Consider the following 139,722-nt stretch of genomic DNA (forward strand, 5'->3'; position numbering starts at 1 on the left):
ACACTGTGGAGCGAGGCACAGCGACTTGACCAGGAGCTGACACTGTGGAGCGAGGCACAGCGACTTGACCAGGAGCTGACACTGTGGAGCGAGGCAGAGCTACCGGGGCTGACACTGTGGAGCGAGGCAGAGCTACCGGGGCTGACACTGTGGAGCGAGGCAGAGCTACCGGGGCTGACACTGTGGAGCGAGGCAGAGCTACCGGGGCTGACACTGTGGGTTCTGACTGAGTTTGCTTGGGAGCTGCTGGAACTGACTCAGACTGCGGGGAAGCTGACAACATTGACTGAAGTGGAGAGAAAGCTAACCCTGGGGGAACTAAGGGAACCAAAATTACAGAGGGAGCTGAGACTGAAGATAGAGAGACTGAAGATGAGGAGACCAAAACTACAGAGGGAGCTGGAGCTGAGGGCACTGGGACTGAAACTGGACTGACCGGAGGAACCAAGGGGGTTAAGGAGCTAACTGAAACACACAGTGTGGACCGAGGGAGAGCGACTGGAGCTGGAGCTGACTGAGAACGCGGCAGAGCGACGGGAGCTGGAGCTGGAGCTGACTGAGACAGGGGAATAGCTGCAGCTGTTGCTACAGGCGGCTTGGAGCGTGGCTGTGGCTTGGGGCCTGTTGCTGCTGCTACAGGCGGCTTGGAGCGTGGCTGTGGCTTGGGGCCTGTTGCAGCAGGCTGTAGCAGCGGGGGCTCTGCTGCTGCAGGCGACGGAGACTGAAGCTGGGGCAGATGCTCAGCTGCTGCAGGCGACGGAGACTGAAGCTGGGGCGGATGCTCTGCTGCTGCAGGTGTGGATGGCTGAAGGCGAAGGGTGGTGATCAGAAAGTCCTTTACTAACCCGTGTAAGGAATCCAGAAGCCAAGGAGAGTTATAAACCAGCCCTTGAAGCTTGGCTGCAATGGCTTTCTGTTCTTCCTCACACGGGTCAGACAACAGTTCAAAACACAGAGTGTCCACTCTCCGAATGGTTGTTTTTTTCTTTTCCTCAAACAGGGCAAGAGCCGCTGAGTCCATAGCTTCACGGTATGATATGGTTTCGGGTTTGTCCATGTGAGCCTTGCTAACAGTTTGTGGTTTAATAGTTCCTTTTGAACCCAAAACAGACTGACTCACTGTGTTGGTGGGCTGAGATACTGGTGGCGCAGACGGCGGGGAAACCTGCGGCGGCGATGGTGGCGATGAAATCCGCGGCTTTATACCGCACGGCGCCGGAGGGGATCCTCTCCACCGCTGCTGGGAGTCTAGCTGCCTGCCCTCCGGAACAGGCTGAGGCGGCAGTGAAGAGAGTGAACTGGGTGGCCAGGGACCTTTATATCCCAGGTACTGGGAAAACGCTTCCTCTGGCGTCATCCCACTTGGCTCCGGAGAAAACTCCCTCCGCTGCCGCCGAGAATTCCTCTTCCTCCGTTGTTGCTCTGACTGCGAGAGGGAAGAGGGGCGAATGAGCGGAGAGGCAAGTGCGGGAGCGGCTGGAGCCAAAAACAGTCCGTCCCCACAATAAACCTGCGGCTTAGGCTGTAGAGGTGAGCGGCGTTGTCGGGGACCCTTCCAATATCCGGGTCCCCCCAGAGCCAGGCGAGAGCCGCTGTACACCTCCATATCCGCGGGGTCCATTCTGGTCGCGTCGTTCTGTCATGTAACGTCTGTGTGGCAGGCAGGAAGGAGGACCCCAATGCAGGACACCTCAGGCACAGGTAAAAGGTAACTCGTCTTTATTTTTAGGTGCACAACCAGAAGGCCAAACTAGCAGAGCTAGTGACAAAACACAGAGCAAAATATGAAGGCAGAACAGGACACACAGCAGGAGACATAGACGACGACGCGACAACAGGCACTGAAAACACTGGACTTAAATACACAAGAGGCCTGATGAGGGAAGAGGAAACAGGTGGGAACACAGGTGACGCTGATAACACTGACGAGACCAGGGGAAGCAAAACTAAATACAAGAGACCAGAACTGGATGACTATCAAAATAAAACAGGAAGTAACACGATGGAACAGAAACGCAGACCTGACACAGAATACAGAGAGAACACCAGGGACTAGAAATAACAATTAAACCTCACAACCAAAAGAAATCCCAAAACAGAACAGACAAAATGAAGCAAAACAAAAACACACGGGGTCCTTTGGATCCCGGACCATGACACAAGGTGAGAATTTACCAATAAAATTTATCTCCATTTTTTTTCAACCATTAGACCCAGATTTCAGACAGAGGTGGGTAAAAGCAGGCATATTTCAGCTGTCACCAGGTAGATAAGCCAGTGTGATTCTGCACACCACCTCCTCCTCACTGAGCTGTAGGCAGGCACAGTTAGCCACTAGCTAGAACAGTGAAGCACTAAGTTGCTAAGGAGTCAGGTCTACTTAACGGGTGATGATAAGTCAGAGGTGTCGGTCAATCACTTCTGGTCAAAAATCTGCTCCTACTCCTTTTTTGAAATTCACACCTGGAGTGTGAATGATTTTAAGGCAGTTTACGTCACATCAGAGATTCAAATTAAATATGCTTGGAAGTTACATCGTGGTTTTTCCGACTGTCAGTTCAACTCTACACTTCTGAGGGGGCCGTCCTATTATATAGTCTTAGCTCATTGCTCCTGGATAAAGATGTAGCATAAGGAAATTTGCATTATTCATTAGATTGTTCCGACTGGATCAGATTCAACCATCATGAATAATGATAATCGAATGTAAATAGCTTCTGAAATAGGCTGCTGGGGGATAGAAGGGAATCTGGACTGTGAAAAGAGATGGATTTAAAGAAACTTTTGGAAAATAAAATGCCAAATGCACAATATGTTTGTAGAAAATTGTCACAAAGTCTAAAATGCCAGATCTAGTTTAGCAGTTTAGAGGTTCATGGTGTCTGTGTGACAAATTATGGAGGGATAAAGAAGATAATATATAAATAAGGCACTGCTGGTAACTGTAATGTGTCTTTGTAATGTCAGTGGTTGTTTACGTTTGCGATGTGATTCATAGTCTTTAACCCCTGGTGAAATGACATTTCTTAAGCGTTATTTGTCAAAGTTAGGAAGGCCGAGCTCGCTTTGATGACAAAAATAGAAGTACTTACATTCAAGAGAAATGGTCTCCCTCTAAGCAGCCATAATATAGCATGACATGAAGTGGATGAAGGAAATGTAGTGATTTAATTCCTTGGGTCTGCCCATCAGCCACACTTTGAGAATGCTGGTTTTAAAACAATAACTCTGAGAAGTGAACTTAGTAACACAGAACTACAGACCAGTTGGAGACCTCCTGGCAACCACCAGTTGCTAAGAAAAATTTGGAGTCCCAAACCAGTTGGTGAGTGGTTGCTGACAATTTCATTGCTGGAAGTTGCTTGCTGTCACAAGGTTTAGTTGGCCATGATAAGGTACACTGTGCAGCACCAAAAACCTCTTTGTAGCTGCTCTGGTCACTTGTCTGCAAACACTCCCCAATTAATCTCTGAGCTGTAGAGAATCTGTAAAAAAGTGTGATACAAACCTCAAAGTAAATGCTGCACGTTTTGAAACATGTGGATGCAGCGACAAGGCACAACTTCAACATACAACATTCTCCGCACTTTTTCAAGTTTTGCTACTGCTCAGCGAGTAGTTGGTAAGTATTTTCAGACAAGTCATTATCTTCTGTGCAAACTAAGGGTGACTGCAGCAATCTGCTAGTGACCGAAGCAATCACAAGGAAGTTTTTGGTGTAGGACCCTCAATGCGACCGATTTCACCTGTTGATATTCTGTAACTTTCAGCAACAAATCGTCAACCGGTACAGTAGGTTGCCATGATGTTGCTAACCAGGCTCTGGGCCTGTGTCACTGAGGCCTTACTTAATTGTACTGAGATTGTTAAGAGCTGAGATGTTACATATAAAACCCCCCAAATTAAACAGCATCCTCTCCAAATGATGAGCCTGAAGAAGACATAGGAAAAAAACACCTTTATTATGTCACTGAAGTTTAAATCAAGTTAGCCCTACTACTGAAGGTATGATAAGAAAAAATGTAAGCGCTACTGGGAAAGAAATTTAACCAATATTTTTCCCTTTTAATTTTTTATTATTACTTCAATAATAAGCAGGACTGACATTAACATTAACTCAAATACAGTTTCCTCATAGATGGAGAAATGCATGGATTTACTTAATGATATGGATTATTGACTGCAATATGGCACCCATTTGAATAAAACTGATCAATATCAGAAATTATAAAGTTTTACTGATGGAAAATCTTAAAAACAAACAAACAAACAAAAGAATAACTGGCCTTTTTTTTTCTTTTGCAATTCCAAGTGTCCTCCCTACTTTATGAACCTTGATTCATTGTGTATGGAGAAAAATGCTTTATGGACAGAGGAGTCCATTGTTCTGTTTTGTAATCCCACCACTGGGACAAATTAGCAGTCTGGCTGGGTTGTCCTGTCCAGAGTGCTTCATCTTCTTTTGGCTGGGGACACCACAGCGGATCACCTGCCTTCATTTCAACCTATCCCTAGCATCTTTTTCTGCCACACCAATCCTCTGCATGTCCTCCTTCACTACATCCATGAACCTCCTTTGTGTCTGTGTAGATTCTCAGTTATCCAGGTCATAGTAGTCTCTGGAGCTTGAAAAAAGGCGACTGGACTTCTTTTTGTTTCTTGAAGACGTTTCACCTCTCATCCGAAAGGCTTCTTCAGTTCTCAACCAAATGGTGGAGAGACCCAGGTATTTAAACCCCTGTGGGCATAGTCCCCTGGAGGTGGTTATGACCCTCTATTGATCATGTGCTTGAACACATGTGCCCAGGTGTGAAGGGGGCGTGGGTCATATTTAATCAGTGGTTTCAGTTGAAACCAACTTAGGACTCCGCTCCATTGTTTCCTGTGGCCTATTGAGGTCACTGGAACAAAGGTGTGAATGGGGGTTGAGACGTCTGGGAAGGGAGCTCAGGACAGCACTGTAAGCGGGGGAAAGTTGGTGACGTAATCCACCTCCTCTGTTCAATGATGGTTGTTCACAGTGGACATAGATGGCTTCTTTCACTCCTCTTTCAAACCATCTGTTTTCCCTGTCCAAAATGTGGACATTGGCATCCTCAAAAGAGTGCCCTTTTTCCTTCAGATGCAGATGTACTGCTGAATCTTGTCCTGTCGAAGTGGCTCTTCTATGTTGTGCCATTCGTTTGTGAAGAGGCTGTTTGGTTTCACCAATGTAGAGGTCCGAGCACTCTTCACTGCACTGAACAGCATACACTACATCGCTGATCTTGTGTTTGGCGGGTTTGTCCTTGGGATGAACCAGTTTTTGTCTTAGGGTGTGACTTGGTTTGAAGTATACTGAGATGTCATGCTTGGAGAAAATTCTTCTGAGTTTCTCTGACAAGCCTGACACATATGGGATGACAATGTTGTTCCTCTTGTCCTTCCTATTCTCTGTAGTTTGTGTTTGGCCTTCATTCCTGTGCATCTTAGCTGATTTGATGAAGGCCCAGTTGGGGTAACCGCATGTTTTGAGGGCTTTCTCAATGTGTGTGTGTTCCTTATGCTTCCCTTCTGCCTTAGAGGGAACACTTTCCGCACGGTGTTGTAGGGTCCTGATCACCCCAAGTTTGTGTTCCAAGAGCTTTACTTTACATGGAGGAAGTGGAAAGTAAAGCTCTTGGTTCTTTCAAAGGGATGGCACCTAGCCACTGGTACAGATATATAGATGACACCTGGGTCAAAATCAAAACCCAAGAAGTAGAAGCCTTCACTCGTCACATTAACTCAGTGGATAAATACATACGTTTTACCAGGGAGGACACCAGAGATAACAAGTTACCATTCCTGGACTGTGCGGTGCTTATCGAGGAAGATGGAAGCCTCAACATTGAAGTTTACCGGAAGCCCACACACACAGACCAGTATCTCCTCTTTGACTCCCACCACCCTCTGGAACACAAACTTGGGGTGATCAGGACCCTACAACACCGTGCGGAAAGTGTTCCCTCTAAGGCAGAAGGGAAGCATAAGGAACACACACACATTAAGAAAGCCCTCAAAACATGCGGTTACCCCAACTGGGCCTTCATCAAATCAGCTAAGATGCACAGGAATGAAGGCCAAACACAAACTACAGAGAATGGGAAGGACAAGAGGAACAACATTGTCATCCCATATGTGTCAGGCTTGTCAGAGAAACTCAGAAGAATTTTCTCCAAGCATGACATCTCAGTATACTTCAAACCAAGTCACACCCTAAGACAAAAACTGGTTCATCCCAAGGACAAACCCGCCAAACACAAGATCAGCGATGTAGTGTATGCTGTTCAGTGCAGTGAAGAGTGCTCGGACCTCTACATTGGTGAAACCAAACAGCCTCTTCACAAACGAATGGCACAACATAGAAGAGCCACTTCGACAGGACAAGATTCAGCAGTACATCTGCATCTGAAGGAAAAAGGGCACTCTTTTGAGGATGCCAATGTCCACATTTTGGACAGGGAAAACAGATGGTTTGAAAGAGGAGTGAAAGAAGCCATCTATGTCCACTGTGAACAACCATCATTGAACAGAGGAGGTGGATTACGTCACCAACTTTCCCCCGCTTACAGTGCTGTCCTGAGCTCCCTTCCCAGACGTCTCAACCCCCATTCACACCTTTGTTCCAGTGACCTCAATAGGCCACAGGAAACAATGGAGCGGAGTCCTAAGTTGGTTTCAACTGAAACCACTGATTAAATATGACCCACGCCCCCTTCACACCTGGGCACATGTGTTCACACACATGATCAATAGAGGGTCATAACCACCTCCAGGGGACTACGCCCACAGGGGTTTAAATACCTGGGTCTCTCCACCATTTGGTTGAGAACTGAAGAAGCCTTTCGGATGAGAGGTGAAACGTCTTCAAGAAACAAAAAGAAGTCCAGTCGCCTTTTTCAGGCTCCAGAGACAACCTCCTTTGTGGTCTTTGCCTTTTCATCCTGTCTGGCAGCTCCATATTCAGCATCCTTTGCCCAATATATCCAACATCCGTCTTCTGCACATGACCGGAATATCTCAGCCTCTCCTCTTGGACGCTTGGCCTGAGCTGTCCCTCTGATGTAGTCATTTCTAATCTCATCCATCCTGGTCACTCCCAATGAAAATCTTAGCATCTTCAGCTCTGCCACGTCAAGCTTGGCCTCCTGTCTTTTTTTCAGTGGCACCATCTCCAAACCATGCATCCTAACAGGTCTCGCTGCCATCTTGTAAACCTTCCCTTTCACTCTTGCTGTTATCCTTCTGTCACAAATCACCCCTGACCCTCATCTCCACCTGTCTGTACTCTCTTCTTCACCTCTCTTGTGCACTGGCCATTACTTTGAATGGTTGACCCTGGTTTTTAAACTTGTCCACCTTCACCACCTCTCCTCCGTGCACCTTCACTGATACACCTGTCTCCCTCTCATTCACACACATTTCTGTTTCTCTCTCATTCATACACAGCGTGCTTAAAGCATGCGTGAAAAATACTGCACAGTGAATGTGTTAACAACTAAGAGTTTTTTTAAGGCTAAACTTTAACTCAAAAGAGCAATTTGCTTGTTAGCAGAGCATGGTAACAAACATGTCGGATATGTCAGAAATCACACTCTTCACATAAAGGGCACTCAGGAGTGAGATGATCTAAATTCTGTGCAGAAGTCAAAAAAGAGAAAATCCTGTCAGTCTTGTCTTACTCTCTCTCTTAGTTTAGCTTTAGTTGACTCTTGCCTCGCAGATGTCAAGCCCTGCTCGTTTCCATCTTCTTTCCTAACTGAGCCTCGAGTACCTCATCTGTCTCTAACTTTCACTGGCTGGTTCGGTTCATGTAACTGTTTTGTCATAATGGCTGTTGAGCCGTCTGTCACGGTGAAAGCTTCGGGCCTGTGGGGCCGACACTCCTGTCACGCTCGCAGGGTTGATGGTGTAGAATCAGACACGAGGCCTATACACTTCATCACACAAATTAACGTGCAGGCTTTCTGGGTATCACTAAATGGCTGAACACAGAAAAAAACTATTGTTCCAGAAAATGAAGTCAGAAGGGAAAATTGGAGGGGTGTTATTGAAAGACGTTTTTGTTGGTAAATTGTTTGCTTCTAACCTAACACTCTGCACCAGCCCACCATAATCCATTACTGTAAACCATACCACAATAAAACTTATCAACAAATTTAGCCTGCACATAATGTCCAATATTTTCATGCAACCTTTGGGAAGCTTTCTTACATCCATCTCTGAGAGTGAAATTATCACACAGTCAGTGCACAGAAACAGTTTGTTGAGCTGTCTGAAACTACCCGCCACAAAAAAAGTAACCTAGTTTTTGCTCCTCCTTCTTCTGTGCTAGCAAGATGGCTAAATGGTAAAGACAAGTAGGCTTCTGCAACCACAGTCTTACTGATATCTGTGTGCATGAACACATGATAGGGAAAATAAAATAAAAGGATGTGTGAGGAGTGAGCTGCCAGGACATTACTTGCTGATTTGTTGAGTGTGTACACGGACATGGTCTGATCTTTAACTCATTATAATAGACAGTCTCACCAAACTAATAACACACAAACATTTGCATTTGACATGTCGTTATTGAATGCAGTGATCATTCATAGTGGTGGCTAGAAAAGTGGAGTTTTGCTTTTAGAAGCTTGCAAAAAATCAAGAAGTTCTATTAAGTCACAAGTCAAATTTCCAGCAAAATGTTGCAATAAAGCGTCAAAGGCAAACGTCTAAGCAAAGAAGCATTTTCTCAGAATCAAAGGCTGAAGGTTTGCGCATCCACTGCTGGTTAACTTGCATCATTAGCAGGATCAGGCGGCCCAACTGTGAGCACACCATCAGATCAATAAATCCAGCTTTGTTTGCTGAGACGTAGAAAAACATCTTCGTCACAGGTGAATCACAGAGAATTTGCTAAATAAAGAAAAAAAGACTTCAGCAAAAGTCTTGTCACAAGAAAGCTGTTTAGTAGTGGTCTTGGAGGATCCTCTAGGTGGGCTAAGCTAAAGCAGCATCTCACAGTGGACAACTGGAAAAAAAGGCTGCGTTGTTCTGATGAATCCAAGTTAGATATTTGTGGGAGTAACAAGAAGGTGAGCAGGATGTCGGAGTAAATCAAATCTACTGTAAAGCATGGTGGTGAAAATATCGAAGCCTTGGGGCGTTTTGTTTCTCTGGAGTTGGACTCTTGCACTGAATCAACTGAAGCAGCACTCCACTCTTCAGAGAGCTTGGTTTGCATCTTTATACTGTAGGAAGGACAGTGAGCACAAACACACCTCAAGGCTTTGAAGAACTACTGGAAGACCAAAGAGAAGCAACAAGTGCTAAATGTCATGGACTTTCCTTTACTGTCACCTTACCTTAACACCACTATTCACGCTACAATGGTCCCACTTTTCATGGGACCACTTGAAGTCCAAGAACATCAGGGGCTCACAGTCTTGTGAAGTCCCTACAGCCTTAGTGTTGCTGTCATTAAAAGATGGGCAAACAAATGCTAGTATAGTCTAAACTTCGGACTCTAAATTCATCTGGGAGGAGGTCAGAGTAGAGCTGCTACTCTTCCACACTGAAAGGAGCCAGCTGAGGTGGTTTGTGCATCTGACTAATATGCATCCTTGGCGCCTCTTGAGTGAGGTGTTCTGGGCATGTCCTACCGGGAGGAGGACCCGGGGCAGACCCAGGACACACTGGAGAGACTGTATGTCTGGCTGGCCTGGGAATGGCTTGATGTCCCCCTGGATGAGCTGAGGAGGTGGCCAAGGAGCGGGAGGTCTGGGTTTCTTTGCTTGCACTGCTGCACCTGCAACACAAAGCTGTATAAGCAGCAGGAGATAGATGGATGGATGGATGGATATTTAATAGTGTATGTGGCTGAAACTTGATGTTATTGTTTTAGGGTGAGGGTTAGGGTTAACCCTAACCCATTTTTTAAATATATATGCACATTTTGATTTTATTGCCAGCACAATTTGATCATCACCCTGTCTTATAATAATAATACTCTGTTAGCCTTTGGAAACTGCTCTGCATGTGCGTCTCCTAGTGCGAAAATAGTGGTGTTGTCCTCACACGTGTCATGTTTAACCAGAAGAGGTCCAGTCAACACCAGGGTGTGAGTTGTTGCCTGTGGGTGCAGAATGTGAGATGTTTTCCCTCTACTAAAACTGTAACCACCCACAGGCAATGAGACAGTAACGAGGAGGAGGAGGTTTACTACATTAAAACTTTACTCACTAATTAGATAGACGTTGCATGCATGGAAGACTAAATTAAATACAAATACCACTGCTTAAGGGATGAACCAAGGGTGTAATAAGCATGCAACACCACATTGTTTCATAGTATGATGCCAGCAGCATGATGAATTCTGCCATCGTGTGTTATGACATTGATGGAAGATGTTTTTCTTGATTTATTTTAAGGTTCAGCCAAAGGGGAAGGGCAGCATGTTATATATTAGTCAGTAAAGTCATCCACTACACAATGTGTAGAATATCTTTTTTTTTTTTTTTTTTTTTTTTTTTTAGCTTGTAAACCCTTTTGTATAAATCCTGTTTGTGAGCTGCCAGAAAATGTGTTAGTCAGTAGACCTAGAACATATGGTGCCTAAGGCCTCCATCCGTTCAGACTGTATCTTTCCCATTTCCTGGAATCTGTGCTGCTTCCTATATTTTGTATTTTCACTTATACTGCCATTAACAACCCCCCGAGGTAACATGACCCACAAGAAGCACAATCAGGGAGATGGGGGAAGGACAAATTGAATAACAACCTCATGACAAAAAACACACAAAGACACAGAAAAAGGTTGCCTTTGTGTGTGTGTGTGTGTGTGTGTGTGTGTGTGTGTGTGTGTGTGTGTGTGTGTGTGTGTGTGTGCATTCATGTAGATTTGAGAGCATGTCAATGTGTGCACCTATGTGTGCTTTTTTGTGGGTAAGCAGGGTCATGTTTTGCAGAAGACAAGGCTTTTGAACACGAGGTGATCATGTTTCATTAAGCTGAAGATAAAATTAGATTTTTTTTCCGTTCTTTGGGCAGAACGGGGAAATAGAGGTGCAATTTGAGGTTGGTTGTGACATTTCATCCTGTGATTATATTAGCACCCTCTGCAAAGCAGCCACTGCCTGGCTTGAAATGATGTTACCTAAGCTGACAAGAATTGATGGGATGACCTTACAGCTTGTCCACCGGTGGAAAATTGCTCCGTGGTTTCGCTGTGAAAGACTGGAGATGTGAAAAAGCCACGTAGAACTGTTGCATTTTTATCGCCCATATTACATCAGTGGAACAACACCAGACTGACGCGCTGGAGAGCAGAGCAGTAACACGTCCTTAGGAAAACCTCCAAAACATAAAGAAAATCTGTCTTACGTGCAAAAAACAGTGAAATATACAGCAGATTGATTTTTTGATGTCCAGCCAGACAACAAAATAGATATAATTATGTTCCACATACACATGCTCTTGGGGCTTTGCTTCATTATTCATCAACACATGCACCCATTAAATCTGCATGATTCATTTATCTGGCAGATGCAGTACAAAATACCCACTTATAGATTATATTGTATGACAAAATTACTTCAAATTAATTATTTTTGAGACTGAGGTGGAAGTTTTACCCAGAAAACAATGTAATAACAAATGTGGGAACATGCAAATATAAGAATGAAACTTTCCAGAAACATAAATAATTCTGACAGATGCTCAAGCGGGTGAGTTCCAACTTCTGGGATGCAAAATTTCAGATAAAAGTATAAATGTTAAAATACAGACTTTTGAAATAAATAAGCTTAATAGCATGCAAAATTAGGGGATGAGTACATTTCAATCTGCCTGTTTTCATGCACATTTTTAAATTTATGAAAAAAAAAAAATGACTGCAAACAATAAAAGAATAATGTTGTGATCCTTAACTTGGGACACAAAAGCATCAGCATCAAGAAAAATAAAATTCAACAAAGTGAGAGGGAAAAAAAAGTTTGACATGTGTGTGCTGCACTTAGGAAACTGTAAGCCTGAATAGACAAATCTACCACAGATCTGCCATGTTTTCTGCATTGTTTTCTGCTGTTTGGGGTTTGACTGGTGCCCTTTTATTGGATATAGTGGGGAGAACTGCGCACTGTGTTCATAGATGGTTTACCATTTATTTCTTCTGTGTCCTTCCTCTCATCCACCTCCAGCTGAATTGGTTTAGGGCATGAAATTTTGCGTCCACACTATTGCGTGTAAATTTGAGAAAGCAGCTGTTGTGTGTTTGTAGTCTGTAGGCCCCATGCAGTGCTGTTCAGATCTACATGACCGTGTTGTGTAGCTGTTTACCGTCACCTGGGGGCAGTGTGAAAAAAAAAATTAACAACCACTCATAAGGCTACTCTTGTTCATGTTTTTGCTCTTGTTGGTCCTGTCACTATGCCACCCATACGTGATAAAATGCAGGTAACTTCCTGTTCCCCCCCTACAATTTAAAAGGAATCATTTTCTTCCTGATGGTAGATTAAATGATTGAACTTTTGTTGCCTGCAGTCTCCATATTGTGTGGTAAAGGAATCTGTGTTGATCTTCATTTTCATAACTGATAAAATCAAAGAAATTATTTTAAATTTAATAGTAGGATCTGTCAACACTTCTGTAAGAAACTTAATATACTGTAGTGTTGTTGGAGACAAGATCTCCAACATCACTGGCTGAAATGCAGCCCCAAACCATGACAGAGCCTCCACCGTGTTTTACAGATGGACCTCTCTCCTCTCCTGACCTCCTCGGTACAAACTAATGATGATTTGAACCAGAAATTTCAAACTTGCTCTCATCACACCATGAAACCTGTGTGTAATCAGATGCAGACTCAGCCTTTTCTCCATGTTTCCCATCCTTAAGAATGGCTTCTTGATAGCCACCCTTCCACTGAGACCATAAACACTAAACACAAACATAAAAAATGTTTGTGTTTTTGTGACAGCATGCTCTTAACATAGTGCCTAAAAATACAATTTAAAATTGGTTATTTGTCAAACCACGTTGTCTTAAGTTTACACACAGCACTGGCTCATTCCTTGATTTAGGTGCCATTTTGCACTTGAATGATTTATGGGTCAGTGTTAAGTGGCTGGAAAAAATTCCTCTGAAGGACTGGACTGAAGGACTGGACTGAAAATGAGTGATAAGACAGCCACTGTCAAAAAAAACTTTGAAAGACCTTCAGAAAGCCTGGAGAACTAGTGATCAATACCACCTTTAAAAAACTTATAAGAAAGTCCAGCTCCTTTGAAGCTAAACAAAGAAATGATGGCAGTTCAAGACTTTTGCACCATTCTAGATATTTGCAGGATTTTTTACTTTGAAAAAATGGAAGCAAAAGAAATGCTTTTCATACATGCATAGAATAATGAGGGTTTCCTGTACAGATCAGGCATTGACAGGTCATTCCTCTTAACCCCTGTCACAAAGAAGACAGAAGTTAAAATATACAAAAGAAGTTCTTTGCAGTGGAGTGAAACTCTTGAACAACGAAGCTATGGGCTGTCCGCTTTTTTCCCCATGCACAGGACAGTGTTTCCTTTCCCTGAAAAGTGAGGTTTTTTTTCTTGAACAGCCTTGGTGGGTGTAAATCTAAAACTTGTCACCTGGTTGACCAAACAGGTGGGGGCAAGGTACCATTTCTATAAGCTGATTAAGGGAGGAAAAAAAAAAAACCCACCAGTGCTGTCTGAGCTTTATACTTGTTGGGAATTCATAAAAGAAGTTGGACTTCTAGTTGTTCTTGAGTCAGAATCTCCTCTCCCAGAAACTGTTACAACAGCTGTCAGTGTCAGCTTTAGCTGACAATTGTTCTTGCTCAGTTGGCCCAGTAGAAGGGACGGGTTTCTTTTTGTGGCTTTTTTAAAAAATGTGATTGGAGGTATTTCCAGAAACAATGTTTTAAAATTGATCTAGCCTAGTGCAGGTTGTTAATTTCATGAAAAAGAAAATAATGAAACAATATTATTCTTGTTTTAAGTGGTGTAATAGAAGATTTTGTAATAGAAGCAAGTCACAGTTTCAGTAGCCTAAAATATGCAGCCACATGTTAAAAATAAATAAATAAAAACTAAAATTATATTTCAGCACATGCTTTGGCTCGCCACATGGACCCGCATGCAATCCAAGCCTGCTTGAATGTGGTTGCTCAGTAGAAGTTGGACTACAAATGGAAAAGCTTCTAGTGCTAAAAAAAAGTTTTGTATCCACAGATTCTGCATATTAATGTACAAATGTCTGTTTATTGAAATTAATATGTGACAGTGTAGTGCTCAACGTCAGCAAAACAAAGGAACTGATCGTGGACTTCAGCAGGAAGCAGCAGAGGGACTACCATCCACTTGTCATCAGTGGTGCTGAGGTGGAAAGAGTGGACACTTTCAAATACCTGGGAGTGACCATCTCACAGGACCTGTCCTGGACTCATCACATAAACATCACTGTGAAGAAGGCCAGACAGCGTCTCTACCTCCTCAGGCGGCTGAGAGACTTCAAGCTCCCACTCAAGGTGCTCAGGAACTTTTACACCTGCACCATCGAGAGCATCATGCGTGGGAGCATCACCACCTGGATGGGAAACTGCACCAAGCAGGACTTCATGGCCCTAAAAAGGGTGGTTCGTTCAGCTGAACGGACCATCAGAACCACCCTCCCCAACCTGCAGGACATTTACACCAAGCAGTGCAGGCTGAGGGCCATGAAGATCCTAAAACAGCCCAGCCACCCCGGACACTCTCTCTTCTCCCTGCTCCCATCAGGCCGGCGTTACCGCTGCCTGAGGACTAAGACTGAAAGGCTGAAGAAGAGTTTTTACCCACAAGCCATCTGTCTGCTCAACTCTGAGCCCTAACTGGACCATTATTGCACAGTGTAAATATTATAATTTAAAAAGTGTGTATAGTGTATAGTATATAGTGTATAGTGTGAATTACTTTTTTTTATTTTTATTCTTCTTATTTATATGTGTGTGTATATAAGGTTGCAGGTACAAAATACATTTCACTGTGCATTGTACTGTGTATAACTGTGCATGTGACAAATAAACACTATCTTAATCTTAATCTTATCTTAGTGCAGTTCCTCAAATGGCCACTAGAGGTTGACTGTAAAAGTGATGCAGTGACCTTACAGTCAGTTAATAAAGACCCCCCATGTTCAAATGAACAGCATGAACTACATGTTCACAGGCTGGTTCAGAAAAGGTTTCCGTCTTCGTTAATAGCTCTTAGCGCCTCATCCTCAAGATGATAACAACCAAACTCAGGGTTTTATGACGGCATCCAGGGTGACATCCATGCCTTATTTACAGTCTAAGGTCAGCAACACTGGCCATTATAGCTAATTGTTGTCTGTTAGGCCTAACCTAACCTAATTTGAGTCACTGAACTGGAACTGTTGACAGTGCTGCTGGTGCTTTCACAGCGCTAATGGCACTAATTAGCAAACACAGCTACATGCCCATGCTAGTGTATTGTTTTGGTTTGTTCATGCTATTGGCTGCTAAATTAAACTACTTTTATACTTTTATAAGGTGTCATAAGTGCATATATGCCAAGAATTGGGTCATTTTTAGCCCATTGCTATGCGATTGCTAGGCAACATGGTGACATTGTATCATTAATTCAACTTTTGTGGACATGAAGACCATGCTACTGTTGTGAAATGATAATGATAGGATGCTTTCATAAGGTGCTGTAGGTGCACAAAGAGAAAAAAAAAAGGGTCATTTTAGCCTGTTGCTAAAATGACTTTTGGTGGTTGCCAAGCAACCTGATAGTATCATATCTCATGTATAATTGAAGCTTTGTGGATATAAATCAGATGTTACTGTTATGAAATAAGAATGATACAATGCTTTGATGAGGTGTCATGTTAAAAACAGGTCAGTTTAGCCCGTTTCTAGATGATTACTAGGCAACATGATGATATAATATCTATTATAGATTGGTACCTGTGTTCCATCTTTGGTTGCTCAGCTCCTGATCACGTAGCAGGAATTGGAGGACAAAGGAACAAACACACAGACAGATTTTTTGTTTTATAGTAAAACATGTCTGCCTGTTCATGTTTCTTCTTTTTCTTTGTGCTGCACTAATAAACTGCTGTAAAGCAAAAAAAGGGGATATATTCATTTCTGCCTTCATCGGCTCTCATCTGTCACAGTGACATAACATCTGCTACGCCCATCTTTTACATAAAGCTCATAATTTTTTCTCAGGACAGGAAACTAATCATAAACATACATCTATAAATAAGGTGATTTACATGAACACTGTTATTTTTATATTAATCATTTCCCCCTTATATAACAATTAGGTATTTCAGTGCTGTAATGTGAAACAGGTGAAAAGTGTTGAGCATTACAGAAATGAGACACCTCATTTTACAAGCTATCAGCGATGACCTGGGGGTCGTTTATGGAAATTTCTCTCTGTAAATATATTTTGAAGATGGTAATTCGTCCCCTGGTAGAGCATAACCCCTTCTCTGACAAGCTAATCCCCAGCCAAGCGTGTAATTAAGAACAGCATTAGGTATGCTGGGAGCGGGCTGCACGTGTGTGACATGACGGCGCAGCGGTGGCCTGTGTCATCGGTGTAGTAACGAATCACCCGTCACTGGCTGTTACTGACCAAACACACTCACTAATGCATTCAACGAGCCAGGTTTGGATGAAGACAGAGTAGAGGAGCATTACTGGTGATGAGCGGAGCATCATTATTAAGCCTTACCTCTTGACAGTAACAGTCTGTCACATGGATGCTTATTCATCTGCATGAGACTGCGACACACCACGGATGTGTCTTTTAAAATTCTACAGCAAGGCCCGAGGGAATAGTCAAGGTTTGGAGCCTCCGGCACAAACTACCCTTTGGAGTGCTGGATCCATATCATCTCACATCATACTCACTTCAGTGTAGCAGAAATAGCAGCTATACCTGAGGGTTTGTAACTCAAAGTCTAGTCTGCAGTCCTTTCACACAATGACCACCTCCCTACTGAGATTTAAAAAAAAAAAACAATGAAACCACAAACAGACTCAGAGAAACCAAGTTCAAGAGACGGGGTTTTGTTTAGTTTTTTTGATGATTAGATGAGTAACACTGCGACTAAATCTTCTTGGATATGAGCACACTGGTGCTTTTTACGCTGTGCCAAAGTGCCCGCAGACCACACAAGAAAGCCTCTAAATCCCCTCATGCTGCCTTCAGCACTCAAGCATCCTACTTACAAAATCACCAAACTGACTACAATTACATTTTTCCTTTCTTCTTTCCATAGATGATAACATAGCATATTTTTGCCAACTGTTTGATAAATATTTGACTGTCTTCTGCTCTGCCTATTACTGGTTTTGTTGATGTTTTGTCACTCGCTTTCTTTTCGTTTAGTATTGATTCAGACTGGCTTGTTCTGTCGCATTGCATTAATAACAGACACATAAAGCTGAAAGCTGATATGGTGAATGTGTTAGCAGACACTTGTGTATATACACACCCAGCAGGCACAGATAAGGGCACTAGAATTATTGGACTTTAGGGGCCACTTGTCAGAGGTCTTTAATTGCCACAGCAGCCTCAGTCATGGCGGCCCATTACTGGCTAAACACACACAGCTCTCAGGCATACAACACCAAAAATAACATCACACATGCATTTAAACAAAGAATTAAACACAAACTGCTAATTCAGCTTGAAATCCCATCATTCTTTATAAATCTGACCACCAGTCCGGTCACTACTATACGTTATCTGAATCTAATTCTTTCCTCACCGTCTCTATGGGACAGGCGATGTGCTGCTGCAGTTTTAAATACTCACATTACACAAATGAGACTCCTCATCTATTTTCTGAACTGCTTATCCAATTCAGTGTCATGGGAAGGGGCTGGAGCCTATCCCAGCTCAGCCTGTCCCAGCTCTCATGGGGCAAGAGTCCGGGTACAACCTTTTCCACCACATTTACAGCTAATTGGTTTTAGAATTTAGAATTAACCTAACTTGCATGTTGTTGGACTTTGGGAGCAAGCTGAAGCACTTGGAGAAAACACACAGGCGCAGGGAGAACACACAGAGTGGAAAGAGAAAGGCCCCAGCTGGCCAACAGGCTGAAACCAGGAGTCCTTTTGCTATGCTATGAGGCACCAGTGCTAACCACTACACCACCATGCCATCAGTAACCGATGTGAAACTGGACCTTTAAATCACAGCAAATTAGTGCTTGCGTCAGTGGATTTTACTGGTTTCCACATAAAAAAAAGGAAATCTTAAATTAACAGAGCGAATAACCAGCACTGGCAGTGGTGATTTGGGTGTCTAAGCATATGCTGTTCAATCATACGGTCATTAGTTTGACTCCTGGTTCAGAGCTGTCTGTTAAAAAGATGTTAAAAAGCTCCACAGAGATGAGGGGAACTCGGAACTGTTCACAGGAACTGAGCATCACTCACTGTGAGGAATCCAGTTAATACAAAGGCAGCATTTAAACTGCTGACCTCCACTGTCAAGTGTTGCAGGTAACACATTAGAAAGTAACTTGATCAAGTGTTTTGATTACTTTGTTGCAACAAAACACAGCACTGCACTTTAAGAAATCAATTATTTATTTTCAAACAAGCAATCTGCTGCCTGTTAAAAAATTATGTCATATTTTGTTGCTCCTTTAGTTGCAATAATAAAACAAATAAAATCGGAGACACATTTGCACAGATTCTGTTTCCCTCTGTCCTGAGTAGATTGTTGTTTACTGGTACCCAATCTTACTGTTAATTCAGTGCGTCGCATGTATAGTGTTGCAGGTGAAATAGCAAAGGACGGTCTTTACCTTGTAGAAGCTTTTCAAGTATTTTGACTTTGGCTCATTAAAACATGCAGTGGTTCACGGTAAAAACCTGTGTAGATGACTGAGTGCTTTTTACTGCACTAAAGTCATCAACAAGTTCCACACAGTCTGCAGTTCAGCTTGCAGCAGGCTTTTCAAAGTGTGGACAATGTTTTTTTTTCTCTAACATTATCATTGAGCTGACAGTGACTGAATCCCCTTTTCAAGGATACTCTTCACGTAAATCCACTCTGGGTCCACTGCTCTCTAAAAATATCCATCACAGTGAGTGGGTCCTGCATACCAACAGGCGCTGCATGGTCATGAGTTTGCATTCATCAAGCAATGCAATGCAAACATACAATGCAAAGATAATACACCAAATAGGAAGGTGTTCTTACAGCCAAAGTCTTGGTGGTATTTGGGCAAGACTGAAAAAAAAGGAAGCGTCAGTGTTGAGGAGCTGCCCTGCATTCCGAGTGGAGCAAGTCAGTAAGAGAAGAAATATAGAGTCCCCACGGACTGCTCAGACAACTAGGAGAAGTCCTGAAATACTGCCTCTACTGACTTGATCAGGAAGAGATATTTCCCTCTGGGGCTCTGCAAAGAGCTTCAGTGCTTAACTTTCATCAGTTTTGGTACTAAGCGCCGATTCCTCCACACCTTTGTGTACACTTTAGCTGGCAGTTTTCTAAGCTCTACAAACCTTTGTCACAATTTCTGTTCCTTAATGTCGCATATTGCACATTTACAGCAATAATAAAAGGCTGACTGATGACACAAACATATTAATAATTTTGACAGCGGCTCAGCTCAAATGTGTTCCTTTCTTCTGCTTTGCAATATTACAAGTGTTTCATAACTGAGTGCTGCCAACATCATTTGTATTTGTTTTAATTTGGGGGTCTGCACTGAAACTCTGTAAGGAATTTAAAGTTAAGCAGGCCAGTTTCTTTTGATCAGTGACAGCTACCTAGCTAATTAAGCTAATGAGCTGGTTGAAAACTGTGACTGAGGCTGACTTTGTAATGATCCAAGATGATTTCATTTTCAGAAAGAACCTTTTAAAGTCTTACCTAATGGGTACATATGGGGAAAAAAGGTTAATGGCCCCTTTTGGGTCAACATGATCACTAGCTGTTGAGCAGTCCCTGGGAGATGTGAAAATATAGAATGAATATTCAGGAGTACTTTCTATTACAGATCAGTAATAAGGTTAATATATTAGGATGCTATTACTGTATTATAATGCTGAAATTAATCCTATCTTATGTCCTCAGCATTATTCTTTACCAGTCAGACTCTATTTTAATTCAAACACAGGACTGTTAGGCTGGGTAACTTACACCTCCTGAGAACAGAGATGGGATTTGTACTTATTATTGCATTTTTATTGTTTGTTTGGTGTTTTTTAAGCACATCTATTTTTACAGCACAGCTGTTTTATGTAAGGGTTCTTAAAAAATTACTTTAATCATAATATGAAATTCCTGCTGACCCTGGCATCTGGTTTATCAGTTCCTTAAACTTTTGTGCTTTTGTATCTTTAGATTTATAAAAGTATAACAACAAAACAAAAAACAGAACACATTTTTTTTTTTTGGTCTGTACTCTAATTGAGGCAGCGATAAATGTCCACTCCTCAGCATACTCTCTTTCTGTTATTCCACTCTGCATTGCACCTCTCGAGTCAACCCTGCTAACATCTCTTGTTTAACCTGACTTACAGCATATTCCATGTTAACACAGGGTTTCAGGTCTTCCCTGCAGATGCACAGAAGAATTTGAGAGGGCTGTATTAAATCTCCTCAGGTGAATACCAGAGGGGATTTTAATTTTATTCTAGAGGCATCAGACCATGGGGAGCACAGTTCTCCAGCCTGAGCCCACTTCCCTTTGAACTCGACTTAGATTTTCTTGCTGGGCTTCTGGCCATAAGCAGATCCAATGTATCGTTGAGGCCTAAGAGGACAGGAGGCTTTTTGATTTGCAGTTCTTTTGAAAGAAGAATTGTGCTGAGCGCATCCCACATGAGAAATGAACCCAGTTTGACATGTCTGAGCATTTTTTTGAAGTTATATATATGTATTCAAGCTCTTGCATTATCCATATTCACCAGAAATACTGGGGCAATGTCAACCCCCCCCCCCCCCCCCCCCCAAAAAAAAAAGAATTAAATGTTTACCCAGATGTGTCACAAAGCAGAACATTTCTGATTCAAAGACAATTTAAGAGGTTTAAGACAAAATAAAGAGTGAAAAGTTCTACACTTATGAGCTTTGTCTAAGGCTGGCTTGGGGATACATTATGTCTAAATTAAGCAAATCCATGTCTGTTTATTTTGTACTTATTACAATTTGAAGAGGGATCTGCTTACCAAGCTGTCAGATTTGCAAACAAGGATTAAAGGCTCTACTTTTCCACAAATTCCACAAATGCATAAACTACTGACAGATTCTTAGCAAATTTGTGTTGAGAACAACAACTCAGCAGGGTAAAAAAAACCCCAAAAGAAAACAAAAATCAGTTAAGTAGGTGAGGTATTGGACCAATAGGATCATTTTTCTGTCCTTCTTTTCAAAAGCAGAGCACACTGTGCCGGGCCACTGTGACATTTTCAGGATGAAGAGAGCAATAAAGAGGTGAATGAGCCACAAGAGCTTTCCCCGAGAGAATATTTAGGCTACATCTTTGTATTGTATGAGAGGCAAGTAAATGTGTTGGGAAAATGAAACGAGGCCAGCTTTGGAGGAGAAACGATTCTTTCTGTTCTCAAAGATTGTGGCTGAGTGCGCAGGAAGCATTTATTTAGTTGACGAATCAAACAGGTTGAAAATTAACAAAGTTAAAGCGCCCCTATATGGAACGTTTGTCAGTACTGATATGCTTTTTTGGGGTAGCAGGTAGTACATGGCAATGAATGCTCATTGTGCTGCATTCTGCTGTGTAACAGAAAATCTACAAAAATCCCAACCAATTTGGCTTGGTTAAGTTTAAACATGATTAGACTTGACATGCAGTTAGGGACTAAGAGACAGTCAAGAGTAAAAGAAGAAATCACATGGCAGCAACTCAGAGCATTTAGGCTTGTTGGAATGGTCGAGAAGACCTGCTGAAGTTCAAACTGAGCATCAGAATGGGGAAGAAATGAAATACGTTGAACGGGACATGGATGCTGGTGCCACACATGCCAGTTTTTCAGAAACTGCTGATCTACCGTGATTTTCCCACACAGCCATCTCTAGAGTTTACTGAGAATGGTCTGGAAAAGAGAAAATATCCAGTAAGCGGCAGTTCTATGGGTGAAAATGCCTTGTTGATGCCAGAGGTAAGAGGAGAATGGTTAGACTGCTTTGAGCTGATAGGAAGACAACAATAACCAAGGTATGCAGAAGTGCATCTCTGAATCCACAACATGGTGAACTTTGAAGCAGATTGGGTCCATCAGCAGAAGACCACACCAGTTGCCAATCCTGTCAGCTGAGAACATGAAACTGCGGCAACAGTTCCCACGGGCTCACCAGATTTTGACAATAGAAGATTGGAAAAATATTTCCTGATCTGAGGAGTCTCAATTCTGCTGTGACATTTGGATTGTGTAAACAGCATGAAAGCATATATCCATCCTACCTTGCGTCAACAGTTCAGGACACTGGAGGTGGTGTGATGGTGTGGGACATATTTTCTTACACACTTTGTACCCCTTACTACCAACTGAGCATTGTTACGGCCCTAGCAGGGCCTGCTGTGCCTTCCTGACCCACAGGGTGTGGCTTGCTCTCTCCAGCCTTGGGTGCCACCCCTTTTGGAACAGCTGACCAAACTCAGCAATCAAGCTGGGGTACTTAAGGCCAGAGAGAGTAGAGCTCCAGGCCAGTGACTGCCAGAGAGTGCTTTGTGTAACAGTTTGTGAACTGTGAGTTGCGGCTGTTTACGCCTGCTCAGTGGAGTGGAGGGTGTTTTGCAAGGGAGGCCTCTTACCATATTTTGTTGACTTGTTAATTTGGTGATTAACCCCTGTGTTTTGTTTTTCTTTTTTTTCCTTTTTTGTTTTGAAGGTGATAGCGGCTTGTCCGTCTCTTTTTGTTAAATCAGTAATAAAGTCTTTTATTTTAACAGTTTTGTCACTCATGTCTCCTTTTGTCAACCTGGTCACTTTTTTGTTACTTCCCCAAAACCCCTAGACTCTTTAGGGGAACGTAACAAATGGGGGCTCATCCGGGATGCGAGAGGTCCCGGGTTCAAATCCCAGACGAGCCCCCACAAACCATATGTTATGTCCTGTGGGCCTAGGGGACAAGGGAGCAACATACAATCAGAAAATCAAACCAAGAAAACAAAAACGAAAAAGAAATGCCAAAAACGAGCCACAACACAAAACAACCTCCAAACAGGAGACGAAAGGCTAAGAATGAGTCAGAACTCAAAACAATCTCCAAACGGGAGACGCCACCTGTCCTGCCAGAGGAAAAGAAACACACCAAACACACTGGCAGCTAAAGCAAAAAACACAATCCTCCAAAACCCTGGAGCACATCTGTGGTCAGCCCACAGACAAGTCACTCTCCACCACTGTAGTAATACAGCATCTGCCCAAGCAAACGAAGTTGTGCAGACTGCTCTTGACATCACTCTCGTCTCTCTCCGGCGCCGCCTCCTATCCCGCCTCCTATCCCGCCTCCTTATATCCTGTGTCCTTAATTAGAAGGAGACGAGAGAGACAGAGAGAGAGACCGCAGAGCAATCCCACCCACACAGCAATAATAATGATAATGCGGCACGCAGCCGTAACAGCTTCATTTAAACACCACAGCCTACCTGAGTATTGTTGCTCTTTATAACCACAATGTACCCATCTTGCATTGGCTGCTTAACGCACCATGTCACAAAGCTCAGATCATCTCAAACTGGTTTCTTAAACATGACGGTGAGTTCACTGTACTCAAATGGTCTCCACAGTCACCAGATCTCAAACCAATAGAGCACCTTTGGGATGTGGTAGAATCAGTGATTTGCATCATGGATGTGCAGCTGACAAATCTGCAGCAACCGTGTGATGCTATCATGTCAATATGGACTAAAATCTCTGAGGAATGTTTCCAGCACCCCGTTGAATCTGCGGAGGCACTTCTGTTTTGAAGTAAAGTGAATGCTAATGTGCCAGTAATGGTCTGAGAATGAAAACTAGAATTTGTAAGTTATGAAGTTACTCTAAGACATTATGAAACTTCAAATAGAAAACAAAACAAAGCCAAACAAAACAATGCACAAAGTACATTTTCTGTTCACAAAAAGAGTTTCAAAGTAACAAGGCACTCTTTCTGGTTAAACTATTTACATTTCTTTGCACTGCTGCATGAATTTAGTGGGCAGCAAAAGTCTAATTGTAAATAAGCATTTTTCAGCATAATTTCAGTAACACAAAGACCCACAAATCATGCCAACACCACTTCTATCAGGGGATGAAGGCCGCATCTCTGGAAACTTTGGTTTTCTGCTGTCTTCTGTGCACATTGCAGTATTTATATGGTTGGTTTTGTTTTCTGTATTTGCACATTTCCCCCAAAATGCTCAATTCAATTATATTTACTTCATTTGCTTGTGAACTCCGTATATGTTATTGGGGTTAAAGTAAGTGAGATTTAGGTTTGGATAAAAATACTGACCCAGAAAGACCATCAAGGGAAATGGTAAAAACACCACCGTTTCCCTTGAGCAGTGATCAAATATGAGGTCAAGAAGCTGTGCTTTCAACATGGTGTCATCTGTAATTAGAGCAAAGAAGCTTTTGGTAATGACATGTTGCGTTTTCTTTCTTGGTCTCTTTGAGGCTGTTTAACACTGATGCACTTTTGTAAGCACGGGTCACAAGATTTTTAAACAGCAAAGACACCGATTTCCCAGAACAATGCTGACCTTTGAGCACCACATCAGGATTCTCTTTTTCTTTAATCTATTATCTGGCAGAAAATCCTTTACTTGAGGAAGAGTATCACTAAATGAACAGACTTTTTGAAAGCACAAACAAAAGTTTTGGTAAGACTTGTGGAACCAATCAAACACAGGTGAAAGTAATGAGGGTGGGGCAGGCAATCGCAAAGGAGGGAAAAACAAAAGTAGGACGTAAAACCACAAACCTTCAAAGTAAAACAAGAACTAATCAAAAGGCAAATAACTGAGACTGAGACATGAAGTCCAACGCTAAACATGATTACACAGAAAGGGGAACACGGGAGGCAACAAAAAGTAGAAACACAAAGAAACAGAAACACCGAGTTCAAACCACAACAAATATGTATATATAACTTTGTATATTACAAGCTCACTATTAGTTTTCATGTTAAATCAGTGGAGCAAAACATTTTGCTCATTTTGCTCTAAAATACAACCCCATTGTGGAAAATATAAATAAAAACAGAATTCAATGATTTACAAATCTCATAAACCTGTTTTATTCACAATAGAACAGAGAACATGTATTCAGTGTTTAAACAGGTATTCTACTATTTCATGAACAACATTGGCTCATTTTGAATTTGATGGCAGTTACACAGCTCATAAAAGTTTGACCGTGGCCATGTTTACTTCTATGTAGCATCCCCTCTTCTTTTAACAGCAGTCCGTAAATGTCCGGGAACTGAGGAGAGCAGGATTTTGGCTTATTCAGGTAACTTCAGGGTTAACCCTGGGTTTTCTGTTGTGTACTCAGAGCAGGATAGGTTCCAGATTGGAGATCAACAGGTGTGAAATCACTGACCACAAACCAATCAGTTCTCCAGAAAAACAGCATCACTTGGACCTGTGCTGACAGAGTAGGAGGGTCTAAGGTTTTTCAGTATCTAAAATGTTCATTATCCCTGATGAGTATCAGTGATAAATATTGATTTGCATTTTATTTATTTATTTATTTTTTTGCTGTTGGCAGCAATTTTATCAAATGTGATCCCAAAACAGGACTCGCTGAGCTCATTTGTACACAGACTAAGCCTGAATTCTGTTTTTATATCTAATCTTTACTTTTAAACCCTTAAACAGCACCGAGTCTGCAGCTGAGAGAATTAAAAACTAAAACTGTCAGGGGCAGGTTATGTTCACAGTTTCAGTTTTAAATCGCCTGGAAGTGATTTCACTCATTGTTTTATTTATAGTACGTCAAAAGCACAATATAGATTCTCTGCTGGGGGAATATGTTTCATATGCGTAGCTTGTTAAGCCATACTTTACTAAAACTATGTGTTGCATTGTCACAGGCATGTGTGTGTCTTGATTTGGTGATTTAGGAAATCTAAATATTGTTATACTTTTCTAATCTGCTGCTAAGTCTCTTTTACATTGTTGGAATTGCAACTATGTTGAACTCGCTTTGCAGTACGGAGCTCAGCTGCTGGAATTTTTGGAGTGGAATGTTATCCGATTCCTGTTTGATATGATATGGTACAGGATTCTAGCTGCTCAACCATCCTGGGTCTTCTTTGTTGTATTTTCCATTTCTTGATGCACTACATGTTTTCACTTGGTGAAAGGTCTAGACTGCAGGCAAGCCAGTTCAGCACCTGGACTCTTCTTCTACAACGCCATGCTGTTGTAACAGATGCAGTATGTGGTTTAGTGTTGTCTTGCTGAAATTTGCAAGGCCTTCCCTGAAAAGGGCATCGTCTGGGTGGGAGCATATGTTACTCTAAAACAGGGATCCTCAAATCCAGGACTCGAGGGCCAGTGTCCTGCAACTTTTAGATGTCTCTGCTTCAACACACCTGAGTCAAATATAGAAGTCATTAGCAGGACTCTGGAGAACTTGACTGCATACTGAGGAGGTCCTCAAGGCCTGGATTTGAGGATCCCTGCTCTAAAACCTGTATGTGTCTTTCAGCACTGATGGTGCCTTTACAGATGTGAAAGCTGCCAATTCCATAGACACTAATGAACCTCCGTACAATCGGAGCAAGCTTTCAAACTCAGCGCTGATAACAAAGTGGCTGGTCCCTCTCCTCTTCAGTCCAGAGGACATTCTATTGAGAATAAAATATGGGTTTACGAGATTTGAAAAAAATTGCATTATGATTTTATTTACAGTTTACACAGCATTGTGACTTTTTTTTGGAATCGTCTTATACAATCTATGAATGACATGGCATAAAATGGAAATCCTCAAATAAATAACATAGAAATTGGCCATTTTCTTCTCTTTGCTTAATTCCAGACTGTTTACAGTGCAGTGTGTCCTGAGCTATGTAGCATTTCTCTGTTTATAAATCAGCCCCGAGTGCCCTCTTATCAGCATTAATCCACTTATATTAGTCACCTTCACATGCTCAGGTTACTTCTCCAGAGGGGATATCTTCATCCATCCATCGCACACTGAGTTCTGTTCATGTTTAAAAGTGAATGCCTTTGTTCTCCTCCACACCTCCATTAGCTTAACATTTCATATCTGAGCATTTCCCCACACTTGTATACCACATAGATGGGAAGGGTGATTTTTTTCAGCTATTTTTTTTTTTTAAGCTTTTTTAGCTTAGTGTCTATCAGCTCCTAGTTATTTAACATGCTTGGCTCCCTTTTATAGCACAAGCATGTAAAATGGCACCAAAGATGATCTATTTCTCAGCAAAAATAGCAGTCAGAAAAATGATATATATCTGTTCAGCATGGTTGTGCTTCTTTTATTTCGCTGACATCCCCTGTGGCTGTCTTAACATCATCATTACTCTCAACCAAGAAGATAATTCATTGCCTGCAGCTCGCTCTTGTAATCAGTTATACGAGGAAGAGGAAAAGAAGTACATGCTTCCTCTTTTGCCTGCATTGACTTACTGCACATGCTTTAGAACTCTCATACAAATTGCTGCTCCATCAGTGCCTCAACATGGTAGACAACTCTGTGAGTGATATATGTCAATAATCTACTGTAGCAGCAAGATGCTGGGCTCTGTGATTTAGCCCATGAGGACTGAGGTCCTAAGATGTGTGTGTGTTGTTTCAGATGTTGCGTCAGGGTCTAGAGTTGTGTCATGACCCTCCTTACTCTGAGCCAGATGGGGAACTGGGAATTCCTTCTCTCATCTCACGTCTGCCTCACAGATTTTCTTGCAGTCCGCTGGGGCCGACTCTGCTGCAGTCCTGTGCACTTATAAAAAGAAAGCTTGGAAGGATTGATACTGACATTGCCCTGCCATCAGTTATCTGAACCAATCAGAGCCACACTAAAGCAGAAAATGAATGCCCACAGTGATGGGTGCCAAGACAAAGCAGGGACATTGTGCCCCACCTAGACAAACGCCCTTGTTATGACAACTCATTACGAGGGCGCAGCGGAGACTCTTTGGATCGGCAGGCACATATTTACATATTAACTCCACTGCACTTCAGATGCTTAGGCTCTTATTCATCATGCAGTACTGTCAGAAACACATTCACTCTACAGCAGCACCACAATCCTGAGGAAATCAGAATCCTAAATGAATCATTTAACAATAAAATGGATCAAAATCAAAAATCAAAGAGTTCACAATTAAAATAAGCAATAAAAACAAGACATATACCCTGAAAAACTGTGTGAATAATATAAAAGGTGAAATTAAAAAAAACTGCGGAGGAGGCATGAAACAGATTTACTATAAAAAAACTTTCTGTAAAGGTAGGTTTTGATAAGGAGCAGCGCTGAGATTGCTATCACCAGTTCCTCTGCTGCAGGGCTCGAACAGAAAATGTGCATTTTCTTTTGTAACGAGGTGGGATGTGGGAACAGTTAGGATGAAGAAGTGCAATAAGTTCTGCAAGATGCTCAGAATAACCTACCTGCCAAGGATCTGGTTTAAGGGCAAATGGTGGTTGCACCAAAATATTCAGTTGTATTAATCCTTTTTTTTTGGAGGGTGTGGGCTACACTGATGTTTAAAGAGTGACTAAATACCAGATTGAGAAGCTGCACTGCATTCTCTGCACTGTTTAGGTATGGTCAGAAATACAGGACATTGTGCCACCATTGTTGGGTCTAACCACACCCAACAGCGGTGGCACAATGTCCTGTATTGCACCTGCACATGATTTCCCACAAACACTACAGCACAACGTATAAGATCCCAATGTTGTAGTACCAGATCCCACAGGACATCTCTGGAGGTCCCATATCCATTAGTTAGGGCTGTTTTGGCAGCAGAAAGGGATCTACACGATACCATTAAGATGGTTTTAATGTTGTGGCTTACTGGAATATAAATCAAATATAACCAGCAAATAACCTGAGACTGGGTCAGTGCTTACGCCTGCACTTAGTATGGTATGGTTTACAGCAGGGGTCACCAACCTTTTTGAAACTGAGAGCTACTTCATGGGTACTGAGTCATACAAAGGGCACCAGTTTGACACGCTCTTCTGAAATAACAAATTTACTCAGTTTGCCTTTAGTTATACATTATCAATAATGATTAATGATACTCATCTATGAGAAGACACTGATCATGTTAATGGTTTCTCCCAATAATTAGCAATGAAAACAAGGTGGGAAACATATCAATATTCAGCACTTTATCTCTTTTAATCTCAGTAATTGTCACATTTTTAGATAATCACTTACATCACTACATTTCATAGGAAAAATGTCCAATTTTCACTAGCCATTCACAAACATTTTTTTAGCAAATCATGAACTATGTTGCACCATGTTTCAAAAAGTTATTATGTAATGTTAAAGAAAAATCAACGTACATATTTTTAAATAAATCTTGTCACATTTTGAACTCATGACCAAATCTGCTGCATTTTTAACAAAATTATAACTTATATGTCATGAACACACTTTTAAATTGAACACAATTCCTCAATATTTTAATTAAACTTTGCCATGACACTGCCATGTTGCCACTAACATCTGGCATTGGTTTCTTTATTAGTGAGAAGACTGGCATTGCATGCTGTTCACCAGTGCACTGTAATCTGGTGTGTAACTTGAAACTGCAACTGTGAGTGCATCTTTCAGATGTGCATCAGTGAGGCATGTTCTGTGTTTGTTCTTGATGAAGTTCATGTCAGAAAACGCTGATTCACAGAGATAGGTTGAACCAAACAGGCTGGCAACCTTCATAGCTGCTGTGCATACACCACTGTACTTCTCTGTGTCAACAAGGGACCAAAAGTTTGGTGCAGTCTGGTAAACTTTGAGGTGTAGGTCATTTTGCAATGTTATGATTTCCATCTCCACCTGTCCAGCATCCAAGTTGAATGTTGCACTTAGTTTCTCAGCAAAGTATGTTGTGTCCACATTCATGAAAGGATTGGAAATGAATGACACACATGGCTCAAGCTGATCAAGATCACAAAACCTATTCTCAAACTCTTGCCCAAGTCTGTTTATGACTTCACAGTACTTTTCTGCAACTTTGTCAAATGTGTCAGATGCAGAAGCATTGTTTTTCAGCACCAACTGCACAGAGGGAAAGTGCAGCACTTTTTTTCTCTGTAAATCCACAGAGAAAATGTTCATCTTGGCTTTAAATGCATTTAAAGCACTTATCATATCAACAACAGTTTTACCTTTGCCTTGCAGCTCGCAGTTCAAGACGTTTAGTTTCCCAGTAATGTCCGTCAAAAATGCAAGGTCAAGGGTCCACTCTGTGTCTTCTAGCAGTGAGACGTCTTCGCCTTTGGACTGCATGAACTCTTTGATTTCACCCAAAAGTGACAAAAAACGAAATAAAACTCGTCCTCTGCTGAGCCATCGGATTTCTGTGTGTAGCAGCAGTTCACCATATTCAGCTGACATCTCCTCCAATAGCACCTTGAAAATCCTGTGCTACGGTCGCCCCACAAATGAGACACACGCAGGTTTCTTTCACAACCGTAAAAAAGAACTCCTTCTCCCATTCCTCGTTAAAGTGATAAGTTTTCTTTCTTTTTTCAGCCATATTTTTGGGGAAAGAAACTGCACTCAGCGCCCATCTTCGCTGTGTCCGCTAGCCTACGTTCCATTAGCACTGGTTTTGTCATGCGCACAATACTGACCATTGAATTAGAACTAGAGTAAGTCAGAGTTCACCCTAACTTTTCTAAACGTCATGTATAATGAGGATATTTTTAAGATACTGTCATTTTTAAAGCTATATAAATGCAAGTGTGATTATAAAAAAGAATAGCAACAGAATAAAAATTTTTTTAGACACAGCTCACTAGTGAGTTGTGCTATTTTTAGAACGGGCCTGCGGGCGACTCATGTGGTCCTTGCGGGCGACCAGGTGCCCGCGGGCACCGTGTTGGTGAGCCCTGGTTTACAGCCTCTAGAGTAAAGAATTAAATTGGGTAAGTAGGTATCATTAAAATATAGAATATTAAATATAGACAATATAAATTATTAAATTATTTTCTTGCTTGCTCCTCAGATGGTTCAAAACATAATTATACAGACACAAAGTGTGGCCCACATTTCATCCAGACTGGCTTCTTTGCATTGGCTCCCAACTTGTTTTAGATGTGACTTTAAGATAAAATTTTTTTTTTCGAGCCATTGCACGGGTTGGTGCCTCCTTAAGTTTTGAATCTTGTAACCTTGCACATTCCCGCAAGATCACTGAGGTCCACAGGGCAGGTGCTCCAAGGTTCAAATTAAAAGAGGAGCAGACCTTTGCAATAGCTGCTCTTAGCAGTGCTTGAACCCCAGTTCAAGGTTTATTTTTGCTCTTTGGCCTTTTAAACAGTCTAAGTTTCATCATTTGTTGTTTTAATAGATCCTATCCTGATTGTGTACTTTTTCTTTTTTTTTTGCTATGCCCCTCATGACAGAGTATATATTTACTCCAAAAAAGTGAACTTAGATCTTTAAATATAAGCTTCAGTCCCAGAACAGAAATGCTGGGACTGAATCGTGGCTATATTTCAGTATTGATCTGCACACCACTGGTGTGTATTTGGCACCATTTAGTGACAAAGAACAAACAAACAAAAATCAATTAAGTCTGATTAAAGTCTGAGCTTTAATATTTGCCCTTTAATTATCACATTGTAATTAGGCAGATTAATGTGATTTGCAAGAATAGGTGGGTATTAACTGGACTTAACCTCACTGGCCTGTCAAAGTTATATTTGGCCTTTAATTATGCTGTTCCCAGAAGGCCATATTCGGTAATTTTATATCCAGGACATGCATTTAAAATGCTTAATTTAATCAAAATTAGGTTGCTTATGTCTGAGATGTCATGTCCCACTTATAAAAATGTTAATTACAGCACCCTCACTCTTTACGTGTGCTCCCTGCACAGGAGGTGTTTGGGACAGCATTTCTTTTTCATCTGACAGTCCCGGCTCATACGCTCAGCTACACACTGGCATTTTTTTGGCTAACACTCATCAGCAGTCTACCTTTAGCTGAGGCATCACTATCCCATCAATGCTCCAGCACAGGCCTGTCCAGCCGCTGTCAGCTGATTGTCATGCTGTATGCTTCTTCTAAGCCAATCTGTTGTGCATTGTTAATGTTTAAAGGATAGTGTACTGAGTGCTGTTTGCAGCAGCTACATTATAAGAAACTGGATGATGTGGCTGAGGATGCATTGGTTTCTTTGATGCTAGACACCCTTTATTGGTTGTTCAGCTTAAACATGTTTGATTTGGTTTTTATTTTCTGAAGAAATTAAAAAACAGGGGAGTAAGTCAAAATCAGAGTAATCCTCTTAGCAGGATGTGCTGAGTCTGTCATGGTCCCTGGGTCTTGAGTTTTTGAGTGTTGTGATTTTGTGATGAAATGATTATTGTTCTAGTTTATTTTCCTTGCCTTTTGACATTATGATTTCTAGGGCTTCTGAGTTTTTCTTTATTTCTCATGTTGTTTGTTCCCTGGTGATCCAGTCCACCCTAGTCTTGTTTTTGTCTCTACATTTTATCCTTATCGCCAGTTGTGTGAAGTCAGTTGTGTCTCAGTGTCTGTTTGCCTTCCTGTCCTGATGTCAGATTCATGTGTCTTAATCTTGGGCTCTGTGTTTGCCACTTCCTGTTTTATTTTGGTGTGCTTTTGGTCCTTGTGTGGTGTGTTTAGTTTTACTTCCTGTGTTTCTCTCCCAGCTGCGTGCCCCTTGTGTATATAGTTTAGTTTTGGATACTGTGCATAGTTCAGCTGCTTGAAGGACTTTTGCATGTTGCCTGAGAGCCTCAGTGACAAAGCCACTAAAAGTTTATATCTGTCTGTCGAGTCCTGCATTTTGGGTCCTAACTCTGCCTGCCACACCACCCTGACAGATTCAATATTTACTAAAGTTGATCCCTAATGCAATTAGAGCAATTTTTCTCACCCATTCTACAGCAGGTGGATTAAAAATGTCTGTGTGTAGAAAGAGAAAAATATGACCTCCAACAAATAGAATATGAATAGAAGACCAATGGAAATCATCCATAATGTGAAAAGGAAAGCATTGTGAAATGTTATGCCCTAAGCTGCCACCAACACTGTTACAAATCACTCTTATATTGACTCAGCAGATACTCAGTAGTATTGACTAGTTTTCAGTTCAGTTTCCTAATGCGTGTCATGAAAAGAAAAATATTGATTTGAAACATGAATCAGTCTTTCACATTAAATGCAGATGTTTTGTTGACCGTGTATTGACTCAGACATCCTGCCAACAGACTTTTTACCTCTATATCACCCGACTTTATTTTAATTGTATGAAATAACCACAGCGTGTTAGGTATGTGCCAGCACCACAGATACGATGCCAATAGAAAACAAGGCCCTAATCACATAGGCCTAAAAACCAGCTGGTAACCCCCCTGGCAACTGCTGGTGACTATGGAAAAGTGTGTATTCCATGACCATATGGCGAATGGTTGCTTGAGGTTTCTGGCAGTTGCTGGCATGATTGCTAGCATGGCTGCAAACAGGTGTACAGTGCTACACTGAAAACCACCTTGCTATTGCTGTGGTCACTAGCAGATTGCCACAGTTGCCACTAGTTTGCATGAAAGACAGCAACTTGTCTGCAAACACTCTCCAACTGCTCACCAAGCAGCAACATAAATCATAAACAGACTGTTTACCTTCAAAGTAAAAGTTGCACCTTTTGAAACATGTTAGTTGCAGAGATAAGTTTTACTTTGAAGGAGAGCAGTCCACCACTCAGCTGGTAGCTGGCAAATATTTACAGACAAGTCAGTGTTTTCCATGCAAACTACAGGCAACTGTGGCAACCTGCTAGTGACCAGTGCAATAAAAATCTGTTTTTTTGGTTGTTGTACCCTCTTTGTAATCAAGTTCACCTAGTGACAGCCAGCAATTTTCAGCAAACACTCTGTACACCTGAGTAACTGAGGCCTAATGGGCTGAACATGGTTCTTTACTGGCAGTGCATTGACAGCCTGTAGTCTACCTGTAGAGAACATCTGTTGCCACATGGAGGCAGTGTTCAAAATATGTGGTAAAACTGGTCTGTGGGCTACTCTTGCTTATGTTGCTGTTGATTCTTCAGCCAGCTGTGGAGAAGAGTCAGTTAAAACATAAAGAGAGCTGAAGTGAATCCATGTGTTGAAAATAATAAAGTGTCCACTGCAGCCACTGTTTGTGCCAAGGGGGTGGAAGTAATTTTAATATTTTACCCTGCGCTTTATCTGGTGAGGCGACTGTGGTTGCGATTTGGTGCTGGTTGGTTTTATTGGTGAATGTTGCATGTTTTTATTTTTACCTTTTTTATTGAATGCTTTTATTTTGAAAATAGTTGTTTTACATCCTTCTTATGTCTCCCCAGTTAACAAAATGAACTGCACCTCATCAGCACACCTGTTTTAAAAGGAGACAGCAGGTCAGCACAACAGCGTACAGCATAGCACAACAATGAGACAGCGGAGGCCTTGTGGTAGCACTGGTAGAGGTTGAGAAACAACTGGCATTAAGAGTGAGACAACCATTTTTACATGTTTGCCATGCACTTTATACTTTCATCAACAGTTTGGTGAAGTTTAAGCAAGTAGTAGTATTTGCTTTGCAGTTGTGGAGCTTTGAGATTAGGGTCACAGTTACACCAGTGCTGCACTTTCTACATTCATATACGTGCACCTGCTTAGATCCAAGTCTGTTTAGTTATCTCTGCGCAGACATCTGCTTACCCTCCAGTTTGTGTAGTGTCAGACACCACACTACACAGGTACAGACTACACAGACATCTTCCAAGCAGGCTAGAAATAGTATAAGAACTATTTCCCTGAGGTGTCCGCAGCTGTCTGTGTGTGCATCAGCAAGGAAGTATAATCCCTTCGTAAGCCGCTTTCATGCACGAACTCTGGACAGTGTCAAGAGAATCAAGTTGGGATATTGTCCACAGCTGCCCTTTCCCACGTGACGCATAACATCCACTGACTTACTCTGAATTCACCAGACAGTCAACTGCCCTATTCTCACATGGGCTCAGTCAGAGACAGAAACTTTGTACTAGGGAGCTGGCAGATTAAAGACTGTTTAATACCCAGTCCAACTGCATCTGACATTTGCATTCTCACATACAGCCCGCTGGGTGATGCTTAGAAAAGTTCAGAGATGCAGCGTGTATGTGAAAATGGCTTTTTTGTGGTGTCATAAATAGGTGAACCTGAAGTTAACATGCCCCTAACAGGTTTAATTTAAACATGAAACTTTAGGCTGCCAGTCTTCATGGGAGTAACATCTTTAAATCTGAAGATTAAATATGAATCAAAGATGAGCCAACATGCTGCACTACCATTCAGGAGTTTTAAAGCACTCTGCAGCAACATTTCTGAGTAATGCATTATGGATTAGCCGCTGTAACAGTTAGCAAAGAAACCCTTTCCCTTGATAGCGCTGCGCTGTTCATGTTATCCAGAACATATTATCTTGAATGCTTGCCAACTGCATCGCACATGTGCGCAGTGCCTCAGTGCAATTAATTTCTATTTATTTTGTTGTGCAGCCAGTCGGTTTAAAGGTGCTCCTGCAGTGGGAGCCTCTGGTGGTGGTGTCATCCCCTGCGGACCACAGGCTTTCGAGGAACTAATGCTAATCTAGATAGAGGGAAGGGAAGATTGGGGGCTGCACTTTTTACCCCATCCCTCCTCCTCCTCCTCTTCTTCTCTCTCTCTCTCTCTGTTGAAGATTGTACTGATTGTGCTGCAATATGTCGCATGACCATGATCACAACTGCAGACTGGGGTGTAATTTCAACCATGCTTATTAAATCAATGGCGTGTGCCTCTTGAAGCAGTGTGTGGATGTACATGTGTTCATCACAGCAGCTTACCGCAGGATCTCTTGACACAGAACAAAGGATGGGGCTTGCATGTGTTGCTCATAAAAAAAAAAAGTCCCTTTTGATCCTTCATAGCACATTTGCCTAATTTCATTCTATGTAGGAATAAAACAACTCTCTGAATTTGTTATCTGGACATCTATTCAAAGAAAAGCTTTGATATTTATGAGGATACCCTCATCAATATTCATGCACCTAAAGTTATGCATGTGTACTTTTTTTGCTGCATTGCCTGTGTTTTTAGAGAGCAAATAACTGCTTCGTTATTATGTTTCTGGTTTGTTTTTCCCCTTCACTGCACGTTTGTCTCCACAATGTTTTCCACCAGAGAAATTCAAGTGGCTTAAGGGTGTTTTAGCACAACAGGATTGAAGTGAGAGGCTATTGAGCTTGTTTGACTGTTCGCTGGGCTGAGTGAAGGACCTGCCCCTAGACATTTGCACTACAGTATCCTGCTGACTTGCTTGCTTGCTCACACTGCCATAGAAACAGGGTTCCTGAGTGCAGTGGAGGCTCATTCTGTTCAGGAGCAAGCAAGGGAGTGGATCGGGAGAGAGTGAGAGGGAGGGGAAAAAAAGGAGGCAAAAGAGAAAGAGAAAAGTGAGAGAGAAAGAGGGGAAGATAGTAAAGGACCAAGGAAAGGGAAAAGTGAGAGACACTGTCACTGGTGAGTACAAAGCTGTCACAGCAGATTGAATCAGTGGTTCAAATCTGATGCGTTGAGCGCCTTTTTTTCCCTTCTTTGTTTGTTTCTGATGAATGCTTGGATTCAGTGCTGCTGAGGTTCTGTGAAACAGGTTGCAGCTTGCCAGCTTGTGTGGGGATGCGAGAGTGTAGCACTCGCAGTGCTTCACACTCAGTTGCAGGCACAGATGCAGAGCAGCAGTGGCTTTTCATTTGTTAATCAGTCTTTAATACTGTTTGTCGGTAAACTGCACTGTATTTACTTTTGAATAATGCATGCTGATATGAAACTACTTCTCTTCATTTGGCAGCCTTTCTAACTATATCATACTCTTCTCTATCATTTATGAAGCACCATGTTAATATTTGATTAGAGTGGATGTCTGCAGCTGCACTTTCCGCCTCTATCTTACGCACCCCTGCCCATTATCTTGCTGGCTGAACTAGGGTGAAATTATTGTGATATCGATTTGTCCTTTCCATGGCTTTTATTAATAATTGAACAGCTGAACTAATGCTTTGTGTTCATCGCCTCACCTGTATAGTAGAGGTGAGGAGAGTTACTCAACTGCATAGCGTAAAATATTAAGTTGGGTCACTGCTTTCTGTGTGTGTGTGTGTGTGTGTGTGTGTGTGTGTGTGTGTGTGTGTGTGTGTGTGTGTGTGTGTGTGTGTGTGTGTGTGTGTGTGTGTGTGTGTGCGTGTGTGTGTGTGTGTGAGAGTGCATGTCTTCTATTTGCGTCTCGGTCTGCTTCTGTGTTCACACGCTTATGTCACTTTTGTTCTCTCCTCCTCGCTCTTGCTGGGTTTGATCAACGTGCATCATGACACTTTGATGAAGCGCCAGAGCTGTGGGGCTAATAGAGGAGAGATACAGCAGGATAGCCTGCGCCTCATGTCAGCCTGAGTAAGAGAAAATTGTGTTATTCTGATCAGTGTCTGCCATGTTGTCACTTGGGATTTAAAGTACTTCATATGTGATAAGCTTACATTCCTGCCTTGACTTTATTGGAAAGTATGTAAGGAAATATCTGCTACAGAAATGTACAACTTGTTATATTGAGCTGCGCTTTAATCCTCTTTATGTTTATCTCTGCGGTCGGCTTGGATCTCCTGCCTCCTTTCACCTGTTCCTACGGTGCAGTTTTATATTTTTCTCTCCCTCCAGCAGCAGCAGCAGCAGCTTTGGGAGGCTAAATCAAACAAATTCAGCCAGACTTATCAGTGTTCTGCTGGTTCCTGCCATGACTGGACCCTGGTGGCCTTCCTAGCAGGCTATGCATGTGTGTGTGTGTGTGTGTTTATGGATGTGCAGGTAATACATGGTTACAAAGATTGTCTGTGTGTGTGTGTGTGTGTGTGTGTGCGCTCTGAGCAGCGGTGACATGATAGTGTGTGATGAGGATAGCCGCAGGGGTCGTTTGTGTTTCTTTGTGAGCAGATTCAGGGATTCTGGCATTTTGTCGTCTTTCCTCCCTCCTGTGACATGTTTTATGACTTCTTGTTAAAATGTCACTCACCAAGGCTGCACTGTAAAATGTCCCTTTGCGGGAGCTTAGTGTGCGAACAATAGTGCAGGGTGGTGTGATAAACCCGCTAAAGCACACAGCTGGGAGTATGCGCCTGCAGGATGGGTGAGATAATGCTGAGCTCTGTGATGTCCCCCTCCAGGCACAATTTGTTTCAATGCAATATAAAACTGGGCAGCATTTTGACAGCCATGCAGTGGGAATCAATACCCCTAACGTCCATGAGAGGAAACAATATTCCTCTTGTAAACAAGAGGACACGCTATGCTGAAAATGATTGTACTTGCTTAGTGGAAGCACAAGAAGGTAATGTTAAATAAACCACCCTGGAGAGAGAAGAAGAATCCGGCACTCATGAGGTGGCCTAATGTTGTACTTCTGAGAAAAGCCTCTTTTGAAATGAAAGCAGCTGTTCGGCATAGAGGGACGGGTTCACATCGCAGGGGCCATTTGGGTGTATTATCTGCAGCCACAGAATCTCTTACCAAATTTCTTACCTTACAACTTCTCCTGGGAGACTCTTTGCCTCCAGCTCACAGGACTGACTGAAAATGTCAGACTGCCTTAGCTGAAATACTCGCAATATTTGTGGAGTAGCACCCACAAGATAAGAAATAACAAATCCATCAAGGTTTTTTTTAGCCCGAGTCCTGATGTGAAACCCTATCTGTTGCTTTAACACAACAGTAACACCAACTAAACCTTGATTTATAGTCCTTGTTGAATCCCTATAGAGCCTGCCCTGTACTGGGTAACACTGTTGCTTGGCTTCATACTTGTGCACTGGTATTTCTGCACGGCAAGAGAGCTGATAATTTCTTGGAGTTGGAGCTAATAAATACTTAACACGTAGTTGAAATGTAGGAATGAGGCAGTACTTCAGAAATGATTGATCGAATGATTGAAAACACTGGAAGATTACAGATACAGTTGCAACATTTTGCTTAATGAGGCATCGTTCCCGTGCTTGTCGATAGAGGCTGCTGCTTCATGATATGTTACTGCCAAGCAGACCACTCACAGCTGTTGCGACCTGTGCCAACATCCCTTTCTGGGAAAGTGCCGTAAAACAAATCCAACTGAAATCTGATACCTTGTCACAAGGTCTTGATTAAAAAATATTGAATTTAAGTGGCGACTGTGACTCCTGAAATTGATGCGCTTTAGAGAAGATGTGGTGAAGATGTGTGCATATTCGCATTCACAGCCTGTAGTTTTCACTCTCATATACAGTAATTTTACTGCTGAGCCCAGGTAGAGACACAATCCAGTACTGTTAGTTTGTGTTGAACAAAACACAGTAAAGACAGGATTGCATATTTTTTTGTTCTGATACAGTTCATTCAAAATAAGCCCAGTGGGCTTGCCATCTGCTATCATCTTGTTTGTGACCTTTTTGATTTGGTGTAAATAAAGTTCTGTGCATCATGCTGGCAAGTAAAATGTATTTAATCTGCACAGCCTCTCCAGTGAGGAGCACACACCATCTTCCCTCACAGCGAAAAGAGGAAAAAGAGTCAGGACAGGGTTAATGAACATCACGGAGCAGAGACTAATACGAGGTGACAGCCCTTCAACCTTTCAGCCCTGCAGACTCTCCCTTAGTTAAAGTATAAATGTGTTAATTATCTTTTTTATTTGATCATTTTTTTTCTTGTTAAATTAGATTTCACTGACAATTTTGTGCCACCTAAACATTAAGGTGATTGCCTTCTTCAGGCAATATTTACTAAATTTATCGGTTAAAATCTAAGCTCCTAACTTGACATTTCGCTGCATTTGAACAAAATGTTTCGAGCACCCACAAAAAGCTATGTTCAACGAAAAACGGTGACTAAAATTGGTATAGCAGAATTTTGTCCCTCTTTGCAACCTTTCCCATGAATCATCACATGAAGCTTCATCTTTCATCGTGCAATCCACAGGAGGGCTCTTGACCCAAAAGCAGCAAAACCTCCCCACTGTAAAATTACTCTGTAGAGCATAGAATGGTAAGTTTATTAGAAAACCTACCACAGATTAACTGAAAGTTTAACTAATTAGTTTTTCCAGCTTTCTAGAAAGAAGCTAAAGATATGAGAAGCACATTTGGTCTAATTCAAAATGCTATGAAACCTCATACGATAGCATTTTCATAAACCTCTCGACATTATATTGATTAAATTTAGCCAGAATTACGCTTTCCAGTGATCAAATAAATATAAATATCATGAAGTCCAAGGAAGTCATGGCTGGCAGTGAGGGTAAAAGCCTTTATTTCATTAGGGCTCAGACACAGCCGAGTTCTTACTGGAACTCAGCTGTATACCAAACCTTTGATCACAACCTGATGCTGCTGTTGGAACGCTGACCTCTTCCCCAAACACCACCAGCAAAGATGAGATCAAAACGCCCTGAAGGCACTGTTTGGCTCTGTTTTTGTTCGGTGTAAAGAATATAAATTTAGGTTTCTCCAAACAGTCAACCCAAAACATCAATATGTTTCTGCGTTGGCGGTAGCATCCCAGAATGTGTTACAGGAGAGAAAAGTGGAGCTCAACATTAAAAAACTTAAACAGTAATAGTCTTTGCATACAGCACAAACAGCTCCTGAGCTGTGTCTGCATTGCAGTCAGTTATTAATAAAGATATGATTAATCAATGCACATATAGAGATGAGAAATGAGTGGTTTTATGTAGCTGCTTTGCTGAGCAGCGCTTGAGTCCCTTTTAGCCCAATAATGCTCTCCTTATGATGAAATGTATTTACTCACCATTTTTCTCATTATCAGCTGAGCTGTAATGCATCATGAGGCTAGCTGCCTTTGAGCACGTGGCTTCCAAATGTCAGGCCACGGTCGATTCAACAGCGTCAGAGTGATGGACGCATCATTTCCTCATGCTGACTCGCTGTTTGCCTCCATCATTTAGGACACCAAGGCTAAGGTCAGGTCAACCTAAGGTCCTGCCCCCCTAAGAAATGTGATGTGGCATCAATTTTTACTAAATGAAGGTGTGAATTTATACGTCCTTAACAAGTGCACTTGGGGTGCATGTGAGAAATTAAATGTGAAAATGTGTTTGTGCTGACACCTACTGGAGTTAAAGTTGGCTTTAAATATTTTTACTACCTGTGGATTTATTTTGTTGAAACATTAGTGTCACAGTTGAGATTAAAAAAAAAATGAAGGTAAAGAGAGAAGACCCATGTAATTGCATAGTAAACACACACTGCAGGTGTGATCCCATTGAAAGTTGGCTTCTAGCTACATTTTGATTTTCATGCAAGATTAATTTAATGAGATATTGCAGACAGGTCACAAATGAAATTCAATATAAAGACTCAGTTTCCCAGATGTGGATTTTTTTTTTTTTTTTTTGATGGAGCTCCTCATTTATGTATTTGCCTAGGTCTGATCCATGTTCAGAAACTGAAAGTGTCTTACTAAGGTGAACCACCCTCTGCCAGCAGTACAGCTTCAGTGAACCTTGGCATTGATTCTCTGCCATTCTCTCCCACAGGTGTTCAGTTAGGTTGCCATCTGATGACTGCAAAGATCATAGCATATGATTTATATTGTTTTAATGTTGAACCATCATGTCTATTGATTGGAGCATTTTCATCCTCAATGAGACCCCACCATCAGAACAGCAAAGTTTCATCATAGGATGAAGGTGATGAGTCAGAATGACTTTGCATTGTTCCCTCTGAGGGGACAAGTGTACCCAAACCATGCCATGTATAATAGTCACTGTTACAGTCACTGTTACCATTACTGTCCACGATCCAGATTTTCCCTTTAAATCCCAGACTTCATTAACAAACTGTTAACGAACAGTGTCAGTGGCATAGAGCTTAACACTCTTGAAAGCCGATAAAATTATTTCCCCCCAAAAATGAAAAAAATGAAGGATGCATCAACCAGCAAATAATTAGAAAACTGCATAACATTTAGAATTAATGTTCTTTATTTGATTTGTACAAAACTTGAACCTGTGATGTGTTCAGGCCAAATGCACAGTGAAGTTTTAGCATGGCACTAGTACATACAAAGTGTCAGCCAAGAGATAAACTTGCACCGGACAATTTAAATAAAGTTGATCATATAGGGGGAAATATTTTTTGATCACCTGCTCACTTACAAAGAAAGGAACAGTATCTAATTTTTATGGTAGTTTCATTTTAATGGAGAGAGACTGAATGTCAACCAAAAATCCAGAAAAAAACATGTTACACAAAAGCTATATAATTATTTGCATGTCACTGAGTGAAACTGATCCCTTTCAAACCTGCCAGAATTCGGGCTCCCACAGATTGGCTGGGTGCCCATGTGGCACACAGATTACAATCAATGAATCAATTAGAGATACTGCTGAGCTCAACTCATTATGTTTAGAAAGCACACCTGTCCCCCATTCCAACCTCTGTACCACCATGGGCAAACCTAAAGTGCTGTCAAAGAACATCAGGGGCAAGACTGTAGACCTGCACAAGGCTGGAATGGGCTACAGAACCATCAGCAGGAAGCCTGGTGAGGAGGTGACTGTCTTTTTTTCCTGGGCCTTTGACCCAGTATTTTGAGTTTATTCTTGGTCCTTAGGACATCATAAGAACAACTCTTAACTATGTTCTTATAATAATATTTTGGATTATATGCTGGAGTTTAGTTTCTTTTTAGGCTATTTTGGTCCTTGAGTTCCAGTTATTCTACCTCCCATATGTCCTGTTGTTAAGTCCTCATTTCTGTTTGGTGTTTACTCTTCCTGTTTTATTTTGGATTCAAGGATTCTTTCTCTTTGCTGGTCTTGTGTGCGTTGTGTTCAGTGTTGCTTCCCCTTGTCTCATTAGTTAGATTCTGTTCACCTGTGTCTTATTTTCTCCAGCTGCGTCTTCTCTCCCTGATTACCTTCTGTGTGTATTTAAGCCCTCAGTGCTGCACTCATGCTATGTGCTCCCTTGTTTTTCCTTTTGTCTCCAAGTTTGTGCATTTCTGGCTCCGGTCCTACCTTATTTTTGTATTTTTTTTTTTTGAAAAGGCTTCAGCAATGAAGCAGGTTTTTTTAAGTTGAAGTCCTGTCTCCCAGGTCCTGCATTTGGGTCCACGCTTTACTGGCCACACATATGACAGATGACCGAGAGAACTGTTGGTGTGATCATTTGGAAATGGAAGAAATGTAAAATGACCATCAATTGTCCTTAGTCAGGAGCTCCATGCAAGATCTTGCCTCACTGTTTGAGGATGCGCAAGAGGAGCTTGTTAATGATCTGAAGGCAGTTGGGACCACAGTCACCAAGAACACCATTGGTACCACATTACACCATAATGGATTGAAATCTTGCAGCACTCAAGAAGGCACATGTGCAGGCCCATCTTAAGTTTACCAGTGAATATCTAAATGAATGAAAGCATACTTTCTCCCAAGCCTTATCTGAATCACTTGAGCTCTTTGGCATCAGCTCGATCTGCCATGTTTGGGGGAAGAGAAATGCTGTGTATGACCCAAAGAACACCATCCCCACAGTCAAGCACCGAGGTGGAAACATTATGTTTTGGGGCTGTTTATGTGCTAAGGGCATAAGATGACTTCACTGCGTCGAGGGGCCAATGGATGAGGCCACGTACTGTAAAATCTGGGACAAGAGCCTCCTTCCCTCAGCCGGAACAGTGAAGATGGGTCTTTCAGCATGATAATGACCCAAAATATATTGCAAAGGCGATAAAGGAGTGGCTAAAGAAGCACATTAAGGTCATGGAGCGGCCAGCCAGCAAACTTACAAATTCAGCATGGGATCAAATAATTACGTCCTCCTCTGTATGCATGAGCACAAGGTGAAATTATTTTCACTTTGGACAAAAATGTGTTATTGCTGTCATTTGTGGGCAGCCAAAGTTTCAACTTCATTTTTATATAGAAATGGAACTGGAAAAGAGCATACAAAATCTTAGGGCTTCTTTATATGTACTGAAAATGTGTTAGTTAGCTGCTTAATTATATGGTGGTCCGAAAAAACAGCAGCAGATGTATTTGAACAAGAAATCCGAGGCTAAACTTTGCTTCGATTTTGGTCTGAACAACACTGCAGATGCTGGTTGGGGGATTCTGTCACCTTAGTACAAAGCCAGCTAAACCAAGATAACAGTGGCTGTAACTCAATGTTAACCAAAACACTCTATAAAGTAAGTAAAGTATCCAAGTTCAGTAAATATGAAGCTGCAGCCATGTAGCTTTTTGCAGCTTAAAGACTAGAAACAAATGGACTGAGCTAGCTTAGGTAAGTGCAAAATGATAACCTTTTTCCAAAATTCCATCAATTCCTTATTAAAATCTACTAGCAGCAATAACCATAACAACAAACAGCACTTAATACCATCTCATCTACACATATACTTCTTCACATTTCTGCGGCCTTTTAAACAAACCCTATTAAAACATCCGCTGCACTCCGCCTCCGGTAAACACGTTTTAATAGGCTCTTGAGAACGTGCCAAAACATTAGTATTTCCATTATGTTTCTCCCACATATTTTCTCTAAACCTAATCAGAAACATTAAGAAGCCATAGAGTCTTCCCACTGCTTCACATCAGTCACACCCTCTCCTCACATGACAGGAAAGCTGCAAGTCTCATTTATTCATCATGATTAACAACGTAATATTTCAGGGCAATGAAGCAGTTCGAGTGGAGCAAAAGCTTTCACCGTGAAATACCAAACACTTATAACTTGTGTCTGTAATGGAGGTAGCACATCCATTTAAAATCCCTGGTGATGAAAATTACTGAGACTGAAAATGAGCTTTAGCCAGTTTTTCCGGGCCAGAATGCAACCTGTTATTGCTATAACTCTGGAAATTTAAACTTCCATAGAGTGGCACATGGGAAGCATCGGCCAGATCGATAAAGCTCCTCCACCCTTGTAATATCATAAATTGCCACCCTTTATTTGATAGCATCGTGCAATCCACCTGCCCCACTGGTGTCGGGAGTTCTTGTATTTGTAGAGCTTAGAACTACAGCTGGTTTATGACATTGCTTTCCTCCACATCTCATATAAAAGAAATCATAACTTCATATTGGAAATAATATTTATAGCCCTCTGGTTGGTAAAAAATTCATTAGCTGCAGAGTGACAAGGCAAGTCCCTGAGACAAGGCTGTGGTGGATGATGGATCAGGCAGGTTGCACATGTATCACAGGTCAGGTGGCATGTTTCTGACTGACAAGGGCAATCATGAGGTGTCACAGTCAGGGTTCACCACACCTAAATGATGGGGAACAAATCCCTGCATGTCATTATACCGAGAACTGCCCACAGGAAGGAATAAAGCTGAACAAGTCAGGTTTATCCTGTGGAATTGCTTTTATATTGGAAGGTTCAGGATGATTTATATCAGTGCCAATGTTCAGTGTCAATATGGAAAATAATGTACCCATGTAGCCATTGCGGTGTTGTAACAGTGTCTCAAGAGCCTGATGCTAGCAGGTTTGTTTATATGAACACATAATTTACATACTCACCTCTGGCCGGACATTTTTCTTTTTCACATGGAAAAAAAAAAAGCTAATTTCCTGAACAAGATTTCTTCAGTCATTGTTGTCAAGCCATGGTGGCTCATTAAATGTGTTTTATAGCAGACACAATGAAAAACCAGCCACCATAGTGAAGGGGAGGAACTAGAGAGACCATTTTACTCAGTTCATTGAGACATTTACACATAGTTTTACTTTTACAAGTACCACAACTAGCTGGGCAACATACCTCCACACAGGTGACATCTCACCCGTCAAGATGATTTACAACCTCAGAATGATGTAGGTGGGTTTAAATGAAGTTAATGGGTGTGTAGGATGGCTAACACATCCAACTTTGATCCACAGAGAGGAGTTTGCAATCAGTGTTTTAGTTATTAGTCATAGTCATTATCTAACCTTACTGCAGTTTTCCTGTGCAGACAGTAATGAAAGGTAGCTTAATTACTGTACAGCAAAAATGTAATTACACCTACATTACAGCTTTGCAGAAAAGTTCACTGAAACATAATCTTTCTGAAAATATTGGACATATATAGGGGTCCATTACATTCTGATACATTTTAGAGTCAATGAGCCATTGCAGAGACAATGTCAGGTAAGCTAGCCACGAGTTGCTAGCGCTTCACTGATAACCTCACACATTACTTGTTGTGCATCCCGATTATTCCACAGCACGTTTTTCCCACCTGTTTTTTTAGTGTTTAATGTCCCTTTTCAAATTAATTTTGAACCTTAGTCTTGCAGTCTGGTTTTAAAAAAACAACAAAATAATCCCAAAATAATGTTTTTAAGAGGAGTTGCGCACACGCGCACACACACACACACACACACACACACACACACACACACACACACTGTACCTCCACAAATTGCCCAAACCAATTAGTGACTGCTAAGTATTGCATTATTGTGTTTTCAACACTGAAAAAGTGTGTGGCAGTCTGGTCACAATCATTTTGTTAATTAAATTAGTTGTCAAATGTCTTTGTATATTAAAAAAAAGACAAATTTAATTTATTTATTGCAATAATCTGATATTTCAGATTTTTTTATTGGATTTCTTGTCTACAGTAGGTGGAAACGCTGTCAGCATCTGTTTACCCTCAGTTCAGTGTTTACTGCAGCCAATTTTGACCCATGAGATTACATCACTGACTCGGATATGCTGGCTGGGTAGTTTAACTATGAAAAATAGCAACAAATCCCAAACCAGAAAGGAGCTGAAAATATAACAGTTTGTTTCTCTGAATTTTTGGTTCCCATATATCTGGTTCCTACTACTTTCAAAACATGTCTTGTTTTTAAAAAAAAAGTTTCTACCGTATTGTTTCAGCAAAAACTGGCAAAAAACCCCCCCGAAAAAACACTGAGAATCTATTGAGACAAATAAAATAAACAGCAATCTGTGAAAACAAGACCGATGATGATGTGCATCACGTTTATCATTAGCAAAAGAAAACTGAATGATGATGTTAAAAATGAAGGAAAGGACAAGCAAACTAATTACAAAATAAGATTTCATTTAATGACCTGAGTTAAGAACTCCTGTTTGCTGTTGTTCAAGCATCAATATGAGGCACACTGTATTCAGTTACTTCGCATAGCTGCGAGGATCCGTGTGGTGCTTTGCAGTTCTCTTATTCACACCAACAAAAATCTGTTCAGCCATTTCTCTCACAGTGCAAGAATCTTAAATATTCATTCACAAAATAAGGCAAACTTTAAAAACAGACAAGTTAATTTAATGAAGTAAATCAATGTTCATTTCTGGTTTGCCTCAGGAAAGTCATAGTGCAGTCTCTGTTGATGAGTAATGACTTGATTTGGCAGTGCGCACCTTATTATTTTTCATCTCCCACTTACTGTTTTTCTGTTTTTAATTTGATTGTTTTATTTTCTCTTAAACAGAAGAGATGCGAAGCCTGTGAAGCTCTGCACTCTAGTTCGGTATTTGCTCCGTGCAAGCGCCCTCCCCATGAGTAAAGGCAGCCTGGCACACTGAAAGCCATGTGACAGAGATAGGGGCTCCTGGTCAACAAGCAGGTTAATTGTGTGAGAGGACCAGATGTTAATACTGGACTGAACTCGACACAGAGGGCCTCGCGGGAAGCTTCCCCCGTGGCTTGTGATTGGCTGCGGAAAAAAGCAAATGATATTTGACCCTGCGGAGTATGTGCACAGGCCAAAATGTGTTGAATTCTGTAATGAGAAATATTTTGAGTTTCCTGGATAGATGATAACATTTTTTTTTTTTAAACTGTTCGGAGGAACTGAAGATGTGGAGGAGACGAGAGACTTCACTTTGATTAACTTCACACTTGTGGAGGAGATAACTGCTTTCTGAGTGGCTCTCCTGGGTGGATTATTGAGTGTGAGCGCTGGCATATTGTATGAACCCTCTGAAGTCCATTAGCAAACTCAAGTCATTACAAACTGAGGCAGCGGAAACTCAAGTGTAGAGAACTGACCTTTCAGATGAAAGAAATTCCTTTATAATGAGTTGATTTAAAAAAGATGACAAACTAGATCATCAAGTGTGACTCCGGTTAGGTAAAAATTGATTGATGGTGAAAGTTATGATGAAAAAAATTAACTTTTGAGACAAAAATTTAAAAAAAGAAAAGACTCCATTAAAATGAAACTACCATCCAGCTTTGTAATTCAATTTAAAATGTAACCAGACAGGATTGATGGCAATATAGCTTTTTTTGGCACAAATGGCAGGTTAGCATGTGAAGTTGTGGTGCCTAGAAAATAAAGAATCTTTCATGTTACTTCAGAATTACCATTATTGAGTCTAATGCAGTGGTGGATAATTGGAGTGAGTATTATTAGTGCTGTGTGCCACTTTTTCCCCCCTGAAATTTAAGTGACTTTGTTGAACTTGCCCACTGTGTCAGTTTTGTGTAGGGTGAGCAGGAACGAGGGCAGTAGGCGGGGCCTATTTTTAGGTGGTTTATGACTGAATGCAAAGCCACTTCACTTTCACTCTTCTAGCAATCGAGTGAATGTGAAGATGAGACACAGAAAAATCAGAGCTGAATTTGTGAACAGTAACATTTTGTACTCAGGTTTAAACAAAATAAGCTTGAAATTGTTTCAAATCACCAATCCTGGCAGGGCAACATAATTTCTAATTTTTCACAGTTGAAAGAAATGAATCAGTCTGATCATCTGATGATGCAGCGATAAGGCTTCAGTAAGGCTTTAGGCACAAACAGATGAGTTTAGAGAAAGACAACAATGAAGTGAAGTGTGTAGATGGAGACTCAAATGCAGGACACAAAGACCATTGACCAACAGGTCATTCACACAGGTGAAGGCAATCAGGACACTCAGAGGAAGACAGATAGGAAGCAAAACTAACACAGGTCACAAAAGAAAACAAACCTTCAAAGTCAAACAGGAAATAGCCAGAGGAGACTGAATCAGACATGAATACTAATATTTAACAAGGAAACACCCAAAGGAAACATAACAGGCACTGACAAAAAAAGATTAGCGAAGATATAGAGACGGGAACACTGGAGGAGAAACACAAACAGATGAGACAGAGGGAGGAACAGACAGGGAAACACTGTTCTATAATATATGCTGCCAATAGAACCAAAATAAAATGAAATTCATTACTAGAAAAACCAAAAGAGCAATCAAAGGCTCAAAGATGTCACAGGAAATAAAGCTCGCAATCGACTAAAGAAATCAAAACAGGAACCCAGAAATCGAACAAACAGAAATCAAAATTTCAGACACTTGGAGTAACAATAAAACCTCAACACATTCAAATATATTTGCAGAGAATTCAAAATGGAAAACCAACAAACATCCAAGGACGATGACAGACAGGTAATGGAACTCTCTTTGAAGCAAGAAATATTAAAATATCTATTTATAGAAGTTATCATGATGTGGTGGTGCTTAGTTTTCTCTCCTTCTACTGCGATCAGCCACAAATCTGTCAGTTACACTTTTCCCAAAATGTTTCTCTAAGGACAAACATCCATCAAACACTACATAATTACAATATTAGGGGTGTAACAGTGCTTCCAAACTGTTTGATACTCTAGGTGATGGCTTTCTTCTCCAGAGCTTTCTGCTGGGTTAGTCCTGTGATCCACGCAAGGCTGGATTTACGCTTCTGCATTAAATCTACACCACAGAAGTATAAATTAAGCTTTAGTGTCAGAAGTCTGCTTGACACACTCTGTCATGAAAAGAAAGAGGAGCAAGTTCAATCAAAAAAAAAAAAATTGGTCTGTTACAGTTAAATTACTCCTTAAACCTGGCAACGTTCTGTCTTTATTGTTTTTTGCAGTCTGGATCAGTGCACATGATTTTAATCAGCCTTCGTGCAGGGCTTCTCTGCTCACTCTTTGAGTCACCTGACAGACACCTTACAGAGATCTCAGACTGATCTCAGACTGAACGTAAACACAGAGCTCAAAGTTTATTTAGATGGCACGGCATGCCGCGAATGATTTAAGAAGAAAGTAAGTTAGTGCTACTTTGTGCAGTTCTAAAGTTAAACCTCCCAGCGTGTGACAGAACTGCCGTCTGTCACCGGTGTGGCAGAGATATGCAGAAGGTGTCCTCTTCACAACGTGACACATCGTTAGCAGAAGCATTGGACACAGATAGAAAACGGTACTCATTTTAAAAAGCGATTGTCAAGCGGTGGATCCCATTTGTGTTTTGCATGTTGTTTCACTTTTTCACTTGCTGATTTGTTTCTTTTTCCTCACTCTTTACTTTGCCATCAGTTGCTATTAAGTTTAGGCAAAAATATGTAGTTGAGAGTGAAAAAATATGTCTGCCCAGTGCATTTAAATGTGGGTCCTTTACAAGCATTCATATGTGTTTTTGATGAGTTAAATGATAGACCATCTAACTACGGCCAAAACCTTGTGTGTATCTGCGAGGTGCCAGCAGCTCCCAGCGACACCCAGGCTGAAACTGCACTGCTGTCTTAAGGGGTTAATTTAATTATAACTAGATTATGGATGGCTGTACAGACACAATAACAATGTGATAATTTTGCAAGACAGACAGAAAACCCTACTCAGTGAATATGGAATCAACAAAGATTTTAAACCTTTATATTTGCTGGAGGTGTAGAGAAATTATGCATGCCCAAGCCGAGTCGTACTTAAACTTTAAATGATATGGATAACTACAGTGGAATATATTTGGTGTTTTGCATTCCAGAGGCAAAATCTGTCCCAGGCAGCCTGCATCCTTGAGCTGTCTGCGTTTCACTTTGACAGATTCCTGGACACAACATCTCTGTGGCATATTTTGACAAAACTGAGACCAGAAAAAACACACCACCTGCTCCTGCAGACAGCTCTAAAGTATTTGGACACATCTCTGGTTGACAGTATATCTCAGCCTCACAGGTTTCAAACTGTCAACCAGGCAGAGTGATTGAGCTGACAAACCGGGGCAAATGGTTTTAAGTGGATGTAGCAGAGACGCAGCATCGCCCCGATGCTTTTGACATGGTACCCAATATTCAGCTTTTTTTTCGCTTGAGGCTGCCGAGTTCACTTCAGGGGGGGAACAAAATATCTGTGTCTCTGAAAGGTTCTGTCCCCTTTTACCTTTACTGCAAACACAGCTGGGTGCCGTAATTTTACTGTTCCCACTTTTGCTGTGAAAAACATTCAATTCAAATTAAAGCAATGACAAACAGGAGTATTAAATTTCATTGAGGCTCGGTTAGACATTTTTTCTCTAAAGTGTGAGCATCTTTTCCCACCTTGGTAAAGTGTGAGGGTATTATTTTTTTTTTCCCACAGTCTCAGATCCTGCTTCAAACCTGTAACTGATCTGCTGGGGCCTAAACTCCTCTTCACATGTGGTGTCGGGGCTTTAGGATTTGGGGATGTGGGGGATTATGGGATTTTCCGATTGCTCTGAAAACGACACCATGGGATAAAGAAATCCAAAAATGGCTGAGGTGCCCACATCAAGATTAGAGCGTATTATTTCACCCCTCGGGGAGCGAAGACAGGGAAGCCACTAGTGACAGCTTTGAAACAAGTGTGTTTGGGAAACATTTACAATTTAAGGGGATTGTAGAATACAAAGCCTTTTCGGGGCCAAAATCAGCTGTGCACAGTCAGCGCACGTTTGCAATTCCATGAAATGTCATTGCCTGTTGTGTAATGTGTTCTTTCCCTGAAACGGTTTAATTTTCTCTGGAAGTTGCAACCATTAATAACAGATCTACTGCATTGCACTTTGTTTGTGCTGAAACTACTTTTAAAAGCTGCTGCAGGTTATTCAGCGCTGCCGAGGTAAACTGTGGCACTTGAAAAAGTATCTCTGTATATTGTGGGGAGATACAGCAACAGCTTTATTTGTCACGTCAGTTAAATACATGAAATCTACAAAGACTGAATTTTCTATCATGCCATCAAGACAAAGTTCTTTCCCGCTACCTCCCCACCCTCCCCACAGAAATATCAGATGTCAAAACATGAGTTATTTTAGCCTGTGGGGCAGAGGCAGCACCTGCACTCACCACCATCCTCACAGACATCGCCCTTTAGGTAAATGAGCCCAGCAGTGAGAGGCGCAGCTGTCGTTATTGATCACCGAAGGCAGTTAGGGAATTTACTGGGTTGTTAAGTATTAGGGGGATGCTGGTGAAAGAGGTGCCCCCCTCCACCCTCACCCCCTTTTTTTTGTATTCCCATTTAAATTCCTTATTTCAATCCTCGTTGTTACATATAACCACAGGACTGTTGGGAAGAGGGGGCACAATAAAGCAGTACTTTGAATTATGCTGTTGAATCTACACCATATGTTACCTGAATTGCTATAGCGATAAAGCTGTAATAAAAAGCCAAAATAACATTTTTCTGAACAAATGTAACCAGAAGAAAGACAACACATCTGCTTCTGCTGTTTGGAGGGTACAACAAGGAACTGTTTCTTTATTTTCTGTGTTGATCAGGTTGGTGGTCCTAACCTCAGTCTATAGCTGTGGAGAATACATAAATTGTTGTGTACAGAATATATTCTTAAACACACGAAAATCTAAAAGTAAATAGATTTAGTAAGTATAAAAATATGCAATACAGCAACTTTACTTTTACATGCTGTACATTATTTTTATTAGGAAAACCGCCGACAACGCTGACATCTGTTCAACAAAAACTTTGACGCTGGCCATAAATCGAACGACCTCACCTGGGGTGTTCGAATTCACACCCTGGATGCATCAACTGAAAATCTCAGATGAGATTCTTTTTTTTTAATTTGACCTCAAACTACAGGTCAGAGGTCATGTTTTCTGAAAATCTTGCAAATGCAGTAACTCAAGAACGAGCTCAGCTAGGATGTTCAAATTCACACCATTGAGTCACACTGGTCAAGCTGGAGACACTGAACTTTGACCCGAAAGAATGAGTCCGAATGCTTTATTGTACACAACCATCTTTTATCCATCCATCCATCTATTCCTGTTTGGGGTGACGGGGGGGGCTGGTGCCTATCCCAGCTGACATGGGGCAAGAGGCAGGGTACACCCTGTACAGGTTGCCAGCCTGCAGGGCTAACACAGAGAGACAGACAACCATTCACACCTTTAGAGTGACCAATTAACCTAACTCCAGTAACTGCATGTCTTTGGACTGTGGGAGGAAACCACAAGCATGCAAGCTCCACACAGCGAGGGGCCCCGGGCCAAGATGGAATCGAACCCAGGCCTGGATGTCAGTCTAGCTGTGAGCCAGTGGTGCTAACCACCACACCACCATGCTGCCCCTCCATCTTTTATTAAAATAGAAAATCATTTATATTATTCGTATAATTCACGTTTTCACATTGTACTTTTTTTTTTTGTTTGCAAGCCTTATAACTCATAGTGCTTGCTTTTACGCTTGTCCTCATCACGCAGCAAATGCCTTGTAATGTGTAAATTTATTTGGCAATAAAACTGATTGTGATTAAACTGAATGTGGCAGAACAAAACCTTCTGTACAAACAGAAAGGAAAAACACTTGTTTAATTACAGTATAGCAAACACTGATGTGGGTCCTGATCAAGCTAAAGCAACTTGTTTGTTTTTTTTTTTTTAATGTTCTCATTCCAGTGTGGAAAACTAGAAAACTAAATGCTAACAGTTACAGAAACCTAATCCAAAGATAACCTGAAATCCAAAACTAACAAGATTCCTGAACTTGAAAACATTGGTAGTTTTAACAAAGAAGCACTAACTGACCTTTTGAGAAGGAGAATGGATCAAATGGACTTTTCCAGCCAAAGACGAATCCACTCTTAAAAGTAAGCAGGGAGGGACCATATTTTCTCCAGTGATTAAGTAACTATGGAAACCAGGTCAGATCTTAAGTAAATTAGTAGATCAAAACAACAATAACAAAAAAAACCCTTGGGCATATGTGCACATCACAAAATATCAGATGAAAAGAAGCTTGATTTGAAAAAGAATCTATACCTGTAGTGAAACACGCTCACTGGCAGCAGAGAGCCCAGCCACCTGTTGCATGCCTCAGCCCTCAATGTGCTTCCGCTTGTGGGAAAGGGTAAGTATGCCACAATGATTTTAAACCACCCGAGCTGCAATCACGCAAGGCCCACAGCTGAATGTCCTATCTTCCATACTTCACTTCCTTGCCCTTTTCACCTGCCCTAAAGCCTAGCTTCACAGTGAGACAGAGTCAGCCTCTGCAGTATTGATTGTGAAAACGGTGCTTGTAGCATGAAAGGACAACAAAAAGACCCCTCTGATTGACTGCGGGATAGCAATAGTCCACTCTTCCATGGCGTGGGTGTGATCATTAATAGTGTGGTAAACCCTGAGGTCAGTCTAGTCTCACGCTGTCGGGTGAGGTTGTGTCCAGAAGGAGTAATATGCTCACGCAGCTCTGCTTCATTACCCATCTGTCTGGAGAAGAAGAACAATGGCTTTCGTATCACTCTCTGTTTCTCGAACATTCATACCGGCTCTCTGTCTCTGTCTCACTATCACTGCTTCATTAGCTTTCTGCCTTCAGTTTGTCACATCTTCTCAACACTGAGAGGCAACAAAAGGACTAAGAAATCAGCAGCAATTTAGCTTTACCATTTCTATTTTGGTACTGTAGGCACTAAAAACGAGACCCTCTCATTAACAGTGGTCTCAGGTGGATGAAAGAAGCACAGATTTTCGTTTCTGTCATAGGAAGTGCAAAGTTCAAGAAGTGACAGCGGAGCTGTGATAGGAACAAAAGATCACTAACACAAACATTTCCTCAAAAAGCACTCGTGTGGATTTCTGTTCTGGCAGACTTCATCAGTCAGAGCTCGAGTCTAGTTCAAAGTCTGCTCGCAGCCAAGTACAGGAAGTGTCAAGTGATTTTGAGCCAGGCTGAAATGTGTTATTATGTTCCTTCTTGAACTGCAAGGCATCGGCCCATTCTGAATCCACTGAGACTGCACATTATCTGAAAGCACAAAATGTCACGATTCAAATTAGGCGAAACGTTTCAAGATCCTGAGAATACAGCAATAATAAAAGTGAGTATTGATCACATCCATTAAGGGTCAAAAAATGGAATGTGTGAGGTCTTGGAACAATTATTGACTTAAAACTAAATTTTGAGGCAAATTGTGATGCAAAGGCGAGCATCTGTGTTTGTGGAAATTATTCCACTTCTACACTGACAGACCCTGATTATTATTTGTTATTAATTTATTGCTCTTTTGTGGGGTCTGTTTTATCTTTTTTGTGGGTCATGGTTCAGTCTATCTTTATTTGTTGGCTATGTACCACAGGCTTTTACGGTGGCAGTAATTGACCCATTGCTTAAAAAGCCATCACTCGACCCAGCTGTCTTAGCTAATTATAGGCCAATCTCAACCATCATTTTCTCTCAAAAATTCTTGAAAGAGTAGTTTTAAAACAGCTAACTGATCATCTGCAGAGGAACAGTTTATTTGAAGAGTTTCCACCCGTTTGTCACCGAGGGGCTCCGTCAAAATATTTTCTATGCTTCAATCCCTGATTAGCAACTAAAAATAGCCCTGCAATAGAAACGTATTTAGCAGGATGCTTGTGAATACAGAACATTACAACATTAATGCAGCCCCCAGTTTTTCAACACAAACACTGACAACACAACAGCAGCAGTTGTTTCACAGACTGGTGTCAACTCCTCAGTAAGGAAAGTAGCTATTGGCTGTCCTAAAAGTCGCTATATTATGCCATCAGCTAATTTGCATAATTGGTCATTTGCATGTAGTTGTAATTGAGGCTGTAGGAGAGAGGAATAACGTGTTTGGAGAGACAAAAAAAAGAAAATAAACACCCTAATTATGTTTAAAACTACAAATGAACTTTATGAAATAACTTCATGACTTTAATGCTTTGCCTAGCCCACATTACATAAATCAATTTTGTCCTGTAGTGATTAATATTAGAATAGCAAATTTAATGAAAACACTTATGTGGGGTGTGATTCTTAACTCTAGCTTTATATTCAACCCTCCTCCTTTATCAATATCTTGGTGTCGACGTGAGGTCCAGGGTGGAGGGTGGGAGGCTCAGTAAATCCGCTGGCTGCATCCACTTCCACCATAAAAGTCACGTCTTCCGGTACAGACCAACTTCCACTATGGACTTGAGGTATGGCGGTACCCTCTTGCCTGCATCCAGGTACTCTTGGGGTCCGGGCGATGCCAAAGTATACAAAGGGATGCAGTACGAAGGAGTATGTACACAAAATGTACACTGCGACAGCAGAGGATTTCAGGTTTCTGGTCTATCTCCAAAACTCCAAAAGTCGCAGACGTCACATCAAAAGTCGTTTTTTAGAAAGAAAGTCGCCAGGGGAGGTCTGAAAAGTTACTAAATCTAGAAAAAAAAGTTGGCAATGCTGGTTTTACGTGCAGTCTGTCTGCAAAGAGGCGGAGCAGTTCTGAAGACGGTGAGCTCAGGTGGAGCGATAGGAGACGTTTTTCTAGCTTCCAAAGCAGCAGCGTTTTTTTTTTCTGTAACCACCATTAAACCTTTACTGGGAAACAGCTGGAAATCCTTCATCAACCACCTGATCAGCAAGTGTCAACATGAAGAAAACAGATCTTTGTAGCTGCTCCATCCACTGCAGTTTGTTTTACATTGTTTCTCAAATATGCAAATAACTGTTAATGAGACAAAAGTATTTCTTATCCGATTACTCAATTAATCAATGGAATAATCAACAGAATACTCGATTACTAAAATAATTGATAGTTGCAGCCCTACTTTAAAGTTACAATGTATAAAATATCACCACTAGATGTCAGTAGATTGGAGATTGCATTCAACTGAATTCTGCTTTCTTACCGCTCAAAATTCAAGTGAATAATCCCAGCTACAGTGGCCACTGGTCATCTCTAGTGAGTGTGACTGTCAGTCCACTGTTTACTGTTTACCTCAGCAGTCAATATGTAGCCATGTCTATTTACTCTGGAGAAGGCTGTAAAGTTTTATGAAAGGAGTCCAGTATGGATTGCTGAGTCAAAGAAGCTCACTTCTGACCAATGACAGAGATACTGAGATGAGTTGTTGAGGATATCCTGAACGTTTCTGTCGGTAATGGCTGCTGTTCACCTGTGTGAAACTTTCTTTTAAGTGGATCTAACATCATTATTGGTATGATCCTTCATACTTTTAGTCTGATGGTACTGATGGTCCGCGTACCACATATATGGCTGGTTTCTAGCTACATAGATAAACCACAATTAGGCAGAACAGTGATGTCCATCTCGGCCACTCTATTCAAGATGGGAGGCAACATGGCGGCCTCCTCAAACTGGAGCCCACTCCCAAGTATTTTTAATGGATGAATTCTAATTTAATCAGAATGCATCCGTTTGTTGGAATGAGTACAATATTCTTTTTTCTATTAAATAAAACTCAAAAAATGACTGACTGTACCTTTAATGTTTTTACTTCATTCAATTTTTTTTTTTTTTTTGCAGTGTTCAACACTTTGAGTACTTTTTGTACTACGTTGTATCACGGCATCTGCAAAATGTGTGTGTGTGAGGACAGACAACAGCAAAAAGATACTTCTTAAATACTGCCACTTTTTGTGGCATCTATTGGCAACATGCTTGTTGAAGTGCTTTGCGCTGGACACTGTTTTCACCTCAAACACCCAATAAATAAAATGCCTCTTAAATAAAAGCTGTGGATTAAAAAAGTCATATTGATTAGCATTTAAGCACCTGCTAAAACCTCCCAAGATGCCCCTGCCAGCATGCACCGTTGTGATAACATGCGTCATTATCTTGGTCAGTCTTATCTCTGCTTTTGGCAGTTTACAGCTGTCCTTTATCAGCAGAGTTTAAATATAATTTCTCGCTGATTGTTTGAGCGTAATGTTAAGTCTGCCTCTGTGGATAAAATTAAGTGTGAGTTAGTGTGTGACCTATGTAAACTTTAATAGATGCCAATCAGAGAAATGGCCATCTTTTATCTGTTTCTCAAAGAAAGTCAGTCTGTGTTTATCAGTCTGGTTGTTACACGTATTCTTTAGAGTTTCTAGATGTACTAATCTCTCCAGAGTTGAGAATATGAACTTTTAAACTACAAAATACTTGAGTCTGAACTCTGTGTGCCAGCATGCTTACACCAGTCATCTTTAGTGGTACTTCAGCAAAGAGGTTTTCATTGTTAGATTCAGCTTTAGATATTGTGCGGTGAAAAAAACAAACAAACCCTTATCAGCATGGGCAGCACTTGGCGCTGCAGCATCAACACACATACTCAATCTCAGCATCAAATCAGTGATGTACACACATATATAGGGCCAGTTCCACATATGCCCCTACACGCTCCCACTCTGTGAGTGTATGGAGTCTGATGAAGGGTCTCTTAAGTAAGGGGGAGGTTTGAAATACAGCAGCAACCTTTGGGATGACCTTGTAATCAGGATATTCAGCTGATGGATGCACTGAGATCATGTCTACTCCTTACTGATGATGTTCCCATTCCAATTCAGCTTAATTCAGATGTTTAATAGTTCTGAAACTCACTTTTCTTTAATCATTACATTGGCAATATTGGCATTAATGACAAAAAAAATCTGCAAAAAAACTAATTTTCTAAATTATCTGTATTGGTACAACCATGGATCTAATGTAAACAGGAATTGTTATTGGCTAATTCTGCATAGTTTTAATATCTATCCATCCATCCTTCTGTCAAGACACCGCTGTGTGACAGGCAGGATTAGGACCCCAGTGAAGGACTCAGAAACAGGAACTGACTCTTACACAGCTTTATTGCCAGAGTCAAAACCAAAACAATAATCAAACTAAATGAACAAACTACACAGAGGCAAAAAAGTCAAATAAAGAAAAAGTAAGATACTGCACTGGATACACACAACAAGAGGGAGAACACAACAAAGCACAAAGGGAAACTGAGACACTAAATACACTTCAGGACAACGAGAGGATGGGAAGCAGGTGGACACACGGCTGGGAGCAACCAACATAATTATTAAAGGGGAAATTAACCCAGATGTAAAACACAGAGCAGAAGTATTACCAGAATAAAACAGCAAGGGAGCAACAACCAAATAGGGAGGCAAACTCAGCACAACACACAAAGGATAACAAAACCCAAAAGCTCTGGATCAAATCCAGAGACCATGACACCATCCATCCATCCATCCATCCATCATCTTCTGCTTATCCAATTCAGGGCTGCGGAGGGGTGGAGCCTATCCCAGCTAGGCTAAAACATTTAGTAAAATTAGGAATCACTGAATTCCTGTTTACATTCCCCAAAGCTCTAAATTGCAGTGCATGATTTTGTATCAAAAGTAATAAATGGAGTGCCAAAATGCATCAATACCAACATGACTGAGTTTCAGAACATCCCAGAAACATGGAGAGGGAGTTTTGTGAAGGCTCATAGTATTTGAAAACCTGCAGTGTTTTAGTGGATGCTTCACTTAAAGATGTGTTGCTGCAGTGGAAAAAGTTAAAAACAAGACAGAGTTAACATGTTAACATTTCTGACCTGTCAACGCATTTTGTAGCAAAGGATTGTCACCACAGGCATGCAGCAACATATTTCAGTGCACGGCGCAGGGTCGGCTTCAATTTACCGTGACAGGGGATGAAGACTCGGCAAGCGACAGTCCAGCCGAGATGAAGCTTTGTGGGGAGCCGTGTGAAATTTCAGATGACATGGAGAGGCCAGGACTGTGGACAGCCAAGAAATCCTCTTCAGGCATAAATCCTCCAGGCTCGAAATCCAGTCCGCCTCTTGACTAAGCTGTAAATTCTCCTTACTGGACACTTCATTTAGTTTTTAATTTGAACATGAAAGCTCTTAATTTGTGCAAAAAAAAAAAGGGGGGGGGGGGGGGGTAGCAGATTCTAGGGGATTTTTTCCCCCCATAACATTTTGAGAACGTAAGGATACTTTTGACAAGAAGTCGTCATTTTTAAGCATTTTAATTTTGTACAGTTTTATGGTTTAATTCCACCATGTTTTAGAGGTAAATATTAAAGTTTAGCTCCACTACATTTGTCTGAAAGGTTACAGAAATAAAATACTAATATAAAATTAGCTCAGATTTGGGTGCTTACATTTATTCTGTATGTCTGTGTAGATTCTCAGTTATCCAGGTCATAGTAGTCTCTGGAGCTTGAAAAAAGGCGACTGGACTTCTTTTTTGTTTCTTGAAGACGTTTCACCTCTCATCCGAAAGGCTTCTTCAGTTCTCAACCAAATGGTGGAGAGACCCAGGTATTTAAACCCCTGTGGGCGTAGTCCCCTGGAGGTGGTTATGACCCTCTATTGATCATGTGCTTGAACACATGTGCCCAGGTGTGAAGGGGGCGTGGGTCATATTTAATCAGTGGTTTCAGTTGAAACCAACATGGAGCGGAGTCCTAAGTTGGTTTCAACTGAAACCACTGATTAAATATGACCCACGCCCCCTTCACACCTGGGCACATGTGTTCAAGCACATGATCAATAGAGGGTCATAACCACCTCCAGGGGACTACGCCCACAGGGGTTTAAATACCTGGGTCTCTCCACCATTTGGTTGAGAACTGAAGAAGCCTTTCGGATGAGAGGTGAAACGTCTTCAAGAAACAAAAAAGAAGTCCAGTCGCCTTTTTTCAAGCTCCAGAGACTACATTTATTCTGCTGCATCAAGTTTATTTCAGCAGTGGAAAAAGTAATCACACACAGACACACACATGTGGCTTGCAGACTATGAAGAAGCTAAGATGGCAATGGTGAAAATGCACAAGGCTTCACAAAATAACGTGATATAATTTTATGGAGAATGATAATCCAATAATCCAAACCAGGACTAAAGAGCAAAGTGTCAGAATAACGTAATGATACAAGGAGATATTCCATGTGAGTCACTGGCTGGCAGAGAGTTAAAAAGAAGAACAGATAAGTGAATAGGGAAGAGTGACAACTGAAAGGGGTAAAGAAAGGACTTTAAATCCACAGAAGGAAGTGATAAGGAAACAAGGAACCAGTGAAGGCACCGCTGACAATCACTGAGGAGGGAAAAAGACAAAGAGGGAAATGATAAATGCACACAGGAAAGACATGCAAAAAATAAATAAATAAATAAAGCAGACCCAAATGATAAAAAATTTTTATCTGCAAGTATAAACAGATAAATTCAAAGCAGCATAAAAATACAAATACTCAAAACTGCCTTACACAGCTGCTCATTCATCGTTATCAGCTTTTTTATTAATAAGATATTACATATAATCTCTCAAAATATAACTCTTGAGTAAACAGAGCCTTAAATGCCTCAGGTATCTTATAGGAAAGGCTAAGTTGAGTAAATATCAGAGGCGAGTGGGTACTGCAGTTGCTATCTGTGGTGTTATGGGGGGGGTGGTGTGTTAAAGGATCCTCCAAGAGGCCATAAGATGCTCCCCAGCACGAGTTATTGCGGATAAATCTGAGCAATCACAGTGTGTGGAAAAGCACACTCCAGCAGAGATTAAAGAGTTGAATTCAATCCCTGCTTAAGCACGTCGAAGACACTCCAAGCATCATATAGTGAAATATAATTACTTTGAGCAAAATGCCCCAAAGGGAAATTTAAGAGATGCAGTCTATATGTTTCCTGTGTTTGCCCCCCCCCATTTTTGGTCCCTGTGAATCCTTGCGGAGTGCTTGTCAGCATTCTTGGTACATCTCCAGCTCTTTGTATGCTGCTTGTTCCCCAGGAAGCATTTTCATACCATAAAATAAATGAGTTTGACTGTGCCTGTGTTATCTGCTTCGTGGTGAGAATCCCAGAAGAAGGCTCCTGACACCATGGACCTTTTCCCATGAGCCTTTTTACAAATTTAAACAGTTTACATTGTTTGCTTTTTTTTTTTTATCATCTGCCAGACTATAATTACTTTTACCACTAGAGCATGTGTAATGCCATAGAAAATTATCCCTGTCTAAGTTCATACTACACACACAGTTAAATTCTGTTTACAGTACCATGCTTCCCTTATCTGTTGACTCAAAGGAAGACAAATGGAGGTTACTTTAATATTTATGAAGTCTTCTAGTCCTCGCTTGCTGTCCTTAGTCTTACATTAGAAACCCCTGATTTAGCATCAGACCTTTTTGAAAAATCATCTCCTAACAGATTCTCTCTCTTTCTCTGTGTCCTCTGTCCCCTCTCACCCTTGTGATCACCATCTGTTTATCCATATTGTGTGATCCTCTGTTTCTGGCCCCCATGGCTCATCACCAGACGCTACTTTTGGCCTCCTGCTTGGTGTGTTTGTGGTCTGTGGCCTGGCATTGCTGGGACTTCTTACATTCGTCTCCTGGAAGCTGTGCTGGGTGCCTTGGCGGACTAAGGCCCACTTTCCCAGTCCATCCCTCAACCTGGCCTGCGGCCCACAGCACTGCCCGCTCCAGCCGCCGCTCCTGTTGCCCAGTCCCCAGCAGTCACCGGTCACCATGGCAACAGAGAAGGTGAAGGACCCCATGGGCTCGATTGGTTTCCTGGAGGCTGCGGTGAAGATAAGCCATACCTCTCCTGACATCCCCACTGATGTGCAGCTCTCCATGAGGGAGCACTTCCTGCGCCGCACGCAACGCATGCAAAGGCAAACCACTGAGCCGGCTTCCTCCACTCGGTCAGTCACATACATGCATGTGCATATAAATCTGATGACACATGAGACTGTCTGTAGTAGTTATTTACAACATGTGGACATCTAACATGAAATAAGTGTGTTAATCAGTGTGTGTAAAGACCTCTTAGAAAATTTCAACTCTAATTACAGATATACCATCTAAAAAATTTGATATTGCCATTTAGAATTATAATTAATTATATAATCATCAAAAAATAAATAAATGTTACTAACAAAGTAAAAGATCAGCTGCAGCTTTACAAGTAAAACTGTACGTTTCTACTATGTAGGTAAGTGAATATCAGTGATTAATTTTGCCCGCATTGATCTGTTCATGCAGCTGGCACAGTGATATACTTAATCATATACAGATACAAATAAAATGTTACTATTGTGAAATGAAAACAATAGGGTATGTTCATAGGTGCATACCTGCGGAAAAACAGGTCAATTTAACCCATTGCCTGGAAACATGTTCATGTCACAATATCTGATGCAGATAAGAACTAGGACTGGGCGATATTGACCAAAAAGAATATCTCTATATTTTTTAGCTGAATGGTGATATATCTCCATATTTTTTTCTTCCCAAAAGGTATAAACAAAAAGGCACTTCTGAGTCAAACCTACACGTCCCAAATGTCACACAGGCACTTTTATTAACATTCAGCTGTCGATGTACATGAGAAATTGCTCAAGAATAAACTATTGGAATATTTAAATAATAATGCTCCTCAAATAAATTAATGCTTTTTTCCTCCATAACAAAAGACTCACAGTTGTGCTATTCAAATGTAAACAGAAAAGATACAGAGCAAAAATAGCAAAAGGCTGACTTATTCTGTAAAAAGCCAGTCTGCAGTGAAGTAGACTTCACCAAAGTGCTTCCTCCTGTGTGTACTCCTGTACATCTAGTACTCTGTGCAAATAACAAAACATGTAAACAGACTGAATGAACAAAATTCCATCCTTCAGTCAGCAGCATTCTAGCCAGCTCAGTAAATCCATAGACATATGCACCGGCATATCACAGCAACGGGCCCACCCGCTCAGTGCGGCTTATGCGTGTCCGCCGGCTGCATCACAAGCACATGAAAAAGACCCACTTCCTCTATTAAGGTCACGTGATTTATGGTACAAACCAACTTCCGCTATGGAGTTGAGGTATGGGAGCACCCTCTTGCCTGCAGCCAGGTACGCAGTACGAAGGCTGTATGTACATAAAACACGGTGGCAGTGGAGGATTTCAGGTTTCCAAAACTCTCCAAAAGTCAGCGACGGGGTCTGAACAGTCGCTAAGTTGGCAACACTGCCATGCTGTCGCTTCCTGCATGTTTTACGGGTGAAGCGGTGAGGGAGAGAGGCGGGGCAGTGAGAGGCTGTGCAGATACAAATTGGGAGAAGAGAAAGGTGAACTGGTGGATCTACAAGTATGACTGCAACGTGACCTAGACTATATCAATGTAAAGGATATTGTCTCATCTTATATCTCGTATGAAAATAGATCGATATTTCTTTAAAACTCAATATATTGCCCATACGTAGTACAAACATTAGAGGGTTACCTATGGATCAGGAGCCTGGTATATCCACAGAATGACCAGCAACAAGTGAATTGCTTCACAGCTTTAGGTATACTTGAGTGCCAAGCTTGGTTACTCAATTCCTGATGGTCTAGGAGGAGTTTGCGGACAAAGAAACACGCAAACACAGAGACAGAGATTTTGTGTAGTGTAGTAAGTTATGCTTTTTTAAGGATAAAAATTCACATTTATGTTCACATCTCTGGGGTTCACTGAACCTCGTGGTGCTTTTTGTTAACACAGCTTTGCTTTGCCTTTTACTTTTACGTTTATACTTTCCATTCAATAGATGATTTTTTTTTTTTCTCAGTCAGAATCAGAATTTTGTCAACACTAGTTCAGCTCAATGTGCCTGAGCTGTTCAATTCAAAACATCCAGATTTCCCCAATTAAATTTAAAGTTGTTTTTACTCTCAGGCCTTTCAGATACGGACAGTCAGGAACCATAGGCATTACATTAAAAGTCATCGAGTCTCCCTTTCCCATAATTTTTTTAACATGCAGATTAGCATGACAGTGTTTAGCTTTGCCTCTTTTCCACTAGTACCTACTCTGCTCGGCTTGACAACTCTACTATTGAGAGGAAGCTCAATTGTAATGGAAAACAGCTGAAAGTTAAACTGAATAGGTGCTCGTGGAAAAGAAGCTCCTGAATGCCTCAAAATCTGAAATAGATAAATGTGGGCCAAAATCTGTTGAAACCAAGGAAATGTCAGAGGCAACTATTGCATATGGGCAGCCTTTTAATGTGTACTTATCCTTCTGAAGGTTGTATTTTAATCAAAACCATTTTTTTCTAAACCTAATTACATACAGGGGTTGGACAATGAAACTGAAACACCTGGTTTTAGACCACAATAATTTATTAGTATGGTGTAGGGCCTCCTTTTGCAGCCAATACAGCGTCAATTCGTCTTGGGAATGACATATACAAGTCCTGCACAGTGGTCAGAGGGATTTTAAGTCATTCTTCTTGCAGGATAGTGGCCAGGTCACGATGTGATGCTGGTGGAGGAAAACGTTTCCTGACTCGCTCCTCCAAAACACCCCAAAGTGGATCAATAATATTTAGATCTGGTGACTGTGCAGGCCATGGGAGATGTTCAACTTCACTTTCATGTTCATCAAACCAATCTTTCACCAGTCTTGCTGTGTGTATTGGTGCATTGTCATCCTGATACACGGCACCGCCTTCAGGATACAATGTTTGAACCATTGGATGCACTTGGTCCTCCAGAATGGTTCGGTAGTCCTTGGCAGTGACGCGCCCATCTAGCACAAGCATTGGGCCAAAGGAATGCCATGATATGGCAGCCCAAACCATCACTGATCCACCCCCATGCTTCACTCTGGGCATGCAACAGTCTGGGTGGTACGCTTCTTTGGGGCTTCTCCACACCGTAACTCTCCCGGATGTGGGAAAAACAGTAAAGGTGGACTCATCAGAGAACAATACATGTTTCACATTGTCCACAGCCCAAGATTTGCGCTCCTTGCACCATTGAAACCAACGTTTGGCATTGGCACGAGTGACCAAAGGTTTGGCTATAGTAGCCCGGCCGTGTATATTGACCCTGTGGAGCTCCCGACGGACAGTTTTGGTGGAAACAGGAGAGTTGAGGTGCACATTTAATTCTGCCATGATTTGGGCAGCCCTGGTTTTATGTTTTTTGGATACAATCCGGGTTAGCACCCGAACATCCCTTTCAGACAGCTTCCTCTTGCGTCCACAGTTAATCCTGTTGGATGTGGTTCGTCCTTCTTGGTGGTATGCTGACATTATCCTGGATACCGTGGCTCTTGATACATCACAAAGACTTGCTGTCTTGGTCACAGATGCACCAGCAAGACGTGCACCAACAATTTGTCCTCTTTTGAACTCTGGTATGTCACCCATAATGTTGTGTGCATTGTAATATTTTGAGCAAAACTGTGCTCTTACCCCGCAAATTGAACCTTCACACTCTGCTCTTACTGGTGCAATGTGCAATTAATGAAGATTGGCCACCAGGCTGGTCCAATTTAGCCATGAAACCTCCCACACTAAAATGACAGGTGTTTCAGTTTCATTGTCCAACCCCTGTAGTTTCAGTGTGTAAACCTAACCAAACAATGACAGAAGGTAAAGTCAAAAAGAAAAGTTAAAGTGCTGATGCTAAAATTATGTTAAAAGGGTTCCTTTTGTATTAAATTATAACAAGTGGTTCCTCACCATCTTAGCATGTGATAAGCTGACAGTGAGAATGTATTATTATTATTATTATTATTATTATTAGTTCAACACAACTCGTTAACACAAACTACAGCTATTCCCTCATAGTCACATTATTCCTGTCCTTTCTGTCCTTGCAGGCATAATTCATTCAAAAGACACCTGCCCAGGCAGATGCAGGTGGGCAGTCTAGATCTGGGAAATGACTATGTGGTGGACAAGGATGAAAAGCCCACTAGCATTGGCCGCATCCAACCAGAGCTCTACCAACAGAAGGCTTCAGAATCAGAGGACTCGTCCAAGAACAGCAGCAAAAACTGTGGCAAGATTAACTTCTCCCTCAAGTACGACTATGAAAATGAGTCTCTCCTTGTCAACATCCTCAAGGCAGTAGACCTACCAGCCAAAGACTTATGCGGCACATCTGACCCTTACGTGAAGATCTACCTGCTGCCCGACCGCAAGAAGTTCCAGACTCGTGTCCATCGGAAGACGCTCAACCCCACATTCAGTGAGAGCTTCCAGTTTCCTGTGCCTTATGATGAGTTGGCTGCCAGGAAGCTCCATATGAGTGTTTTTGATTTTGACCGATTTTCACGGCATGATATGATTGGTGAGGTTGTTTTGGAGAACTTGTTTGAGACATCAGACCTCTCCAGGGAGACAAACATATGGATGGACATCCAGTACGCAACCAGTGTAAGAATCTATTGACTTTTTTGGTTTTTCAACTAGAGTCCAGATCAAATGAGTAAAGAGTGAATGATGTCTGACTGATAGATACACCTACTTTAGTTTATGTAAACACCCACCAGCCATTTCATTAGTTATACTTGTTCAGCTGCTTGTTAATACAGATATCTAATGAGCCAGTCACATGGCAGCAATTGAATGCATTTAGGTATGTAGACATGGTTAAGGTGACCTACTGAAATTCCACCTGAGCATCAGAATTTGGAAGATAGATGAGTTTGTAAGTGCCTTTGAATGTGGATGTTGGTGCCAAAAAGGCCAAACAAGTGGTGTAATGGTGTGAGGGATCATTATCAACTGAGCATTGTTTAAACACACAGCCTACTTCAGTATTGTTGCTCACCATGTCCATCCCTTTATGACTACAGTGTACCCATCTTCGAACGTCTGATTCCAGAAGGGTAATGCGCCATGTCACAAAGCTCAGATCATCTCAAACAGGAGATTCACATTATAGATGTGCAATCAACAAATCGGCAGCACTGACATCGCTGTGTGATGCTATCATGTCAACATGAACTAAAATCTGAGAGATATTTCCAGCACCTTATTGAATGTATGCCCCCCAAAATTAAGTCAGTCAGAAGGTAAAAGGGAAGGTCCACCCAGGTACTAACAAGGTATAACTAATTTTTTTTGCAGACATGTGACCATTATCCAAGGGATGTTAACTTGTTTGCCATTTTGGATTAAATTCATTTCAATTTTATTAATAGAATAGAATAGAATGCCTTTATTGTCATTATACAGGATGTACAATGAGATTGGATTTATATAGCATATTTATTTTATATGCTATATTGTTCTTTCTTTGTGAATTTTCATGCTTAAATATTTTTTTTGCTGATTTTTAGTTTGTTTTTTGGTGGTCTGGGAACAGACACCCCTTCCCTTTAAGCAGCTGTCTTCTCATTGGCTGTCCCTCACAAACAGAAGGTTTGAACAGCACGTGGGTGGGGCTATAGCCAGCGCCTTGTGTCTGAGGTGACCATATCTCTAACTGGCATTATACAAAGTGAGAAAAAAAGGTGTCTGAAACTAAGTGTTTACATAAGTCTGAACTGTTGACTCACAGAGATAACTTTTACATAAACTGCCCTCATTATTTGAATCTTTGTCCATGTTTAATATAAGCATCCACCACTGCAACAGTATTTATAGTACAGATATTGCCTTTAATATAAAGACTACTTACATGTTATCATATTGTCATATTTTGGAACATAACAAATGCAAGAACCCAAATGCAGGACGCTAAGGGGCAGAGTGCAGGAAGAAAAGACAAGTCATTTATTTTTGGCTGTTACAAAGTCCATAAAACTAAATCCAAAAAGGGTCCAACACTGTGGAGCAGATAGGCAGGGAATTATGTGCAATACAACATGACAAAGGGCAAGAAAAAAAAAGAGAGAGAGAAAAAGAGGCACAGCTATATATAAACAGGGGAACTGGGGGAATAAGGAACAGCTGGGTACACAGATGGAACTAATCAGGGATAAAGAGACAAGGAAGTAAAACCAGATATAAGACACAAGGGACAAAAGGCTACCAAAATAAAAGAGGATGTATGACAAGGGAATACCTAATGCAGAGATAGAGACTGGACAAGATACGGGAGCACAGAGGGGAGACAGAATAAACTAAAACTCAAAGAATTAAATGTATATCACAAGCAGAAACTAGACTGCAAAAAGCAGCAAAACTAAAACTAAGAAAACCTGAGAAGAAGCCAACCAGAAAATATCTGCTATCTGCAAAGAATACAAAACTCAAAACACAGGCACAAAACCCAGGGTCCATGACAACAAACTGGCACTGTCCCATTTATAAAATAACATGCAATGATACAATAATGACTAAATCAAATAATTTTTAAATTAAAAATTATCATAGTTTAGTTGTGATGCAAATGGAATACTGTAAATTGATAGCATTTGAAACCAAGCACACCGTCAGCTTCTGGCTGCCAGTTTTGGATGCTGTGTGCTTTCATTTCGCCTCAGTGCTCCATCCACACAGACGATCTGATTTCCTTGAGAAGCTCTCTGCATTTGTGGTCATGCTCCATCATCACTAGCAAACAGGGCCCAGAATCCTTAAAATTTCACTACATTCTAGGCTAATAAATAAATTAGTAGCAAGAAATCATTATTCCCCAACAGATCCTTGAGCTTCAAAGCCTAGAATAAAAATTTATGTAAAGCCATATTTCTGACTCACTGCTCACTCATGCAGGCATTGTTACTTGCTGTCAATGTCCAGGGGCCATTTTTAGGAATATATTGTTTCTTGTCTCTGGCACGGCGTTAGGTCATCATCATTTTATCACCTCCTCGGATCCCTTATATCTCTCCTAAGCCCCTCCACCCCCACTCCTCCTCCAGTTGTTGGACTTCTTCGGGGGTTGTTCAGTAATCTCAACATTATCGCTTAGTGGGCAGAAAAGCAAGCAGTCTTCTCCTTGGCACACAAACTTTATTGAACCACCAAATGATTTTACGACAAAATCCCTTGCTCATGTTAAATTCAAGATTGGCAACTTAAAGAATGCACAGATGGTTGTGGGGGTTGTTGGGGGGGGGGGGGGGGGGGGTAGCTAAAACTAAAAACAAATACTGTATGAAGTTGTGTTCGATGTGAGACTGTGTACAACACTCTGCAGCTTAATGAGCGGAAAAGACAGCAGTATTGAGCAGAGCGAGGCACAGCAAGAAAAACAACGAGCAGCTCTCCTCAGTTCACAGATCAATGAGCGATAGTCATCAATAACACCAACCCACAAGCACGACTTTTATAAAGAATCCAGAGGAGACCAGATACTTAGTCACTTCAGACTATTTCTCATGTGTGTTCAGTGTAAACGGACTATTCTGGGAAGGTCATTACAGGCTGATAAGTAGCATAATTTATTAGATGTGACTGTGACTAAAAGCCAAATTCATTGTAATAAAACATCCATAGGGTAGAATATGAAGCAATGTAAAGACAGTAAATGACTTGTAGAGACAAGGAAATACTTTGAGTCACTCAAATTCAATTCTGTTTTATGTTAATATCACCAGTTCACAACAGCAGTCATCTCACTGTGCTTTATGTAGTAAAGTAAGAGCTATATGATATTATAAAAGGAACCTCAACAATCAGAATGGTGAACGTGGGAAGGAAGAACTACCTTTTACCAGGAAGAGTGCTGAAATAGGCTCGGGGAGGGGCTGCCACCTGCTTCAACCCCCCCAACATCTGACCTTTGGGGGGTTGGAAGTGGAGAGAAAAGGGAGACCGTAAAAAACAAACAGGATAAAACAAGACTACACTCAACAGCCACTTTGTTAGGTACACCTGTTCAAATGCTTCCTAATGCAAATATCCAATCAGCCAATCACATGGCAGCAAATTGGTGCATTTAGGCATGAAGACATTTTAAAGAACAACTGATAAAGTTCAAACCAAGCCTCAGAATGGGGAAGAACGGTGATTTAGGTGACATGATTGATTGCTGATCTACTGGGACTTTCCCACACAGCCATTTCTGGGGTCTATAGAGAGTGGTCTGAAAAAGAGAAAATATCCAGTGAGCAGCAGTTCTCTGAGGCCAGAGGTGAAAGGCTAGATTGGAAGCTGATTGGAAGGCAACAGTAACTCAAATAACCACTTGTTAAAAATATTATATGCCGCAGAACATATCTGTGTCCCATGGCAGTTGTGAAGGCAAAACGGGGTTCAACCTAATAGTAACAAGATATACATAATAAAATGACCAGTGAGAGTATGTTTGTGCGCTAACATGTTCTTGTTTATACGAATGTTTCAACTTTGTTTTAAAGTTTGTTTAACCTTTTGATTGGTGATGATCCAAATCCTAACACTGATTGTAATCCTAGGCAATCAGATGTAATTATTATTAATTATTATGTAATTTTTGTTAAATTGTTCTCCAGAGTCTTGTAATCAAGTAACAACAAAGATAATGACTCTAACTCACACACATCAAAAATTATTCACATAAAAATAAATTCTCCAAAATACAGGGTTCAAATAGGGTCAGGATTACCATCAGACCTCAGAGGGTTAAAAAATGAATCCAAATGGAAACAAATTAATAACACTGAATGTTTATCAAAAACAAAAAATCAGGGATTTTGAACAACTAAAATGAGATAAGTAAATGACTTTCGGAAAGTTTTCAGGGCTGCAGTGAGAAACATTCAGCACATTCAGCAGAGCATTCATTCACTTATGGGTCTGCAGACAGGTCACCAAGTCCAGTTTTAGCATTTTGCCATCAAGTGTCAAGCCTCACAGCAAATCCTCACTTTAACAATTTGAGTCAAAAGCGTTTTTTTGTTGGGTTTTTTTTGCACATAAAGGCTTGAGAATGTCGGCAGAATCAGCTCCAGGTTTTGGAGTTTGTCTGTGTCAGACATGTTGTCACTGCTGGGAAAAAAAGAAAAAAAATTGGTTTAACATGATGGATGTCAGCATGCACACTCACTCACCATGAATTCTCAAGACAGACACATACAGGCTTAATTGGACATCACACACACCTTTGTACTAGGGAGCTGGCATGTTGAGCCTGACTGGAGTGCCTTATGCTCCTCTGGGTGACCTATAAATGTTGCATTACTTGTGTGAAAACAGCTTTAATCAAGTGCTCTGATTTAACATCGTTTCATCTCCAAGTTAGCACCGAGCCCCAGAGTGCAGAGCGGTGATTCCCCTTCTTTTCATCAGGCCATCGTGAGGTCTTTGGCTTTGAGTAAAATAACTAAACAGTGATTGTGTTAACAAAACTTTAAGGAAACCCATCCACTTCTTGTTTAGAGATTTTAATGTGCACTAAAGAAGCACACTGACTTCTAGTGCCAAAGCGTGCCTGAGAAATGATTAATGCAGTGCAGATGTTACTGACTGGCACCAAAACAGCCTGCGTTTCTACAAGAACAATCAAAGTGTCACTTTATGCTTTTACAACGCCTGACATTTCTGCTGTGCTCTCACATTATGGCTAAACCTTCACACCCTTCAAGCACAATCCCTCACATCCGCAGCACAGAAAGCCAAATCTCAGCTGTACGTCTGAGGAGACGTTAAGACTGCAGCACTCAGACAGACGTGTCGGGATTTGCCAATCAGTGCGGTTCTCTCTGGGCTCATTTAAGGTGATTAGGGGTCTGTGCAACCTTAATACTTGGACTAATAACTCACACAGGACAGATAACAGGACACTCATTCTTCTTGAGACTATTAGCTCAGTAGGGACTCAACACAGGACCATCTGCTGTGCTTGGGAAGTTTTTGTCTGTAAGGTAATCTGAAACATAGAAAACATTCTTATATTAGAGATCTTAATGGTACAAACCTGTTTCTAAGACTCACTGACAGTTTGATTACACTGGAGTCCTCCTCTGTAAACTCAACATCCTCTGTTTGGATTTACCGCTGTTGGCAACAATCTGGTAACATATCCAAAGTTTTGACAACAGCAAAAATGAAATTCTCTTTGGCATCATAGTGCTGATCAGGAAGTCAGTCATAATTTTGTAATTAAAACAATGTAATCCAGCTGGATGTCCTCAAGGACGTTATGTGGAAGTGTTGAACTTCCTTTACTCACTTAAATAGCCGAATTCTGTTGGCGTTGATATGGATCTAATAATTCTAATAATTCTAATTGATGGGAATGGCAGTGATCAGTTTGCAACTCTGGTCCAAATCATGGACAAAGACGTATGACTTGACACCACTTCCTCCCACTCTGCAAAAGTGAGACCGTCTGTGAATACTGCTCCTCCAAAGCTCAAATGTTACCACATGTGTCTGTAACTTCACTTAGCTGAGCTGCCATAACTCACCATTGTCCTCGACTGTCATGGGAGCATCCTATACATTAAGAATTTTCAAGATGAAACATTTTCCATAGAACATGCTTATGCACATTTTTGAGACACACAATAGCATTACCTTAGTGATCACATTAGTCTTTCGGAACAAATGTTTGTAATCACTGTGCCTGGTTCTGCCAGAGGTCTCCTCCATTTAAATGGGAGTTCTTCCTTCCTGCTGTCACCAAGTGATGCTCGTAGGTATTCCCTTTTGTATTGTAAGGTCTTTACTTCACAATATTACAGTAAGTGCCTTAGATAACTGTTGGTGTAAATTGGTGCTACATAAAAGATTAAACTGACTAAATTTAACTGAACTAAGTAAAAAAAAAAAAAAAAAACCCTCTAGTAATGGTAGTTGATGGGTTAAAAAAAAACAGTTTTGCCGGCTGCAATATCATGAGTGGCCACTAGCTGAACGAGTCGCAGGGACTGCGACAGGGACAGTCTGTGGACAAACTGAAAAATGTGGGATTAAGTTTAATTAATGGTCCCCAGGGGATAAATTCTGCTGACAACAGTGACCTGACTTTTCCTCTTGAGACTTCATGAAGTCGACATTTGGGTTTTGAATGAAATGCCTCAACAGTTATTGGATGGATTGGCATTAAAACTTAACTGAGACATTCATGGTGTCTTGACATTTATCAGGTCAAAATTAATTCCCCCACCCTCCCAGATTATTTGACTTACAACTAAACTCATGCAAAACTGAAAAACTCGCAATTTCACGACTCTTAGCTGAAATAAATGCTGCACAAAGTGAAGGCTTTCACAAAGAGAACACAAAAGGAGTTAAAACAAGAGTCTGGATTTTAAATATTTCTTTTTGATAAATTACAGATCTATGGAAACAAAAAAAAAGTTTGGAAAGAGTGCAAATATTTCAGTCCATGCTGTGTTTTTCTCAGTGGAAAGTGAGGCATGTACTGTTAGTCACCCCATACATGGTTTAGTCTGCAGGTGCACATTGTTAATAATTTAGGGCTTGATTGGAAACCACTGAGTCCAATTGCCAGCTGGTCACATCATACCAAACACATTAGCGTCATATAATTCTGAAACATTAGCATCTTCCCATGCACATAATAAAACACTGGAAATGGAAGTCACAGATTCACAGTAAACAGGTCAAATCTAATTCATTTAACTAATTTAATAAAAAAAGGTACATTTATATTTATTGTTTCTCAAACTATTTTGTGTCCTTGTGAACCTGTGGCATTGCCCAAATGTCCTTGATGAATGGACGGTGTCCCAGACATTCTTTGCAAATGTAAGATACAGTAAATATAAACTTTTTTTCCCCCCACAATACTACATATGTAATCATTCCCAAATGATCAACAAATGGTGTAAAATACAGAGGACATGTTTTCTTCTTTATGGGTTTCCATTCTTTTAATAATTCATAACTGTTTTTCTCATTGTCTGTGTAGATTCTCAGTCATCCAGGTCATAGTAGTCTCTGGAGCTTGAAAAAGGCGACTGGACTTCTTTTTGTTTCTTGAAGACGTTTCACCTCTCATCCGAAAGGCTTCTTCAGTTCTCAACCAAATGGTGGAGAGACCCAGGTATTTAAACCCCTGTGGGTGTAGTCCCCTGGAGGTGGTTTAAATACCTGGGTCTCTCCACCATTTGGTTGAGAACTGAAGAAGCCTTTCGGATGAGAGGTGAAACGTCTTCAAGAAACAAAAAGAAGTCCAGTCGCCTTTTTCAAGCTCCAGAGACTGTTTTTCTCATTGTTTGCAAATGCAAAGGCTGAGACAGATCAAAGGATTTATGAACTTCCACTCATGTCTTTTTTAGAGCTGTCTAGCCTTAAGGAAATAAACACAGTGTGGACCTTTGTGGGGGCTGCTTGCATAGTGTAAAATGTATGCAAAGAAATGTAGAAGCATGCCAAATGACTAAGCATTGACAGGGATTACAATTAGTCCTCAAGGTGGCTGTAGAGCCTCAGTAAGCAATCTTATAATGTAACAATCAATTAAGAAATGTATGGTATTATGCTTCTGTCTAGAAATTATTAGATTCTTCCAGTAGGAAAATTCATCATTAAGGTTGGTTATTAGTGCTTACAGCTCCCTTTTGGGCAGTACTGTCCTTGTTTCATATCCATCTGCACTTTCATATCCTGTCATCTCTCTAACAACGAAATAAAAATGTCCTCCTATAAACAGAGGAACTATAAAGAAAATGCATGCAATACAACTCTCCTACCTGCAGTATGCTTCATGATAAAATATGATAAAAGCTCACAATAGACCTGCATCTTTGCTGCATCTAACCTGAAACAAATGGTGCAGAGATCCAAGAACAGGCTCACAATGCAGCTGTTTTTTGAGCCAAAAATGCAAAGGCAAGTGTTGCATTATTCTGCATGAAATTTACTCTTCAGTGCATTTTTTATGTGTAATCTGCGCTCTATATAGGTAGCTAGTCTCAGCTGTGCGAATCATCAGGCCATCAGACATCTTCAGATGTAGTGCATTATGCAGTCCTTGCTTCACTGAGCGCTGTAGTGGTTACAAAGAGCTGACTTTAAACAGAATCTAAGCATTGATCCCAGAAACAAACCTTCAGTGAGAGACAATACACTTAGTGTACATCACTTCACGCAGGATCGAAGCATCCGTGCTGAATGTCAGTGTGAAACTAAAAGAGATTTTTTCACATTCATACGTGTGTGTGTGTGTGTGTGTGTGTGTGTGTGTGTGTGTGTGTGTGTGTGTGTTTGTGTGTGTGTGTGTGTGTGTGTGTGTGTGTGTGTGTGTGTGTGTGTGTGTGTGTGTGTGTGTGTGTGTGTTTGTGTGTTTGTGTCTGTGTGTGTTTTCCCACAGGAAAGTGTTGACCTTGGAGAGATCATGTTCTCACTATGCTACCTGCCCACTGCAGGCAGACTTACACTTACTGTCATCAAGTGCAGGAACCTAAAGGCCATGGACATCACTGGATACTCAGGTGTGTTGTGTTGTGTTGTGTTGTGTTGTGTTGTGTTGTGTTGTGTTGTGTTGTGTTGTGTTGTGACAGCTGCAGTGACTCAAAATGAATGGTCCTACTTTGAGTATCCACTTGTAAGCATGTCAGATGAAATGAACAAACAGTGGAAAGCTTGCCTCCCTAATGCTGCGTTCTGTTTATATCAGTAAATATTAATATGAAGCACTTCCATTATTAAGACAATGTCAGCAAATAGTTTCAGGCGGTCTGTTTATTTTAATGCTCCGCCATTCCACTTTTCTATTAAACGATTTCTCTACAACACTGATATCACTTGTAAAATGTGACATTTATCGCACATTAAATGCCAGGCTTCAAGTGTAATTCAGAGTGAATGTGATAATTTTCCTCCCGTGTTTAATGACATTTCAAATTTCTTTTTATGTTATTCACAATTTTAATCCTCTGAGTTTTCAGGGATTTCGCTGACTGCCATTATTTCAATCTATTGAACTGTGCCTTTAAGCATAATGGGCTGTTTGTTGTTGTTTTTTTGTTGTTTGTTTTTTCTTTAAGGCAGCTTACATATGACTAGTATAATAGCGCATAAAAAGTGATTTATCACTGACAGATGAAGACTGAAATCTGCATTCAGGAGACGCTCAGTCATGCTTTTTAGAAGATATCTATGGCCTCCCATTCTCTTTGGTTAGGCATTGACTCATCTACATTACTGATTCCTGGTTCCCCAGAGTTGCTTTCATGTTAATACTGTTAACACGGTATTCATCGAATATGTTTGAAGATGTTTCGGCAGTTAAGGCAACCACTGAAGCTTTGTTGTTTTTAATAATGCCAGAAGCCTGATCTCCATGATAATTGCTGCTCTGGCAGCGCCTGAAAGAGACCGACAACTTGGAGGCTGTCCAAACATAATGATATTCAATTATAAAGCCGCATTTTCTGTCCTTGTTTATCTTCTTCTCCTCTCACCGATCAGATCCCTACGTGAAAGTGTCGCTCATCTGTGATGGGAGACGTTTGAAAAAGAAGAAGACGAGCATTAAAAAGAACACCCTGAATCCCAGCTACAATGAGGCCATCATCTTTGACATCCCACCAGACAGTATGGACCACGTCAGCCTGCACATCTCTGTCATGGACTATGATTTGTACGTATTTACTTGAGCTGAACCTGCGATAAATAACTTATTCCATAATAATGAATATGATAATTTTGTGTTTTCAGCCTTTCATTGAACATCTGAAGATACCACAGCAGTTGTGATGGCTCGACTGATAGAAGCAGAAATAAATGTAATAAGTGTCCAAGTGTAGTGGTTATAATTCTTTAAAGGCCAATTTGGTGAGAATAAGGCTGTTATTCCTGGGACCTCCTTGTCCTTCCACACCCTCTACACAGAGGAACAGCGCAGGCACTAATGGCAGCAGACATTACACTGATTAAGTCAGAAATAGCATGAAATGAAGGAGTGGAGGTGGGTTGCAAAGTGGTTTGCATGAGCTGCAGCAACTGTGTGCAGGTTGTAGCACCTTAATAAGTACCCCCCATATAAGATTCGCCAGTAGGTTGTGCAGAAGCGACTCAGCTATGAAAATCAGCTGATGTAGGCTTGCACTGAGATAAGCTCATTTGCCTGGAACAATAGCTGAGTTTGAATGAAAAGGATGATTTTGGTTCAGATTCAGATAACTTTATTGAAAAAAAAAAGGGCAATTAATTTGCAGCTTACCCACACAACCCACTCACACAATCATACTCACGCAACCTACGAGCCTTAAACACTAATCACAAAAACTGCTCTGTGTCGAGGCACAGCGCTTTAGATAACACTAAACAGTAAAAGACATGAAAGAGAATAAATGAAAAATAAATGGGCAGATTAACAAAAAAAAACAATTGTCTAAAATGAACAATCATAAAAAGAAGTTCATCTACGTTGCCCCTGTCAAAGTGATTTAATAGCTGAAAAATTGAAGGATTTTTAAGTATTTATTTGTTGGTACACTGAAGCTATACTAGTCAAAAAAAAAAAAAAAAAAAGGTTTCATGTCATGAAATATGTTCTCAATCTTTGTTTTGAATCCATTTCTCAGTGCATCATTTTAATGTCTTCAAAAACCCAAACATATTCTGTGAGTAGGTTTTGGTTCTGATTGGCTGATTTTAGTCAGTACAGTTAGCACTTGTACACTTCAAAATTGGTTCAGAACACAATAGAGCAGTGCATGCACAACATTATCATCAGTGACACCTCACCGCAACTGAGTGAATCTGACCGCAGACGGTCTATTAACATGATGGATACCGGCATGCATGTTTTAGTTGTTGCTGCATTCTTGAATGTTCACCATCTGTGAACTGGTTTTCTTGGTGGAAATCTTAACTGGACAGAGGTACTGAGATGAGGTGCTACAACCTGTACTTCTGCCATTCCCATAGCAGCACCCTTCCTTGCAGCTGTTTCAGCAAGGCAATGCCTGTCGCCACACTACAAGAGTAGCGCTTTATAGATCTGGAACATATCCAGACACTTCCTTTGCCAGCATTTAGTCCCAATGTGTCTGATACTGAACAAGCCTGCGACTAAATGCTGGGTCGACATGTTCATCAGAGGTAACCACAGCTAATGACCACTGCACAGCTGCAGGCTGCTCTCAGCTAGGAATGGAGACCTCAACAACAGATCTGAACTTGTGTCCATGCCTAGAAAGGAGACTGCTTGCATCACATCTAGAACAGGACATATTAGATGTCTTGTATCATCTTTATGCGGCTGCTCCCTTTAGGGATCACCAAAGCAGATCATCATGCCTCCATCCTCACCCTAACCATTGTCCATATCTCTTCTGTCACACCAACCGTCTGCATGTCCTCTCTCACTACAGTCACAAATCTTCTCCCTGGCAGCTCCATCTTCAACATCCTCTGTTTCCACTATCCCGCCTCTACACATATCCAAACCACCTCAGCCTTGCCTCTCTAGCTGTGTCTCAACCTGAGCTGTCCCTCTGATATACTCATTTCTGATCCTGTCCCTCCTTTCTTTTTTGACTTTTTTGAATTTCAAAGGTTATTGTGGTCCCATAATAACTAAATACTTGGGATGAAGTGCTGCAGGAGATGTTTTTGATGAGGCACAAGCAATTTGGGGGGGAAGAATTGTAGTTATTCAGAAACTGAAGATAAAGGGGGAAAATTGAATATATTTCAGACAGCTGCTAGAAAAAGCACGTGTTAAGTCATATTCTATCTTTCTTATTAACAGAACAGTACCAGGATTAAAAGTGTTTTCTTTACAGTCTGCTATTCTGTCAGGATTCAATCCGGTGGTGCAAATAATCTATGGGATTATGTGTTGCTTGCATTTACACTTCACATTATTAACGATACAGAGATCAGCTCTGAAGCGAATCAGTTCTACTTTCACGGAGACAATCAGCTGCGGATCCACCACATCAACTGGCGGGACAACCACGCTCAGATTTGTGTCTCCTCTGATTACAAAAATGGACATCTTACAGTTATAAACCATGTGATGTATGAGATGTCACGTCAAGTTAAATCAGACTTACTCATACCAGTGTGTGTGTCCCCACAGGGTAGGTCATAATGAGATCATTGGTGTGATGAGGGTTGGATGCAGTGCTGAGGGACTTGGCAGGGACCACTGGAACGAAATGCTGGCCTATCCGCGGAAGCCCATTGCACATTGGCACCCCCTGCTGGAGCCCAAGAAATCTGAGAAGGAGGTAAGTTTAAAGATGGATTACTCTGTACATGTTTATGATTTTGGATGAGGAATGAGTTGGTAATTCTCAGCCTACTTAAGGAACACTGCTGTAGGGAAGAGGCGTTGAACTGTGACGGGCTCTGAAGGAGAGACTTGAGGTAGGAAAACTACTGCTCGAGGTTACAGCAAAGGTCGTCGCTGTGCTTTGGAAATGAAGTTTAAAGTTAGTCATTTGTGTTATTTATCAGTGCTCTCTGTAGCGGCAACTGGCAAACTGCTTATTGAGGCATACTGTTATCTCTAAAAGCCAAAGCAAAGAAAAGCAGCTAATAAGTAGCACAGTCTTATGTTTCCTGTGTGCTTTACAAGTAGGAGTCAAAAGAAGTCAAGACTTGAAATTACATCATTTTTATACCAAAAGATCATAATGGTGACAAAAATGGCCATGTTTAAAATATTCTTATTATTGTTACTTTTGTTTGAAACTCTCCCATTTATTCAAAAGGTGGCCCACTGCGCTTGGTTTCCAACTCCGTATTTTCATTCTTAGATAAAAAGTAATCCTTGCTTTTCTTATACTGGGCTTTGGTGCAGCCTGTCAGTTGATCCACTGTCTCTAATGAGCCTCCCTAAAGTTGGTTTAAAGTTTAAACCAACTTTCTTGTGATTGGCTGACCAATCAAAGAGAAAATTGAACAGAACTTGGGTGGGGCTTCTATGCTCATAATTAGAGCTACACTATATTAACGAAGTCCCCTCTCGCTGACATTATGCAGAGCCAAGAGTGGAAAAAAACCTTCTGAAATGGAACTTTTAGAACAGTCTGAACCCTGGGCTTATTTGCATATACACTTTGCTACACCTGTTAACACAAACATTTAATCAGCCAATCACATGGCAGCAACTCGATGCTTTTGGGCGTGTAGACACCATCTAGATGACCTGCTGAAGTTAAAACCAAGTACCAGAATGAGGAAGAAAGGTGATTTAAGTGGCTTCGAATGCGGCATGGCTGTTGGTTCCCGACAGGGTGGTCTGAGCATTTCAGAAACTGCTGATCTGCTGGGATTTTCCCTCACAGCCATCTCTAGGGTTTACAGAGAATGATCGAAAAAGAGAAAATATCCTGTGAGCGGCAGCTCTCTGGTTGAAAATGTCTTGTTGATGCCAGAGGTCACAGCTAAATGGCCAAACTGCTTTAAGGTGCTAGGAAGGCAGCAGAAACTCAAATAAGACCTCTACTAAATCTTTCCCACAAGCATTGTGCCAGTGCTTAATCTAGAATAAACTTGATGCATTTTCACCACTCCTGTCAGCTAAGAACAGGAAATTGAGGCTACAGTTCCCGCAGGCTCAACAAAATTCGATAAGAAGAATATTTTCTTGGCACATTTTCGGCCCTGTATTACAAGATGATTGATCATTGATCATTGATTATTAGGGTTTAATCCCGGGATCCGGGATTCCCGGGAAATGCGATCAGAACCATTTCCCGTTTCCCGGGAAACGTTAGACGGGAAACCGGGAAAAAAGTCGCGCGCGTCGATTTGACTTTCAGAAAGAAAAGAAAGCTTCAGAATGTTAAATTTAAGGAAATATTGAGAGAAGGGTTCGTTTAATGCGAAAAGCATTACTCTTCATTTCAGGCACGTTCAGCCTCCGTTTAAGGCTTCAGCCTTCATCGCAAGCGTTTTAATAGAGGTATTACACAGTTGTACTTTTTTCCTCTTTAATTTGTTAAAATCGTAGGCAATGTGTTTACCCTAAGGTATTTTGTATTATATAATTTTATATTATTATATATTGTTATATTGCATTATATAGCCTATAAAATATGCCTGCCCTGAACAATAAAGAAATATCTGTTTAACTTCGAGTGTTTCTTTTCCTCGTTTGCAGCCGCTTACTAACAACCATGAATTAGGATACGGGCCTAATGGGTGAAGAAATTATCATGAAATAGATTGCTTTAACATATTTCGCTTTTAAAATGGAGTTGAGTAAAATGTATATTTTTTAGGCTATAAGGATTGGCCAGTTTTTCAAAAGACGATTCACAGCGAACCTACTTTAACCCTCAGACACGGTGTTATAAATTTGCTGTTGCCAGAATGGCAATGACCAAGTCGTAGTGCATTACTCAAGGCCCTGTGTTATGCCATATTATAGTGTAGTACGGTAGTTAACTTTTCAATGACTATTACAGCGTTCCACTGGTGGAGATACAGTGTAACAGATGTCGCCACGACAGCGTGGCTGAGCCATTATCAATGCTGTGGAGATGAACCGTATTGTTTTGCACCAGCAGTTGTAAAATATCTTGGTATAATTCCATGTACAATGGAGGAATATTCGAATTATATTTGTTAAGGGAGTGTTGAGGAACGATACAACACCGCATAGCTCGAGCACTCAAATGCCGAGATGTAGGTTTTATTGCGTTAATCAAGCCAACGTTGCCCCCTACTGGGCATAACAGGACATAGCTGGAAAGCTACCTCTACAATATCACAATAGGTTAAGGCCGACACAGGCTACAGAAGGCCTAATTAAAATAAATAAATAAATAAACTTTTTCCCGGGATTCCCGGGAAATGGCTCGTCATTTCCCGGGATTTGATTCATGTCATTTTCGGGAAAAATATTAAACCCTATTGATTATACACCACAGCCTACCTGAGTATTATTGCTGACCGTATCCCTGCCTTTATGACCACACTGTACTCATCTTCTGATGGCTGCTTCCAGCAGAATAACAAACCACAAATCTCAGCTCATCTCAAACTGGTTTCTTGAACATGACATTGAGTTTACTGTACTCAAATAGTCTCAGCAGTCGCCAGATGTCAATCCAATAGAGCACCTTTGGGATGATGTCGTAAAACGGGAGATTCACATCATAGATGTGCAGCCCACAAATCTGCAGCAACTGTGTGATGCTGTTGTGTCAATATTGACCAGAAACTCTGGGGAAGGTTTCCAGCACCATGTTGAATCTATGCCATGAAGAACTAAGGCAATTCTGAAGACAAATAGGGGTCCAGCCTCAGTACAAGCAAGGTGCACCTACTGTAATGAAGTGGCTGCTGTGTGTATAAGGACAGAAAACAATGAAAACACCTTCTACAGTAGGTCCACTTTAAATGCAAAGGCGGTTATACGAAGCAAAAATCAAACAGAACACATATGAAGCAAATTAAAAAACAGTAATAACTTTAGGAAGCAGTGTTGCATTTCCATCAAATGCAACATTGCTGAACCCAGGGCAACAAATTCAGTGCTTAATTCTGACAAAGTGTTATAGGCGCCGCCATTCCAAAACTTGATGTCAAGTTTTATTATACACAAGCCAGCACTAAAGATAATAACTACAGCTTTCTCTATTTCTATTATAATTACAACCAAATTATAAAGGCATTTTACAGCTAGATGTGAATCTATTAAGTTTTCAGCTCCAAAAAATATATATATAAAATAACACTTAGGACAATAACAGGAAGGTGATTAGGAGCTTTATTTTGTTTTAATTTCACCATTTTGAGGCACAGAAGAAGAAATGCTGATGAGATATTTTACTTTTTATGACGAGGTTTCATGCATTTTACCAGTTACTGAACGTTCTTGACACACTGGTGCTCTCCTTTGTTTTGACCTGTATTGAAAGCAGCCAAAGCAACATATGTGTTATGAATCACTGCCTTGTGTCTGTGTGTCCTGTAGTGGAAGGCGAGGACAGCCAGTTTTGACAGCCAGGGTTCCTGCCCCTCACCCAGGCCTCCTGCCAGTCCCTGAGCAGAGCCACCTGTGACCCAGCAGCTCAGAAGAGGGTTTCCTTCCTCCTGATAAACCACTTCCTGTCTGTCTGATTGAGGAGAAACGCACCCCCATCCTCTCTCCCTTTCTCTCTCTATTTCTCCCTTCCTCAAGTCTAGTCTCTGAGCACTCCCAAGAACTGATCTAGGACTACTCTCAGTCAAGTTGTGTAAAGCCCACTCTATTTTGGGGTTAAAATTTAGGGTCCTTAATTTGAAATGTGGGTGTTGTGATGGCCCAGAGTCATTTGCTGGACGTGCAGTCTGCAGACATTTGATACTGAACCGTCTGAGCTGAGGCGAGCTGATTCCAGTGTCCTCTCAGGAGACTTTCCAAACACTGAAGATTCAACACTGCACTGCAGAGACGCTGTCTCAGTTGGATATCACTCTCTGAAAGCAGCGGAAGTTTCACAGAGGGAAGCTGAGGATACGGCTTCAGTAGAAAAGGAGAAGATCATAAGGGATCTGAAGCTATTTCAAAACTCTACAGCTGTATAAGAATAAACGATACTGAGTGTAGCATTTTGAAAATATTAGACATAGAACCACTCTACTATTCGTTATTGTTTGTGACGCTCCAGCTGTACTTCCAGTTTCATCATTAACAAAAGCAATTATCAGATCTCCAGCTTATCAAGGAGAGGCCGGCTCAGACTGAAACTAATATATTCTCAGCCTGACAAATTGCAGCTTTAGTGTGTTTTCAAAAGCAGCCGCTTTACATGACAACGAAGAAAAACAGCAGGATTATTGGGATTCACAGAAGAGCAAATTGGCTGCAGTGCAGACTTTTTTGGGTCTTTGTCAGTTTTCAATACAAGAGGTAGGAGCTTAAATTACCTGACAAAGACACAGCCAGATTTTAAAAGACAAAATAGAATTCTGACAGACTTTTCATCGAGGGATCCGCAAAGGTTTCTGTAAACAGGGATATTGAGAGCACACTTTACACACCCTTACCTCTTTCTCTGATTGATGTTCGCTTTTGAGCAATCTCACCCTCTCTTCCAGGTGAAAACTCGCACCAATGCTCATGTTTTCCTTCCGAGAAAGACACTTTTCCAAACCACTTCTGTCACATTTTTTAAAATCTGATTTTGGTGGATGTGTATAGCTTTATGTACAGGCATCTGCTGGTTACTGTACTGTATGTATGTTTTATCTAATATAATGCTAAGGCTAGATTTAAAAAAAAAAAAAAAGACATTTTAAATTTATGTAGCCTTGCTGGTGGTAATGATTAAAAAACTAAATGAAAAGAAGAAAGTCCTTTTTAGAAACATTCAACTTTCTTGATGTTAATTCTGTCTAAATATACTAAGAGATCCCTGTACGGGGATAAATGATGTTGGATCTGTAATATGTGGCTTATGGAGGATATTTGATGTGATAAGAAAAAAGAAATTTTGATCTGTATCAGTATTATTACTTTAATTGGTCCCTGGGTAGTATTAGCTCTCTTTACAGTAATTCGAGTTTTAGTTGGAAATAAGATTTGTAAAAGCCCAGCTGAGCTGATACAGTTTGTGTATCCATGCAGTACACATCTTTGACGTGTTTGAAACAACTGCCTTTACACCAGATGCTGTACCAAGTTACAGTTTTGAATTTGGATGATAGCATTGCTTTATTGTACTGACTTTACACACAAGCATCCAGCTGCAGTTCTGCTGCCAGTGTATACGCAGTCATCTGCTTACAGAAATTAGTGGAAGTGCTGATGATGCAATTTCACTCACTCAATTAAGCCCTCTCACAGTTCTCACACACAGCAAAGACTAAATAACGAGTGTTGGCTTAATTAAGCATTCACTTGTCTTGGACAAGTTATCAACTCTTGTCTTTTTTGGTTTGGGTTTTATTTTTTTCCAATTGTGTTTAGCTTATAGACTGTATATAAAAAATGGACATAATGATGTTACCCATTGGTTAATACAGTCCTGTTGTGAAGCATCAAGCTGAGCATTTTTACCATCACCGTCTTCGTGTTTTGGAATTATATGTAATGATTTTTGCTTCAGCCGCCACTGCTTAGCCGCTCGGTATCCATCAGCTGCTTCCGGAATCCTACAGGCTACCCAAGCCTGATAGGACTCCTTCTTCAGCGTGATGGCTCCTATCACCTCTGGTGTGCACCATCTGGTTCAAGTATTACCACTACAACAGGCACCAACCACCTTGCAGCCACAGCTCTGTACAGCAGCCTTAACAATAGAGGTGCGGAACATGGTCCATTTGAACTCAATGTCCTCAGCCTCCTTCGGAATGCTGTCGAAGTTTTGCCGGAGTGGGAGTTGAAGATCTTGCGAACTGGGGCCTCTGCCAGGTGTTCCCAGTGCACCCTCACAATATGTTTTGATGCGCCAGGTATGTCCAGCATCCTCCCCCTCCACCTGATCCAACTTACCACCAGGTGGTGATCAGTTGACAGCTCATCTCCTCTCTTCACCTGAGTGTCCAGAAGATACAGCTGCAGATCTGATGATATGAGTGCAAAATCGATCATCGACCTGTGACCTAGGGTGTCCTGGTGCCACATGCACTCATGAACGCCCTCATGCTCAAATACGGTGATTGTTATGGACAAACTGTGGTTTGCACATAAGTCCACCACTTGGGTTCAGATCAGGCAGGCCATTCCTCCCAATCACAGCCCTCCAGGTCTCACTGTCATTGCCCACATGAGCGTTGAAGTCTCCCAGTAGAAGACTTCAACGCACCAGATGGTGCACCCTCAAACACTCTGCCCAGCAACTCCAAGAAGACTGGATACTCTGAACTGTCATTTGGATGACAGTCAGGGAAACAACCCTCTCATCCACTGGTGGAAATGCCAGCATACAGGCACCAGGGTGATAGAAGGATACCCACCCCAGCCCACCACCTCTCACTGACAGACTGTCAGTGAGAGTCCAGACAGACTGTCCAGCCCCTCTCCAGGAGACTGGTTCCAGAACCCAGGCTGTGCACTGAGGTGAGCCCAACTATAACTAGCCGGTATCTCTCAACCTCACATACTAGTTCAGGCTCGTTCCCCACCAGAGAGGTGACGTTCCATGTTCCAAAAGTGAGTCTTGATAGCCGGGGATCGGTCCACACTGCACCTGACCCCTACAGTGCCTCCTGTGGGTGGTGGGCCTACAGGAGGGCGGGCCCATGGGCACCACGGGTTAAGGCCTGGTCACCAGGCGCTCTCCCTTGAGTACCCTCCCCCAGGCTTGGCTCCAGGTTCCAGTAACCCTATGTCAGGCAGGGTAAACTGGTCCCTTGTTGTATCTGCCATAAGGGTTGTTGGAATTGTTGGAGAATGTCTGGCCCCTCACCCAGGACCAATTTGCCTGGGAAGACCCTAACAGGGGGCAAAGGTCCCCCAGACAACATAGCCCCTGGAATCACTGGGGCAAACAAATTCCTCCACCATGATAAGGTGGCAATTCACGGCGGAGAAATAAATATTATATTGCATTCAATAAGACTTGAAACTGGTGACTGAGGCCTCTTTGATAAAGTGTTTACTGAGGTCACACATTCAGCTCTTTAGCAGCCACAGGAGCAGTCCTCTGCTAACCATTAGAAAGAGCACATCTTTAAACCATTTTCAGAATTGACTTCACTTTTCAAACCAAGAAGGTATGTACATCTTTTATTTACAGTCTATGGTTTAGCTTCAAATCTTATTATTAACTCTTAAGGAAAAAAAAAAAAGCCTCAACCTTTGTGACTTCACTCTACAGCAGTTTTCACACATGAACTTAAAAATATCAGGAGACTCAGTTCAGGAAATTGTCTAAGTTGTCCTTTCTCACATGTAGCACACAATAGGAAGTAATCAGAAGTGTTGGAAATAATACCTTTTGGTTTAGACAAAGGTGCTGACTGACTCGTGCAGGACACATAACAATCATTCACAAGCTGTAAAATTTCCAGACTGTTAGCTGCACTGTTCTCAAATCAGCACAATCAATTATCGTACAGATTTATTTTTTTTTGGGAGCTGACAGGTTAAAAGACCTGATGTCTGATGCTACAGAAACATTTATTTGAGTTTTTATATATTCTCCGTCACGATGCTAGAAAATCTTAGCACCCAGCACTTCAAGTGCATTTGTGAAAACAGCTTATGTATCATCATAAAAATTACAGATAAACAGCATGCTGTGCAGGCAGTTTTTTGTCAGGGCAAAATGAAGCACAAACAGCAAAAAAACTGTTGTGGTATTACACAAAATTATTAAAAGCCATTTCATGATTCCTAGCTGGCTGCAGGAATGACCTTGAGTCTGCTCTCTTGTGATCAAGTTTGAAACTTAAGTTGAAAAGTTTTTAATTGAAAATACTTTGTAATGGAGGTTCAAAAGAGCTTTGTGATGAGACAAAAGCATAATTTGGCTTCACACACAAGGGGCAGAAAACCTTCCTTCCATCTCATAGAACTGTGTTAGTTTTCTGGTCTGAAAAGAATGAATGAATTTTTATAAAATGGTTCATCGTTTTGTACAGTAAAGCATGGGGAATAAACACATTATTAGGTGGTACATTTACGTCAGGTGGCAACCATAAAGTTAGGAAATCCCACTGATAAAAAGGAACACATATACAATACACAATTTAAATTTGGCCAGTCTCTCCTTTATGCTCATCTCACTGAGGGTGCGCTCCGCTTTTATAACATGGACCTCGACCTCGGTCACACTGTCTTATACTGACCCGACTTTCATGTAAGAGGATCCTCACTGGTAATGAGAACTTTATAATCACCTAGAATTTTACTGGTTTCTAGCAAGTGAATCCTTATTTTTAAATACTAAAAAATGCCCCTAAAGTTATAAAGATATTCCATGGCTTTCTACCTCCCTGTTGTCTGCTCACACACAACTCTTTGTAAACAAGAAACCCAGGGATGCATTTTAATTAAAAATAATAATAATAATAATGGCTAATTGAAGCACTGTATAACTTTGTAACCAGAATTAAAAAGTATTTCATAATTTTCTGGAGTTAAAATCAGCACATTTAGACAGACCAGACATGATAATATGGAGCGTAAATGTCAAGCAGGGAGGCTGACAGGCAACATTCAAATATTATATTTGGTAGGGCTTGTACAGATAATTCTTTTCTGATATGAGGACCATTTATTGAATCATAATTTTGTATTATATCAACGGCAGCCCGCAGCGAATTTAATCTGATATTTAACAATGCTTTTGGCAATGGCACACAACTGTCTAGACATCTCTGGGAAAGGAATATTTAAACTCAGCTGCAGGCTGCTGCACCATGAACATGCTATTTATCAGAGTCTGTGACAATGTCATTGAAAAATCAGGGCCAGGCAGATGGATTCAGCAGATCCAGCAGGATCTGTTTTAGCCATTTCCTTCATGGGAAGTTTACCTACAGTGAGCAGTTTAGTACTGCCGTGTTTCTGCAAGAGGCTGAGATGACAAAGCGGGGGCAGCTGATGGGTGGACAGGTCAGCATCTACAGAGCCGTGGCATTTCTCTAATTGGCACTTGTTATAGTGAGAATGAGTCAGTGGATTATTGTTTGTGCTTGACGTAATCCATCATAGCATCAACACTCCTTTCACAGATATTTGAAATTTGCTCTCATCCCCACCGTCGTTTTCAATGGTGAAATCCCTCTCTAGACTAACGCCATTATTCATAGATTTCTAATATCTTATTTAAATGTAAAATTTGAAACAAGTGGTTGAATTATTATAATGTAGTTTCTGTTTGTTCTTTTATAAAATGTGCTTTATGATGGTCTAACAGTGTGGTGTGTTTTCATAGTAGATAAAATCTGTTTAATCAACTGCCTCAGTTTATGGACTGTTTAAAGACCTTCTGGCTTCACCTAATATTGTAATGTTTCTTGATATGATCTCGTATCCCTTCCAACTGTTATGATAGCACTGAATTTCACGTTTTTTATCGAACATTTTGTATTTGTAATAATAGAAATGTTTGAGAAACTGTTCGTTCAGACAAATGTCTATTATGGGTTCCTTTTAGATCATTGAGACTCAAAAATCTGAGTGACCCAGTGTGTAATAAACTGAAATGGCATACAGTATTTCCACCACATTCTTTTGTTTTAACAAGTCTGAAAATCCACATCAGAAAATTGCTTGTTGTTTTTTTTTTCTCCCACGGGGCGTGATGTGTTATCAGTTCTGTGACATGATTTTCTTTTCTTTGATTAAAAGACTTCTGCAAAATAGGCTCTGTGCTGCGAGTTTTCTGGCAAACACACCATATAATGACAACACAGCCAGCAGCTTAACAAGCAGGAATGAGCGCGGAGGAAATGGGATTCTGACTGAATCAAATGATCAAATTAAATGAGGGGTGGACACACACACGTGCACACACACACCAAACAGCAGTTAGGACTTGACAGGCTCTAATAAGCTGAATGGCATTTTCATGGTTTTGTTTGCTTTATGTTGGTTTATATTTAAGATGCTTGCTGAGCTGTGTACTGTATTTGCTATGTATAAATTCTGTAGGGTGACTGAAAAGCTTCTGAAAGCCTTTGATAGCCATCTAATACTGTGTTACCGTGCAGGAATAATGAACGTGGCCTTCAGTTATTGATTGTGCTGGATCGGTGTCTGTGAGAGTGAATAAAAGTAATAAGTAATAAGGGGTTAATATTATTGGCTTTTCCCCAAGTAGTGGGGAAATGACCTGAAGAAAAGGCCTCCATTGAGTATGTTGAGTTACTTCCACGATTTTTAATTTTTTTGCTTATAAAGAAGAGTTATTCTGCTTATTCACACTTACACAATGGGAAAAGTTCAGCACATTTTGTTCAAGCATCCCAACACAATGCTGTTTGTCTCAGAGCAGAAAGAAAAAGGAGAAATAATCACTTCTTGCTACGCTAACTTAATTTGTTATTGTCAATTTGTTATAGGCCATTTCTTCAGGTCACCCTCAGAGGTGTGATCTCTGGTATTTTTACAAGAACTGATGCTGACAGACCTATTTAGCTGATTCCAAAAGTCTGAAAACGACCATCATTGGTATTTAAGATACACTATGTTAGCAGCTCTATGGTATAATGGTTTACACATTTGGCTCACAAGCAAAAGACCTCTGGTTCAATCCGAGGAAGAGACAAATCCCAACAGGAAGAGCATCTGGTGTAATTATTGCTTTGGTGGTTTGTGGGTAAGGGAGCAGTCAAAGGTAGCTTAACTTAAAATTCCCTATATTCTGGAGGACTGAACAATGAGTCACATATACATGTTGCTTCAGCGCTTGACATCTTTTCTCACATGATCATCATAGTAACAACAACCAAACAATAACAGGGCAACCTAACTGAGCTGCCATTAGCAGTTTGTATAAGCCAAGCTCTCCACCTTTATCATAGAAAGATGCAATAATCAACTTCTCCCTTATTTGAGGCTAAATTACACAAGCAATTAGCCCGCTCTCTGGATAATTACATAATGGGATTTGATTGGCTACTGGCAGCACTGGGCCACTTAAAGAAAAGCAACATTTGATTAGCCGGCACTTGAAAAGCTGAACTCTCAACTTTTCAGCACTAGTCCCACAAGCAAAGTGAAGCAGTTCAGCTCAGCAGTGCATCATTTCAGCATCAGGCTGTATTTTTGAAGATCCGACTGTTTACGTGACCATTCCTTGTCTTGAACTTTAGATTTTCTGATTGTCTGTAATGTAAAACTACCGCCAGATATTAATTCACATGTAAGCTGCTTTCCAGCCACCATTAACCACTCTGGCCTCGGCCTGAGCCATCTAACACTGATGGGGAACATTTTTCTGTAGAATGAATACTTTCTTGATATGTTAGGTAGAATTTGCCAGTAATACAGTTATATGTGTAGTGAGGTGTTTTCAGTATTTTATTTCTACTTTTGCTAAAGGAATGCTTCTAAAAAAAATCCCTACATTTCTAGACAACTATAGTAGTAATAACATTTTTACAATTCTACAGCCAGGAAGGAGTGCAGCAAGAGGCTGTGATAGCCGTATATTTTAAACTGCTCCAGTTTGTTTTGTTAAAGAAAGTTTTATTTATGTTTTATTTATTTACTTTTTGGGGTGCGGGGTAGGAGGCAGGGATCTCATAAGTCACAGATTACTGGATTTTGTAATCTGTGACTATGAGATGAAGGAGAACATGCAGAAGGTTGATGTGGATGCTAGGATGCTAGAGATAGGGTGAGATGGAGTCAGATTATCTGCTGTGGCGAGCCCCAAAGGGAGCAGTCAGAAGAGGAAGAAATAAGATTAAAAGTATCAAAAGTAACCACATCCAAAGCTCATTTTGTCCCTTATTTTCTATGAAAACATACAAATTTATATAAAAACTAACAGTTTAGAAAAGGTAAAGCAAACTTAAAAGTGAACTGTTTCCCCAGTTCCAAAAAATTATGCTAAGCTAAGCTTTTCATTCAGGATGTAAAAAAGGCTATGTTCAAACACAATTTGTTTACCTTAAACGTCTGAGGAAAAAGGGATGTTATATGGCTAACTGTTGCAGAAACAAGTATCAGGGGAGTAGGAAAAAGGTGGACAGGATGTACAAATCCGTTTTTCCCTATTTTTTTTTTCTTTTGCCTTTGAAAATATGATATCATTTCTCTGCTCTCAAGCCAGGAGTTTCCTCTTCATGGTCAGTCTATAAATAATTTGGTAGCCGTCATCCCAGCTGTAAAGCTGCTTCTCCTCGGGGTTGTATTTCAGACTAGCGTGGGCTCCGTACCTCCTGGGGAAGTAGATCAGCGGAGCCTCTTCACTGAGCACCATGTCGTTGACGTCAAAGACACACTGAACCCGCGAGCGGCTAGCCAGACGGGTGTTGTAAACGACATAGACAGTCCCGCAGACTACAAAAGCCGCCTCTGCATATTCCCGTGGGCATTGGGTGTCCCAGATTTGCTCTATATCAAGAGTGGCAGCGTCCATCTTTGCTAGGCTGATGGTTGGTTCACTGTCACTGGGGGCATACAGGAGCCAGAGACCCCCATCATCTGCTGCAAGGTCTGCAACAGTCTCTGGATTGAGGTTGTAAACAGTGGCACGGCCCTCCACAGGGAACATCGCAGTTTCTGTCACAGAGCCGCTCAGAAGGTTGTACTTAACCACCTGCATATCTGCATCAGCCTCCTGCTTTATGTAGTATAAATAGCCATTATAAACAGCGCTGCCAGGACCGCTCCACTCAGAGGGAAGCCTGATGCTTCTGCTGCTAGTGAGTCCCAGGGAGCGAGAAAAGTCACGCACAGAGTTGAACTGGTAGATGGTGTCTCCTGATGTGCCGTTAAAGATGTAAACCTTGGAGGATCTGGGGTCTCTGGTCCACATGCCCTTGGGACTGCCCACTCGCTTCAGGATTTTCACTGATCGGATGCCAGAGATGATTTCCACACAGTCTGCAGCGAGAGACAAAATGCACAGAAGAGGATATTGGTTTTGTACCTACAGCAAAAAATAAATAAATTAAAGGATGAGTTCATGCTGCTACTACACCAAGTCTGATACATAAGAGAAACGGAAGGAGCCACTGGCTATGTGCACTTTTTCCAGAGCCCTGTCTGTATTTAAAATTCATATATAGACCTTAAATTAATTAGATATATTTTTAATTGTCCAGTACATTCATCCATTCGGCCGCTCCAGGTGCAGGTCATATTTAACAATCAATTAATTATATTATTAAAAATCATTTTATTAGCGCTGCAGGTTATTTCTATTTTTGATTCAGATTCCAAATTAAGGTCCAATTAAGGTCCTGTCCAACAAGCCCAAAATATTCCATTCACTAATATGTGAAGGAAGGAAAAAGCAACAACACTCTCTTATTTGAAAATGCTGGAACGTTTATATGATCAGCTATGACTATTACAGATTATCTGACAAATCATTTCAGATAAACGGTTAAAAATACTGACAAATTATAACACATAATAGGCTTTATTATAATCTATATATTTGCAATGCCATCCTGTTTTGTCTTCACTTCATCGGCATGTCTTCCTGTCACTTATTTACACATGAACAAAACACCTTCTAAAAGTATAATCAACAACAAAAAATATTAGTAAAAAAAACTCTAAATTAAACTCACCCTGAGCAAAGGAGCAAAAATGATACCTGTGCTGACAGCATCACCATCACTGCTGCTGTGCCAACAGCATAGACTGCACTGTCTGCCACCAAAACACTAGGGGTTCCTCTCTTCGAGTTGATCCATTCTTTCAGTTGGTTCAAAATTGATGGGAGGAAACGATAGTACTAAACAGGCCAGTTACAAACGTAGCAGACTGCATGAACGCGATGTGTAGTTACAGTTTGAGGGAGGCACATGTCAGGTTGCAGTGTAACTTACAGCACAGAGTTTCAAAAGGGTTTGAAGGTATCATGTATGTAGATTTAGCATCTAAGCATAAACTTATGTATAAATCTCATTTTAAACCTGCATTCCTTTGCCAGGAGGGAGCGGCTCCTTCTAACTCTGGTTGAACAGGAGTCTGTTGTTTGGGGCATTTATGTAGCACCTTTCTAGGTTTATTGACAACTCAAAGTGCTTAAGACTACAAGCTACATTACCCATTCTAAAGTAACAGTAAGAGCCTCATTTCAGTGAGGGGACAGTTTTACCCACCGTGTCTCTTTCCCCCTCACAGTGGTAGGAAACAAACGTCAGCTTCCCACGCCACTAAGAACTCCCTTGTTCTTTTGGTAACTCCATACACTAACTATATTATTTACTATACCCTCATCATTGTGCCATTTGTTGTGCTCAAATGTTTCAATATATTTGATAGATTACCTGTTAAATGGAAAATAAAAACAGAACAAACTGGGAAACAACTGGAAAAGGTTGCATTCATATGTTAAACCTCAGATCACCGTCTATAAATTGTGAAAACGTAACAGAATTATAGAAATACAGAGAAATCTCTCACAAATGTGGCATTATTAAAAACATAATTTCATTTAGATTTTTTTCCCCAATCAGTTCCATTAGCGTGCTTCAGTAAAGTGCAACTCCTCAGCTGAAATTTGTATTTGCAGCCTTTAGAGAGCATCCAGCAGCTCGCGGCCATTTATATCTGGCTCTCCAAATTAAAAGGCAAATTCAAACCGGTCGGGGGGAAATTGGACGCAGACTCGTAATGAGGGGATGTATGAGTGCAGCACATGGACAGCATGAAGAAAAAGAAGACTAATATCTTCCTTTACCAAAATACACACAAAAAGGAAGCCCTGATGGGGCTGCGTGTCGGCATTGTGCTCACAGATCTGAACCGGGTCTCCACAATGCAGTAAAGTTCATTCTGGGTCACTTCACAGACATTCACAGTGGATCACTGTGTGCAGAGCTCATTCCTGCGAACATGAGAGTAATGTCACTGACCTCAGGCCACTTTCCTGTCCTTCCGCTATGAATAGATTGCTCACAAAAGCTCACAAAAGCTAATAGGGAGGCTGTTGTGCCATCATTGACTTTATTTTTATTTTGAGAATGTTGTGCATGACCATCATTATGATCCTAAGCAAAGGGTTTATGATATTACTGCATAATCCTTGAATTAATGTGTTATTGATTGCCTTATAAAGTCAGCCATTAAAATAAAGAAATCAATATTTTTTTCATTTGCCTTGCAAGAAGAGTAAATGGTACCAAAGGAATTTAATGATCCATTTTCGTTTTTGGAACAATTTAAGTGCAAAAATTATAAATCTCCTGCTTAATGTGTCACATTCACTTAAATCTGCCAACATGGAGTAGGAATTAAAATCTGATCTCACAACTTTTTACAATCGAGTTTTAACTAGGCTGGTATTACCTGAGTTAATGACTCAGTGCTGCAGTTGTATCGCAGCACTGTTAGCAGCAGTTTGCCTTGGGATGTGATGATTATAATGACAAATGCTGTGCTCAAACAGCGCAAACAGGGAGTAGCTCTGCAGAAATAAATGAGTTTGCATGAAGCCAGATTTCTGCTGGAAAACATGACTGCACACTGACTCAAAGCACTCTGCTAAATGACTTGTAACAGTGCCGTATTTGTTTCCCATTTTCCAGAGGCATGGCTCTTCCTAGACAGCAGCTCTGCAGAAGGAGTGGTGTGGTGCCTGCTACTGTAGATGTGCAACCATAACTATATACATCCCACAGGTTCTGCTATGAATGAAAATAAAAGATCAAAGACCTTCAAAAGACATTTCACTGAGATGGATATGTACCCCGCAGCTCACCAGAGACTCTAGACTGCAGCTCCTCCCACTCTTCTTCCTCCTCTTCCTCTCCTCTGTGCTCCTCCAGCTCCCACGCCTCCTGCTCCACTACCTTATCCGCCCTGTTCCCACAGGCCCGAGGGGACGCCTGGGTTTCCACGTAGTCCATCTCTCGTTCCACCCGGTCCACTCGCACTGCCGCTCCGTCCAGGTCTTTGAACAATATGCTGTGTTCAGTCTTCAGCCATCCATGGCCTCAGCAGTCAGCTTTTTAAAATCCTTCATCTCTGTGTGATATTGATGGGACTGCTCGTGCCACAGCTGCATGCGGTCCTGTGAGACATGGAAAAAGCAACACAGGTGTTAAACTGTACTGAAGAATGAGGTTTTTTATGTTTTTACTAAACCCAGGTGATGGGGCGGGGGGGGGGGTTAATGTTTATACTGTTTCAAACAGTGATGTCATCAGTTTGATACAAAATAAAATTTCTGCCATGAAGACAGTATAAACAATGACTGCTGTTCATCTTGCGCTGGTGAGTTTATTTGCAACTACAGTCTGTTTGATGACCAATCCAACTCTGCTTGTTCTTTCTGTTTTTCTTTCTGTTTGTGTAGGAGAGGGCAGAGAGATGGCAGGGGCCTAGAGAGAGGCCACACTTGACATCACTTCATTAACTGCTATATAAGAGGGCTGGGGGTGCTGACTCTCCATGTTCTCCCAAACAAGCAAGAACTTTGTTTGGCTTGTGGTCTTGCCCACATTTCCACTTGTCCATGCACTTATGATTTAGAAAGCTAATTCCCATTTATTGCCATTAACTGTAATTAAATAAATCTTATTATTTCAGTTTCCAATTCTCTTTGCTTTCCCTTCTTTTTCTGGACCATGAGCCACCTCATGACAAACTGGGAGCTTGTCCGGGATTCAGACCCAAAATGCCCAATGAATAAAGTCCAATGAATAAAAGGGAACAAACATAAATCCAAAATCTTCAAGGGAAACCAGAAAATCTGAGAACTCATCAGGGGAGATACACAGACACTATGATACAGGCTTAAGGGGTAGGACAGCTCGATATATATACTTCCCTTCAAAAGTATTGGAACATTGAGGGCCAATCCCTTTATTTTTGCTCTAGACTGAAAACATTTGAGCTTGACATAAAAAAATCAATATGAGACAAAAGATTGATATTGCAGATTTTATTTCCAGGTATTTATATCTGGATCTGATTAAGAGATGAAGATTTGATATTTATTTGCAAATCCTTGCAATAATTGCATCAAGCCTGTGACCCACTGACATCACTAAACATTTGCATTTCCAGGCTTTCACCACAGCCTCTTTCAGTTGCAGTTTGTTTTTCGGGGGATACTCCCTTCAGTCTCCTCCTTCCCCCAGGTAAAATGCATGCTCTATAGGGTTTAAGTCTGGAGATTGACTAGGGCAGAATAAAACCTTCCACCTCCTGGCCCCTGATGTGTTTTGGTTCATTATCTTGCTGCATAATGAAGGATCTCCCCATCAGTTTGGTTGCATATTTCTTTAAATTGACAAAATGTGTCTGCAGATTTCTGAGTTCATTGTCCTGCTGCCATCATGCGTAACATCATCAATGAAGATTAATGAGTATATCCCAGAAGAAGCCATGCAAGCCCAAGCCATTACATCACCTCCACTGTGTTTAACAGATGAGCTTGTATGTTTGTATGTATGTTTCCATCACATTGGTAAAGGTTATTCTTTGTCTCATCAGTCCATAAAATTTTCTCTCAGAATTTTGAGGCTTGTCTCTGTGCTTCTTGGCAAATTCCAGCCTGGCCTTCCTGTTCTTTTTGCTAATTAGTGGTTTGCATCTTCTGGTGAAGCCTCTGTACTTTTGTTCATGAAGTCTTCTGCAAACAGTAGATTTTTTTTTTTTTTTTACAGGCAGTTTTTCTGCTGCTGTTTTCCTTGGTCTACCTGTTTGACATCTTTTACTTACTTACACCAGTGATGACTTTATTCTTTCATGACAGTTCAAACATTTGTACTGGCTATGGGCCAATGTTTGTACACTGGCTCTGATTGATTTTCCATCTTCTCTCAGCTTCACAAGTGCTTGTTTTTCACCCACAGACAGCTCTCTGGTTTTCCATGTTGGTTAATTCTGTAACTATAAATGCACAGTCTGCACAGACAAAACCCAAACTAAAACTGAGCATAGATATTTGGAGGGTGGGGGAGGGAACAAGACACAGGTGAAAGTAATCACACGGAGAGGAACTAAAGTCAAAAACAAGACCCCAGAGAAAACCAAACATCAAAGTAAAATTAAAAACTCAGGGAACGATCACCCACCATGCTCAAAAGATACCAGAGCCAATTTCTTTGATGTTAGTTCTATTCCAGGGAGCTTGTCCAGCTTTATACGGTCTTTGCAAACATTTATGTACCCAGATGTTGTTACGCCAACGTTACCCTTCACCCTTTCCACCAAACAGGACTGGTGCCTGGGACTGTATCAGTACAAGTACAGAGCCAGTTCTGCCTTAATGCCCTTTAAAAATGAGTCCACATTTTGACTGGTTTGAAAACTGAACTCTACATAGTGTTATGTAGTGTAACTTTAGGCCATTTTCATTGGAAGAAAAAGGATGGTGTGAAAGCTCCATGGGTTACACCTGCATATCATTTGGGAATTTATGCAGTTTTGTTGCAGTGTTTTGTGGGTCTGTGCAATTAATGAAATTTGAATCAAATAATTCATTTAAATTACAGCTTAAGCCCCCAACATTTACTAAAAAATAACTGAGAAAAACAATTTTTCAGCTCTATTCTTTCTACAATAATTCTCTCTCATTTGCCTTTAATCTTTTTTCTTGCTACATAAAAGTCCAAAATCTCTCCCTGCCAGACTGTGGCATATTTATTAATTTGACATTTATTTCTTCATTTAGTTTAATTTAGGTGAATTATACTTCATGTGCATGAAATTCCACTGAATTTAAAAGATATGTTATTTTATTTTTTAAAAGTCCGATTATTTGACTCTTTTCCAAAGCTTTTAAATAATCATCTAAAATAACTGTAATCTCAGTATATTGATTTGTGTCTTACCACTGTAGTAGTATTTTTTTTTGTGTGTGTTGGACTATGAGTGGAGCCTGCTGCATATATATATATATATATATATTATATATATATATTATATATTAGGGGTTGGACTTTCACGCGTTAATTTCGATTAATTAATTATGGGGAAATTAACGCGTTAAAAATTTTAACGCATTTTAATCGCACTTTGCACCGTGGAACGTTTCTCAGTGCATGAGTTCCCGGCATACAGATTATATCGACGCACAATGTCCAAATTAGGGGCCGCATCCTGCGAAGGACCCGGCCCACGTCTTTCGCAGTCCCACGAACACCACAAGGCCCGGAAGTGAGCGGCTAGCCTTCATATCAGCTGCCGTCACCTCTGCGTAGCTCATGCCGCCTAGCAACCATGAGTGTGAAGCACAGCTGTGTAAAAGCAGCTGTTAAACGGAGAACGAACTTTTTCTCCTTTTGTGGTTTAATTTAAGTCTTTAATTCAAAATAAGCTGTGTTAAAACAAGCATAACACATTTCATCACCATCAAGGAATACAGCTGAGCGAATGATTAATTTCCAACTATATTAAGTGAGACATTAATGTTGAATAAAACTATCCAGTTATGATGCTTAACTTTAATTTCAGGAGTTTGCTTATCACAGGAGCACTTCCACCTTTCGTTGGTCTGTGTAGTAGACTGGTGGGAAAATAAACAAAATGTTGAAGTTTAAGCTTATGTATATTGATTCATTCATCAACTAAACTTAAATTAATATTTCTCATGTCAAATATTGAAATGCGATTAAAATGCGATTAATTTCGATTAATTAATTACAAAGCTTGTAATTACATCAACGGCGAGCGTGTGGAGAGGGTCCACACCTTCAGGTTTCTTGGTGTCCTCATCTCTGCTGATCTCTCTTGGTCAGATAACATCACAGCTGTTATCAAGAAGGCTCAGCAGCGACTTCACTTCCTGAGGGTCCTCAGGAAGAACAACTTGGACTCAAACCTGCTGCTGACCTTCTACCGCTCATCCATTGAGAGCCTGCTGACGTACTGTATCACAGTATGGTACGGCAGCTGCACTGAGGCAGACAGGGTCAGGCTTCAGAGGGTAGTCAAGACAGCACAAAGAATCATTGGCTGCCCTCTCCCCTCCCTGATGGACATCTACACCTCCCGCTGCATCAGCAGAGCCAGGAACATCATCAAGGACAGCTCACACCCTGGCTTTGACCTGTTTGACCTGCTGCCCTCTGGCAGGCGCTACAGGTGCATCAAGCCAGAACAAACAGACTCAGAACAGTTTCTTCGCCCATAGGCAATCACCACCCTGAACTCACACACTCACCCACCGTAACTGTGCAACACCCACATCTCTGTGCAATATTATATCATTCATACTGAACAATATCTAACATTCCTATATTGTGTAATATCCAGTATTCATTCACTAGTGCAATATTCATTCACCAAGTGCAATATTCATCATCTTCATTATTATATGCATACACGCATTTACTTTCTTACAATGTACAGATGCACCAATGTAGGTATGTATGTATATATTTTTATACATTCTATTTTTTGTATATTTTACACATTGTTTATTTTCTGTATATCTCTTGATCATATTGATTATACTAGATTATAATATTTTTATAATATTTTTATTTTCATTTAGAGAGTTTGATTTTCTGTTACATGGCACTGAACAGGAGTGGCCCTCCAATCTCATTGTACATCCTGTATAATGACAATAAAGGCATTCTATTCTATTCTATTCTCTTCTAATTCAATTAATTTTTTTAATCGAGTCCCACCCCTAATATATATATTGTTTACACTGTAATGACATGACTAGCATCAAAAAGTTAGTCAAAGTTAACAGAATTAAATACTGAGCCCAGTAATGGGTTTGATTGACAAGACAATATATCCACCACATATGTATACCTGTATAAATATGAATATAGGCATCCAAGTGATTGAGAACATTGAGAAAATTTAAAAGTAACAACTTCCAAGCTACACACCTTGGAGTCTGTCCCTGTTGTCTTTATTGTTTTTTCCCATTGGACTAGTAGTATGATTTGGAAATGTCACTAAGTTATGTTGGCTGTATATTGAACTCAAAGAGTGACATCAGTGGAAGAATAAAAATGAAAAGTCCATTTAATTCACTCTAAGCACCTGCTGTCTGCAGCCTCATGTCCTCTGTGCCATCTTTATTTTGATTTTTTTGGCTGCTGCAGTTCTGGCTCTATATTTTTCCTCATTCGCCACGTTGCTTTGTAATGTTTAGTTACTTGAAAACAGTGTTCTTCAGGGCAGTGTGTATGTATAATTACATTTTTCAATCACCCCTAATTATTCTACAAAAGCCCAATATGTATCCAGCCAGCAGGACTATTCTCATTGTGGTTCACCAGAAATAGACCTAAACTAAAAACTGGAAACACCCCACTGAGTTCAGGCAGGTCTTGGGTTTACAGCCTGAATTGCCATCTATTGTTGGATGTAATGTCAGTGTGACAGTAAACTGACAGTAATGTCAGTGTTTAGTATTTTAGGCTTAAGTTGTAAATGACTGACACTGCCCTAGAAGAAAGACTGGAATTGTTTCTAAAAAGTTTAAAAACAACCAACCATCACTTTAAGTGATTCTTTTTAAGGATTACTTACTCTGATCTATCAAATTCATCACATTTGAGACTGTAAAATAGAAAGATAACTTTGGATGCTTGGTTCTGCCATTTTTTTTTTCACAACATCCAAAACCAGCAGAAAATCTGAAATTTTGACAGTTATGACTTGACATCCAGAGGTGAGGTGTGTTTCTGGCTGTACAACTACTAAAACTTTCCAACCAGCATTACGCCCCTGTTTCATCTAGAACAAACTCTATGTATTTCCTCCATTTCAGGAAACTGAGCTATAACTTACACACAAAAACTGTTCACCAAAGTTGGACAATAGAAGACTGGAAAATGTTGTTTGGTATGATAAGCTTTGATTTCTGCTGTAAATTTGACATAAACAATGTGAAAGCATGGATCCATCCTGCCTTGTATTGACAGTTCAGGTTTCTGGGTAATGGGGTGAATGATATTTTCTTGTAACACTTTGAATGCCTTAGTACGAACTATGCTTTGTTTAAATGCCACAGCCTACCCGAGTATTGTTGCTGACCATGTCCATCACTTTATGAGCACACTGTACCCATCTTCTAAAGACTGCTTCCAGCAGGGTAATGAAGCCATGTCTGAAAGCTCAAATCATCTTAAACTAGTTTCTTGAGCATGACAGTTAGTTCACGGGCCTCAGATGACCTCCACAGACACCAGCTCACAATCCAACAGAATGCCTCTGGGATGTGGTGGCCCAGGAGTGCAGCCGACAAATCTGCAGCAACTGTGTGATGCAATCATGTCAATATGGAGCAAAATCTTTGAGGGCACTTTGCTGAATCTATGCCATGAAGAAGTAAGGCAGCTCTGAAGGCAAAAGGAGTCCAAACCAGTACTAGCAAGGTGTACCTAATAAAGTGACAGATGAATGGAAGTAAGTAACATTTAAAAACTAGTATAAATTAAGTGAAATACACTAATTTACATTAGTAAGGACATTGCATTTACAGCCTATGTGACTCAGTCTTGTCTTGGAGGGTGACATGTTTCAATCGGTTATCACCACATCTAAACAGGAAACAGTGCCGCGTTTCTCAGCATATGACTGACACAGTGAGAGTGACAGGTGAATTATTCAGACTGAGATGTAATAATTGACGGCTCCTCTGCCACAGTTTCATTTTCCTCCTCTGTACCTGCTGTGGGCCTGTGGTCAAATGGAAATGAAAGTTCAATGAAAGCTTGCTGATGAATTGCCATGTACATATCAATGCACAAGTTGAGCCAGTATATTGGAATTGAGACTAGAGAGAAGCCACAGGGGGGCAAAATGAGTGGGATATGGCTGTAAATAGACAATTCATTTCACGCTTATAACAGTTTTAAGGATGACATCCTTGCATCGAAGCCACACGGTTGATGAAAAAGAAAATTCTGACTCTGTAAATTTAGAATACATTAAAGGAATTATTTCAATTACTCCCTTAGGTGAGCAGACACATAATCCCCAAGTCAACACAAGTGTTTCCCTTACACAAACTTTGCTTGCTGACTTTCATGACACTGATACAGCGTGCAGCCTTGTGAGAGCCCCTTTAAAGAAAAACAATATCGAACACTCAGTAATTTGATTCTTTCCTGGAGGCTCTTTCTTGTACCACGGCTTCGTTCTACCTCTGCAGCACACATTTCTCTGTTAGGTTGTTGGGATGTTTGATGCCGCAGCTGCAAATGTTGGGCTTGTACTCATTACTGGTGTGTCACTGTCTTAAACCCTGAAGAAAGTGTAATGTTGTTGGACAGAGAAGGAGGGAGAGCTCTGCATGCATCACATGATATTCCCCCCTGAGGCCGCTGCAAAGCTGATGAGCTGGGCAGACATTGCATTAATTGCTTTCCATTAGTAAGAGCATTAAATTCAAATCAAAAGAAGAGGAAGAGGCAATCAGTTTGTGTTTATGATGTTTTTATGACTACTCAAAGATCTGGGCTGCCATTTAAAGCATAAGTCATTTAAAGGAGGGTCGATTCTTACCTCAATAGCCAACAATCTATTCTCCAGATAATCCATCAGCCCCTGGTAGTAATACTGGGCTCCAGTGAAACTCCAGGCAGTGGAAACGAGGAGGACAAACAGCGGCTTCATTGTGAGCAGATCAATAGGACAGCTGAGTTTCTTTCCTTGTCCAGGTTTTAGAGGATTCTTCAGGTTGATGTATGCCCCTGCAGAGGTGTCCTCAGTGTCATATGCAGTGTGCGGTAGAGGACAAAGCTTTAGCTCCACTTGCAAAAAGGTGACAAGGTTAGAGAGAGTAAGAGGCCACTCGGAGAGTTTCCGATTATTTGACCGCTCTCCACTTTGCTGGAATGTTTCACAAACTCTTCAGGGAGGAGCGTGTGCCTCTACCCCTATCTATCCAAAAAGTGAATGTGTCTGCACTCACTTTGTACTTGTACACCCACTCTGAAGCAATAAGGGACACAGCACAACAGGACACAACTCAATACAAGTGCTGCTCTACTCAGATTACTTTTCACTGAAAAAAACATGTTAGCTTAGCAATCAGTAAACGGCCCTTTTTATTCTTTTTTCAGTCTTTAACACCCTTCAGTATTTCTGTGTCCCCACAACTCCTTGACCTGCACTCTCAATGGGATCAATCAATCCAATCTTAAGGTTATATCAGTATGCAAGCTAAAATTCTACTGGAAAGATGGCATAGAGGCTATCACATCATGGAAGTATTTGCACTTTTATGTCAGGATAATACTAACTTTCCGTTGCTGCCAAGATGCTCTTCTTGACATTTTAAAGAAGCAGCTGAAAGTTAAGTACAGCACTGGTGGCGAGGCCCACTGAGAAGGACAAAGATGCTGGTGCTACAGCTCGGGAACCACACAACAGCTAGCTTTAAGCTTAAAACTGTCCCTCTGATGAAATTAACCCAAATTACTGGATAATGTGCTGGAGAGAATGTTATCAGTATCAACTCTGTGTAATAACACGAAGTATGTAAACTCAGGAAGGTAAATGTAGAGTAGACTACAGACCTTCTAGACATATGACCAACATTTGTAAGCTAAATGCAGAGGAGTGTTGTGTTTTGTAAACAAATACCAACGAATTACTTTTCTCACTTAGTAACGCTGTAATGCAATGGTTTACTTTTTATGCAGTAAACTTCAGTTGGTTAAAGTGGAATTTTTCAGGAGGGGGAGCCCTAAGCTCTGGTGTAGCAGTGCAGTGTGGAGAAATGACTCTTTTAGAAATAGGTTGTGTATTAATTTGTATTGTGAGCTCCAGTAGACTTTGTTTCTTTGTGGTCAGCTGGCCTGTGCACTAACCACCTACTGTACACTTCAATTGCCCCCTTCCTGATTTCTTAATTTTTTACATGTTGTTACACTTTTAAATGATGATTTCACTGATTGAGGCAAAAAAAAAAAAACACTATGTGAAAAAGTAATTGCCCCCTAAACCTTATAACTGGTTGTGCCACCCTTGCAAGCAAGAACTGTAATAAAGCGTTTGCAATAACTGGCAATGAGTCTCTTTCACATAACTCGATTTATTTCGGCCCACTATTCTTTGCAGAATTGTTTTAACTCAGTCACAGTGGAGGGATTTCAAGCACAGAAAGCCTGTTATAATGCCATGCCAAAGCATCTCAAGTGGATTTAAAGTCCAGACTTTGGCTAGGCCCTTTTTGAGAGCCATTCAGAGGTGTACCTTGCTGGTGTGTTTTCCAATCATTGTCCTGCTGCATAATCCAAGTGTGCTTGAGCTTCAGGACATGAACTGATGGCCGGACATTCTCTTTCAGGATTTTCTGATAGAGAGCAGAATTCATGGTTTCATCAATCACAGCAAGTTATTCAGGTCCTAAAGCAGCAAAAGCAGCCCCAGACCATCACACGACCTGCCACCATGTTTTACCACCATGTTCACTGGTGTCCTTAGCCTTAGAAATGGCTTTGTAACCCATTTCAGAATGACTGTTTCTAAGCTGTTTCTTTAGATTGTGGCATGATGTGTTGTTTTTTGAGATCTTTTAGCCTACTTCACTTTGCCAGACAGCTTCCACTTTTCAGACCTGGGTGTGGCTAGTGAAATTAAACTCAGCTCTCCAAAACCAGGGGCAGGGCAATTACTTTTTTCACATAGGGACAGGTAGGTTGGATTGCTTTTTTCCCTTAATAATTGAAAACATATATTTAAAAGTGCATTTTGTATTTAAATCAGGTTATCTTTATCTAATATTGAATGATGATCTAAGACATTTAAGTGTGAAAATATGCCAAAAAAAAAAAGAAATCAGGTAGGGGCAAATACTATCACTGCACTGTAAGCAGATGTTACAATGAGATATAACGCCCACTTTCCAACCCTTAGCCAATACCAAAGCTAGCATAAAGGTGAAACACAGATTTTTAAGTTAGCTTCTACCATCATTTTGGTGAAAGTGCTTGACAAGGATTCTTCTAGAAACCTAAAAAGTAGTGAAGTTTGTGAGTTTGAGTGGAAAATTCAAACAGAAGACCAAGTTTAGTGGAGTTAGCTGCTAATATAGTAGCTGGTGCTTTCGCCTGTGCATTCCCGAGCAGTGAGTAGGCCTGCAACAGTTTGAACTGAGTGCCAAGTTTGTTTACAGTAAACATCGCCCAAGACAGATTGAAATGGCCCATGGAATTTCATCTGACTTAGGTCTAAGTCAGATAAAATATCAGACAATTTTGGGGTCTAATATTGAATTTGGCGGCAATGACTTTCTGCTTCATCCCTGGATTTGCTTCCGCAAATGTTATAATCTCGTATTTCTGTTCATAAGTGCGAGTTTGTAGCTTACCCTCCTGCACTTGCCATGATTGTCTCCAGTGACATGAAGTGATTGGCCCAGTGCAGCCAATCCAGATGTCATGTGACTGTCTAGACACTCAAGCAATCTCCAAGCATTGTTAATGTGTGTAGTTGTGCATGAACAAGTCGATGTATGGAGTTTGCGTAGATTGTAGATATTGGAAATTGGGCGTGACGGGAGCTGAGGAGGGCGTTAAACTCATCCAACTTATGCAATCACATTTAATTGGAAATGTATTACAGTGGGACCAGATTTTTCATCCAAGGTAGGCAAAATCCAACTTGTGTGATCCAATTTAGGTGATGATTTTACTGGAATTAACGTTAGGAAAAATGGGACCTGCCATCCGACTAGAGCGAAAATCCGATTTGTGCCACAATGGACGTAGGCGACTTTGACTGTATTTTATTGCCGGCTTGTAGAGTAAAACATACAAGTTCCATATAATTTTTCTATAAACCAGTATGTTGATTGACTATTCTTTATATTCTAAGACGACTGGTTGATGTATGTTGTGGTAATTTGGAGGTAAAACAGCCCATGATTTAAAAGGTGAATAACTCTATATCCTAAAAGGGAAATTCTGTTAAGTTTATGTTCTTTGAAGTTTTATAAGACCTCAGATTAGCCTCCTCTCGCTATAGCCACACACGCTAGAGAGGCAATGAACATCATCAACATACATTTAAATTCCTCCTTGCAAAGTCCTTCTAGAAGCAAGTTGTGTTACTCAGCACCCCACAATGAAACACAACTGGGCACTTAGTTTCAAGTACTATCTATCCCTAGCATCTATCATGATCCTGGGCTTTGACCTAGAGTTTGAGGGTTTTTATCTTTTTTTACGTAGGTCTTGTTAGTTATTGTTACTTTTGATTTAATATTCCTCTTTTATATCTTGAGCCTTTAGTTCTTAGTTTCAGTTTATTTCCATTTGCATTTATGTTTTCTTTAGTATAGTTGCCTATGCTATTTTCCCTAGCTTTCCCCCCTATGTTCTTCTTTCAAGTTTTAGTGTACTAGTCTTCATCTCTATTTAGTTGCTTCCAGTATTATTTTGGTAGTTGACAGGTAAACAGGTTGGTTTATGAAAGGAATACACCTGAAACACTTTAAATAAAAAGTAAGACATTAGAATCAGAAAATTTACACACACATGTGGGGACTCAGAGTAAGAGTGAACACTCTCTTTCTCTGAGCCCGTGTTCCTGTCTAACATAACATCTTTATACTGACAGCCTCTTAATTAAACATAAACAATCTCTGGATGCTATGAGTTGACCTTCGTCATTCAGTTTTATTCAAGCTGGTTCTTCATGGCCCAGATTCCTCTCAGTCATGAGCACATCTTCTTCCTGATGTTTTTAATGTAATCAATACAGAGAAATCTTGTCCAGATAATGACAGAACATGGTGACATCGGTGATGTTTTAATTGTACGTTCTGTGGCCGGTCCTCAAGATAAGATGCACTGAAACAGAGAAGTTAGTCTAGTACTTTCTGATCTGTTGCTCTCTTTCTAATGTATTATTTAATTGTTTATTATTTGGTTAATCCACTGTTTATTAATTAATTTACTGGGTTTACCTTTAAACATTTGTCCTTTATTCAATGAGTAAAAATAATCCCTAAAAACTCCTAACATAGTCCTTTGTGTGTTGTACGGTATCCTTAGTTTTACTTCCTTTGTCTCATTATCCTTGATTAGTTTCACGTGTTGTACTCAGCACAGCAGCAGTCATTCCCCACCTGTCCCCTATTACCCCTGATTAGCCCTTAATGTATCAGCTTGTGTTTAAAAGTACAGCTTCAGTTTTCCCTTTGTCCTTTGTCATGGTGGCTTTCCCTGTTTCTTCTGTCCACGTCTCTTTTTCCTCTCCGTGTGCGCTCAGCCCTATCAGAGTTTTGATCTTCTTGTGGATTTACTTTTAGACTTTGCCTCAACCTCGTTTAAAGGTTGGGGCTTCTTTTAGTCTGTATTTAGGGCCTGTTCTACTAATTATGACAGCACCCTCCTCTGTCACATCAAAAGTCCACTGAGGTCTTCCTCTTTTCCTTCTGCCTGGCAGCTCCATCTTCAACATCTTTTGTCCAGTATATCTACTATCTCTCCTCTGCACATGTCCAAACCATCCTCGCTTTGCCTCTATAACTTCGTCTCCAAACCACTCAGCCTGAGCTGTCCCTCTGATACTGATACTTATTTCTAATCCAGTCCCTTGTGGTCAGTCCCACCAAAAATATTAGTGACTACTCAATATCAGGCCAAATCAATACATTTTTTTAGAGGTTTGTGCACAAATAAGGTTTTAAAATCCCTTTTCGATGGAAGTTCTACTTTTCCCACCATCTTTGCTGTTTTAAGATTCTTCCATAAATTTCAGTTCAGAGTTCTTTGAGTGTCGTGTCTCTCTCTTAAAATGTCTTATCTAGCAGTGACCATGGATACCACAGTCTTCAAAATGTTAAGTTATGTTGCGTATCACACATGGAGTGCAAGGAGTTGCAGTGGTGCTGCTTACACTTTTGTTTGTTTTCACTGGAATTTGCCTTTGTCCTCGCTTTCTTGATGCTAAAACATCTAACTGTGTATCCCATATACAGAATAAACCAATTATGAACTAAGAATGATCCAATTATTATTGTAGCATGAGTGAAAACATGAGCATATCATCAAACTTTTTCAGTACACATGCAGACTTTGTGACTGTAATAGCAGGAACAGATTTGTTAGTGATGGCTCATTTCCAACAAGTGTCCCAGTAAAAGCATGACAGTGAACCAGCATGAAGCAATACCAGCAACCTGTAATTACCTCACCTACACAGAGCACACTTGTTTTTCAGTACAATCAATTACACCTGTGCTTTTCCTGCTATGAAACATCTGCTGTGAAAAAGGTCTATAATGCAGCTTATCCAACACCTGTTACACCTGCTTATTCATGTGATTATCCAATCAGATTATCATGTGGAAGCACAACAATGAATACAATCCTGCAGACACAGGTCAGGTGCTTCAGTTAATGCTCACATCAAACATCAGAACAGGAACAAATGTGAACTTGGTAACTGGGACTTTGGCATAATTGGCGGTGCCAGACAAGCTGGTTTAAATACTCCTGATCTGCTGGGATTTTCACAGTAGTCTCTAGAGTTAAATGAGTGTTTGGAGTTGACAGAGGGACTATGGCAACTCAGATAACCATTCTTTGCAGTCATGGTGAGCAGAAAAGCAACTCAGAATGAAACAACACTTTGAGGCAGATGGGCTACAACAGCAGAAGGCTGTGTCAGCCAAGAACAGAAATCTGAGCCTGCAGTGGGCACAGGATCAGTAAAACTGGACATTTGAAGACAGGAAAAAAAAAGCATCTGATGAATCTCAATTTATTCCACAAGGCTGTAGATGATCACAATTTGGCATGAGCAGCATGAATTCACTGACCAGCGTGGCTTGTCTCAACAGTCCAGGCTGAATGTTGTTTTGGCACACTTTGGTCCCCTTATTACCAACAGTCATCGTGTGAATGCCACAGTTTTCTGAGTATTGTTGCTGACTGTGTGCCTCCCTTTATGGCCAGAGTTTACCATCTTCAAGCAGGATAATGTGAGTCATCAAGCAGCCAGTCACCAGATCTGAAGTCAGTAGGACATCTTGGGGATGTGGTTGAAGGGGAGAGTCACAGCATGAGCGTGCAGCTGACAAATCTGCAGAAATTATCTGATGCAATTATGTCAACATGCAGAGCAGGGTCTGAAGTCTGACTCAGAATTGGGATGCTGTTTCTAAAAAAAAAGTGCTATGTAAGAAGTTTATCTAAAAAAACACAAAATGCTGTCCTGGCAAGACATATGGTGAAGAGTGAAGAAACAAATCTGTGAAATATAAAAAAACGACAGAACCACACAAAAATATGGAAAGAGGGAGAAAAGCTCCATGAGATATTTTTAAGTGATGACATAAATAATAAAAATAAACACGTCTGCAGTGGTGCATTCACTTCATTAAACAACATTAAGTCATTTATGGCTTCACTGGTTCCCTAGGGTTGATCTAACTTATTGGTTTGAGTGTACAGCTCCACTCCCACCATGACAGCTGTGATTAGTCAGTAACGCTGCATTGCATCTTTAAAGGAGATTGCATTCCCTGATGTGGGCAAACAGATATTCATTGCAGGAGCATCCATGCATGACTAACATGCAGCCTTTGACCCCAAAGGTGAATGAATAAATTCTTGAATACAAGGGTCTGGGTGGGGTCATAAAAGGGGTTACAAGAGTAGACAAAAAGAAAAGACACCTTATAAGTATTTGTTTTTGAATCTTTTTGCAATCAATTTATCTGTCTTTTTAGTTGTGTTGCATTTCTCTGTGTCAGTTTATAACTGTTTTGTGTCTCCTTGTGGTGTCTGGTGAGGGGCTCAGCAGTCGGGATGTGACCCATTTATTTGAAGCCTGAATTGCGCATTTCACCATTACATCTAGCTTTTTTGAAACCAGGTTCACTGAGCAATGGCAATCCATGATCACACATGTGTTACATGTCTGAATATGTACCGTATTTTTCGGACTATACGTCGCTCCGGAGTATAGGTCGCACCAGCCAAAAAATGCATAATAAAGAAGAAAAAAACATATATAGGTCGCACTGGACTATAAGTCGCACTTTTTTTGAGGGGGGGGGGGGGGGGGGGGGGGGGGGGGGGGGGGGGGGGGGGGGGTTTTTTTTTTTTTTTTTTTTGTTTTTTTTTTTTGTTTTTTTTTTTTTTTTTTATTTTTTTTTGTTTGTTTTTTTTTTTTTTTGTTTTTTGTGGGGGGGGGGGGGGGGGGGGGGGTGGGGGTTGATAGAATCCGAGAACCAGAGCAGAAATTACATCTTGAACGGCAATTTAAAATAATAATGGATTAAAGAACAGGACGAACACGGTTACGCCTACGTTATTCTAACGTAGCACATTCAGCTACATGACGCACAACGAACACGTGTTTCGGTATGTTAACGGAACATTAAGTTATTCAGATACCATAGCATAAGAAAAACACTAACAAGTTAACCAAACCATCAATCCATTGAATTCTTCAGCCTCGGTTTCACTTCTAAACATTCCGTACACTCTCGTAGACGAACGCCGCTTCCTCTTCTGTGTCGCGTTAGTCAGACTCGTCGTCAGCTGCAGTTCCAATTATTCCAGCCTTTCTGATCCCAACAGGATGGTTTGGTTGTCACTGAAGCCCATGTTTTTCTTGATCATCCAATGACTTCCAGGAAAGTTGGGTGCGCATTCTCCCAGTTGCAGTTAAGCTGTGCTCTCCATCCATCATCCCACTGCGCCCACAGTTACGCAAGACTGCCTTAAAGCTGCAGTTCAACGGAGATGTCAAGTGGCTGGAGTATTTTGGTTCATGTGTTAATAAATGTCACATATACGTCGCTCCGGAGTATAGGTCGCACCCCCAGCCAAACTATGAAAAAAAGTGCGACTTATACTCCGGAAAATACGGTATGTGTAGCCCAGGTGTAAAATTAAGTGAAAGCAATAAGAGAGGGAGGGTTGATTTGTTTAATTTTAATTAGTCACATCAGTGAAGTCTGGGATGTCCTACTGCACCCTTAGTTCATATGGCCCAATGTGAGGTGGGGTCGACAGCCGTTGACTCACCCATCATGTAGATATCCAAAATCTCAGTAAAAATGTTCATCAAAGCCTCATCGGGCATGTTGTTATAACAAATTTTTACCAAACTAACAATACTAAATCTATTAAGTTTTCCAAATTTACAAAAATCATTTCAGTTCCTTTTTTTTTTTAAGTCTAATTTTTATTTTTTAATTTTAGTTAACTAATTTTTTCACATCTAGTTTTATTATTAATTATTTAATTATTCTCAGACCAAAAGGAATCACGAACCCACAAAAAACTCAAAACCTTCAGTCCAAGAAGGAGGGACCATGGCAAAAGCATCATGACGAATGCTAAGAAAAAGACCTGTGGGTGTTTCATTGAGAGGTCACTAATGTTTCTGTCATGGTCCTCTGGTCCTCCTGTGTGTTCCTGCCAGTCCCCCCCACCCATCTGTTTGTTGTCTCCTGTTTGGTGGTTGAGGGGGCGGGGCCAAGTTTAGGTCTCCACCCTCTGTTCGCACCTCACCTGGAAGTTATGCGACTCACCTGTTTCCTGATGATCTCGTCAAGGCCACTATTTAAGTTGGCGTGCCGGCCGTTAGTCTTTGCTGGCGTGTTGACTGGACTACAGTTAGTGTTGCCAGCGCCTAAGCTATGTTTGCCATTGTTTTTGCTCACTGCTTTGCTCCACTTACCTATTGCATGTCTTGTACCCAGATTCCTTGGAGATTGAGAGGTTGGCTATAAGGAGAGACATAACTGATTCCCTTGTCTGGACTGGAGAGAGGATTCCTGGGGTTTTTTGTGTGTGTGTGTGTTATTTGTGTTCTGGCAACAAAAGAAAATGTACGCCACAAACAGTTCTAAGGTTGGATTCATGGTTAACTTGTTAGAAGGAAGAGCTTTAACTTGGGTGCAAGCTGTCTTAAAATCTAACTCCAATCCCTCTTTTTTTTTTTTTTCTTTTGTCTAACCCTTGAACAGCGGGCGATTGCCAGTGTTACAACCTGTTACCTGCCCTTACTTGCCATGATCAGCTGGTTAACGGCAAGTGTATCAACTGCCGAGACATCTGATCAAACACACTTTGAATTACCATAATTAAGTTTGCCTATCGGAAAAATTCAAATGGTTTCTGAAAGCTGAGAATTGCACTTCACACCCAACATAGGGTTATTATGGTATTGTTGCTGGAAGTCTGTGAATGGCGGGGCCCGTGGTAATAAAGAGTTAAAGGCCATTTTCCATAAGGGTCAGTCTGGACATGGCAGCTCAAAAACTGTTCAACTTGAAGCAAGATAAGAGGAGTGTTGCTGATTTTTTTTTTTTTTTTCAGTGGATTTCAGAATTTGGTTGGCCCAGGTGACTGGGTGGGAGAACACTCTGAGGAGTGTTTTACTTTTTGTGATGAACTAAAATATGAGCTGGCAACTAAAGACTTACCTGAATCCCTTGTCAGTATCATTTCACTGTGTATTCGATTAGATGATCACATGCAGGAGCGACGGAAACCCAGAGACTACAGCCCCCATAATGCTCAGCTTTGCACACTTCCTACTTTTGGCAGGGTTGCTCCAGAAGAGAATGGAGAACTTGTTGCAGGTCACAGAGGTCGCTTGGTCCTCTCTGAACAGAGAAAACGAACGTTGAGGATGATGTTTTTTTTTTTTGTTGTTTTTTTTTTTTATTGTGGCAGGAAACGACATTTTGTTAATGCCTGTCAGGTCCGGCCAAAAGATGGGGCCCGCCGGTAAAAGTGGGGATACTGGCAGGCAAAATAATGAACAATTCCTCCCTTCCCAGATTGATGGTTCAAGCAAAAATAAACACTTCAAACTTTTCTGTGCTCATTGATTCTGGTGCAGAACAAAGTTTTATTGATCACAACTTAGACATTCTTCTGGGAATGTTCCCTCATTCCCAAGTTTAAAGCCATTTTTATAGTTGTAAAAGCCTTAAAATAGCATTATAGTCCAATCACAGGGTACCTAAACCTTGCTACTTGTTGACCTAAAATTTGTAAAATTTCTTACTAGTTTTAATTATGTTTTTATTCTTTAGATGCTCTCAGACATTCCTATACAAGCAGGGTTGCATGTGAAATAATAAGGCTAAAACTCTTATGTACCATAGGGATACCTTCATCAAGTGCAAGTTGCAAATGAACACAGTTGTAATTAGAGTCTGTGGCCTAATGATAGGGTCATGATGCTAAGATTAACTGATACACTGAGCCTTTTTTTTTTTTTTTTTTTTTAAACCGGTTTTTCTCTCTAGTTTTAATAGATTTTATTTACACCACTGTTCCAGTCTTGTGGACCACTTTGCCTATCTCAAACCATTGCTTTGGCTACAGCAAATGTGCTGCTTTAAGCCTGTTTAACCTGTTTATATATTTTTTAATATAATTTTCTCTTCATTTTAAGAAATGTTCCCTGCTGCCAGCAGACATGTCCCTGTTTGTGACTGGCCACATATGGTTTTTACCATACAATATATAGTGCCTTGAGGTGACTGTTTATTGTGATTTGACACTATATAAGTAAAATTGCATTGAAACTTGTATGTGAATGCTCTCATAGGCAGATTAGAAAACCTTGGGTTGACTTTCGAGGTGATAACCGCTTTCATGTTACTGCTTAGCCTGATTACTGATGTTAGAGTAAATTCCTTACCTAGCTTAAAAGAGAGCCTGGGTTGGAGTACTGGCCCATGGAGAATAATGGGGCCCAAATTAACATGTTGTATTGAAAATCAAAACTGAGACCATAAACTCATCAGGAATGACTAAACAGAGTGCATGGCTCAAAGGAGCACAGAGCCATGTTCCCGTAGTTTTCTAAAAGCACACACCTTTCTGTAAAAGTTTTACACTCTGAAAGGAGTGAAGGAGCAGACATGTAAACACTGAATTAAACTGAAACGAGCCATTTATTTTTGGCTGTTTTAGAGTAATCCAAAAGGCAAAAATACAAAGTCCAAAAGTAAACTGAAAACAGTAAACCAGCGACACTAATACACAGAAGGGTGATTAGGGGAAATGGAGACAACTGGGGAGAACAACACCACTGAACTAAAATACAGAAGATGGGACAAGGGAAGTAAAAGTAAAGCAGGAACTGCAGTAATTAAACTGGGAAAACACAGACGCATAAATGAACTAAATAGAGGAGACTTGACATGAAAGGAAGGAGCATAAATTCTAATTTATGAAATTAAGGGAAAACAGCCCTTGGCTCTCTCACTCTGTGACATCAGTAAACCCTGTTCTGATGACTTTAATCACTAATCGATTGTATAATCAGTAGTTTCAAGTCTCACTGAGTAGAAGGTGAAGTATATTTTGTAAAACAGTCATTATTAGAGTCAGAAAGTAGGATCACCCAGAATATGATCATCAGCTAATGACTTGTCAATCACAAGTCATTAACCAAACTGTGCAGTGTCCTTGGTTTCTCTAATGACTATGTTTGCTACCACAGGGAGTCCCACTTCCACACTGGCTTCACTTTTCAGACCCAGAAGCTGTCCATGTTTTTATATATATATATATATATATATATATAGATATATATATATATATATATATATATATATATATATATATATATATATATTAATTACAGCTTATGATGAACATTTAGAGGTTGGCCAGTGCCACGTGTGCCCCCACCCATCTGGCTTTGCCCCAGGTTAACTCCTGCCACTGCAGATCAAGCAGTCAATCATGAGTCTTGTATACACTTCATGAACTAAACCACAAAGTTGCTGCAACTTGATGCCCAACTATCATATCATCAAACTTGATTAATGTGTCAAGTGCTCAGGCGGCCTGATGACTGCGATCTAATCATACTGTTTTTCTTCCTCATTGTCTGTTGTCCGTGATCATCTCAGCAAGTCCTGAGCTGAACCACAACCTGCTGTCTATTTTTATTCTGGCAGACAGCAGACCAGACTGGGTGTGTCGTCATGGTAACAAAGTGCCGAATGGCTGCTTTTAGAATCGAAATGGGCAACCTGGAGTTTGATCTAATCTGGAATACACTGCCTGTCTGGAGCTGGCAGGCGAGGGCACTAACAGGCCAGTAAAACTGTGTGTGTGTGTGTGTGTGTGTGTGTGTGTGTGTGTGTGTGGTGTGTGTGTGTGTGTGTGTGTGTGTGTGTGTGTGGTGTGTGGTGTGTGTCTATTTCTATGCCCCAGAGATTTTGTTCAATCACACTTTTTGATTGATGTAATTACAGTTTTAGCAGTGTTGTTTTTTTTTTTTTTCCATTTTGCTAAATCAATTTGAAGTGTGCTTCTCATGCTGCCTGCTACTCAGTGCGGCGTTCTAATCTATTATTAATTACTGCCTTAATTGCGCCATTGAGGCCTGCAGTTTGATCAAAGGGCAAAACATCATTCAGGATTCATTATGTTCTACTGAGCATTGGCATGTTGCAGTCTCATAACCTTTTAGCTCAAGGTGCTGAGAGGTTTTAACTGTTGCTCAAATGTTTGTTTAGGGTGGGTCTTTATGATTCAGTTTATTCACGACAAAGAAGATAGAACTGTCCCATGGCAAGATTATTATAAAACAAACAAAAAACCCTTCCACTGTGTGTGGGTCCTTTTACAATGTTGTCCACAAGATGGCAGCATCTGGCTTTGTGTGGACAAAGCCACCAGTGACTAAGAGACTTTCAGATAAAGTTCTGAATTTGCCCAAAGGACAAACTCATCATTGCCAAAATGCACTTTTTAGGAGAATTATAGTACATTTATTAATACCAACAGCTGGATGAAGTGGAGAGGATTTTAAGTACTAATACAAAAAGCTGGGTAACCCAACACTGAGATTTGCAACCTTCAAAGGGTCCACAACATAAAATGTGAGGGGCTGTGAGATGATTAATGGAAGGAAAACAATGTGTGCTATTAAAAGAAAAATAACTCTGGCCTATTTTTGCTTTGCTTATTACATTTCAATTATTTGAAGAAAACCATCTAGAAGTTCAGAAAGAAAGTAGTTTGTCAGTGAAATTGATCACAGCTCATAAGCATCGAAAATATGACAAAGATCTTAAAATACTTTGAAAGTGTCACATGAATGAGCTGAACCCCTTCTACTATAAAATGCAATAGAGTAGCAGTATGTGTAAAGTTGAAATAAGTGGAAATACTCAAGTACAATCAGTGTGAAACTTCTTCCACTTATCCAGTTCAGGGCGGCGCCTATCTCAGCTGCCATAGGGCAAGAGGTCGGGTACACCCTAGACAGGTCGCGAGTCTGTCACAGGGCCAACACAGAGAGACAGACAATCATTCACACTCACATTCACACCTATGGCCATCTTAGAATCACCAATTAACCTAACCCCACTAACTGCATGTCTTTGGGCTGTGGTAGAAAGCCAGAGTACTCGGTGAGAACTCATGCAAACACAGGGGGAACATGCAGACTCCACACAGAAAGGCCCCGGCCAGATGATGGATTCAAATGCAGGACCTTGTTACTGTGAGGCAACAGTGCTAACCACCACACCACCATGCTTCCAACACAACACAATAATTGCAAAAAATTGCCAACCAGCTTCTTCTTTGACATGTCACATGCTCATAGGGAGAAAAATGCCAATGTGATAAACCTCTGCGTTTGGGGAATGTTACCATATCTGAAAACATTGTATGGGTAGGGGACAGATTCAGGGAGGTGCTTGAAAACTCAGAGATTGTGACATGGTGTGACATCCTGCTGAAAGCAGCAATCAGAAGATGGGTACACTGTGGTCCAAAAGGGATGAACATGGTAGGCAACAATATTCAGGCAGACATGGGGTTTAAACAATGGTCAGTTGCTACAAAGTGTGCCAAGAAAATATTTCCCAGACCATTCCACCACTACCAGCAGCCTGAACTGTTCATACAAGGCAGGATAGATCCATTCTTTCATGCTGACCAAATCTTGGAATGCAGTGTCTAACCAGATGCTTACTCTGGATGGCATTACTTTGGCCTCCAGTGACACTGTGAGAATCCTGGAGTCGTTTTTGACCAGGATATGTCCTTCAATGCACATATTAAGCAAATATGTAGGACCGCTTTTTTCTAAAATTATTTCTAAAAATTAAAAACATTTCTTTTCAGTCACCTCTTTTTACGCTGTTTCTACAACACTTCACATTTAATCATTAGTTATTAATCTCTGGCTCTCTTCCACAGCATGTCTTTTGTCCTGTCTCTCTCCCCTCAGCCCCAACCAGTCGCAGCGGATGACTGCCCCTCCCTGAGCCTGGTTCTGCTGGAGGTTTCTTCCTGTTAAAAGGGAGATTTTCCTTCCCACTGTCAACCAAGTGCTGCTCATAGGGGGTCGTTTTGACTGTTAGGTTTTCTCTGTAATTATTGTAGGGTCTTTACCTTACAATATAATGAACCTTGAGGTGACTGTTGTAATTTGGCACGATATAAATAAATTGAACTGAAGTTGTTTTCACTAAATTCTGACCTTAACACCTGAATGTCACAACAGAAATAAAGACTCTTCAGGCCAAGCAATGCTCTTCCATTTTTCTGTTGTCCAATTTTACTGAGCCTATGCAAACTGTGGCCTCAGTTTCCTGTTCTTAGCTGACAGGAGTGCCACCCAGTGTGGTCTTCTGCTGCTGCAGCCCATCTGCTTCAAGGTTCCATGTGCTGTGCATTCAGAGATGCTCTTCTACATACCTTGGTTGTAACGAGTACTTATTCTGCTGACTATTGCCTTCCTCTCAGCTCAAAGCAGACTGCCTATTCTCCTCTGACCTCTGGCATCAACAAGGCAATTTCAGTCAGAACTGACTAAACTCTCACAGGATGTTTTCTCCTTTTTGGACCGTTCTCTATAAACCCTAGAGATGGTTGTGTGTAAAAAAAACCCAATAGATCAGCAGTTTCTGAAGCACTCAAACCAGTACATCTTGCACCAACAACCATGGCACATTCAAACCATGTAAATTACCTTTTTTTCTCCCCATTCTGATGTTCAGTTTGAACTTCAACAGGTTGTCTTGACCATGTTTGCATGCCTAAATGCACTGAGTTGCTGATTAGCTATTTGCATTAATGAGCAGTTGAAAAGGTGTACCTAAAAACATGGCTTGTGAGTGTATAAAATAATAATGTCAAAATCTCATTTTACTTTAATAGTTTAATTCATTAACAATAAAAAAGTATAAACTGTAGAACGTCTTCATAAATGAAGAATACAGGTATCATTTTTGATTACTTTTATTTATTTAACAGGGACAGCGCACATTAATGGACATCAGTATAAAAATACAAGATTTAAATATACCACATTTTTAAAAAAAAATCTGCATATATTAAATGAGGTCATAATATACAAAGTGACAGTAAAACTGGCACAGGTTTATTTGGTGGCTTAAATTGAGAAGTAAAAGATCACTTTCTGTATGTTTTTGATTAGTTTGATTATTAAATAATTGGAGAGATCATTAACTATCAAAGTGATAAAGCCCAATGTTTGGTATGTTTTTGAACAGGACTCCAACCAGAAAATTATCATAAGAAGTGCATCAATAAGATATTATTAAAAGGCCTTTCGATTAAAAAATTTTGTTTTTAAAAAAAAATCCTAGGAGGCAGATTGAAAAAATATCTATCAGTTTAAAATTTTCAATGTACTTGTAAGTAAAAGGCACAAGTGTCTGCTTTGAAGACATTTATATTATAGTAACTTTTTTGTTATTTTTTTAATTATTTATTTATTTTTTTTGCAGTTCATCATCTGTGATTAGACACCGGCTTCCGTGCACTTGATTTGCACTCACAAGGCAGAGATGGAGCTGTTCATGGATTAGATCTGCAACACACACATGGCACTGTGTTACAAACTGTTATTAAACATTTATACAGTGCTCGTGACTTCCAAATAATTAGGTTTAAATAAATGTTACCATAAATTTGAGAACACTCCAAAATCTAATTGAGGTAGCTGATTATAAAAATGAGTAAGTGGATGAATGTGTTTGTGTGTCTGCCTCAGCGTTTACGACAGAGTGCAGGGGGGTCTTGTGTAATCTCACGTCTCTCTGTGTGCTCGCCTTCACACCAGGCATCAGGAGCCAGCCATAAAAAACTCTTTCCTCTGCAACTAAACAAAAAGCCAAACACCCCCCTAAAGGCAGCGTTCTTTATTACCCCTTCGTATTGATTGAGAGGGTCAGAGAAACACGACAGTCCGGTGCCAGGTCGTATAACAGCACAGACCGAATGGGTGAGGCAATGTAAAGCCTTTAGTCCCTTGTAAATAGCTTTAATACACCAGAGGCGCCAAATCACTTGACCTGCGTTAGCCCTGCCGTTTGGGGCCTTTCTGGCTGACTGAGCAGTGCGGAGCCAGCCCCTTCTCCTCCCATTCTCTGGCTGTCAGTCCAGGTAATAGTCAAGGCCTTATTAGTGGCACACTCCCCCTGTCTGGCTTCAAAACTTCATCTGCTGCATTTCTGCTGCTAAGGCCACATTCTTCTGCAACCTAAGTTTTTCTATAACTGAGTTTCTTCTTTTATTGGAAGAGGGGGGTGATGTTACTTTTGTAGACACTGAAAAGAGATACTGAGATATCTGTGGAGAGTACCTAGGTTCAGTTGGGGGAAAACAATGTGTAAATCACTCTAGGTTTACAGATTTTCAGATACTTAATAAGTACCCACGGTTTTGCAATCCAAGCCTCCAGATTTGCAACCAGTGAGCACCGATTTGCAACACCTTCTTTCCTCAGAGAACAAGTTATGGAGCATTTCAAATCCAGTGACCCACAAATAGAAGTCCAAGTGTGTCACAGGTTTTGTGACAACCTAAGGCATTCTCATTATATAATGTCATTTTGTCATTGCTGCCTGCGTCCCTCTTTTACTCAAAAGGTGTCTGTGTCTTACCTATAACGCCTTAGAGTAATGAGGGCGGGGCACAGGAGGGAAAACAAAGCAAAAACACTGGAGACATACAGTGTACGTTACTCTTCCAAATATGAGAGGAAGTAACTGGAAAAAAAAGACAAGGAAAACCAGAGGAAAGCACAGAAGGCTCAGAGAAAATACCAGAAAGACCAAAAACCTAAATGATTCTAGAAAGACCATAAAACACTGTTTTGCATTTGATGTTTCACAGATTACACTATAACAGATTTATTGTGCTTTTTACACCAAAGCCGACCTTTCATCCCAAAGCTGGCAGGAAAGTCCTTGTTGTTTGCAAATCCATGGGCACAGATTGCTCAGATTATGAATCTGAGAGCTCGGCTCAAAAAGAGTACATATTTGCACATTGCTTTTGTTTTCCTTAGCTGAAGGAGAGAGCTCCAGAGATTTCAAAAAGGGGATAAGTCAGGAAATTTTTCTGTATTTTTCTGCAGTCTTTCTTTAACATATAAAACAAGTTGCTCAATTAACCAAACTAAGATCAGAGTTGGAAATATTTCACATCATTTTGTCATTAAGTCAATTCAGCTCATTTCACAACAACAATCACCCTGGGGCACTTAAGATTGTAAAGACCCTACAATGTTAGAGGGAAAACCCCAACAATCAGACAATTCCCTAAGCGTAGCACTTGGCAACGGTGGGAAGGAAGAACTCCATTTTAACAGGACAAGACCTCCAACTGAACTAAGATCAGGGAGGGCAACCGTCTGTCTTGATTGTTGATGGCAAGTTAATGAATTTATACTTAGCAACTTGAAACTAGTCACGCTTGAGGATAAGAAGTATGAGAACCAGGTGTTACTTAAACTTAAGGTTTAAGTAAGAAAAACAAAAAAAGTTTGTCAAAGGAAACTCAGCATATTCAGTACATCTTCCAAATAGTCATCACCTCTAATCTGTTGATTTTAGTTCTGAACAAAAAATTAATACATTTAAAGAGCAAAAGATCTATTTTTCACTCATTCCTTTTTAAAAGTAATGCATAACGTTTCTTAATTTCTCCCTGTAGAAAGTAATTAACTTGTAACTTGTTACATTAGTTTTTGTTGCTCCATAGCATGTCCCGAAAGGCATTGTCACATAATAACCATGTCCATGTTTTGATGGTGTTTTGATGAGGACACTCACAAACTCTTTCCTTTAGTGTTAAATTTAGCAACGCTTGCCTGCAAAGAGGCAATGTTGAGTTGGCAACAGCAGTTTCTGTCATAGATGCAGTGTGCTCTTCACTCTCACTTTACTGTCCTTTTGTGAAATAAAAATTAAAGTAATGTCCACATCCATCCATCCATCCATCCTTTCTCTTCCACTAATCCAATTCAGGGTTGCACAACCACCAGACTATCCCAGCTACCATAGGGCGAGGTATACCCTGGACATGCCAGCCTGTTGCAGGTTTCTTCACTTCACATCTTCACTCCTTAATGTCACCCAGCCGTGACACTTAAAAGCTTTAACTCATACCATCATTTTCAGCCTCCCTGCACGGGAGCTGAAAATCAACTGATTGTAGCAAGTGAAAAATGCACATTTGATGATTTGATGATCCGCCCAGCTTGCAGATAATTAAAGAACCTTTGTAAATTAAATAACAACATAAAAACTAACAACTTGGATTAAAATACAGTGGTTGCCAGGAATAACATATTGCAGTTTCCTAAAATATACTTCCTATTGAAATACATCAGTTACTGCTTTTTCATTACTGTTTCAGATTTCTTTATGAGACTGAGAGGAAATTTCCTATACATTCCTATATGTTCCTAATTTAAGTGTCTTCTTGACTTTTAGTGATTCTGTAATGTGTGCGTGAGCTGTCACTGAGAACTCAATGAAGGATTAAAGTCTTAAATACACTATATGGATAAAAGTATTGAGCCACACTTTAGTCTTTGAATTCAGGTGTTTTTAGTTTCATTGCCACAGGTGTATAAAATCAAGCACCTAGCCATGCAGTCGAATGGGTCGTTCTGAATTTGAGCGTCAAATAAATCATGTAATTCTGAAATCTTTATCAATCACTGATGTCCTGGTCTGTTTTTTGTGTGACGGACACTATCACCATCTAGGATACAAAGTGATTTAAATGTCACTTACCATACAGCTAATACAGATTAACCTCTACGTCAACACAGTTTTTCTGTGTACCTGTGTATGCCCGTGCCTACCATCAACTCTGTCTTTTGCGGTAAAAACAAAATATTTCCCACAAATATTCTGTCTATATAAGGTTGAAGCAGTGCCAGATCTCTGTGTTTGTATTGTTGGCTTCATAATCTTGGAAAGTTTACAGCATAGTGTGAATGCAAACCAACTTTGGGAAGGTCCACGGAGCATTGGTGAGTCATGTAACTACCAGGAATTGTGAAACAGTTTGAGGTGTGAGGAGTATCCAAGCCAGATTTCAGTGAGGTATGCATTATGTACACATGTCAAACACAGTCAGTACACAGGTGTGTCTAGTTTTAATTTGTTGCATGCAGGGTTTTCTTGACATTTTTTTCCCCCCTCAACATGATATCCACAGTTGGCTGTGCGCTATAATGAAAACTGTCTCTCAACTTGAATGTTCATTTCTCGCCATCCTGACAGCCTTCACGCACTTGCTTGGTTTGCTGCACAGACAAATACTCGAGGGGCTGCGGACAGCTGCTCAGAGGGGAAAAAACTCTTCACAAAGCTGCATTTATCCATGGTGGGAGCTGCATGGGAGCTTGACCGCTGGAAATAAAGACACAGTATGCGAGCGAGTATCCAAGGAAATGCCGTCACAGACAGTTGTCCCTGGATAGGAGCACACAGCTGTTAGCCATACTACTCCCAACTCTGCTGTCTGCTATGCTGCACCATTATGTTGGCATCCATGAGCATCCATGAACAGCACAAGTTTATTATCACTGCCAGGCAAAAAGGCTCCAGCATCGTGTTCAAAACGATACCAAAAACAAACAGGTTTTTCTTGCTGTAAAAACTCCCTCCAGACTTGACAAGAACACTTCAGTGTGATGCTGCAACCTATATTATTTTAGCAAAAATTTATCAAAGAAAAATGTTAAAGAGGTTGCTTGTGCTGATGAATATTTAATATGAGCTTTCTAGCAAGATTCAACTCATTGTGTAAGCATCTGGCCCATAAATTTACAGTTTTGGCTAGATTTCATCATGCTTAAAGATTAATTTTTATCCAGCAACAAGCACGCTCTTCTAACTGCTACCAAACAGCAACCTCCATGGCTTAAAAATGAAGCTATTTCCTCAAATGGCCATTTAAGGTTAGTACCAAAAGCTGTGAGGCAGGTCCCACTAGTTATCTAACATTCAACTTGAATCTTTTTTTCTTCTTATTTGATAAAATGTTGCAGGATATGAACTTTATTTCCAGTTCTGAAGTGTGGCTTGGCGGAAATAGTTTGAGAACTACAGCCATAGAACAAAATGTTCAAATGACCAAATGTAAAGCAGAAATAAGTATGTTTTCAATGTGGTACAATAAAATGATTGTTGCTAAAGCTTATTTTCTCCTTTCCAACAACTGAACAGAAGTGATTTTTTTTTTTTTAAACTCACCATCTCCAAAAACCCAAATGGTGACTGAAACTGCTCAAGGAACTCCAGGTAGGGACCTACTCCTCATAGGCTGGTGGCGAGGTGGCTCAGCTGTTGCCAAACAACCCCATATAATCAGCATTGTCAGCCCCTTAACCTGTGCATCTTAACTGAGAGGGGGAGCAAAGATGAGGGTAGCCTTCACCTGTAGAAGAGCTCTTACCAACCATATCCATTTTGAGGTGATCTCAGGTTATCTCCACAATGACGTTTTTCAGTCCTTTGGGCTCCAAGCTGATCTTCTGAAGGAAATGGTGCACTGATGTTTCCAACATCTACAGGAAATAAGGCTGTTTTCCATCCTCTGGCAAGGGCCTCATCAACCAGATCTTGCTACTTGGCTTCTCTCAGTTCATGTCCTTCCAGAGCACAGCGCATTCGACTACTAAGATGGTTTTGGAAACCTACATAAGTCTGGACTAAGTGTTCGTCACTGCCAACTCTTCTGGGAAGACAAGCTGCTTTCTGAGATCTGCTTGTATTTCCTAGTCAGAAGCGTGGTGCAAATGGAGGGCAGGTTTTTGGCAGATGTTCTTGCCTTTGGAGACTTGTCTCTTTGGAACCTAATAGCTTCGTGGGGACTGGTGTTTATTAGCGTTAACCCTTGATGATTTCTGTGAGGATCTTATCGTGCCTCTATCTGGGACAGCCAGTTAAGATGTGGTTCAGGGTTCACAGCCCTGCTCCACTTTGCTTGCAGAATGCACCCTCTTCTTTAAGGATGCACTCTTTCCTCATAGAAACATGAATATTGTACTCAGAAACTTTACATTTGAAAGACGTCATAGAATTATGACATAAACAAGATGATCTTTTAATTGCCAGCATGGACAGGATGTCTTAAATGTAGATATAATAAGCATGTAGGTATTGAGACAGATCTGGAAAGTTGTGATGTTTTCCTTTAACACATACAAGTAGGAACAAAGAGTTTCCCCACCGTCAGCAGTACTTAGAGTTTTATTCATTGCAATCAGCCTGTCACAATCGTGTGCCATGTAGAAGTCAGATGATATTGCCTACTCACCCCGCCAATCTGAGCTTGTCTACATGACATGTTTCAGCATTGTTCCTGATGCCGTTTGTGCCTCTGGAGCTGAGTGAGGAAACATAGCAGGAGGTGGGCTCGTGCATACCATTATCTCACAAAGCTCTCATTACAGGAGTATCTCCCATATCTTCTATACCAGCAAAACATGTCACCTCATGCTGTGTGCCTCATTCTGAACACAGCAGCACTCAAACCCAACACCTTTTTGGCACGAGGCTCCACTCTAACCATGACTCACTTGAGTGAAATGCCTCAAAAGTTACTGATGCCAAATTATGAAGTGAACAGAAATGTATGCATGGAGCCAGGCCTCCTCTTTCTGTAAGTAGGGGAGGGGGGGAACCAATTGCAACCCACCTGCAAGTCCCCCTGTTATCAAAACATAGCGTCATGTTTTGCTACCATACATCATTAGGACATATATTTAATTTACTGTAAACACCACAGCAATAAAAGTGAGGTAAGAGTCTGTGGGCGAAAACATGAAATTACAGTGGCTGTAATTGCCCAGGTTAATTATGTGGGCTCTGTGCCCAGTGCTTTAGCACTGATTAGAGCATAAACACCAAATCTGAGCTTTCATTTTGCTGAAAATCTCTACATTATCTGGTTTTTCATTTTCTTGAAGGCATGTAATCGAGGCATGCTTCTTTTATAAGGTAATTGCGTGTTTAGTGGCTCCGTGCCCTAAAATTTATCTCTGGTTCCTCTACAGTTACCGCGCGTCGGCCACGACATCCATTAAATCATCTTAATTCTAAAAGCTGCGATCACACTGATAAGCAGCTACAATTAGCCAAAGTATGCTGCCGTAAGATGGAAACAATTTCCTGGATTTCAGTGAAATTAAATCAAATGTAGTAGGAAGTCCATTCGGTATTTTGTTTTATCAGGCCCTCATCTTGAGAGCACCTTATCCGAAAAAAGCAGAGTCGCAGACAGAGCATCGCGGCAGACTGGAGCTGGACTCGGGAGAGCTGGGCTTGTCAGCAGCTGTTTCAGTCTGTTGCGCAGTGAGGAAAAGCTCTGTCATGGCCTACCTAATGGTAATTGTTTGGAGTGGTGAGAGCCCAGCGTCTTGTCTGCATGCTGGTATCTCAGGGGTTTGCAGTGGTGGAGACAGCAGTTACAGCAGAGGGGAACATAAGGGTGGGGGTGGTCTGCTGTGGGATCTTTCCAACATCTCTTTTCAAACCTCTTACAACATGTTTGTGTCCATTCATATTCATGTCAGTAATATGCAAAAGGCAATTTAGGGACAGTGTAAAAATTACTATCAGGAAAACATGCACATTTTCTTTTTGCTAAAGGGAAGTTCTGAATATTTAGGGAACAAGAGGGGCTCTCTTCTTTTGTTTTGTCACAGCAGAATTGTGTTTCATATAAGATCAAGTTAAAAAAAAAGTATAAATTATAACTTTGATGTGCATAATAAAAGTGCAGTTTAATGATGGACAAAAATCCTGTCTCTTTTTACCAAACATGATCAGTTTGTTACAGGGACCAAAAGAAAAAATAAAAATATATAAATAATAATAATAATAATTTCATGGTTAATGGTTTTTACTCATTTTCTTTATCAACTCTCATTAAATTCACAGACTGTATAAAATATGGGTGTTTCTTTCTAAACCTCCATTCTCTCTAATGGTCGGCAGTGGGCTGCTCCTTGGTGGCAAAAAGACTTTCAGTTGTATGAAAGTCTGTGGGAAAAATGACATATAAACATTTTCATGATGAGTTTATCTGCTGAGTCGCTGTCTTCAGGTCACTTTTAGTAAAAAATGAAATTCATTTTGTAAATTATGGTCATTAATACAGTCAAAAAGAAGGATTTCTCAGGGTATGCTCACTTGCTAATGACTGTTCAATCACAAGCCAGTATGCAGTTTTGACGTACGCTCCACCCCTCACTCATCAAATCCAGTTTCACAACCCCAAAATGGTGACAGCGAAAACCTTTGGGACCAAAGGTTGATGTCACGTCATCTTTTGTAGTCTTTGATTAAAGTACAAAATGATACATTACCTACACTTCTGAGTTGATGAGCTCTTAATTTAAAAAATATAATAAGTAGAATATTCACTTTTTCATTATATGTGGCAAATTTTGTCTAAACATATTATATGAAAACATTAGTGTGGAGACTGGTTCAAAGCAGGGGTGGAGTTATACCTATACAGTTGGGTACTTAAATAATTTTCATTCTCTCTGCAGAGAAAATGTTCCAGCAGGACCAACAGTGGTCATTAAGTGACTGTTATAAGTTGTATTTTTAGTGTTTTGCTGTGTATTTTATATTGAGACATGGTGGAATTCACTGAATATTTATAAAGCTGTCAAAGACGTGGCGATATTTAGGATTCCAATCTCACCTCCCCATAATTTAATACAGTCTCAATCATTTTAATGTACAATCAATGTCATTCTGCTATCAGCTTTCAGTTAGCTCCTTAGTTAAACACCAGATTACTGTGTATATAAAATAATTCAATTCAATTCAATTTTATTATAATTGGTTGTAACCGTTTCAGAGACTGTACTAATAATTAGAAGCCATTAACATGATGTTCTGTAATTTTACAGTCCTTTGTAAATATAGCAGAAATGTGTCCAGACTAATATATTCCTTTTTCTGCTTTTATCTTCCAGACAAACCAGTGTAATTTCTCATAAAGAAACACCTTCCAAACCCAAATCAGTCATAGTCGCATAGTTATTGAGCAATAGTGCTCCACTGTTTTGCAGTGGAGCACTCTTTTTTCAACCAAAGGAGTCCTTGTTCTGGACAAACTAAAGATCTGTTTCCTTTCCTCCCTCCATGGCTGCAGCAGATTAAAGGTACATTTTATAAATACCCATGCAAAGTTTAAACAATCCTTGCATTAACAGGGGGCAGTGAAAATGTTGGACATGTGCTGCTGTTCTTGTAACTTTTTTCTTTTTTTAGCTACCTCCAGTTCCTTGCAGGCTGCCCTGGAAATAAGAATGATCCTAATGACTTGCCTAGTTGACTCAATGTACCATCCTCTGGTACAAATTGGTATTACACAAAAGTACAGCCCCTCCCATAGTTTAAATTCAGCTGATAAGGTCCTTTTGGCTACTTCCTTTGCAGATGGATCTACATATTTGATTTGGCAGATTTTTACACGAGATGCTCTTCCTGATGCAACCCTCCCAATGATTTGTGCCTCCTGCACCAGAGCAAGGCTGTTGCTCCTGGTGGAATCGGCTCCGAGGCTCTGAGGACCTATGCTAGCCAGCTGTCTGTGATCCTGAGTCTGAAACAGGAGATGATGCCAGTGTTATGGAAAACATTCAACACCATCAGAGCTTAACAACTATCGACCAGTTGCTCTCACCTTGCATGTGATGTCATCTTGGCCCACCTAAGACCACAGGTGAAAACATTTCTTGACCCTCTACATTTGCATGCAAGTCTAACCTGGAAGTGGATGATACAGTCAGCTACATGCTGCAGAGATCTAGATAGTGATGGCTGCACAATGAGAATCACTTTCATTAAGTGCAATAAAACCATTATAGAAGTTCCAAAATCTGCATTTCCTTTAGTGGCCACTTGGGGGTGCTTTCAAAAGTGACTTCACCCCCCTTGACTTCCATGTTAAAATGTCCAAGTTAGCAGCATAAAAATAATGTTTACAGCCTGACACAAAAGCAGTTTTGGTCTCTCTATTATGGTTTACCTCTTCATAAGACTTGTACAGGGAGTCAATTTTTCTCATTCAACTCATACATTTGAATAAAATTAAGACTTAAAATTTGGGGGAGTGCCCACTGTAATTAACAGCCGTACCAACACAGATTGCTGTAGCCAATAGCTGCCTGCTGTGACTCACCTCCACTAAATTCAAGTCTATAGACAGCATAAAAGGGGAACCAGCAGGGGCAACTCCTGTGGTTACACATTTTAATAGAATTATCTGACAGCAATGTGGCCTGCTATGTTGTACAGACTGTCCCAGACCGCTGTGCTCCAGTTAAATGAGTGAAATTATTATTTTAATGGCCTGAAATGTAGGGTTCAGGAACCACTGAGTGCTCTCATGGTGTCTGTGTCCATCTTTTATGTACAGTCTATGGTTTAAAGGAAAATAATATTTATTTGAACCAATCCAGTGCTGTTGGGTTATTTTGAGACGTCATGGGGATGGTGTTGCAATACAAGGTTCAAAAGCCGTCCCAGTCTAACAAAATTCATACAGTCCCTAAGACAAAAGGACTCATAAGGAAAAAAGGGAAAAGAGGGAGTGAGGGAGAGAAAGTGTCAAGAATAGAGAGGGATGGTGTCTCAGACAGACTGTCTGGCTGCAGTGGGATCTCCAGCACTCAGCGTCATATGATTCTGGGGTCAGAGGTTATCCCCACTGATGAATATCGGGCTGAGCCTCGTCTTCCTCACAAAAGAAAGGGAGTTGTTTTCACTCTCTGGGTCTGGAAAGTTTATTTCAGGAATCCATCCTGCCAACATGAGACTGTAAACCTGTCTCGAGGCAGAAGAGTTACGTCCACAAATATTACTACTTCTTTTTTTTTTTCTTTGAGGTTTTATCAGCCTGCCAAAACATCTCAAGATGCTTTTTTTTTTCATTCAGATGCATCTTTGGGTGTAATCACACAGCAGTGAGAGGAGAAAAGTAATGTAAAAGTGTGTGTATTTACTTGTGAAACATACATCCCTGGGATTTTGACAGGATTTGGAAGATTATAGCTTGCAGTCTGCGAACTGTGTGAAAATACACTGGTGTTTTGTGTTTATCCCTTCATACCAAGCGTCTCATCCCACAAGCATCTCATTATATCCCACTGCCTTAAGATGGTAATACACCAGATTCTTGTGCGACGTAGGCAAACAGCAGTCCCGGCAAGTGAGAGCATTTATCAGATTTTCCCTTGAAAGGACTTATTTTTGTCCTCACATTCATTTAAAGTATCTTCCTCTTTAAAGAGCTTCCCACACATGTGTAAACTCTATAATGAATAATCACAGGGCATTTCAAATAACACTATCAGCAGGATTTCTACTAAAAGCCTGTGGGAGATTATAACTGCCCAGGAGAGGCAAGTGTGATATATGAGATCACACATGTGAACAAATGGACAGCAGACTCCTGGGTATTTATGAGGATCAGCCTATGCCAAGATATTCACAGTAGTTTGACATTCTTTATTTGAGTAATGAAAAATCACACTGGCTCTCCTGCAGAGGCAGAAATGCTGATCTGACACGGATTCGAGTGTTGTGGAGGGTCAGGCTGGCAGAGGGAGGGAGGGAGGAGGACGAGGTTTATGGAGGAAAAAAGATGGATCTTCTGCCTTCAAGCATAAAGTGAAGGAAGATCACTGTGGTGGATGTTAACAAGGCAGGGTGGGGCCAGGGTTTGAGTTTACACTTCATTAACATGCTGTCAGCAAGAGTAATGAACGTTAAATGGAGGAAGATGGGGAAGGGTTGTAAAGGGATTACATGTTCACATGTTGTATCCTGTCAATAGCAGGAATTAAATCAGTGGAAAAAATGAACAGAAGTGCTTCAGGGTTTTTTTTTTTTTTCACGATCAGTGACCCAGACACTCATTCCACCTTTTTAGTCCAGACTGAAATGTCTTGACAACCACTGGATTGAGCGATGAAAAAAACTCTTCCATATATAAATTGAGGTGAAAAGGACACCAGCTGAACAGTGGAAGTGTTTCACCAAATCACAGATTTTTTTTTTTTTTTTAAATCGGAGTGGCGCAAGGGGGGGCTAACTAATTATCACATTAAATAAATGTGATAATGGGTTGTGACTGCTAATAACGTCAGTGTAAAATTCTGTGCGTAAGGAAGAAGCAGCCACTAACAGTGGACCTGTAAATTCCAGCGTATTCCTAAAACGTTGCTTGCCATTGCAGAGGGTGTGAGCCTGCTGTGAAGAAAAAGGAATAAAATGAGACTGCTAGCTAACTGTAGGCTGTAAAACCAGTGGTGTAATTCAAGATTCAGCAGGAGAACTACTGAAGCTAATGCACTCTAGAATTTATAAGGTTACTGTGTTGGGGAGGGGTAAAAAAAAAACAAAAAAAAAAACAGCCACGCATCATCACAGAGTCTGACATTCTCCAAAAACTCCTTAACATAAAACTGATAAAAACATGCTGCTTCATCACTCAGTTTCAGCTGTGCTCTGGACTTACCCTTATCACTGCAAAACCATATCTTTTCCACATCATCAACTTCAGAGTCACCACACCCTAAAACATGAGCCACTGGTCCACAATCAGATCAACAGGTCTGCTGTTTTTTCTCAGAGCCCCAAGCCTGTGTCGCTCCACCTGCACCCCCCAACTCCATCCTCTGCTGTCACTCAGGGAAAAGATAATGAGGGATATTTGACCTTATTAGTGTCAGTAAAGCTATTTGAGGTCTAATCATGTGTTATACGAAGAAGCCGGACATGTTTTTCATAACAGCTGAGCTTCGCGTTACTGTTGCATAAGGAAGCCTGAGAGCATCATGCACTCTGTGCTGCAACTGGAGGAGTCACACATACATTTAAATATGGTTTTTAATTGTGCCACACAGAGAGTGACGCTGAGTTCGTGGAGACAGACATATTTATGATGCTAGACATCAAGGATAATGGTTTTTGGCTTTGACTAACATCCATAACTCAGCTTAGAAATCACTTCTGATAACTCGTGAATTTGCCTGAGGATCATCATATTTCAGCCTCTCCTTTCAAAATCAGAGGGATCCAGTGGTAGTCATCTATTCATTCATGACTCCAGGAACTGCTAACAAAGCATTTGGTGTACTTAATACTGTCAAAACAAAAACAAGGCTCATACTGAACTTGACAAAGGAACACTGAGTCAAAATGCTCTGACATCTTATTTGAATACACTGTGAAATTTCTTTCAATGTGTAGGGTTAATTTTGCAAACATACAGTGTGTGTTAGGGTTCACCCCAAACTATAACATTTTCCTAAACCTAACCACCTAGTTTCAGTGCCATAGACAGCATAAAAGATGAACATAACCTCCGGGTCTAAAAAGTAAAATTAGATTGGAAGTGCCATAAACTCCCATTGTTCTTAATGGACACCAGGAAGTGATACCTGCAGCTGCAGGAAGACCCTCCTTAGATTTGGCCCTTATAAACACTTGGTTGAGTTAATGGGCTCAGTCATACACTTCAGGTCATCCTGAATAAAACATTAATCCCATTTTGTAAATTATCCATGATTTGCCCGTTGGCTAACAGCCTGTGATTGTGTCATGATTCCTGGGTCTAGATTCCACAGTTTTGTGATGTCTTATTGTTGTTCCTGGTTTGTTTCTTTATCTTTATATTCCTAGAGTTTTGGTTCTTGTTCTGTTCATGGCTGCTGTTTATATCATATGTGTGTTCCTCCCTCCCTTGTGTTTCTGTCTCTATCTCTGCATCCCCGTGCCTGTTTTGTGTCTCTGTGTCCTGTCCTCATGGTTGTCTGGTTTCCCCGTTTTAGTTATCTTGTCTCCCTATTCAGTTGTCTCCTTTCTTCTGTGACTTTAGATCCCTGCCTGCTTGAGTCAATAGGTTGTTAATTTCATTCATGTGTACTGTCTTTACTCCTTGATCTTTCCTAGTTTTCCTAGTTAGTGTATTTCTGGCTCCAGTCCAGCTCTGTTTATATATCTAATATATTTTCCCTATGAATAAAAGCTGAGTTTAAGTTGACGCCAAGTCCTCTGAGTCCTTTTGGGTCCTCCTTTGCCTGCCTCACACAGCTGGTTTTTAACAAATTAACAAACAAAACACCAGGATGGTGATGGGGAAAATGCTCATCTCAAGGCTTCAAAATGACATTTCACAAATTAATGGGTGATGTCACAGAGTGACTGAGTAAAAGGTAAACAAAACAGAAAGCGGAAAAAAATTTGAGCATAGCATTCGTCCGTGGCTCTGGGGAAAATGGCAAGTCCACAGCTATTTCTCTATTTCAGGAAAACACTCTGCAATCATCCATGAAACTGTGTGAAAGGAAACACAGATGAGAAGGAGTTGCAAAGTTCAGGTAAGAGTTTTGTCCGTGTGAAGAACAGAGACACTAACAGTTCTAACTTAATGATCTGGTGTCAACAGAAGATCTTACAGGGTGGAGTGCAACGCAGATCCGCCTCTGGAAAATAAGGTGTGGTTAATCAGGGCATCAGTGACAAACAGACCAATAACACGAGGAGAGAGATTCTTGAATTCAGTTCTCAGAGGTACATTTTTGGTGGACAACCAAACCTTCTGACCTAGCATGTAATTTGGAGCCAGAGTCCATTTGTAATCAGCAATCCATTTATTCTGTTCCATGATCCTTAAGAGAGCAGCTCAGGTTGCCTTCCAAACCCAATGACAGTGACTGTGATGCTGCACACAAGGAACAGTGATATCATCTTCAGTAGCTGGAAAAAGTGGAGGTTGGTGACCCAGTGACGCTTGAAACAGAGAGAGTCCAGTGGCAGAGGTCACAGTGTTGTGTGCATATTCGACCCAGGTAAGTTGCGTGCTCCAGGTAGATTGATTGGTGGAGGCAATGGTCTGAGGGTGAAAGCCAGAGGACAGACTAACTTGGGCACCAAGGGTAGAACAGAACTCTCTCCAAAAAAGGGAAGTGAACTGTGGGCCCCAGTCGGAAACGATGTCCTGTGGGATTCCATGAAGGTGGAAGGTGTGGTCAAGCAGCTGGGTCGTCTCTAAGGCAGAAGGAAGTTTTGGGAGAGCCACAAAGTGTTTAGGCCAGCTGGAGGCGTGCTGGAAGACTTATTGACCACAGATAGTGCTTGCAGATACATTCTTTTACACCTTTGATTAAGGTTGGCTACCAAAACAAACACTGGAGGAAGGTGATTGTGTGGTACTTACCCGAATGGCAGGTGAACTTGGAGGTGTGGGCCCAGTGACTCCCTTGAGACCAGACATTTGAGGGAACAAACAGGTGGTTAGGTAGACCATTGCCCAGGTCAGGTTCTCTTTGTGCATTGCGAATCAGTGACTTAATCTCCCAGATGAGTGAGCCGATGAAGCTCAAGCATCAGCTTTGACAATGAAGTTGACGCTTTCAACTTTGATGTGTCAGGCTGGATGAGGATCGGGGCTGAGTGGGGAAGGCTTTCTGAGCTGAGTCATTCCATATGTAAGGAACATTAGAGGAAGTGAAAGGTTAAAGGCAAGGTACCCTTACAATAGTTCCAGATGAACCGGCAATAGAAGTTTACAAAGCCCAAGAAAGAAAGAAATCCCTTCATTAGTCCCGCGATGGGGAAATTCAATAAGTAAGTCATCACAGGTTAACACCAGATTGAAACAGGTGAGCTCATTACCTCTAGGTCCGCAGGTTGAGAGGCAAGAATGAAGGCCAGTCCCACCCTGAAACATAAGGCCAGGTAACTCACTCATACCAAACACATTCACACTGATAGAGAGCAACAAGACAGAAAGAGAATAAGTAGAGAACAGCACAAGAGTACCAGAGTATGGAAGCTTGTTTCTGGCACAAAAAAAATTAAAAATTAAAAAATCGCCATCCAAAATTTTGAGCTCTTTTCTTGAAATTTCAAGTTGCTAACTTGAAATTTGTAGTTGTTTTCTCAAAATTTTGAGTTATATATCTCAAATTTTCATGTTAATAACTCGAAATTTTGGCTTAGCACTACCAATCAGTAAGCTCCGAGAAAGAGGTCATTTCCTTGTTACCCGGAAGCAGATGCCGCCAGCTCATGTGCACTCAAAATGGGGTAGCGACAGTTTCAGTGAGCTAGCAGTTTCTAGCAAACATGAACAAATTGTTGGCATGTTTTTGACCATCAATGGTCAAAATGTCTTCTGGCAAAAAACAGCTGCATAAAAGGTAAGGAATCAATGTTTTCATGTCAATCTGTTGGACAGCTGAAAGCTTCCTGCTTCCGGTTAACAAGGAAGCAGGAAGCAGGAAGCTGTCAGCTGCCTGCTTCCGGTTAACAAGGAAATGAAGTACGGATCACAGAGCTTCCTGATTGGCAGCACTAAGTCGAAATTTCGAGTTATTAATGCAAAAATTTGAGATGCATAACTTGAAATTTCAAGTTACTAAGTCAAAATTTCAAGTTACAGATGGCGAATTTTTTTTTTTTTTTTTTTTTGTGGTGGAAACAAGCTTCCACACCAGAGGACCATGACAGGGAGCAGAATTTCAGGTAGGGTGCTTTCATTAATTTTGTCCGCCAGTATCCCCACCATTACTGCCAGGCATTTCCTTTTTGCCACTGCAAACACTCAAATGAGTGACCTTCTACTGCAATACAGGCACTCAACAGTGGATATCCTTCTACACCTCTCAGAAGGGGAGAGGCGAGCTCAGCCAAGCTGCATGGGCTACTCCTCACCATCTTCTGACATACTTGCTCTTCATTCCGATCCTATTGGCGCAGGCCCTCTGGGAATTGTAGTGCTCGGAGCGCCGATGTTCCCAGAGGTCATCATCAATTCTTACGTGAACAGAAATTAGAGAATCCAAAGAGGAGAGAGAGAAAGTGAAGCAGAGAGATAGAGAGAGAAAATGGGTGAGCCAGCACCCACGGGGCCTGGTGGACCATGACAATAGTATTAGTTCAGGCAGGTCACAAAGTGAAGCTTGGACCAATCCTGGGAGATCAGCTGAACTTAATGTCAGCCCACATCACCTGATAACTGAGCTGATACCCTCCAATACATCCAGCTGGCATATACCATATAGGGTATAGTATTTTAGTTGCTTTAGTCTCCACACTGGAGGAGGTGTTGTGGTGGTTACTGTGAATTTGCAACCACCCCAGCACCTCCTTTCATGCTGTATCTGACTTATCAGATACTCAGTGTTGTAGTCACTGATGCTTGCTCTGTTTTATGCTTGGCTCTTGCTGCTCTCATCTAAGAAGATCCCAGAAAAGAGTCATGTCCAACAATATTCTTTCACTGTGGTGGGCCTGATTAATAATTTTTCTTTAAAGAAAAGAAAAAGTGCAAAACATGAAGACTTCTGGATGATTTTTTGATAAATCTTTCAGTCTAATATATTGCTGCAGCTGCAGCATATAGGCATCAATTTAAAGGGACAACTCATGTACATCTCTGTGACCCCAGCTACAGACGTTGACAAAAGACATTTGACACCCTGAGGAGCACAATGTGATGTGTAGTTGCACAATCTTAACACATTATTATCCCAAAAATGAGAGGCTTGTGGGATGTGTTGCTAAAAACCTCTGGTTAACTAAAATCAGTGTTTCCACTCCTTGTGTGGCTCGAGCTTTTTATGAAAAGCAAAACCATGAAACCAGTATCAAAACTCTCGTTTAACCATTGTCAGCAAAATGCAAATAAAATAAACTAGTCCTTTCACTCTCACTCACAGACACAAGCAGTGTATTGAAGCATGAGAAAAGTCAGGCCAGACAGCTTCCAAATGAGCACAATAGCTCTTAGGTCTGCGTGTGCAATTGTCCCTAATTATGACAATGATTCAAAGGAGCTCCACATTCCAGGGCCTCTTATGGTTTTGCTGCTATGTATCTTGGAGCCTGCAGAGCCATTAATACGATACCAATCTCACCAGTGGCTCCAGTTTGGGCCTCCCGTGGGCTCCTGGATGCAACCTGCCCAGCTCTGGGGAATCCAAACATCCACACCATCCCTCCTCCCTACACTCACACACTTCTCTCCCCAAGAAGGTGGGCATCAGGACAAACAATCAGTGCTAATGACAGATCCATGTCAGACAGAGGATAATTATGGGAACGGCGTTCTGAAAGATACTGTGTCATTAAAACCCATCGTCTCCACTCCAACTACAATAGAGTCCTTTCCTGCTGCCTGATCATGCTGTGAGGTGTGTGTGCCTGTGTGTGTGTGTGTGTGTGTGTGTGTGTGTGTGTGTGTGTGTGTGTGTGTGTGTGTGTGTGTGTGTGTGTGTGTGAGTGTGTACTGTGTGAATATCAAGCAGGACCAGTGTTTCTAAACGTGTCCTGTGTCCTCGTATAACTCTGTAATTGCGCCAGAGGTTGCTGAGTGAACCTGTAAAGATGCCGGGATCGAGACAGGATAGAGACATGGGCCACAATTTGAGAGGCCACGCATGACTGAGGGAAGACTCAAAATATTCTTGACAGCTGCAATTTGAGATCTAAATTGCTGAAAATACTTACATAGCTGCTGTCACATTTTGAAACCATCCTCACCCAGATGCCATTACTACAAGATTACTCAGAGAAGATGTGACATATTCAGTTTGCATGGGTTTTGCAGAGAAGTGGTCATGGCACTTATTTGTGCAGGTAAAGTGTGATATTGTTCTACAGGCGCTGTGCAAAGATATTATCAGTGTTTGTGCTTCTTTTCTTCTTCAAGGCAATAATTAAGTAGCAGAGACAAGCAATAAATCAAACAGTGGCAAAACAACATGTGGGAACAAATACACAAGAATTAAAATCAGCCTCTTTCTGCATCTGAGTGATACAAGACAGCTTTAATTAAGTTTTTGTGAGACTTACTACAAAAGAAAAACAATGCCCAGTGCTTGAACAATTCAAATGACTGCTGTTTACACAGGTGACCGCTAGCCTCTATTTGGGTAAGTGCATGAAAACTGTCATATGGATGAACGAAGAACAAGAGAAGTTTGTTTGAGAAAGGTGAAGTTTACCTTCTACCATGTGGTTATCAAAGTGAAAGGGTTTATTTCAGCACGAGTTATGTTTTCCTCAACCTAACCAAGCAGTTTTAGCGCCGAAACTTAACCAAACCATCCAAAATGTTTCTGCTGGTTAAAATTTCCAACATTACACACTCCACCTCTGAATATGAATTTTCCAGTTATACATTTTCTTCACTTATTCCATTTAGGGGTCGTGATGGTGCTGGGGCCTATCTCAGCTGTCATGGGGAGAGGCGGCGTACATCCTAGACTGGTCGTCAGTCTGTGTTCACAACTCAACCACACACATGCACGTGAACACACCTCGGTACGCTCTGGTACTTAATGCTACAGCCACACTAGAGAAAACAGTGGTTGGAGACGGCGGTATGACCAAAATGCAACCATGAGCAACACACGAGATACTTTGAGGCGAACGACTGAAGAGACCAAAGAGAGTGAAGATTACTTTGATTGACAAATGACCTGTGAGTAAATATTTAGCAACCAGAGCCTTGAAAGCCCACAAGGGACCAGCTGGCAGCTTCAAAGAAGTGTGAATCACTTCCAGTGAGTACGCAGCTTTAGTTGGGCAAGCAATTAGATGGATAATTGCACTTCAGTATTTTCTGTCAACATTTAATTCAATTCATGCAGCCCATCATCCAATATCAAATATTACTTACAGCTGTTTCAAAGAGCTGGCAAGAAGAAAGACAGTGTCATACTGGAGGTGGATTTTCATCACCCTGGCACCCTGGTCTGGTCTTCAGGTCAGGAATGCCGCATGTTGATCCCCTGAAAGTAAAAAAGCTGTTTGTCCAACAGCATTTAAGTGATGGCACATCACAGTTTCCACTGGATGCTTCAGGTGTTTCTAAGCCCAAAGCTGAGCCTCATTATTTAAGCATTTATAAATGAGTTTAAGATTAGCAAATTTATTAAAATAACTCTTAGAAAAACAAAAAAACTTGGATTGGCATTGGAGTGATCTTCTCGGCTTCCTGTCCAAAAATGTAACTACTTTCTTGAATACCATCGTAACAGCTGTAATTGTAGCAGATACTGG

At 40.8% G+C, this 139,722-nt stretch overlaps 2 protein-coding genes across 2 annotated transcripts; one reads left to right on the forward strand and one right to left on the reverse strand.

Annotated features, from left to right (window-relative positions):
• The first annotated feature begins 2,153 nt into the window (after window positions 1-2,153).
• syt6a (synaptotagmin VIa) lies at window positions 2,154-84,471 on the forward strand. The gene is made up of 8 exons (XM_030734100.1): window positions 2,154-2,163; window positions 36,697-36,762; window positions 62,572-62,962; window positions 66,898-67,456; window positions 76,239-76,359; window positions 77,339-77,510; window positions 79,962-80,112; window positions 83,814-84,471. The coding sequence occupies exons 1-8, from the start codon at window positions 2,154-2,156 to the stop codon at window positions 83,883-83,885; spliced, it is 1,542 nt and encodes a 513-aa protein (XP_030589960.1). The 3' UTR covers window positions 83,886-84,471.
• An 8,073-nt stretch (window positions 84,472-92,544) lies between these two features.
• olfml3a (olfactomedin-like 3a) lies at window positions 92,545-104,136 on the reverse strand. Its single transcript, XM_030734594.1, is given in 4 exon segments — window positions 92,545-93,329; window positions 96,163-96,384; window positions 96,387-96,474; window positions 103,890-104,136. Coding segments are annotated over 4 exon segments (1,206 nt in total). The 5' UTR covers window positions 104,001-104,136.
• Window positions 104,137-139,722: the final 35,586 nt, after the last annotated feature.

This window comes from Archocentrus centrarchus, chromosome 7 (assembly GCF_007364275.1).
Source record: "Archocentrus centrarchus isolate MPI-CPG fArcCen1 chromosome 7, fArcCen1, whole genome shotgun sequence".
In the NCBI taxonomy this organism is placed as follows: domain Eukaryota; kingdom Metazoa; phylum Chordata; class Actinopteri; order Cichliformes; family Cichlidae; genus Archocentrus; species Archocentrus centrarchus.

Bases quoted from the DNA above. Each gene is read 5' to 3' on its own strand.
- syt6a (XM_030734100.1), top strand. The intron at 62,963-66,897 runs GTCAGTCACATA...CTGTCCTTGCAG, and splicing joins GAGCCGGCTTCCTCCACTCG to GCATAATTCATTCAAAAGAC. The intron at 77,511-79,961 runs GTACGTATTTAC...GTGTCCCCACAG, and splicing joins TCTGTCATGGACTATGATTT to GGTAGGTCATAATGAGATCA.